This window comes from Blennius ocellaris, assembly GCF_963422515.1.
Source record: "Blennius ocellaris genome assembly, chromosome: 2".
In the NCBI taxonomy this organism is placed as follows: Eukaryota; Metazoa; Chordata; class Actinopteri; order Blenniiformes; family Blenniidae; genus Blennius; species Blennius ocellaris.
Window position 1 is genome coordinate 947,344 of NC_137651.1, and position 144,179 is coordinate 1,091,522.

Genomic DNA, 144,179 nt, shown 5'->3' on the forward strand with positions numbered 1-144,179 from the left:
TTCTCCTGACATTATATGTGTGACCTTTTGCAAATAGTTTTATAAAAACGCCTGAGGCAGTGCTTCTATTTCACTGTAAATATCTGTATAGAATTGTTTTTTCAGTCCTGTTTTGATACATTTTAGTTAATTATAGTTTAGATTTACTTTACAAGTAAACAAAATGATTCGTTAACCATGTCTGTGAATTTTATAGTCAATAAATCTATGTTTTTACCACCCGAATTTGTAATTTTATGGTGTTTTTAGATCCACTGTTTTAATACAGTATGCCAAAGTGATGAAAATACTTCAGAAATGCATTTATGAGGTTGTCCTGAACAAAATGACACCAAAAAAGGCAAGGTTTAAGAATTTTATATCTGAGATATAAAGGAAAAATCAATTGTAGTGAAAAACGGCACAAAATGCTTCAGGCCCCAGAGGGTTAAGTGTGAGATAAGTTTGCAGGATATGTTGTTTGCCACCCTGTTTTCTTAGTAGTGCTCAAAGGTACTCCAACAAGCAGTCTTATAACAGGAGTGAAAAACAGGAGGTGGACTTTAAACTCTTCCTGTCAGGTGACCTGTGACAAAACCTCTGTATGAGGCCCGAGCTTAGCAGGCCACAAACACAGTCCGCACTGTTTTCCAATCTTGAAAACACAATGTGGACCCTGCAAAGCACTGAGTGCTTTGTTGTAAATTCTTTTTCATTTAATTTCCTTTTCTGTAATCCTTGGTCTAAAGGCAAACAAGCCAACAGAAACATGAAAGCATGAATATAACAACATTTTACAGGACCTCAGAAAATCTGAAGCAAAAAGAAGTGATCAGACTTTGTCAGGGTTGCTTTTCTGGTTCCACAACAGAATGAGTGTGGGAAGAGAAAGAAAGGCAGGCGTGTAGGCCAGGTTTAGTTCAGGAATGTCGGCACGTAACAGGGTGCTGTAAAGAGGGACAGAGGGAGGGAGCCAAACAAAGGAGGGACATAGACTAGGAGAGAGTCATAAATGTAATAATTACAGCTTAGTCAGAATTAAGCCACACACTGTCCCAGTTTCACCACTGCAATACAACACTACACCACGGACAGGAAGGAGGAAGGACTCAACTTTTTTTTCTGACTTTTGTTTTGTGTTTTTTACGAGATTCATTCTTAGGATTCAAAAATACATTCTTGACATGGACTTTCTCCTGGATTCTGGCTAATTATGACAAGTGTCTTTAAAGTCAAACAAAACTTTTAGAACTCGCTTTAAAAAAATCCAAAGAATAAGAATTTATCATGTCCGTGACAGCTCTGATCAAAAGCAAGTGGGGACAGAAATCACAGGAATCCTCAGGCAAGCATCCACCAGCTTCAAGTCAGCCAGTTCAAGAGGAAGATGATGATGAAGATGACGCCAAGAGTAGTTTCAGCAGAGGGACCAACCGCAGAAACTCCCGTTTCTACCGGTCGATGAGGAAGAAGAAACTGGCTCCAGGTAAGCAACCTGTATATGAACATATCAGCAGTTCTTCTTAACAATGGCTTTCGATTTTGAATTTGGCCTCGAGCTGATTCATACAGTATGTAATCTGAGCCAAAAGCAGAAAGTTTGATTAGAAAGTGCACCACAAGGGACAGTCACATTCATTAGCCCTTTTAGAATGTATCACTCTGCAGCAGCATTGCAAGTGTTTTCAGTCAAAGAGTATGTACCTCACTATTTTACAAAAGTCTGTCTTGTTTTTCCAAAAGTCAAAAACAACTTGCATCCAACCAGACAAACTGGTTTAATTAGAACTGTAGAGAGTGCTGAGTAATACCTCAACCTTTCAGTCTTTCATAATACAACCTCAGACCTAACAATATGAAGGCATATTCAACCACCTTCTTTTGCATGTTACAATCGAATAAGGGATAAACTAGATTGGTGATATATTTAATATGTGATTTATGATATTAACAAATGTACAGAGTATATTGTGCATACAATTCTGCTATACTCATGAAACCACGTTTGTAGTATCATTTGAGAGTTTTTCCACTACTTGTTTTGGGTTTAGAGATATTTCTTAATAGAACAGACTTAGATACAAGAGAAAATTAAACTGCGCAGCATAAAATAATTATAAAATGGTAATAAAAATAACAGTGACTATACAAATATTTTATTAATTCAATTATGTATTATTATTACCACCCAGTCAGCAATCAGCTAATTTATGACATTCTTGATGAAAGAGTTTACTTCTTATCTGGAATATGACCATATGTCTTTTCTAAACATGTCTGATGACTGTATAACAATTTGCACAAGCCATACCTTAATTTATTATGTCACATACAAATATAATTCCTCAATGAATTTACTAAACTATTCTATAGAAAGACAGACTATTTTTTAATTGTGTGTGTGTGTGTATATATGTATGTATGCATTACCTTTGTTTGATATACTGCATTATACAGGATTATGTAATCAAATGAGGAGCCTCCTGAACCCACTACCGCATGATTGCACATCATTTATTGAGAGCTTTAGGGTTCCTAATAATGTATCAATCACAAACATTACCCCCCAGATTTAGGTTTGTTGCTTGACAACAAATCTTTCGTATTGAGATGATGAAACACAAACAAGAGATATATTACCAAATAGGAACCATAAATAGTTCAGTAGAGAGTACAACTTTCCATTAATAAAATTTTTCATTCAACATCAACACAACTTCAGATTTCATTCTCACAATTTATATCAGTCTGAATACTAATCAATATTAATACTTTGATGAGTGGTAAACAGAAGAGTAAGCATCAGATAGTTTGCTTTTAGCACAGAGTGATCTGGAAATTTTCCAAATCTATTGTGAAAAAAACTGCTTTGGAAAGTGAAACCAGAGTATCCTTCTTAAAGGTTATTATTGGGGTTATTTACATTGAATGCCCAAAATATGCATTAATTGAAGTTGCATTATGTCTGCTGAAAACTTACCGATATCAAAAGTTCAGCCAATTTACTTAAATTATACAACTAGACAAAACATAACACTACTACCAGTGTGTCCCAAAACTGTACACACTGAATTTTCAAACCAATATGTTTTTGTTTTACTAAACCCTTGAACAGCTGATTATTTGGACAACTGACTGATTCATTCTCCTTCCCACTAGATTCCACCAAGTTTTGTGAGGACCACAGTCTATCCAACAGAGCACCAGCCTCATCCTCTCATGTTCCCATGCTCTACAAATCACCCTTGTTGCCTCGGACAGGACAGTGAGTCTGCCCAGCCTTCACTGCAACAACCCTGTTGCACACTTCCAGTTAGCAAAGGAGCTTGTATACTGCACACCCCAGCTTCACATTTCACGCTTGGTACTTTGAATTGCTTATCACATCATTTCTAAGCACCCATGTCAGCACTTCAAAAAGCCTCCGAAAAAATGGATACACGTATGCAGGCTACCAAGTGGATTACAGTAGATCTTTTAACAAATCTCCCAATAAAAATAAAATGTCTCTTTCATCCAAATTCTTTCAGAAACATGTTTAACTTCATTATTATTTTGCAGCTGAACACATCAAGCAGTGATTTGTATGTATTAAGAAATATTACTTTGAGTGTATAGTTTCATGGGCAGCAGGTGTCATGTAGCTTCTGATTCGTGGATCCAAGTTGTAGAACTCAGATTTTGGAAACTTAATTGTATTTTGGTATTGTTACTGAGTGAATTTAAGGAGCGGTGTGACTCAAGAATATCCAACAGTTACAGTGAAAGGCAAGCTGGGAGTGCCGGCAATAAGCATGACTATAGCTGACTGACAGTGTGTAGATAATGAGTTAGTACATGGGGTGATAACACAAGATAGTAATGAACCATTTCAATCTGAGTCTTTGAAGCAGGTTTATTTAATCTAAAATAGTCTGGGTTCACCCAGACTATTTTAAGAATTCCAGTGCAGTGAAAGGAGGCCAAGTGAAGTATTAAATGTCCGGGTCTGTAAGTTTATTTATAAGATAGAGTCTCAAGTCTACTTTGCAGAGTCTGTGTGTGTATTGCTGAAAGAATCCACATCTATTTTTTGAAAAATCCAGTTATGATTTAAAGGGTTCTTGTCAGATCCTCAAAAATCAAATCAATGTGTATTTTTAAAAGAGATGAGCTTTTGCAGAGAGTTCTGCAACCAGTTGATGTCCTTTCATTCAACAAATTTTCAGAGAGTGTGAGAAATGTCACATTGGATAATATATATAGTCTTTTGTCACCCTTGATAAAACCCACATGGCATCTTTCATAAATAATTTATTTCAATGTCGACGGACATAGATTTCCTAGTTCATATTTTTGTAGTTCATAAATATAATTAGTGTAACATAAACTACATTTTAAATTAGCTGAGCTACATATGAAAGTTCACCTGCAGGAGTTAGCTTAGATAGGTAACATTTGATTTGCACAGGGTGCAGTGCACAGCGCTGGCACTGCTCGCCCAATCAAAAATTATTTTTCTTTCTTTTTTAATAATGAAAAAGTGATTCTAAAATCTGTGTCTGGAATCAATTAAGCCGTGTTTCCACTACACAAAAGGGTGCAGGGACAGAACGGAGCCTTACGGAGCAGTACGACAAAGTGTAACAGGGGCCAAATCCGGTACCCGTTTCCACGGCAAAAAGGAGCTTAAAAAGTAGGCGGGGCTTAGAGCTCCGCAGATATGTCCGCCGTTGCATCGCGTTCGAACAGAAACCTAAGCCGCGACGCAAAGACAGACCTGTCACTGCGCACCCCCGGCACGGCGCACTGACACTATGCTGCAAACAAAAAGCTCCGACACGATGCAAAGTCCCGAGCCCCGGTCTCCCCCTGCATCACACCAGCTCTTTCATGACAAACACGAAAGTTGAGCCGCAAAGAAAAGAAAAAACAACCAGTGCAAAGCTGACCACGCTAACAGCAGAGGATTCATCCAGCCGACATATTAAAATATTGAGGGCGTGTAGTAAATCACTGACCAATCAGCAGACGGCTCCTCAAACTCAGACCCATTCCATAGTCCCGGGTACCCTGACGTAGGGTTAGCAGAAAAGCAACCAACTTTGGAGCGGTTGTTTCCGGAAAATCACAAATTCTGGCGATGGACACGCGAACCGTAACGGACTACAGACCCTTTCCAAAAAATTAGAATACGATGGAAAAGTTTATTTATTTCCATAATTCCATTCAAAAAGCTAAACTTTCATAGATTATAGATTCAACAAGCATTTAACATAAAAGATACACTATTTGCACAGATCATAAACATAACCCTCCCACAAACATTGAAATATTGATGAATACAGTGAATATTGCAGAGGTCCATGCTAGGGTTGCTGCGATGTGGAAAATGTCCCACTGCATAAATCACTGGTGTTATCGAATACAACAACAAAAAGATTAGTCTATACCGCACATTTCAAGAACTTTGAGGTGTGTCGCTGTTGCCACGTCATTTTACCAGGGGTTCAGCCTGGAATGTTTTGAAGTTCCAGATATATTTTATATATAATTTCCACAGTGAACACGTTCCCCTCACTTTAAAATGAGTTTAATTTAATTTTTTAACTGCAGGTGTCATCATCACGGAAGAGTACAGTGTGCATTTTCTTTGTATTTATATATGCTGAGAAATATTTTATGTGTCATTACATCTCAAAATACACATGGAACAAATAGCTTGTGTAAATAAAAATACATTTTACTTCATTAGCTTCCATGTCATGTGACCTAGTGTCAAATTATTCCAGAAAATAGTGGATACAGCTCTTTAAATTGGATTTTAGTGCATATTGTATTTTATAATAATATTTTTAAGGAAAATACATGTGTTATTCTTCAATAGCTTCCAGTTCGTGTGTTCTAGCTTATTAATTTCTCAAAAGCACCACATTGATGCATTTAAACGTTAAGGAGTCAAAATGTTCTTCCAGAGGGGCATGACCCCGAACCCTCCTAGAAGGTCCGCTGTCTACCCCCAGTCTCTCAAGATCCTGTGGGAAACACTGCAATATGTGGGGAATTAACTTGAAAAACACTGCCCTGTACAACATGGGAAACACTGAAACTTACCAGGTATTCCTTGAAGAGACAGTCTGGATCCTCGTTGAGGTGTATGATCAGGCTTTTGAGGACACACTCCCTCCTGATGTTGATGTTGTCAAACTAAAACACAGGCCATAAAACAGGAGAACATTCAGCCAAATGTGGTGCAATGGTGGAACTGCAAGTAGAGCAGACATACCACTATGAAGGACACCAACACCCTAAAAAATGCTCCCAACACACAACTCTTTTACAAGGTGGTTGGCTGTTCATGTGGTAAGATTTATAATTATAATTATAATTGTGTTGAATGTACTATAACTGTTTGTTTGAAATGTGCATTCTTGAAACACACATGGAACCGTTTCAAAATGCCTGAGATGCCCGTTTAGGTGTTGGAACAAATCTCTCTCTGTTGAGAGTCCTCTACATGAGCATCCTTCTCCTGCCTTTGAAGGTTGCCGATTAGCATGAGTTTTATAAGTGTGATTTATTAGTTTATTCCAAGTATTAAATGTACATGGGCAATCTGTGTATGGACATGGATATCTATAATTACCCCGAAGATGCCCATGTGCCTGCCTAAAATGCTGCAACAATAAGTACCTGGTAGATAGCTCCAAAGTGCACTCCTTACACGTCCACATACATAAACCTGTAAAGACCATTAGCCATGTCACATTGAACAAATGACAATAATACAAATACGGTGTTCTCATCAGTGACCAAGTAGCTTAATACTTACTATCACTCAGAGGTTGCCAAAAGTAGCTTGGTAACACAGCAAAAGTTGCAAAACATGAGATAACTGCAAAAGATCAGATAAACATATTGGAGGTATGAAAACATTTGTAAATACTTGAAAATTTATATAAGTTATATATGTTATATAACACAATTTATACATAGACAATTCAAAGTGCTTTTTTTCAAAGGGTAGCGTCCTACAGCAGCCACTCTTCTTCTTAATGTCACAATTTTAAATCTGAAAATCATGAGGCCCACCCAAACTTTTAACCACAAGTCTGTTCAACACAAGAGCCCAATCATCGATATAAAGATACACGACAAGTGTCACATTTCACCAAATATGGTGTAACACCTGTTAATCTAGGTCAGACAAATGAAGTATTGCTCGCGATTTCAATACCACAGCTGTATTATTCACTGTCATAGCTTTTAAAAAACAAATCCTAATTTTTAATGGTAATTTCAAACTTATATCACTTTACAATAAGTGTTTAATTTATATATTTAACATGACCTCTCTTCAGGGCTTCACCCTAATAATCACTGCCCCAAATGTTTATTTTACATAAAAACAATAACATTATGAAGAACTATATTTTTCACGGAAACAATTAAGTTACATATACTTGATCAGATCATGAAAGCATGTCAAACTAATCTTATTTTTGGCTTTTTAAGTAAATCATAGCCTTAATAATCTGCATTAGGAGTTTAATGAACAACAATCAGCTTAGTTTGATATTTGTGTTAGAAAAAAAATTACAATGACAATATCATGAAAGTGGCTTATACTTTAGATTAAATATATTTTTTAATTTAATTTACAATTACATAAAAACATAATTTGAGTGTATCAACAATAAACAGTACAGTGAATATTTATGTAATATTTTCAGTGTATTCATGTGGAAAATCACTTCTTGAGATACATTAATGAAGCCAACTCTGCCATCATTGAGACTGACCTAACTTCATATCCTGAACAGTCAACAAAGCGATTCTGTTCCCTGTGATAACGCTTGTATCACTGCTTTACTCCGCACATACATTTGCAGTTTCCACGCATGTCTGTGTCGTTATCTCTCATAAGTTTATTAATGCTCGTCCAACAAAGTGTATTTTTGCTTCCTGTGTGTGTCTGCTGCACCGTGATCAGCGGCGGACTGTTTACTTGCGCTGAATTGCAACAGAATGCTAACTGCTGGCCTGGCACACGTTTTACAGTCTATGGTATTACAGCGAGGTCCGTTTAGCCAGCAGGTCCGTGTGCATGAGGCCAGGAAGCCTAACACCACATGATACACATTGAAGTGCAATAAGTTATCAGCAAAGGAGTAACGTTAGCCCAGCAATACACGAAGGTAAACGGTAAGACAATAAACTTGCTGGACAGTGAAGAAACATCTAGATTCTCACCTGCATGCACAAGTAACGGAAAGGAAACGTTAGAACGTGCTAATCCTGCAGACTTACTCTTCTGAACCACTTGCGGGCACTGTGCATGTCCATGGCCGTGCCCTCCGCCGCGTTCATGCCCGGGAACGAGCAAATTGGCTTAAGTCAATAAGAGACCCTTAAAAACTAGCTAAATCTAGTAAAAAAGTAAACCGTGAACTACTGTGTACTTATGTCAACGCCCGCCTGAGTGAGCATTTAGTATATACCGATTAGTAGCCTAGCTAAAATCTGAAATGAGGCCTCATACAGCCAATGTCCGCCAACTCCGAGTGAAATTCACCTATATTCTTTACATTATAACGACAACTGCACATATGTCAATTTATAATACATTACGACATACACATTATCTCACAGTAAAGTAGGCTTCTACTGAAAAAAACCCGAAAACTTACCCAAAATTGGATTAGCAGTCCAGAAGGCTCAGGAGGTTCAAAATGGTGCGCGCCGGTTTGCATGGAACGTTCGGCTGAGAGGGTGTGGTCACGGTGGTCACCTGCACATGCTCCCCAAACTAAACTCATTCTTTTTGGGTTGAAGAGTAGGACAGGGGAGTCAATGAATACATTTTAGGTTACACTTCTTAAATTACTTTTGATTTGATTTTAATTGATATATTTGCATTAGACAAACAAAACATTAATGTGTCACATCTAAGAAGGGCTTGAATCATTTTTTTGAGTGTACACTCAACACTTATGAAATTATAGCTATTTCTTGGATTGAGCTGACGTCACCTCTCATGAAATGGGTGGTTCTCAGCTCCTCTGCCTCCTCTGCCCGCACGGAGCCTGCGGCCTAGCCCACAGCCCGCCTCTTCCCACACCGTCGGTGTGGGAAGAGGCGGGCACGTGAGGCGGGCACGTGGTGTCCTTTAGAAACACTACACATCCTAAGGGAAATCATTTGCTATATGAATTGTTGAATCCACCCAAGCATGTAAAGAGTTGTGACTCCGCTGCTGGCATTACTACCAAGCCAGCAGCTTGGTAGTAATGTACTTACAGATCTCAGCGCCTCGTTAGCGTCTTTTATTGTGGGAATAGCAGCAGGTTTCAAGATGAGCTTCTGAGTAAGTCCAGTTTCAAAGTACCCGTAGTTCTGGAAGCAGTCTTTGGTAAAGTGTCGCTCGCAAACAGATTCTTTGCGGAAAAGAAAAAAAGGCCAGCCACATTCGCCGCTGTGCTTCTTCTTTCGGCAAGCCAAATAGTGTGGACACATACTTGCACCCGAAAACACATTTTCTCCAAGTGGACATGATGGTGAAAACAGTTATCGACAGCAACAAAAACAGCAGAGTTCAATGTGAAGCGAGCATAGACTGAGATATGTCCTTTTGTCTTTCACCCGCACAGAAAGAGAGGACAGATCTCTTGGTTAAGGGAAGCCGCGGCGAACTTTAAATATAGTTCAACATACCTTGAGATTGGATTAACACAGTAATTTATTACAAAAGACAGAAACACTGGCCATCTAGAGAATCGCCTTATACTTAGCCGTTAAAGCAGCTGAGGATAAACGCGCCTCATGTCAGTCGAAGAGCAGAAGGAAGAAGAGGGATCCACACAGAGCTTCCGCCCGATCAAACACGCGCGCTGCTAAATCCCCTCTTCCCATTGGCCACCGCTGGAAGGAGGCGTAAGCAACGTGCTCTCCTATTGGCGGACCTTCACACAGACAGAACAAACTACGGTACCCATGATGCATTTCGGTATTTGTCCATCATCTACAGCTCAATAACAAAACAGTCCGCCGCCATTTTAACAGTTTGAATAAGTCCATGCGGGAAGCGTCACAGTTCGGAGGTCAAAGAAAACGTCATAACTCTAACAATAGCTCTCTTGATGTGATTCTATCACATCACAAATAAACATTAAAAGAGAACAGATTAGTTTCATCTTCTGGATCAAAATGACCTGGTTCACCTGTGGAAGTTAACAATGCCATATTTACTACATCCCGTTTGTCAGGAGAGATGGCAGTGTTAATCAAACGAGTAAGAAGCTCTCTATTACATGGAATGCAACAACAAATAGAAATCAACACAGACATTACCAAAACCTTGTAATTACCAAACATGTCAGCCAAACCGTCCCACATGAATGTATCAACTCCTGAATGATGATGAATAATAATTTTTTTATATTGAGTGTACGCAAACCTTCTAGAGTCCTAGTTAAGGTGCCACCTGCTGTTGTGTTATTAGGGATGAAAATGCAACACTTATCACCAAACATAGCACATACTCCTCCTTCAGCCAGGAGCATATCAACGGCTATGCGGGTCGGATAAGCCATAGTTGAGGTTTCTTGAAGCTGTTCGTGGACGGCTGCAAAACCCATTTCTGTCCAATTGCCTAAACGTTGAACATTATAATGAATATAATTAATCCTATCTACATTTTTATTAGGTGTGGCTGGGAAAACGCTGAGATATTTGGTAGGTTTTCAAAACTTGCTGCTATTTGATCAACTAATTTGTATTCATCAGGCACTCCTATCGCATCTATATAAGTTGGATCTAATTGTCTTCTCCAATCTCTTTTGCGACGTTTAAAATGACTTTTTGGTGCACCTCAGTGCGTTGTATTAGAGTAGAAATTTGATCTATGTTTAAAGGCAGGACTTTTACTGGAATTATTAAAATTACAAATGCATATAAACCTCTAGCCTGTCTTGGGAGTCCATCATAAATTTTATTTGATCCACACCACCACCATATATCTGACCTAGTTAATAGCGTGAAATCAATGGGAACTTGAAGTGTTTTTTCACACCAAGTTGAATCAAGAGTTCCTAATTTGTGTTCAACTTTATCAGCATTTACTTTAATACAGGTGAAGTTTTGTTTAGCCACTGTGCTATGAAATAGGGTTTTTAAGTTTAGATATTGTAGTTATGGGAAAAGTTTCTTACAGGTGTTACTAGGTATAGTTTGATTCATTAAGTTAACTATACAATTTGAGTTTACTGGAGTCGGCACTACCTTAAGTAGAGGTCGAGAATGCATACACAAACATGAACCTTTAATTGTGTTCTGGGAGATTTTAGAAGCCTGCTCTGCCATTAGCAACTAATTATTTACATCACCTAAAATTCCTGTTGTTATTTTGAAATAATCATCTACTTCTTTAACGGTCGTAATTCCTACACGTTTTGTTGCTGGAAAGATCCAAGCTTTAGCTCCTATTTTATTTTGGCAGAGGTAATCACACAATTTTATTGGGAAAGCTACATCTCCCTTATCTCTCAATTCCCATAGAAGGAAATCCCAACACACTCCAAAATTACCTTTAGGGAAAACAGGGGGAAAAGTAGTATGGTTGTTAGTTAGATCTACCTTAATTTCTATTGATTCACTATTTGAAGTTGGTGATTTTAGCGTGTGGCTGATGCAAGTGTGTTTACTTGATTTACATTCGTTAAAGAACTAATACCTTCACCTGCGGGATGGGCAGTGACATGTACAAAAACCAGGATGATAAGACAATTAGTAATGTAAGTATCAATCTACATAAACATTTCCATGATTCACACATACAGGACCTCTGGCTATGACCAGAACCTTCAAACAGTTTTTTTTCAGCCACTTCATCCTCTGTTCTTCTGTGAAGATGAATTCTTGATTAATTCTTTCCATCTTTCTATATCAGTGCTGCTCCTCGGATCTTTCGTGTTGTACAATGTTTTGCGATCTTCTGACCGGCTTGAACCTAACAATGTTTTCTCTTTAAACGTCAGGGGTTGCTGCAGTGCACCCCTGGGGATCTTTCGTCGTCGGTGTCGTCGCGATGATCTCCTCCTGGTGTCGATTCTGCGTAGGATGCTCCCTCGTTGTCATTTGGCCCCTCCTGGTCGTTGAATTCCTAGTCGTTGTCAGGAACGATGATCTCTCTGTCGGATGAATCTGCCTTGGTGCAGTAATGAAGATGGCACCACGCTCGATGTCCTCCGAACTTCACGGCGTGTGATGTCTTCTCCGTCACTCAGAATGGACTCCATCACCTTGGATTCCTGTAAACATTACAAAAAATTCTCCAGAGATGGGGGAAGACTCGAGTGTCTTTCCTCACCTGCTGTGAGCAGGAAACTTCACCATTCACTTGCTCTCTCTTTTGTCTTGTAGATAGCTGGTGTTGTTTACAATCTCACCCAGCTTTTATTACCCCTTATTGATGTGGTTAGCGGGCCGTCTGCTGAGGAGTTATCTCTATTTCAAAGGGATTGCATACACCATGTGTGTGTGTGTGTGTGTGTGTGTGTGTGTGTGTGTGTGTGTGTGTGTGTGGAGACAAGAGAATTAAAATGAGCATTTGTGTGAGTTGTGTCATGGAAGTACAAAACAAGATGGTGGATCACAAAATACTACATTTCAAATGGCAGTTCTCAGAGAGCAGGAGAACTGTCCTTGGTCTCCACCATGTGTTGATGACAATGGAACAATAGAAGCTTAGCCGTAGCATCTGCTTCCTATGTGTCTTTGCTAAAGGACCATTTCTAGAATAAGTTTATGTGAATGCGATTTATCTTGTAAAACGTCATAAGTCATCAGCTGGTGTTCAGTCGCAGTGTGATGTTGTCTTTGATATATGTGTAGGATTGTGAATTAACCAGTTAGTAAAACAGATAAGCATGCAGACCCTGTGTCTGTGGCAGAGTCAACGTTGGTTTACACATTATTATCTGCTCCTAATATCATTATCAAAAGAATGCGATCGCTGTAACAGAACTAACACATTTTCATGAAAGTTAAACAGTTCTATGCATAATCATCAAGTTTAACTAATCTCAATTAAACCCCAATTGTTACCACTGCTTTAAAGCAGTTCAGTTGTCGTCTTGCTGGAGGGAAACTGGTGTCTTCTCCTTTAGTTAGCAGCTCCTGCTAACTGTGGTTGCTGGTTCTGCAGGCTGAGGAGAAGAAAATGAAGTTGGTGTTTCAGGAGCTGTCCTTTACAGCTCCGAGTTGGTCCCCTCCAGACTGAAGACCTGGTGGCTCAAAGCTGCGACGGTTTTCCTGCTTGTTTGAGGAAAACACAAAGAAGTTATGTGAGATGTCTTTTCTTGGTCCCGTCTTGGAAGAACCGGTCGGTTCCCTGGAAAGCAGACTCTGGATCGCTGGTCTCTGGATGTGGGAGGTCTGACCCTCATGGTAGGGTCAGCTGAGTTGAGGAGTGGAGGTCGCTGGTTTAAAAGTTGTTAGTTGTTAACGCTGGGTGAGTTGAACTGCTGTAACTCACCTCCTCTGAGCGAGGCTCCCAGGACCCCCTGTGACACGAGTGCATCCAGAGGTGTGAAAAGTCTGCTAGCTGAAGCAGTCTTAATTACACGTTGTAAACAGAGAAAAAGGAAGGGGGAAGGAGATCCTGCAGAGCTCCTCCAACCCCCTACTAGGTGCGATAGTCAATCACATTCCTGAGTCTTTTTTCATGTCATGGCTGCGTCTCATGACAAATGGAGATTTTTCTACTAAAATTAACAATCCAAATTAACAATCCAAATTAACAATCCTTCTGTGATCCTGTGTAATCCCAACATTCCCCCTGTGGCCTCAGAAGCATTGTCGACAAATGATTCTGAGGGCACACATGTTCAGTCTACAGATAAGAAAGTTCATATATTAATTCATTCTTGTGGTATCATCTGGACACCTGGTAAACAATTAGGCCTTGTCGGTACAATCTATCTCTGCTATACTATAGTACTACAAAACAATCCTTCAGGTTATGAAACAATTCAGAAAAACCACAATAACACTGGCATGATATTAAATAACTAGCTTTTGTCCCAGTTAATGTTGGTGAGACACAGGGTTAGTAATTAAAATAAGTTGAAGGGGGGTCACCTCAATGAGCACTGTATGTGAATGTATATTTATATGACTATGTGTAAGTCATACTGAATCCTTACTAGTGTTTCAACGTACCTATGTGTCTGACAAAATTTAATACAAGTGTACTTGTTAAGTGGACAGCGATGTTTTAAGTCCATCTGAGGTTAATAGCAGGGTGTCTTGCTATTACTTGTTTAGGAATCGACTTCCTGGTCTTGCAGCTCAAGTCTGCCGGTCTGCAGAGAACAAAGAGCTCATTACAATAACAACTGTATCAATGTTGCTGTGGGGGTTGTCTATGAACAAGCCCTGGTTCTTGGAGACAGAGAGACAGTTAGAGGCATTCAAATTCATCACATGCCGCTAAAATGTCCCTCAAATTCATTTCAAATTCTTCACTTTTTTCCTTCATTCTCATACTAACTATCCCATCTCTCCACAATACCAACACTCTTTACTCTTATTTGCTGGGCTAACTTTTTCTACCTGCCTTGTTCCTTTCTTTCCATAATAGCCAACAAAATAACATACTTTTCCTTCAAAACACACTTCCTCTTCTCCTTCAATATAAATCACATTTCTATTTCTTGTCCTTATACTTAAACCACTTTCTATTTCTCGTCCTTTTACTTAAACCACTTTCTACATGAAGAGGGGGTTTCTTCCTTACTTCTTCCCTTATCCTGTGTCTTTATCCCTTTTTCTCCTACTCAAGCACATGGAGATAACAAAGCACACAGCAACCATTTTTTTTTCTTATACTTTAAAATGCCACTTTTTCAGTTTCAAAGCTGAGAAATGTCTCACTTCAAACTGCCTAAAGATCTCCAATAAAAGGCTGTCTTTACTCCACTAGAATAACCACACCGTAAGGTTCATCAGTCATCTAGTGTTTCAATTCGGACACTTTTCATTCACACAGTCATTCACAGTGTTATTCTCGGATTGAAAACTACTTTTTCCACTTATGATAAAACAACAACACAACTATATCAACTCACAGCATCACCCACACAATTGTGTATTTTACCAGAACATGAGCCTGATGCAAACGCACAATACATACAAACCACTCACACAATCTCTTCATGCTTATAAAATATTAAAAAAAATGACTGCAGTTTCCCTTAAATAGCGCTTTTCTAGTCTAACGCGTCCCGGACGCGGACCAAGTTTGCCAGTAATACAACTCCAAACTTGGCAGGTCCCAGACCTGTTTTTTATAGTTTCTTCTTGAACTTAAGACTATAGAATTCTCCAGAATCTTGTTTAAAGTTCCCCGAACTTGTCAATTATTGTATGAGACTTTAAAATCTCTATTTAACGTACCCAGTACGGTTTTTTGTTTCGGACTTATAGATCCTAAGGTCCCTGACCTCAAGCCCCAGGCTTCGAAAAAACACTTTTAAGTACTTTCTCCTTCAGCGTGCCCCAGGCACCTGGGATATAAAAAACTGTATAATCCACTCTCAAGTTTTTGAACTTTAACATATTTACCGTTAATTCTATAAAATTTAGCAATATCAAACGGCGTTCAACTTCACGTACCACAGAGCCAATTTATCGTGTCCAATGTACAGTTATTCGGTGAAACAGGAAACTGCGCACCTTTCAATTTAACCCGGGCGGCTCGGTATTACGTTCAGAAAAAAATCGTTTTTCACTCACCGGACCAATTCGTCCAAACTTCCCTTCCGTTAAAAATCGTGTTCGTGGCGCCATTTTGTCCTTTTGTCTTTCACCCGCACAGAAAGAGAGGACAGATCTCTTGGTTAAGGGAAGCCGCGGCGAACTTTAAATATAGTTCAACATACCTTGAGATTGGATTAACACAGTAATTTATTACAAAAGACAGAAACACTGGCCATCTAGAGAATCGCCTTATACTTAGCCGTTAAAGCAGCTGAGGATAAACGCGCCTCATGTCAGTCGAAGAGCAGAAGGAAGAAGAGGGATCCACACAGAGCTTCCGCCCGATCAAACACGCGCGCTGCTAAATCCCCTCTTCCCATTGGCCACCGCTGGAAGGAGGCGTAAGCAACGTGCTCTCCTATTGGCGGACCTTCACACAGACAGAACAAACTACGGTACCCATGATGCATTTCGGTATTTGTCCATCATCTACAGCTCAATAACAAAACAGTCCGCCGCCATTTTAACAGTTTGAATAAGTCCATGCGGGAAGCGTCACAGTTCGGAGGTCAAAGAAAACGTCATAACTCTAACAGATAGCGCGCAGAGAAGAGGTTGCGCGCGCTCCTTGGCACATTCGTGCGCGTGTCTTGTTTTGGTTTCTCCACATGCCAATCCTCCTGGAGGTGGACTTCTCCAGCTCTGTGCCACGTCAGCAAGGTGGTGCCGCGTCATCAAATTGAATAAACGCGTTCAGCTCCCCCACCAGTTAGAACAGAGAAAGATCGCCCTCTAACTCAAGCTTGAGGGAATCAATGAAAAAAACATTTTGGGGACCTATATGAACCCCAAATAGCACTTTTTTTGATGTTTAAAGCACAGGAAAGTTGATTTAGTATAATATGGGACCTTTAAGTACTGATGCATATTAGTGGCCTTACATTGGATTCGGATTGTGTATTTACTGTAGGACATATTGTGGGCTGCAGGGCTTGGGGTTTTAACTGCTGGCCCTGACTAAAACACCATCACCCGCTACTGTACATATATATATGATTAGCTCCAAGGACCTTAGACTTGCATTGCTTATAGCCTCCACATGTTCAAATGTACTCAAACTGAACCCCAGATTTCTCCTACTGCAGGTCACCTTGCTTGGCAGAAGTCCCCATTGCTGTGTGCAGGCCCGCCCCTCCCTACACGCAGAACACGTGCTGTGCGTAGGGCCCCGCAATCCATGGGGGCCCCATTTTGCGCAAGTGAATTGAATTTCCCTCGGGATCAATAAAGTATCATCATTCTCTGCAAATGTGCAAAGGATGCCAAGAGGGGCGTAGAGCACCGCCACCAAGTCAGCCCGAGGCAGGAGAGAGAGAGAGAGAGAGAGATAGAGAGAGAGAGACGCAATGATTGAAAGCGCGAAGCTTCACCATCTGACCAATCAGCAGTCAGATGGGCCGGCAGGCAGTTGTTTACAGGTAGAGAGGAGAGAGAGAGAGAGAGAGACGGCTTCCAAACGTCAATACGATTCAGGAGCTAGCAAAAGAAAGAAAAAGTCCAAACAGTCAGAGGCTCGTGCTTCACTTGAAGGTGGGATGTTGTTGAAATAAAAAAGAAAAGACTTATGCCACAAGGTGTTTTCACACGTGTGCATCTGTAAAGTTATTGTTCCACTGTTGATCTACAAAGTTCTTGTTCCACTGTTGATTGAGGCTGTTCATTTGATTCGTTAGTAATTGTAATTTATTATTATTATTATTATTATGTTTTTGGAAGGGGGCCCCCAAAATAAAATCCTGCTTAGGGCCCCCACTTGGCCAGGGGCGGCTCTGGCTGTGCGTGTGTGTGTGTGTGTGTGCGCGCGCGCGTGCGTGTGTGCGTGCCTGTGTGTGTTAGGGATGAGTGAATCCACCACTATCTGTATCTGTTCAACCATCAAAATGATCTGTATTCGGAGTGGGTGGGGCCAAAACTGGACATGGGCGTGGTTCAAGTGAAACTGGGTGGGGCTTAAATCTGTACTTAAGTCTGAAATTGATATGGATTAATCAGAAGTTGGTTTATTTATTGTTTATTTGGAAACTATTTACAGAACAGCCTCATAATTGAGTTAAAAAAAATTATATATAAAAAAACTATATACTATACCAGTATATAAAGCTTAATTTGTAATATTTATAATATTAGATTTTTATGAACAGCCATATACAATAAACATTAATATAGGCTACTTTGCGTGTTCAACTATATGTGTGTACGTGTGTAAGTGGTCTGTAAGACTGTTTATTTTTTAATGATCTGTGTGAACTTGGTGACCCATGTAAACATCCAGTGATGGCAAACAGGGAAATAATATGTCGGCCTTGTTCATTGTATTCTTCTCAAAAGCACCGCATTCAGTACGAGCAAAGTTTTCCAACTGACTTTACGTCACCATTAATCTAAGAACAAGCAGAAGGTTAAAAAAAACCAAAAAACTCCAGACTGCAGTGGAGGCAGTGTCCGATGTGACACGAGGTGTTTTCAGCTCTGTCTTGTCAAATGCACAGCATAAGTTATGAAACAAGTTCACCAAGTAACTTTAAATATCATACAAACCGAAATAGAAGCGAGCTGAAGAAAACTGAAGGAGTACTGAAGACAGCAACAGTCTCTCTGTGTGTGCAAGCTGGCTGCAGACAGTGTTGCCAACTCCTCAGTAAGGAAAGTAGCCATTGGCTGTCATCAAAGTCGGGAGAAGTCGCTAAATGACGCCATCACCTCATTTGCATAATTTGACATTGGCGTGTAATTGTAGGAGAGACGAATGACATCATGGAAGAAACAAAGTAAGTGAAAAAAAAATCCCTGAATATGTTTAGAACTGCAAATGATCTTTCTGCTGCTGATTGTAGTGTTTTTGTTTTTATTTGTGTCATTGAAATAGGCCATCACTTCTCAAAATAACTTGAAGCCTAATGCTTTGTTTAGACCCTATGTGGTCCAAATGTGGCCCATGGACCTTGAGTTGAAAATGTGTATTTGTTAATCAGGTAAAATAATAACATTCGTGCTAAAAAAATGTAAAAAAAAAAAAAAGAATATATATATATATATATATATATATATATGTGAGTGTGTGTGTGTGAGGGTGTGATGAGGGTCTCCTCTGGTCTGACTGCAGCTGGGACTGCTGCAGGAGGGAGGAGGGAGGCTCCTGTCAGACTGACCTCAGGTCTGTGAATGCTTCAGGATGGAGGAGGGGCTCACAGCAGTACCCACTGCTCGTTGATGACAGCAACTGCAGAACCATACGTACTTTCGTGTCAGTGGCCAAACACACTAGAAAATTGCCAATAACACCAGAAAAAGTTGCTAGATTTGTCGCAAGTCGCTTTTCATAAAAAAAAGTTACCAACAGGACCTGAAAAGTCACCAGATTTAGCGAGAAAGTCGACAAGTTGGCAACAGTGGTTGCAGAGTGCCTGTAGGGAGGGGTGGGCACTGGGCACAAAAAAGACAAACTGCATGTATCTCTTGGCTGGTTAAGGGATAGTTTGGCTACTTACCAGAGATCTCTCAAGGAGGCTAAGTCCAAATATCTGTCCTCCATTAGAGCCAACAGTTCTCACCAGCCAAGACTGTCATTTAACACTATTGATTCTGTTATTAACCCACGTCCCGCTGTCTTGTCTGATGCCTCCACCGCAACCTGTGAAGAGTTTCTAGCTTTTTTTACTGACAAAGTGGCATCAGTGAAGCGGACTATCAGTAATACCCTGGGTACGTCCCCTGATGTTGTGAGTGCTCCTTCTATGCAACCTGCTGTTTTCCAGCAGTTTGAGACCATTTCTTTACCGTCTTTCACTAAGGTGGTTAGTGGCATGAAACCCACTAACTGTCCCTCAGATATAATTCCAACAACATTTTTGAAGGAGGTTTTTAATTCTGTTGGGCCAAGTCTGCTTGTTCTTATAAACACTTGCCTTAGTTCAGCATCTGTCCCAGCTGCCTTCAAACATGCTGTGTTTAGGCCCCTCCTTAAAAAACCGCACCTTGACCCCTCTGTGCTGTCCAATTTCAGGCCTGTTTCCCATTTGTCTTTTATTTCTAAGGTCTTAGAAAAGTAGTTTTTATCCAATTATAGACATTTTTAGAGACAAATTGTGCTATTGACAAGTTCCAATCTGGTTTTAGATCCAGACATAGCACTGAGTCAGCACTACTAAGGGTGCATAACGACATTGCCTTGTCCTTGGATGCTGGGAACCCCGCTGTGTTGGTGCTGCTGGGCCTCACAGCAGCCTTTGATACAGTCGACCATGCAGTCCTTCTATCTCGCCCAGAGCAGTATGCTGGCATCCGTGGCACCGCCCTCCAATGCTTTAGGTCATACTTAGCAAACAGGAGCTTCTCTGTGATGATTGGTGACCTCTGCTCTTCACGTGCATCTCTGCCTTGTGGGGTGCCACAGGGATCTGTTCTCGGCCCTGTTCTGTTTTCCTTGTATATGCTACCTCTGGGATCAATTATAAGAAAACACAATCTGTCTTTTCACCTCTATGCTGATGACCTGCAGATATATTTACCCATTAGACCCAATGAAAGCACTGCTCTTACAAGGCTAATGGATTGTTTTACTGATATAAAGCAGTGGTTGGCACACAACTTTTTGCACTTGAATGACACAAAAACAGAATGCATCTTGTTTGGCACATCACCTATAGCGAATGTTTTTAAAACACACTCTGGTGCTCTGGCCCCCTATTTTAAACCACTTGTTAAAAATCTTGGGGTAACATTTGACAATGGTCTTAAATTTGATAAACAGATTAGTTCTGTTGTCAAAGCCAGCTTTTGTCTTTTTTTTTTTTTTACACACCCCCACACGCACATACACCTACATTCACATTCACCGTCCCCCCCACACACACAAACACACGTAGACACTGACACACACCTACCCATACAGACCAATCCACACTCGTATCCCCCCCCCCCCCCCCCCCCCCACACACACACACACACACACACACACACCCGGCCCCTGTCCCATAACCCCCCCCCCCCCCGGGGGTCATCTCCAGTCAGCTGTCCATCCAAACCCGGAGCCCCTACTGCCCTACATCTCCCCCTGATCCAGGGGTGAGCGAGACCCGGAGCCCGGCAGCAGGGGCCACCCCCGCCCCAGCGAGGGGAGGGAGGCGGAGGGAGGACCCACCCCCGGCGCCGCAGCGGGCACCCCCACCAGGACCGGGACGCCCGACGCCCAGCACCCCTACCCCACCCCAGCAGAACCACCCCCTACCCAGAGCTGACCCCCCCACACCCACCCCCCGGCACCCCCCAGCCCAGGCCGCCACCCCCCAGGATAGATGCCAGCACCCCCCCAGATCACAGGGCCGCCAACCACCCAAGCCACAAAGCCCCAGCCACAGATGGCCCCAAGAGCCCCGAGGCGGAACTACCACCCCCCCACAGGGCTACATGGTGTATTCAATTATTGGGGACCATGTCAACTCAAATTGAGCCGACTGATTTTTCCTACAAGCAGACATTCTCTCTAATGTGATGTGGTCTAGGAGTAAGTTTTTAAATAACTTTATATTAAGATTATGTTTTGATTTCCAGTTCATGAGGATTGCCTTCTTTGCGACGCTTAGGGAGACCAGGAGTGTGAAGGATTCATTTTTCTCTCTTTTAATTTCTGTGAGATCACCCAACAGGCAAAGTGCAGGTGAGACTGGAATGGGGGGGTCCAGGCATAATGATAAATCTTCACAGATCTTTTGCCAGAATGTTTGGACTGGTGTACACTGCCAGAGTGCATGTAGCTAGGAATCAGGGAGATTAGCTGTGCAGTTTGAACATATGTTAGATGAAGTGAGACCCTTCTTGAACATCCTTTGTCCTGTGTAATGAACTCTGTGTAGGACCTTGTATTGTATAAGCTGTATATTGGTGTTTTTGCTCATTTTGAATGTGTTTCTACAGATTTGTGACCAAAGCGTTGGTTCTATGTTAATGTTTAGATCTTCTTCCCATTTGGAGGTGGGAAGGGATATTGTGGTATTGGAACATGACAGGACTGAAACGATTTTAGAAAGTGGTTTTGGTGCTGAGATCTTCAGGAGGTTTGTCACTGTCTGAGGTAAGTTTAGGTTCATCTCTTCTAGTTTGAACTTTGTTTGTATGATTGACTTAAGCTGGAGATATTCCAGATAGATATTTTGACTGATACCATACGTTTCTATTAGATCTTTAAATGGAATAAAAGAGTTATTGAAGAGAAGGTGTTCCAAGTTTCTTATTCCCTTGTTTTTCCATTTTGTGAAGTTTATTGGTTTCTTTCGTTGCAGGATGTCAGAATTGTTCCAGATAGTGTGAGTTTGCAGGGAATGAGTGATGATCCATTAATTTTAAGAAACTCTCACCAAGCTGTCAGAGATTGTTTATATTGATGCTTTTAAAGCAGTTATGTTTTTTGATGACAGGACTGAAGAAAGGAAGGTCTCTGATGTGGAGATCTTCACAGAAGGTTTTTTCAATGTCCAGCCAGCCTTCATCTCAGGGTTTCTGATTAATCCATTTTATAACATAAAGTAATTTATTGGCAAGATAATAATTATAGAAGTTTGGAACTTCTAAGCCACCTTGGTCCTTGGTGTTCTGCAGTGTTTTTAAACTTATACGTGATGGTTTATTTTTCCATAAGAATTTTGAGATATGGGAATCCAATTTATTAAACCATGTTTTTGGTGGTTTTGTTGGGATCATTGAAAAGATGTAGTTAATTTTAGGCAGGACCATCATTTTAATTGTTGCTACTCTCCCCATAAGTGATATAGGAAGTGTCCTCCACCGAGTGAGGTCCTCTTCTATTGTTTTAATGAGGGGGGTGTAGTTTAAGTGCACCAAGTCTGACAGTTTGGCTGAGATATTAATGCCGAGGTATTTGATGTTCCCTGGTTTTAGTGGGGTATTTGATGTGTGCTGAAAAATAGAGTTAATAGGTAAGACAACTGATTTTTTCCAATTTATAGAATATTCTGAAATTGCAGAGAATCTGCTTATTAACTCTATTGTTTGTGGAAGAGAGGTCTGTGCGTTTTGTAAGAACAGTAATACATCATCTGCATAAAGACATATTTTATGGGTTACATTTGCTGTTTGTATTCCTTTTATGTTATTGTTCGGTCTAACGGCTGCTGCTAATGGTTCAATAAAAATTGCAAAGAGAGATGGGGAGAGTGGACACCCCTGCCTGGTGCCTCTCTCAAGATTGAACCTTGAGGAAGTTTGATCATTTGTTTTAACACAGGCACTGGGTGAAGTGTACAATGTTTTAATCCAGCTTTTATCAGCTCCATCTCCTGGCCAAAGTGAAGCCGTTCCTGAATCAACAGGATCTTGAGAAGGCAATACATGCTTTTATTAGCTCAAGGCTGGACTACTGTAATGTCCTTTATGTCGGCCTCAGCCAGTCTTCTATTACGCGTCTTCAATTAGTGCAGAATGCCGCTGCCAGATTTCTAACAAATTCATCCAGACGTGAACACATTCCCCCTGCGCTGTCGTCTCTCCACTGGCTTCCAGTTCGTTTCAGAATCGATTTGAAACTTCTGTTGTTTGTTTTTAATGCCATCAATGGCCTGGGTCCCTCTTACTTGTCTGATATTTTAACTATATGTGACCCCGGCAGGGCCCTGGTTCTTCAGGTCAGCTTCTTTTAGACATTCCAAGGTGGAGATATAAACAGTGGGGCGATCGCTCTTTTGCTATTGCTGCTCCCAGACTGTGGAACAAACTGCCCCCCGACATTCGCACCACCACTGATCTCGGCCTTTTCAAATCAAAGCTGAAAACTCACTTTTTTAAGTTGGCTTTTAACTCTGTCTCGGGCAGTGTATTTTATTCTGTATGCTCTGTTTTTATGAATCTCTGGAAGGCTTCACCAACGTGCAGCACCGCCACACCTCCCACAGTCAGCGCCTGTGTTTTATTTATTGTTTTTATATATTATTTTCGTATTTATTTCTTAATGTATTGTTTTTTTTATATATATAGCTTTGTTGTAAAGCACTTTGGATACCACTAGGTGATTGTAAAGGGCTATAGAAATAAAGCTTGAGTTTGAGTTTGAGTGTGTAACTGGCCAATCAGAGCGTGAAGACAGTCAGTTACCAAATGGGGATTTTTCCTTCAGCACGAGCACGGATATTGACGAGTTTTACTTGTATCATGCTTGTACACTTCAAAAATGCTTTATCCAAACCGGAGACTTGCCTGAAACAAGTATCCGGCTCATCCTGAGTGTGTATATGAGGTAATAAACAGTGTAAAACACTAGAGACAATTGGAGCAATGACAATGATAACCATTTCTTCACCCAGCTAAATTTGACAAGAGCCATAAGAAGCTTGGGCCTGTTACAGCTGACATTGATCAGGATTCAAGGACAGTGTGACAGTCCATCATAGATTCATATAAACAAGCACTCAGACACACACACCAGTGGCCCCAATTATAGGGACCACGAAGCAAAATATTAAGATTGGACCGCATTAATATTCTGAGATTTCTCTTAATTTTGACCACATTTATAACATACACGGGGAAGGGCAGAACATTAAGAAGACCTATCACAATGCACTCTAGAAAATCACCAAAAAAACACTGCAAATAGTGCGAATATTTTGGACAGTATCACCGAAAAGCCTAATACAGTCTTCATAGTAATGTGCTACATGATTGTATTTACCAGTGATTGTTTTTGTTTTTGTGTGTGAAAATGCAGCTTTGAGCATTTGCAACAGTTCCATTCTTCCAGAGCTCTGTTGCCAAGCAATGGTCAGGCCAACAGCAGACATGCTCTGTACAACGGCGATGCTGAAGAGAGGAGAAGAGGAGGAGGAGGGAGAATGACTATATCAGCTGCTTCCAACACTCAGCTCAGAGACCCTATGGAAGAAATGACTATGTACCCACCTCATAGGATTCATCGTGAAGAGATTAAAAAGCTTTCAGAGCAAACAGCTGCTATCTGCAATGTACAGGAGGGGAACACCATGAGCTTGCAACAATCCAATTCTGATGGACCAAACCAGGATAACATCAATCTCAGGTCAGACACAATGACTTAAGACTGAAGAGCATGAATGTCAAAGCCTAAACTGTGTGATAGCAGTAATTCTGAATACATTTGAAAATACTATAAAATATGCACAGCTTTTAGTAGAATATTTTATTATTCAAGACATTTTTTTCATTTAAAAGAAATGACAAAATGTAATGATTTGAATAGCTAAATAGGTAAATAAGAAAAAAAGTATGTATTTACATTGCAAAGACAATCATTTGTATAGAGTGATTGATTAAGAAGGTTAAGTATTTGTCATTATGTCAAAATATTCAGAAAATCATGCAAGTCCCTTAGAATATGCAATTTTCAAATGTATTTTCATTCCCTTTTCAGATTGTCGGCTAATGGAGAAACTTGTCAAATCGGTAATAGCCTGAAAATTGTCAAAAACATTGGTGAGTGCATGCTTTCCACCCCCATGTACCACCTCCAGAGCTGTTGCTAAATATCCAACACTAGGGAAAATAGTATATCTGACAATAAGGTTAGTTAGAGACCCACAGCTATAAGGTATTAAGATGTTGATTGAATGCACTGGTATAAAAAAAGATTGATATACTTTTATGGTAAAGGTTTGGAAGTTTTTCTGGACTCTGTGGAGCTGCACTTTACATGGTATAAAGGGTATAAAAGACAGAATAAGAAAAAGTCGAACAAGAAAGTACAGCAGCGACATTCTTCACATAAAATAACAGTTTCAGCAGTGTACCATCTAAACCGGAAAATATGTGATTCTGTTATCAGAGTTGGTGCGACAAGCTCATTTTTGACTTTGTTGACAGACATGACTGTGCAAGTAAGATAAATGTTTTTCTTTTTCATTTATTGACGATGAGAGCCTTTCAGTGAATCAAAATTAATAGACAGACAACAGAGAAACTATATGTTTCAGAAGTACAGACTTCCTATTTATTGAAGATGTGCATATATTGCTGCCCTTCCTCCAATAATACCGCATTTGCAATGTGTCAGACTTCACTCTCCCTTATGTAAGTCCAGTCCTACACCCACTGACTCAATCTGTGACATAAGACTGTCGTAGATTATATAACTGCTTCAGGTTGTTGTTCAAAATTACTTTCTCTATCAGCAAACGGGCACCTAAAATCACAACAGAGAGTTTATATGTGGATAATCACTTAATTAATAAATAGTGAAAAATGGTTTTATTTCTTTATGAATCGGAAAAGCTCATTCCACAATACAAAATGTACACAAATTAGCCAATTATCTATTGTTATTGAAAATGCTGAAACTAATACAAACGTGCTCCCTGGCCCAATGGTTCACACTGTGCTGTTTGTAGGGAAAATTGTTACAGGCTTATCTCATGTCTGCTCACTATCTTTCCTCCCTCTAGAATTCCTGTACCAGGAATACCGTGACACTTCTAAGCAGCAGGAGATTGAACAGAGGCGACAGCGTGAGAACCGTTCCCCAGTCAAGGAAGGAACTCCAATGCAAGAGTCTGCGGTAACGTCACCACCAGCATTACAGCTGCAGCTGAGGAATAATGCTCAATCCCTGAACTTGTGGCAAAACCTGGAAGCAGTGCAGGCCAGTGGCCTGCTCGTCCAGTTAGACCAAAAAGAAATTATAATGCAAGAGGTAGGTCATTAAAAAAAGAGCAAACCTGACTGTACAGTCCTATAAACTGCTGCAGAGAGTATTTTGTACATATGTGCTTTTCTACCCTGTTGCCATCTTGATTCTGCTCAAATATGGGAACAGTTTTCATTTCCTTCTTGTGGAATGAGGTTAAATAACTCTTTGGCCAAGGTCTGCAACTTTTATGACCAAAAGAAATGCTTTAGCCAATGTCCACCAAGCTATTTCCGCTGTTTAGGCTACTTTCATTCTTGCAAGTTGGTTTGCCTTTTTACCATTTCAAATGGTTTTAGTTTTTCGCGCTATTCTTGGCCAATTTTGCCATATTAGCTGTTTCAGGCATTTTCAGCGCTTTAGTGACAGCACCTTGCATGGCTGCAGCCTCCAATAATGCATGAATGTGGTGAGCTTTGAAGCGCTTTGGGCTGCTGTCAGCGAAAAGGCAGTATATAAGTGAGTCCATTTCCACGTATTAATTCATAAACCACACAAGTAGCTCAATGGCTCTAACATGGAGATCTTATCTGTGTGTGTGTGTGTGTGTGTGTGTGTGTGTGTGTGTGTGTGTGTGTGTGTGTGTGTGTGTGTGTGTGTGTGTGTGTGTGTGTGTGTGTGTGTGTGTGTGTGTGTGTGTGTGTGTGTGTGTGTGTGTGTGTGTGTTCTATGTGAAGAAAGCTGTAGGATGCTATAGCAAGGCGCAAGAGAGTAATGATTTTAAGTATGGAGTGAAAGATCTTAGAGAGAAAGATCTGAGTAATTGGATGCCTGCTCGAGCTGCCAGGCTGGACCAAAATGACTTTCACAATTATTCTGAGGAGACGTTTCATGTAGTGATCAGAGAATGACTGGGAACTTCAGGCTGACGGCATTTGGAATGAAAATGATGCCGGCGACTTAGCTTTTGATGTAAGGGAGTTTGAAATGGTGGTGATCTGAGAAATAGACAATGAAGTCCAGGACTACAGAGATTGTCATGGAATGAGGACCTCTATAATGGGCTGAACCGAAATAACCAAATATAGTCCAAGCAAAGTCATAGGATTTTAGGGTGAACGGAGCCAAGCCTGATTTAATTTAAAATGTGTCTGCCTCAATTAATTGTTGCAGAGTGGAGCAGATTCGTTCAGGACCAGATACTCCATTGAAGGAGTTGGCATCGGATGTGCATCGGTGGAAGGACACAAGTGATAGAAGCCTTAAATTTAAATTCAGACAGGGTGTCAGCAATAGCGTTAAAGTGGACAGGGATGTGACAAGCTGCAATAATCAAATGATTTGTGATGCTTGCCACGTGATCCGACTTACAAATACTAATGCATGAACAGCATTAGTATTTTTTGAAGAGGACACCCCTTGTTAATACTTCGACTGCAGCAATGTTGTCACACACTGCAGCCATCTTTTACTCTTCCAGTAATGGTGTCAGAGACAATGAGCCATGCTCGGATAGATTTCATAAAGCACAGTGACTTTGAAGTAGAAACAATGGAACAAGAACACAAAGTGCTCCAAGGAGAACGTTCTCTTTCCAACAACCTGATGCCACTGCACTACTTAATTATATAGTTATGTTTCAAACAATATAATGAAACAGAAATATTCATATACACACCAACAGTCCTGCTGTCTGCAAATGGTAGTGAGGGCCAGGCCAAAATAAACGTACATGTGTTGAATAGTAAAGTTTGTGTAGCCATGTTGGTCAGCAAGCTTACCCCAGACTGTCCAGAAAAGCCAGCGCATCAACCACCTTAATTCTCCTGTTGTGATAGATCCTCAGCTGGGCTGGTAGAGCATGGAGTATTGTATATCACCCGGTCTCAATCACTTCGTCACCTTATCAAAGTCCTTGCATCTGTGTAGGATTGCAGCTGGAAAATCCTGATGAGCACGGGTCGCGGTCATTGGTGCAGTCTGGGATTGGGAGTGAGTGTGTGGTTTGCCCTCTCGAGTTTGATCCGGTCGGCCTCAGATTCTATCTGCAGGAAGGCAGGCAGCCAGCTTTCAAAGAACTTCCGTTGGGTCCCTTAATGCCCTTGGCAGCCCAATAAGGTGGATATTCTTCCAGCTGCCTGTACTCTTCAGATCGTCAATATGTTGTCCAATTTTAAGCACTTCCTTCTCTTGCGCTTGAATGCGTGCGCGAGCTTGGACTGATTCCTCCTGTACGACAGACTCTTTCCTCAACTTAGTTTGTTTGTTTCACAAGATCCTTCAGCTCCAGTGCCTTGAAGCATTTGTGATGAAGGGTCCAGTTTGTCGTCCATCACATTCTTAATATTTTGCGTTATTTTTTAGATAGCTTGGCAAAGATTAGGGTGAGTTGCACTGGTCTTGTTAGCAGCGGCTAGCTCCTTAGCACCGAGTGAGCTATGCATGCTCTCAGTGCTGTCACTCTTGCTGAGGTTCTTTGTGGTTTTCAGTGGAATGGCATGCGAGTGGCTCAGGAACGATTCATTGACACTCATATTACTGTGTCGATAAATTGTCAAATAGTGTGTGAAAATAAATTAAATGAATGCTGCAGTGCAGATCTCAACATGTCGACCATCTACTATGCCACTATCTTTCAACGTCAATATTTATTTTTTGTGGCACTTTGCTATCCATAATTTAGAGGTAAGCCATAATCATGAACATTGTAGAAAAATTCATTTGATCTAAATCATTGAGACTTTCTACATGTAAAAACATTTTCCTCCTGGACATTTTCTACTTTGTTCTTCTAATTTCTCTTTTCAGTCATGGTTAGTGTCCGTCCTTTGTCTCTGTATCTCACCGCACGGAGGAGAGGACAGAAATCCTCCTGAAGGGAAGCAGCGGCGAACAGTAAGTCATAGGCAAACCTTGAGATTGGATTAACACAGTAATTTATTACAAAAGACAGAAACACTGGCCTTCCAGAGAATCGCCTTATACTTAGCCGTTAAAGCAGCTGAGGATAAACGCGCGTCAGGTCAGTCGAAGAGCGGAAAACAAGAGAAGGAGCCAGCCAGAGCTTCCGCTAGATAAAACACGCGCTCCGGTAAATCCCCTCTTCCCATTGGCCACCGCTAGAAAGAGGCGTAAGCAACGTGCTCTCCTATTGGCGGACCTTCACACAGACTGAACAAACTACGCTACCCATGATGCATTTCAGTATTTGTCCACCATCTACAGCTCAATAACAAAACAGTCCGACGCCATTTTAACAGTTTTAATAAGTCCATGCGGGAAGCGTCACAGTTCGGAGGTCAAAGAAAACGTCATAACTCTAACATTAGCTTTAAAACTTTATTTCTTAGATTTGAATAACATATTTATCTCTTAAAAGGAGTCTTATCTGCAGTAGAAGATGACAGTCTGTTCGGGTAATAATGAAATAAAACAGAATAAAAATATTTCTACACTTGTAATTTAATGCATCAGTCTTTTTTTACATAGTGCTCTTCTGGACACTCAAAGCATTTTCGAATACTTTGAAAGAAACTTAAAAAAAAAATAACTATACTGGAGAAAGTTGAACCTGACCTGCAGCTGTTCAGCCAAATTTCTTCTTTCAAATCATTAAATTAGAAGAGATGTGAAGAGTTAATCGGAGACTTACCACTTGTCTTCATCTCAACATCTCATAGAAACAAGTGAGAACAAACCAGAGCTGGCTTCAAGCCAATCACTGAGCCGGGGGCAAATTAAAAAGTTCCCCAAGTCTCGGACATTAAAGGATCCATATTATACTAAATCGACTTTTCTGTGCTTTAAACATCATAAAAGTGCTATTTGGGGTTTATATACATCCCCAAATAGTTTTTTTCATTGATTCCCTCAAGCTTGAGTTCGAGGGCGATCTTTCTCTGTTGTAACTGGTGGGGGAGCTCTACAGGTTGATTCAATTTGATGACGCAGCACCGTGCTGACTCGTCACAGAGCTGGAGAAGTCCGCCTCCAGGAAGATTGACATGCGGAGAAACCAAAACAAGACACGCCCACGAATGTGCTCGGGAGCGCGCGCAGCCTCTTCTGTGCGCGATATCTCAGTCTATGCTCGCTTCACATTGAACTCTGCTGTTTTTGTTGCTGTCGATAACTGTTTTCGCAATCATGTTCACTTGAAGAAAATGTGTTTTCGGGTGCAAGTATGTGTCCACACTATTTGGCTTGCTAAAAGAAGAAGCACAGCGGCGAATGTGGCTGGACTTTTTTCCCGCAGACCTGCATCAGAAATCCGCAAAGAATCTGTTTGTTTTCAAGCGCCAATTCACCAAAGACTGCTTCCAGAACTACGGGTACTTTGAAACTGGACTTACTCAGAAGCTCATCTTGAAACTTGGTGCTATTCCCACAATAAAAGACGCTAACGAGGCGTCGAGATCTGTAAGTACATTACTACAACTATGAGTGTGAGCTGCTGGCTACGTCACCGAGGGGATGGGAGGAGGCGGCTGTCGGCTGGGCCGAGGAGCTGAGAACCACCCATTTCATGAGAGGTGACGTCAGCTCAATCCAAGAAATAGCTATAATTTCACAACTTTTGAGTGTTGTATACTGTATCACTCAAATTATTATCGCACATGAGCATAGGATGGACTGTGAAACATGAAATATAGCAAAATATGGGTCCTTTAAATGACGCTGATTAGTTAAATTTCATGTCAGTCATTTGGCGAGATCACTACTAATTCCTGCCTCCTCAGGGCAGCATTCCTCAGCGCCCCAGGCTGCGCGCGTGCACACCCATACACATTCACAGAGTGAGAGTGAGAGTGAGAGTGAGAGTGAGAGTGAGAGTGAGAGTGAGAGTGAGAGTGAGAGTGAGAGTGAGAGTGAGAGAGAAATCAAGAAATCATGTCTTTTATTGAAGATCTGTAAAAAATTAAGTGAACACAGTTCAAGGCCCATTGTTAGTTTGTTGGCATAAACAAATGTCAACAGTAGAATTATTTTTTCATATATTGTATATTAAAAAAAAAAAAAAAAAACAAGTGGGGGCGACGCCCTCTATGGACCAGCCGCCACTGGTTGAAGGGTTGATTCCTGTAGCTTGTTTATGAGGCAAACTGTTCTTGGACGTTGGACCCCAAGTTCGATAGAAGAAGGTGAGTGGCTTTCATGCCAACTCTGCCACAAATGGTCCACGTGTGTGAAGGTGAATGTGGATATTATGCAAGTCCTATACAAGGTGCAGCACTGAACCTTTAAAACATATCTACAGCCATTGATAGTTATTCATTTGAGCAAACATTCATTCCTGGTAACTTAAATATTACGAGTAACTATATTGCTTTTTAGATTCATCGTTTCCAGGTCACTTTGCTGATTATGACTGGCTTCTTTAAGCAGCCATGGGACTTCCCTCAGGCCATGTTATACTCACTATTTGACTCGTTTTCTTTTTGATCCTTCGATGTCGGCTCTTCTATCATTGTGAAGCAGAATTCACCAAGCGTTGGATTGTTCACCCATTAATAGGGAACGTGAGCTGGGTTTAGACAGTCGTGAGACAGGTTTACCCTACTGATGATGTGTTGCAATAGTAATCCTGAAAACTACTGGATGTGGAGACGAAGATTCCTATGTTGTTGATATTATTGTTGATTTTGTTGTGTGGTGGTCATTAGCCAGCAGTCTTGTTTTGGACTATTCATAGTAACCATTGTCAACAGAAAAGTGCCGATGAGAGTAGCTTCTGTGTGTTCATTGTCCTTAGTTCCTCTACCAAATAGTATTTGTATCAGAGTTTGAATATTGCACACGGACACACATATATAACACATGTTAATAAAATGCTGGTTCTAAAATCCACAAATGCAACAAACTACAGTCTTGGGAGGGAGAGCACAACTTAACATGGTTAGGGTCAGTATTTTGTGGCTTCAGTAAAATGTTGCATTTGGTCATAACAGTTGCAGATCTATGACCTATAAAATTGATTTGGGGCTTCCTTAGCATGAGTTAGGGGTCATAAATGCAGCTCTTCAGCCTCTCTGTAGTTGTTTCCGTGTGTGTGTGTGTGTGTGTGTGTGTGTGTGTGTGTGTGTGTGTGTGTGTGTGTGTGTGTGTGTGTGTGTGTGTGTGTGTGTGTGTAATACTGTGGGTTTGTTAATGTAGATGTACTTTCCTTTCTAGGCCATGTTTGAGCTGGTGACCTCAGAAGCTTCCTACTATAAGAGTCTGGAAATTTTGGAGACTCACTTCCTGCGTAACCCTGTTCTATTCAACACTCTGAGCCAATCTGACATGCATTTTCTCTTCTCAAACATTGAGGAAGTCATGAAAGCCAGTGAAAGGTAGGATTGGGTCCTGCTTCATGGAAATCAGTTTATTATTTAAGTCTTCGCATGATCACACTTGTTTGTCCCACAGTTTTACCTTTATGTCCCTGAGTAATGGTCTACCATTTTTAGGTTCTTGATGGATCTAGAAAACCGAATCGAGGAGTCAATTTTAATTTCTGATGTGTGTGATATTGTTCAGCACCATGCAGTAGAACACTTCGGTGTCTTCATTAAATATGTCATTAACCAAGTGTACCAGGAGAAGAACTACCGCCGCATCTTGTGAGTACCTATTCAAATTTATGAACAGCTATGTAATGTGAATGATTGTGCAAAGAGAAATTAATTTGGGATTTCAGCATGAGTTGTTTGAGTCATGCCTTTCATCTTTCCACCAGTGAGTATTTTGTATATCTCACGAGAATACATAACACTTTCTAAAATGGAATTGTGATTTGATTGACTGATGTTGAAGATTAAATGCTCAGAAAGAGACTGTGTGGAAGACTGTGGCCTTAAACTGTCCTGGGTGTTTGTGAATGTTGTCAGCTTGACTTTTTTCAGAAGCAAACAGGTTTGATAAGCATGAAGTACAGGGAGTGGTTGGCTTTGAATATAATGTGCATGTTCCTCTTCATTAATTGTACATGCCAGAGATACCATGCAACCTTCCCACACCCAGCAAGACAGGTATTTGGTTGTAGACACTATCGAACCTGTCCGATACACGAACCAACCATTTTCTAAAATCATGGAAGACATGTTCTGAATAGTCGTTTCAGCTTGGAATAAATCCTTGTGATCATTAGATAGCTTTCTGTTAGCATAGCTTATTATGCCGTTATGTTCACACCTGAGCGACTGCAGAGTCAAATGAATGTCTTTTCAGAATCACATAATGGATTCTGTCTGTGTGTGTGCAGAGAGGGAAACCAACCATTTCGGGAGGCTATGGCTTCACTGGAGAACCATCCACGTGTGAGAGGCCTGTCTTTCACGTCTTTCCTTATTCTTCCTTTCCAAAGGATCACAAGACTCAAGCTGCTTGTTCAAGTGAGTCTAACAATTATAACTGATACTTATACAACTTAATGCCAAGATTTAGCGGAGGGGATTTTTATCATTTACATTATTTACTGAAGAAACACTTACTGTATGTAACCCGTCTATCACCTTGTGTTGCGATAGGGCCCTGAACTCTTTCATATTAATTTAGAAAACTCAGTAAATCATCATATTACTTCAGATTCACTGAAAGCTGAATACATTGAAACCGTAGCAATAAATTGAGTATAAGTGATTCATGTTTGTAGACTTTAAACCTTTGAAAAAGCCAGTTTCATCAAACAATGTCACACAGGATTCATTAAAAGTGACCAAATCATGTCTTACTTTAGTATAAACAAAAACAAAGATTATTGTTGCCAATAAACAACACAAAAGGCTTGGCAAAGCCAGCATAATAAAAATTCTTTAAATCAAAATAAAGCGTTGCAGACCTGTTTACAAGTTTGTGGGGGAAAAAATAAACTAATTCCCCAAACAAGTGAAAGAAATACCTTGCCAGTGGTGTGGGGGCAAACCAAGTGTTCATCCAGAGTTGGAGCAGGGGGCCATGATGCAGAATGTGGTTAAGAGGCTTGGCTGGTGTCCCACATAGCCAGGGGAACTCTGATTGTCCAGGGGCTCAGAGCGCGATCTGGTGAAAACAATGCTGGAGTGGACAGTCCAGAGACCAGTGGTGGTAAGCAAATGCAGTCAAATGTAGTTCCTCCTCAGTAACTGCACACTTGTCAGAGGAGCAGTTCATCAACTGTGAACCTTTTGGTTAAAGCTTCAGCCGAGATGTTGTTAAACAGGTTGCTTGGTCAACAAATCCCTTTTCTGGGGCATTTCAGGTGCAGTGGAGCTTTGAGCTAAAGCTCTATTTCCAAACTCCTCCAAACATTTCTCTCACACACACCACGTTCTTGATGCTCTGTCTCTCTCTCAACTTGTCAAAAAACAGACACCTGCCTAACTGCATCTCACTCTTGCTCACCTTTGGATCCCTATTATCCAATCAGCAGTAAGCAAGCTGCAGACAGGACCACAGACATCGCTCCACACAGACAATTCGGATTTAACATTTGTTTTACAAAATAAACTCAATGAAATACATGAAACATTCAAATAAACCTTTGCACATTTCATACATTGTTAAAAAACCCCAAAGATTTATTTTAATCCGTTTTTAATATGCTGATAAAATAAATAAAATTATTTATCATGGGCATATTTATTAATATTTTGATATTTATTCATATTTTTCACTGGGCTGCATGTACTTTTGGAATTTGTATTATTCATCATATAAATTTAACAGAATTCAAGAAATCTTGTCCACATTGACCTTTGTTTTGTTTGTTCTTTCTCACATGCTGATCCACCACCACCCAAGTGAATACATGTTCCAAGAAATCCATTTGATTAGATTCAAATAACTATCGGATTATAGTGGCCATCACTAAAATGATCAGTAACAGAACTCAGGTTGACTTGTGTGGTGCTAAGGGACCCAAAAAGTGACAAAATCTCTCATTTCCATCCACCATCAACAGACTGAAATGTGTATTCAAGACAGGACTGTTGTCCAAAATGGTGAATCTAACATTGCTCAATTTGACATTTTATTTCCTGTGCCTGGAGAACTGCTGTTTGAAGGTTTGATGTACTCTGCTGTACTTCTTTTTTACTTTTATTGAAAATTTTCAGTTTTCTTTCCTCTTATTGCTACTGCCTTATAGTAGTCTGGACCATTATCACTCCAAACTCTTAAATCAACAGTTCTAACAGCGAGTCACCGAATAGTCTCTTTTTTGCCAAGTAATCCAACAGTGAACAAAAATCGTAGCAGATGAGTAGTTTCTGTAGTAGTCTAACGAGCGCATCATGGTCCAAGGGATTTCAATGACCTTCAGTGTTTTGATGCTTTTTGAATGTCGAGAGCAAGTACACAAGCCTCAATGTATTGGAGACCTCACACACAGCTAAACAGGAGCACCTAATCTTATGACTATTGATTAGGTGTTAAGTTGTTTTCATTTTTATGTGTCCTTTGCAGAATATCCTGAAAAAAGCCGAGGAGAACTCAGAAAGGGAATCTAATGCTGTCAAAGCACATCAACAGCTGGAACAGGTCAGTCAAAGCTGCATCCTTGTCAAAGTCTTGCAGAAGATATGACAAGATTGTCCATTTTGTCCAGCACAAAAAGGGAAGCATGTGCTTGTCTCTATTTATTAAATAGTCAATAAATTGCTAGAATTTACAAAAGTTAAACATGCTAAAATATTAAAATGCTCAAGTAAATCCCAGTCCTCTACAAACTACATGGGTCCATTATTCAGTCAATCAGTCTCCCCCAAGTGTGTTCCGCTCCAGGTCTTGGCTTGTACTCTTCTCCCACTGCGAGCTCTGCTCCTGAAGAGTGATCCATTCCTGGCCTTGGAGTGTGCTGTATATGGCATCATTTTAGTGCCAAATATCCAAGCAACATAAAAGCTATCATTGCGCACAGTTAGACCACTTTCTGCGTGCGTGGGCTGCCTTTTTGCGCCTGCACTGTCTTGGTCTGTGCACTCACTGTGAATTCTGTGCGCAGTGATGTTGAGTTTTGGAACTTTGGGGGTGGGCATTGCATAGATAGCCTCGTAATTCCCCTCCTTTCTGATTGGTCACTTTAAACGTCACTTGTTCCCAGTCAGAGCCAATCAGGTGTATGGTAGGGCGGGTCATCACAGTGGAAAGCAGGGCCAGAGTGGGACTCATGTTTAGCTCTGGGCCCAGATATTCAAAAGGTTTAATACGGATAAAAATGATCCGGATTTGGTAATCCTTTTTTTTACTATCCATGATCACATCAGCCATCTTACTTTTGAGCCGGATATTCAAAACAACATCGGATTGGATAAATCTGATCTGGATAGAAACTTTTCAAGATCACCAAATCTGGATAACCAGAGCTCAAATAGGATAGGAAATCAACAATGTAGAACTATAGATATGTAAAGATCAACAAGTAGAATAGCCAGTGTGGGATCCACAAGTTTCAACAAGTTTATTTTTATTTGAAGCGATAACACACACACACACACGCACGCACGCACGCACGCACGCACGCACGCACGCACGCACGCACACACACACACACACACACACACACACACACACACATGCACGCACGCACGCACATACACACCCTCTTCTGCCAGTCCGCTCATCTGAGACTGACAACAGATAAATAAAAACATTACTCACAAACACTGTACATTGAGCATATTGAGAACAAATTTCAAATATAGATGTATTGAATTCAATAAAAAGGCTTACGGTGAAATACACAAGAATAATTTCAGAGTTCTTCATCGGATGTGGAGAGACCAGATTGTCTGAGCTTGGCCTTTAAGAGGCGGATCTCAAGTCTGGCCTTGGTTTGCTGTAGTTTGGCGAGAGTCAGTTGTTTCTCTGCCAGACGAATATGTACTTCTGCCCTTTCAGTCTCCTTTTGCAGGAGTGCCTTGTAATCATCATTGCTGTTTGATGAAGGGCACTTCAAGCCTTTCCTCTGAGATTCTGTGGCAACTATTGCTCGCACTACCAGTGAGGATCCAGCTTCTTCCTCAGTAACAGAGCTGAGGTTCAAAATAAATGTGTTCTCTGGACCAGCCTTAGGAGGAAATGGCTGGCTCTCCTCCTCAATCCCAGGCTTGCCATCCCCATAAAACCCTTGAATACCATGCAGAGCTTATGACTTCTCACCTCCAATGATGTCGAGGACCACATCTGTGTAATCTCCCCTCTTTTAAAGGGCTTGTTGCCTGTTTGGGGTTTGTGGCTTCAGCATGGTCCTTTGTTGCCCTGGCCTTAAGATTCTTCCATCGAAGTTTTATTTGGTCTGTGGTCCTCCTCTGGCCAGACCCTATGGCATTCACATTTTTGGTGATTAAAATCCAAACATCATTTTTCTTTTTGTTGGTATCTCCACCCTTAGCAGAATGAAAACTTCCCACTATTGTATCATAATGGCACCTAACACCCTCTAGTAGTGCGCTGGTTTCGGCAGCAGTGAAGTTACAGCTTGTGTCCATGGTTCCATTGCTTTACTATAGTGAACATTGTTCTTCATGTATAGGCCTTGGGTCTGATTGCCTCAATTGAACACAAGCCAAAACAAATCAGTCATAATGGGTATGTTTCAAAAGACAAATTAAACAGCCATTTAAATGAGCCTTTCTCAGATGATTCACAGAGAGGGTCACAGAGACAGTGAAATGGCAGGTGTTGTCCACTACCACCACCACTTTGCCAGGAGAGGACACCGTCAAAGGGTGTATGTTGAGCATACCAAACCACTGGAGCAATACACCACTGAGGAGCTGTATGCCATGTTTTGCTTTGGGAAGGCTGATATCGAGTACCTTGTGAACCTTCTCCGGTCAAAACTACAACACAGAGCCCAAAGGAGTCACGGTCTGTCTGTGGAAGACCAGATCCTCATTGCTCTGCTTAAGAAACCCGGTCTTGATCGTGGTATGCTAGCCAACTATAGGCCTATCTCCAAGCTGCCTTTTATATCAAAAATCCTGGAGAAAATTGTCCATGCTCAGTTGAAATCATTCCTAGATGAGCATGATATCCTGGAGGTTTTCCAGTCTGGTTTTAAAACATTGCATAGTACTGAGTCAGCCCTTTTAAGAGTTTTTAATGATATCCTCGTGGCGGTTGACGGCGGTGACCATGTGGTCCTTGTCCTGCTGGACCTGACTGCAGCGTTCAACACTGTGGACCACAATATTTTAGTATATCGTCTGCAGCACATAGTGGGCATTGGTGGTACTGCCCTAAATTGGGTCAGATCTTATCTTGGGGGAAGATCCATGAGTGTACTCCTTGGTGGCTCTGAGTCCCACACTGCGCCACTGTTATATGGGGTTCCGCAGGGTTCTATTTTAGGGCCACTGCTCTTCTCCCTGTACCTGCTTCCCCTGGGTGCCATTCTGAGGAAACGCGGCATCTCTTTTCACCTTTATGCAGACGACAGTCAGATTTATGTGCCACTGAAAAAGGACAATGCCTCATTGAAATTACTTCTGTCTTGCCTTGAAGACATCAAAACCTGGATGTCGCTGAACATTTTAAAATTCAACGAAAAAAAGACAGAAGTGATGGTGTTCGGCCCGAGTGCCACTAGTGAACCACCCTCGGTCGATTTCGGCCCTCTGAGACAATACATAAAGCCGTTCGTCTCCAACTTGGGCTTTAAAATGGACAGTGATATTAAATTGGACTGGCAGATAGGAGCTATAGTGAAGTCCAGCTTCTTTCACCTGAGGCAGCTGGCGAAAGTAAAGCCCTTTCTTACACAGAAGCACCTAGAAGCAGTAATCCACACTTTTATTACATCTCGGCTGGATTACTGCAACTCACTTTACTTTGGAGTCAGCCAGTCTTCCCTCACCCGCCTCCAGTTGGTGCAGAACGCTGCTGCTCGCCTCTTAACTGGGGCACGTAAGAGCGAGCACATCACCCCCATACTGGCTTCCCTCCACTGGCTGCCTGTGCATTTTAGAGTCCGTTTTAAGATTCTTTTATTTGTTTTTAAATCTTTAAATGGTCTCGCCCCGCCTTACCTCTCAGCTTCTTCATCCATATGCTCCTGCTCGGTGCCTCAGGTCAGCTGACCGGCTGCTCCTGGAGGTACCGAGGTCCAAACGGAAGCTCAGAGGGGAAAGAGCCTTTTCCACTGCCGGTCCTCACCTCTGGAATGCCCTCCCCCTCCCTGTTAGACAAGCCCCCTCACTGTCCATTTTTAAAACTCGTCTTAAAACACATTTTTATTCTTTGGCTTTTACCTCAGCGTGAGACTCTGGTCTGGTTTTAGTGCCTTCGTTTCTTTTGTTGTTTTAACCTTTTATGTTTTGTTTATTGTTTTAACATCTTATTGTTTTTATTGTTTTAATGTTTTTATTTTTCGACTTATATTTTTATTTACAATTTACAGCACTTTGTTTCAGCTGCGGCTGCTTAAAAGCGCTTTATAAATAAAGTTGATTGATTGCTCTCCGATTTTATGCATGTGGGACTTTCTACCTAGTTGTTGGTGACTATATGGGAGTGGCGAAATCAGCTGTGTGTGAAGTGGTGAGAGATGTGTCAATCGCACTGGCCAGCCTGGTCAATTAATTTGTTTCTTTTCCAAAGGACAACTAGATTGCCCAGGCCAAATACAGCTTTTTTCTTTTGGGGAATATGCCCAATACTATTGGGGCAATCAACTGCACACATGTGCATATACAAGTGCCTCATTATAATGAATGGGAGTTCGTAAACAGAAAGGGGAGGCACAGCATTGTTGGGATCTCACAAGACCACAGAAAGTTTGTTCATTTCTAGGGAAAGACAATTTTCATTTGTCATGATACACAGTCATGACATATGAATTCGGACGCAGGAATATGATTGACCATCACACCCAGTGGGGGGGACCTTTTGCCACAGCAGAACCTACCCCGCTTTCTGCTCACAAGACACTTCCACCCCATGCATTCAGCCAGTCACTGATTGGTTGAAGCTCTCAGGATTTGACACCTTCAAATGCACAAACTTTCAACAAAAGCCTGCAAAAGCAGTCTCGCAGAGAGTCTTGCAGCAAGTCTTCCCCGGTGAACACCAAGGAAGAGCTGCTTCCCAGCAGCTTAGCATACAGCTAACACCAGAGGCCTGCAACCAGGGACCTTCACTCCTCAACGCCTCTGCTGACCCAACCATGAGGGTCAGACCTTCCCAGGACCTGGAGACCAGCGCCCAGAGTCTGCTCTCCCACCAACCAAGGAAAACCAACCGGTTTCTCCAGGACGGAACCAGGGAAACGATGCCTCACAGAACTTCTTTGTGTTTTCCTCAACCAGCAGGAAAACCATCACAGACCTGAGCGACCAGCTCCTCAGTCTGGAAAAAAAGGGACAACCAGGAGCTGCAAAGAAGGACTCCTGAAACATCAACTTCATCTTGTTCTCCTCAAGGAAGTGGTAACAACAACTGGGCATTACCTGAGATTAGTTAAACCTGATGCTATGCATAGAACTGTTTAACTGTATGAAGATGTGTTGATTCTGTTACAGTGATTGAGTTCTATTGATAATGATATTAACAGCAGTTATCAACCCGTAAACCAACATTAGCTCTGCAACAGACACAGGGTCTGCATGCTAATCTTTGCTTTACTAACTTGTTAACTCACAATCCTACACATATCACATCAAAGACAACATCACACAGTAACTGAACACCATCTGACGACTCCTGACGTTTTACAGAGCAAGTCTCATTCACATCAAGTCATTCCAGAAATGGTCCTTTAGCAGAGACACATAGGAAGCAGATGCGAAAGACTAGCTTCCATGTTCCATTGTTCTCCCAGCACATGGTCGAGACCCAGGACCGACTTCCTGCTCTCTGATAACCTCAATTTGAATGTAGTTTCTTGTAATCCGCCATCTTATTTTGTAGTTCCATCACACATCTCACACACACACACACTCAATCCACCTCTCTCTCCACACACACACACACACACACACACACACACACACACACACACACACACACACACACACACACACACACACACACACACACACACACACACACACACACACACCAAGATGTATATAGGTAGTTAGAATCTGTGTTTATTTGTTTTCATTGTAAATAAATATAATTTTGGAATCATACTTGCTGTTTTATTAATGTACACAAAGGTGAATCAAATGTCGACCTCTTCTGTGTCAAGAACTCCAAAATCCTCAAGCTTTATTGTTAATTCTGGCCATTGTAATTAATATAACTACTCATTCAAATTCCTGATTAACTGTTTAGTATATCTTATGAGACTGATATAACTGAATTGGCTATAATTTCCTGTTAAGACAGGTGGTGCTCCGAGGTATCTGATACAGATCAGATAAAATTTCATTAACATAATTAATAACTATCTTTGATAATTATTAATCATTATCAATAGCCAACCACAACATAAATAGTGCTCCTTATGAGGTAAGAAGTCCCTACAGCATCAATGTCCAAACTGTGTGTGATGCTGACCTCATCATCACCAACTGCGTTGTCAAGTGGCCTGGGTCTGTCCATGTTGCACGCATCCTTAGGGAAAGCGCTCTCTATAGAGACCTCCAAACCAACCGACCGGATGGCATAATATTAGGAGACAGTGCCTACCCACTCCTACCATGGCCGATGACCCCTTTTCTGACATCAAATACACCGGCACAGGCATACTTCAACACTGCTCATTGCAGCGCAAGATTGCGCAATTGAGCATTTAAATGGAGTTCTTAAGAGGCGCTTTGCATTGCTACCTGAGAGCGGAACCACAGAAAGCATGCAACATAACCCTTGCCTGTATTGTCCTGCACAACATCGCTACCAAGCACAATGTCCCTCTCTGTGCTGACAATGATGCACTTGAGCCCCTTGGAGACCCTGACCAACCTGCTGCATTCTGCCAGAACGAGCAAACAGGACGTGCAACAAGGGACGCAATAGTTAGATACTATTCCTGATTTGGATTTCTTTTGGATTTCAAAAACCAGTGCTGCCATTGCCATTGCTTTGTTATTAATTGTGCCTGCCTCTGTAAGAGGCGTCGCACAATTATTACAATCCTGGGAAAGCGCCGTTTTTTAAAAATATTATTAATTGTGCCTGCCTCTGTAAGAGGCGTCGCACAATTATTACAATCCTGGGAAAGCGCCGTTTTTTAAAAATATTTTTATTCTTCCCACAAAGTTTGACGGCCTACTAGTCCCACACCGTTTGGAGGACGTACACAGTGATATATCAAAACGTGCACAATTATCGGGACTCCTGTGCATCCATTTACATTATGGATATCGCAAACGGTTTACGAACAACACGTAAAAAACAGCAAAGAATTTCCCATCCGCTTTACATGGGAGCCGAGAAAAAACCAAAAACCAAATCACACTTTTTCCATTTCAAATTTCTCTCATAGACTTGAATGCGATTCCGGAAAAAAATTCACACAAAATCACACTTTTTCCACGCCACATCACGTCGCCAAATTTTCAGCTACAGACTCCAACGTACTTTTAAAACGTTGCCGCACTTGTCTTCTATTCACATATGTCCTCGCATTTTTCACAAGTTTTACCAATTTTAAACTGTGAGCCTTCAAATGTCATCAAGTTTTCCCTCCTTTTTCCAGTTTTGTATGGGTGTGTATTGGAAAAGTTAGAGGGGGAGATTTCGGCTAGAGGGAGAGAAACTGCCGTTTTCCACAAAAAAAAAAGTTTTTCTCTCGTCGCCACGGCCACATTTCTTCGTCTTTCTCAACATATTATACATCAAAATGTAGCTACAGGCCTTGTGCTTCTCACGAGGGGACACTTTTGTCTCAGAGAGACACGGTTCTCCCTCCAGGGGACTTAATTGATAGGGAGCGCAGGATTCTGTCTCTTCCGCGCCAATACATTTTGACGAGTCATTTTCTCCCCAAATCCCCAAAGTTCAGCCATTTGTTTCAAGTCCTCACTCGGAGACGGAACCTCGTGAGGACATGAAAACCACAACGCACGTCCTTCAACTTCTCCCGACGCCCACGGTGAAGGAATTTTTCACCCAAGTGTCACGGTTCTCCAACTATAAGCAGTTGTTCGGGACCTGCGTTTGTGCTTAAACACCTTCTTCCCTCAGATAAGGTCTCATAGTCTCTGCCACCTGCAGCAGCCTGTCAATCAGGAGCCGGCTCCATGACATCACACAAGCTGCTCCCAATCTGCCCGGCAACACACACGGCTCCTCTGATTGGCTGGACCAGGAACATGATGGTTGACCACACAGTGCTCACACACATAGAGTATCTTAGGCAGCATACTTTTCAATGCATTTTAATGCTGATGCTAATGACTCAGCATCAACACTTGTTAGCATGCCAATTAGCATGCTAAAAAGTTTGTTCAATTGATCTGAAATTTGGAGGGTGGCCTCATGGGGGCGCTGCGATCACCGCGCACTAGCTAATTAGCCGCCGCGCAAAGCTAATTGGCTCAGCATGTCAGAATGTCACGTAACTCCAGATTCCAGGTCAGCCACACCTGGGAGGTATCCTCTGCGCTTTTCAGGCAAATCGCAGGTGTTAGCATTGCATGCTAACAAGTTTGTTCAAATGAGCTGAAATTTGGAGGGTGGCCTCGTGGTGGCACTGCGATCGAGAATCACTAGCTAGTGACATGGTTTCCACGTACATAAATCGCTTTTAGCTGTTTGCATCGCATGCTAACAAGTTTCTTCAAATCAGCTGAAATTTGGAGGGTGGCCTCGTGGTGGCGCTGCGATTGAGAATCACTAGCTAATGACATGGTTTCCACTAACTTAAATCGCAGGTGTTAGCATCGCATGCTAACAAGTTTGTTGAAATCAGCTGAGATTTGGAGGGTGGCCTCGTGGTGGCACTGCGATCGAGAATCACTAGCTAATGACATGGTTTCCACGTACTTTTGACCCAGCCGCGGCCTCACTTGGCAGCAGGGGGCGGCAGGTGGCAGGCACAATAAAATTTCCGCGGGAATTTTCTAGTTCTATTTTATCATTGCATGCGTCACTAAATAAAGAATAATAATCTGTAAACAAAACAATAATGAATACACATTCATTGGTGACAGAATGACATATATTATTTGTGGTCAATATTGGCAGCTTTTTGGGAGATTATTTTATGAGGCCAAGCTCTTTCTACTTTGCTGTAGGCCTATACTGAAAAGCTGAATATGCTATAGCCTACCTAATCAATGTAGCCTGATGGATGAACAAATCAAATTAAAACCTTGTGAATAAATAGGATATCTTCTAGTATATACTGCATGATCCAAATATAGTATTATTTGATACAGTTTCAAAGTTTCATTACACAAGTCCACGCTGAATCGTCTCCTTAGACAACGTGAGCAGTTACAAAGCTTGAGTTGAACCGTTCAGGGAAATATAGTCACTGTAAACTCATATCTAGCTCCATTAACACCACTTAGCATGCCTTAGACTCCGTCGAGTATTGTTTAGGAGAAATAACCACTGTGTTTAGTCAGAGATCTCACACGAGATCGTAGGGAGATTAGCTCCTCCATTAGCAGCTTCAGTACATGTAGAACCACCTGACTGAGCTCCACTAACCCGGGTTGAGCAATTTGTCAAAACTAACACCACCACGGTTATACAACCTTCACAGATACATCTGACATAGTCTCGGCAATGCTATTTTTAACCTCTGTGAAACCACAGAGCCAAGAGTTTGGATTTCTTCAAAACTTAGCCATTATTAACAGAAATAATGTGCAGTTTGAAGTCTCTGTAGTGAAAGTTTGGTTTTGGAAGGGAACACACACGTGCACCTCCACACACCACACTTCACTCTCACTCCTAACCTGAGTAGGTGCACCAAGACCCCCCAGACGGCTGGTGGCTCTTGGACGGTTGCTCACTGGTGCATCCACATCCACAGTTTACAGATCAGACTCGCTTCCCCGCATCTGGTACCTCCACTTTTGTAAACTGGTCCATGAACATGACGCGAGCTAATCCCTATCCTCTGGGAGGTGTGGGAGGAGCCTACTAACTATTTTCAAACCACCTGTCCCTCTTTCCCTTTCCTTTCTCTCAACTCTGGTACTTAATTTTCATTCATGTTGGCAAACTGTACGAAATGAGTATTTTTTTTGTAGGTAGTTAGAAAATAAGTTAGAAGTCTGCCCAGACTAGTCTCTCTGTCTGCCCAGACATTAACCTCGCACATGAACCGTATGAACTGTTGGACTGTTGTGGACAGTCGTGGACTGTTGTGGACATTTTTCCAGGACATACGGTCATTCACATGGACTCCATGGATCATATGGATTATATGGCACAGGTTTGCTCCAAAGACTGCGACCAGCATCCCACTCTTTGGAACAAAGGGGGGGATGTTGGGCCCTGTGAATCCATTTTCTCTCCTAAGTAGTTCTTCCCCAAGACAACAGGCTGCAAGGACAATGGGGAAACAATAGAACAGCAGGGGGTGAGGACAGCAAACCTGAGATGGCTGCAAGCCCCAGGTTAGAAAACCTCATCATTGGTCGAACGCGACCTGGACGCAGCGGGTGTCTGAAATGCAACTTGATCAAACTCAGGCCGCAGCCAACTGTCCCCTGCTTCTCATCTCAGTCTCCAAGCAGAGACCACCGGGTCAAGAGAGCGCACACAAGTGATCCACAAGAATCAAACCACAGTTCTGCCCGCTGGTGAGCAGAACACACCGACTATCCTTTTTCTCTTTTCTTTTTTTTGGGGGGGGATCCTGGGAGCCAGACGCGAAACCGAAACCTCGGTCGTATACTCGGAGGTGGATATCAAATGGCGCTGCTGGCGAGCAGACCACGGCTCCATCACCTTAGACATCGCAAAGGTCAACGGTTTGTGATCCTCATAAGCTGTGAATGAACGACCCTCCAAAAGGAAACGGAAATGACGAGTTGCCAAATATAAGGCCAACAACTCACGGTCGAAAACACTATACTTGCATTCGCTGCCAAGAGGCTGCCAAACTCCAGCCACCTGCTGTTCCACCACAGCCCCCATCGCTTTATCAGACAAGTCAGTCGTCAAAGGGATGGGTGCTGAAGGTGCTGGATGGGCTAAAAGAGCTGCATCAGCAAGAGCAGTCTTGGCACTCTCAAAGGCCTGGACACGATCCGGTGTCCAGTCAACTGGATTGGAGCCTTTCTTCACACGCAAAGCCCCATAAAGTGGCTGCAGAAGGTGGGCGGCACGCGGAAGAAAACGGTTGTAGAAATTAATCATGCCCAAAAACTCCTGCAGGGCCTTAACAGCGGCCGGACGAGGGAAATCTGTCACCGCCTGCAGGGTGCCAATGGAATGGCACCCTGAGCTGAAATCCGATGACCCAAAAAGTCAATCACAGGCAGACCAAACTGCCACTTGGCGGGATTGACAATAAGGCCATGTTCCCCAAAGCGCTGAAAAACTTGCTTCAGATGCAACAAATGCTCCTCAGCTGACGAACTAGCCACCAAGATGTCGTCCAGGTAAACAAACATGAAAGCGAGGTCGCGCAGCACCGAGTCCATTAACCTCTGACAAGTCTGTGCTGGCCCTTTAAGGCCAAAAGACATGCGCAGGAACTCAAAAAGCCCGAACGGGGTAATCACTGCAGTCTTAGGCACATCATCGAACCTGGTGATAACCGCGCACCAGGTCCACTTTAGAAAACACAGACGCCTGCCAAACGCACAGAAAAGTCTTGAATATGCGGAATGGGATAGCGATCATGCACAGTGATATTGTTAAGGCGGCGAAAATCTCCACATGGTCGCCATGAACCGTCTGCCTTCGGCACCATATGAAGCGGCGAGGCCCACGGGCTGTTAGAATGCCTCACGATGCCCAAACACTGCATATTGGCAAACTCCTCTTCAGCTATAGCTAGCTTCTCCGTTTCTAAGCGACGTGCGCGCGCAAAAACCGGCGGGCCTGTGGTAGCAATGAAATGCTCGATGCCGTGCTTCCTCACTGTGGTGGAAAATACATGCTTGGTCAAAGCCGGATACTCCCCCAACAAACGCTGAAACACATTCTCTGATGCTTAAAAATTAGCGTGGGTTAACGGCCCAAGTCTCCCGGTCTCACACAGAAAGGTAGCAAATGACACTGCATCGATCAACCGGCGGTTCGCGACATCAACCAGCAAATCATGAGCAAAGAGAAAATCAGCACCGATAATGGGAACAGTAATGGAGGCGATCACAAAGTCCCACTTAAACTAGCGCCTGTGGAAACATACAGTCGCTGACCTACTGCCAAAAGATGAGATGGGGGAACCGTTGGCCACGCTCAACGGAGGTCCTGTGTCCCGGGCCGGCAAATCCGTGCCGGCTGGAAGGAGGAGGCTCAGCTGCGAGCCGGAGTCCACCAGAAAACGCTTCTCTTAGTCTTTGACGAAAAGCAGCTCACATCGTCCACCAGCATCCACAGCTGCTACTGAGTGCTGGTGCTGGCATTTCCCGGTGCCTCGAACGTTCAAGGAGGGACGCAGCGTCGCGCCTTGGCGCCAAAACGCTGATGAAAAAAACACATGCTGATCCCACGTCGTCTCCGGGCGGCAACTCCGGCCACCGCCGCCGGGTCTGCGTCCTCCGTCACCAGCTGGGGGGGGCTCCGCTTTCACACCTTGTACCGCAAATCTCCTTGTCGCCAGCAGAACTCGATCCGCCTCCTCGGCAAAACCACGGAAGTCGCCTTCGGCCAAGCAGCGGGAGTTAGCCAAAGCTGCGCGCGCTGGCGGCGGGAGTTGGCGCAGGAACAAGTGAGGGAAAAGGAATCCACCCTCGTCCTCGCCCAACAGCGACAGCATGTCGTCCATCAAGTCCACGGCCGAGCCGTCCCCTAACCCAGGCAGGGAGAGGAGTTTGTCCGCCCTCTCGGGGGCAGAAAGGCAGAACCTCCGCAGCAGGAGCTGCTTTAGCGCGGTGAATTTTCTGAGCCGCGGGGGACCGCGCAGGAGCTGGATTACTCGCCTGGTGGACTGCTGGTCCAAAGCTGCGACGGTCAAGTAGTACCTCTGCTCATCCTCCGCGATTCCTCGCAGTCGAAAGAGCGCCTCGACATGCACAAACCACGAAGCCGGGTCATTTTGCCAGAAGTCGGGAAGCCTCAGAGCCGTGGCGAAAACCGCCGTCCGGCGCGGCTGAGGAGACGAGGACGAATCAACGTCGCAGTCTTCTACTTCCTCGAACATGTCCATAACGGGGTCACCAATGTGGCAGGACGAAGGATGAGGCAGAGCTGAATCTTGGAACACGTCTTTATTTCAGCGAACACAGAACTGGACTGGAACAGCTCACAAAAGCCCGGGCGCGGGAGAGCCCAAACCCTGCCCCTTTACCCATAGTTCCTCTGGGTGAAAGGCCTGGATCCTAGCAACCGCCACAACGTCATGGTTTCATGGATCATGTTCAGTTTGAAGAAGCACCAGGACACTGGAGGGAACATCCAGGTGGATATAATGTGAATAAAGCTCAGAGTATTTATAAGGTCGAGAGCCAAGTGGATTGAAGAGAGAGCGAGACCCCCCCCCCCCCCCCCCCGAATCATAGTCCATATTCAATTTATACAAACACAGCCTAGAAAAAAGAATGCTTTGAACAAAAAGTATAATGGAGGTTTTGAGTTTCTTTATCAACCTGTAGTCATCTTCTTAAGAAAATGCTGAATCACTTTTCAATTACATAAATGATCAAATTCTCGTAAACAAAGACAACTTTACAAATGTAGAAGACGATGTAACCAAATTTTGAACAATTCAATTCAATGTATCATCCTAAAAACAGCCTCTGATCTCCAGGCTCAGATGGAATAACTACAAACATTTCTGAAAAGAAATTAAACGTTGCTATTTGAGGCAATAATGTCTTACTGGTAAGGAATTATTGACAATGAAATGAGGCAGAATTATTTCAGACATCCTGAATAAGCTTTCATTCTATTTGTCATGTTTCCTTACCTTCAGGACAACATAAGCCCCGTTTCCACCGCACAAAAAGTACCGGCCTAGACCGGTTTAAACCACTCCCGTTCGCGTGTCACTACAGGAATGCAGTCTAAACCGCTCCAGACCGCTCCAAAGGCGACCGCTTTTCCGCTACCCTTCCGTTAGGGTGCCGGGGACCATGGAGCGGGTCTGAGTTTGAGGAGCTGTCTGCTGATTGGTCAGTGATTTACTACACACCCTCAATATTTCAAAGTGTCTGTCTGCTGATTGGTCAGTGATTTACTACACGCCCTCAATATGTTAATGTGTCAGCTGGATGAATCCTCTGCTGTCAGTGTGGTCAGCTGTGCTCTGGTTGTTTTTATATTCATTTTCTTTTCTTTGCTGCTCAACTTGAGTGTTTGTTGTGAAAGAGCGGACTTGAGGCAGGGGGAGACCGGGGGGAGGGACTTTGTATCACGTTGGAGCTTTCTGTTTGCACCATAGCGCTCGCCGTGCCGTGGATGCGGGACACGGGAGTCTGGAGCTTTGGGCTCCGGCGCTGATCGCGGTCAGGCGGTCAGTGTTCTGTTTAACTGCGGTCAGTGGCGCTATATCGCGGGGGACGGACCACGGAAGCGATGAAAAGGAGCTCGGAGCTCGGCACCTCCGTGTTCCGGCGCTGAGCTGCCGGACCGCGATCAGCGCCGGAGTGGAGAACCTCCTGCGTTTGAGCAGAAAGCTCAAGACTCCCGTGTCTGCCTCAGCCAAGTGCGGGGCAAGTCGCCCCAAGTCGCCGGAAAGTGGCCGGAGGTTTCGCTCTCTCACTACAAATGCAGAAGTTGCGGCTGCAGCTCTGCCGCTGCAAAAAATAAGTTGTTTTTTTTCCGCTGCAAAAAATAACAGCGCAAAATAGAGGATGTAAACAACAACAGAGGATTCACAAGATCTAGATATGACGACTTTCTTTTCTGTTGTAATGTGACATTTCTGCGGAGCTCATAAGCCCCGCCCACTTTTAACGCTCCTCTCTGCAGTGGGAACGCGACCCAAAATTTCGGTCGGGGTCTCTATTCCGTACCGCTCCGTACCACTCCGCTCCATCCCGGCACTTGTGTGCGGTGGAAACGGGGCTATAGTGTCTCATCTAACCCCACTCTTCTCTATTCTAAATACTGCAGTACATTTGCTCTTCTCTATTCTAAATACTGCAGTACATTTACATTTCACATCACTGCACCTCATATTTTATATCCCAGATTGTTGCTGAGCCACGTAGCAAACATTTATTCTGTAGACACTTGCTGTGTACATGATTGACCAAGTTGTCCAACTCTCTCTGAACCTATTTCAGCAAGACACTGCAGCTGGAACCACATCTGTAGAGTTCTGCTACTAAACTGATCTGCCTACTTCATTCATGCAGTGACAATGTGTGGTGCATTAAGCAAAACAAACTACAAGAATGGAGAGTATCTGTAGTTACTTCAGCAGGAAAGGAGTAAATGTCCATGACAAACCTTAAAGAAGTACCTCTGACAACTTTAAAAGAATAAAACCATCCATGAATCATGTCATTGTTTTTTATTTTATACACAAGCACAGGTGGCTTTGATAGAGAAAACTCATATGAGCATGTGTGGAAAGGAAAAGTCCCTCTAACAGGAAGAACCATTGCAGAAACCAGAGTCAGAGGTGGCGTCTTTTCTGCTGAGTGGTTGAGGTGAGAGGACAGAAGAGAGGACAGACAGATATAGATAAGAGAGAGATCCACTCTGAAAGCTTCGCCTCCATTCTATTTTTAGAAAACCTAGGAACCTCCAGTAAACCAGCACTCTGACAACCAAAAGTAGATAAAACAGGAAGTTATAAGATTACTACACCATCACCAGGTGAAAACAGGAAGTTATAAGATTACAACACCATCGCCAGGTGAAAACAGGAAGTAATCAGATTACTACATCATCACCAGATGCATTCAGACTCTTGTTCATCATGTAGGTTGGTTCTCCTGTGAGAGTGTAAGAACTTTCTCCCACTGGCTATGAGGACCTCGGCCTCCAGCCTTGTGTGACCTGAGCCCATCAGGATGTTGATGATGATCTGAAAAACACTGACAAGCTGCATTTAGATGGTGTCAAAAGACACAAAATATTGACCACTCGACTTCTATGATTTCCTCCATTTGATTGATCGTCTTACTTCTGGAGCATCAAAAACATAACTGATGAGTCTCTGGTCTTCTTGGTTCCTGTGACCTCCTCCATCTCTTTCAGTAGCTCCAACATCTGGTACAATACAGAGGAATAAAAGTAAACAAATCAAGCTTATGTTATGTAAAATCTGTCAAACTTGATCGAGGAGATTTTTACCTTGCGGGTCACTGAAACAACGTCTTCATGATGACGTGCTGCTTGAGGCTGGTGCAGGGTGCAGTCAGGTACTGGCACCAGTGCTGAACACTGGTTCACCGTCAACACTGGTGCAGGGTGCAGTCAGGTACTGGTACCAGTGCTGAACACTGGTTCACCGTCAACACTGGTGCAGGGTGCAGTCAGGTACTGGTACCAGTGCTGAACACTGGTTCACCGTCAACACTGGTGCAGGGTGCAGTCAGGTACTGGTACCAGTGCTGAACACTGGTTCACCGTCAACACTGGTGCAGGGTGCAGTCAGGTACTGGTACCAGTGCTGAACAGTCGTTCACTGTCAACACTGGTGCAGGGTGCAGTCAGGTACTGGTACCAGTGCTGAACACTGGTTCACTGTCAACACTGGTGCAGGGTGCAGTCAGGTACTGGTACCAGTGCTGAACACTGGTTCACTGTCAACACTGGTGCAGGGTGCAGTCAGGTACTGGTACCAGTGCTGAACACTGGTTCACTGTCAACACTGGTGCAGGGTGCAGTCAGGTACTGGTACCAGTGCTGAACACTGGTTCACTGTCAACACTGGTGCAGGGTGCAGTCAGGTACTGGTACCAGTGCTGAACACTGGTTCACTGTCAACACTGGTGCAGGGTGCAGTCAGGTACTGGTACCAGTGCTGAACACTGGTTCACTGTCAACACTGGTGCAGGGTGCAGTCAGGTACTGGTACCAGTGCTGAACAGTCGTTCACTGTCAACACTGGTGCAGGGTGCAGTCAGGTACTGGTACCAGTGCTGAACACTGGTTCACTGTCAACACTGGTGCAGGGTGCAGTCAGGTACTGGTACCAGTGCTGAACAGTGGTTCACTGTCAACACTGGTGCAGGGTGCAGTCAGGTACTGGTACCAGTGCTGAACACTGGTTCACTGTCAACACTGGTGCAGGGTGCAGTCAGGTACTGGTACCAGTGCTGAACAGTGGTTCACTGTCAACACTGGTGCAGGGTGCAGTCAGGTACTGGTACCAGTGCTGAACACTGGTTCACTGTCAACACTGGTGCAGGGTGCAGTCAGGCACTGGTACCAGTGTGAACACTGGTTCACTGTCAACACTGGTGCAGGGTGCAGTCAGGTACTGGTACCAGTGCTGAACACTGGTTCACTGTCAACACTGGTGCAGGGTGCAGTCAGGTACTGGTACCAGTGCTGAACACTGGTTCACTGTCAACACTGGTGCAGGGTGCAGTCAGGTACTGGTACCAGTGTGAACACTGGTTCACTGTCAACACTGGTGCAGGGTGCAGTCAGGTACTGGTACCAGTGTGAACACTGGTTCACTGTCAACACTGGTGCAGGGTGCAGTCAGGTACTGGTACCAGCAGGGAAGAGGGCCTGGTTGAGCCTCCAGTCCTCCACGGACATTTCATTCACCGGGCTTCTCCTTCTTAGCCACGAGTCCAGCGTGTTGTATTTGTTGTTGTTAAACGTCATCAAGCGCGCGCCCGTAAACGTCCCATGCTGCGTTCATGCAGACTCGGAAATTCCAATATCGGTTGTAAAAATCCGATACCGATATTTCCAAACATTACATTTTTAAGTCAATATCGGCCGATAATATCGGCCCGCCGATATTATCGGACATCCCTAATATATATATATATATATATATATATATATACAGCATCTATCTGGGATAAAAACACAGCAGCAAACTCGTTGTATACATCCATTAATACAGAATGATATGATTACTGGTGCAGTTCAGTGTCGGCACATTCTTAATTCTTAACACACCAAAAGTTACTGGAGAAAGTTTTCACAAGACAAGAAATGACACTTAATACACCAAAACAAGGAACGAGGATAGAAAGAGCAACTTAAACTTTCATTGCTCCTAACTTAACCACAAAACTCTCCTACTCTCATTAACAGTGATAAACTACTGCTTCTTATTAGAGCAGGACGATCGTTTCTATATAGACAACACGGCAAATCTTTACCTTATGAGAAGACAGTCCTTCACTCTGTTGACATACGAAAGGCTGGAAAAAAGAAACCATAAATGTGCGTCTTTTCAGCGAATGACTTCTTTTTGGCGTCATATCCGGCGAGTGGGTCCCGCTACACCACTTCTCAAGTGTTTATGTCGTCTACGTACCTTCCTGCATGTTCGGTCGGAACATAACTAACTGTGGGTCGGCCTCCGTGAACGTAATTCCCTACATTTTCAGTCCTGTACGTCCCTTCCTATATGTCGCTTATGTGAACGTCACTTCCTTGCGTCATTTTGCGTCTTTTCCGGTCACGCTTCCGCATTGCTTGATTTCAAGATGGCGGCGACCTGTAAATAAGTATGGCGGCGCCCGCAACACCGCCATCATGGATTCCCCACCGACATCTCTTGTACGTTTTCAGTCCTCTACATCCCTTCTTGTATGTCGCTTATGTGAACGTCATTTCCTGAGCGTCATTTCTGGTCACGCTTCCGCCTCGCACGATTTCAAAATGGCGGCGACCTGTAAATAAGTATGGCGGCGCCCGCAACACCGCCATCTCGGATTTCCACACTGACATCTCTTGCAAGTAGCTGCGTGGGTCATCACAAGCTCTCCTTATGCCCACCTGGTGGTCACAACGAGTCATTGCACTCTCCCTCCATGCTCCGCCGCATGCCCCAAGTGGTCGTCACCGAACCAGATGCCTGCCTCCCTCTGGCGTCCGTTCAAGATCATTACATCCACTCATAGTAACCCTCCAAGGTCACTATGGTGGACACTTGTGGTCATTACACCCCACTCAGACTTCCACACACACACACCCTCTTTCTTTGTACATAGTGTTTGCTGTTTAGTAGAGTAGATCTCCGTGTTTGATGACGTTTGTCACTTGATTATGATGGTTTAATATATAATTTCTGAACAATTTCTGAATTAATACATTTTTGTTAATAAACACATTTTAGCTGAATTGATGGATTCCTGGTAATTATTGTGTATTTGTTGTTGACAATTCACTGGTTTGTAACAGTCTGTGCTCAAATCTCACACCTTCCTTGTTATTTAAGATTGTTATATTTTGCACAGGAATATTAACTAACTTAAATAACCTTTTGATAAATGAGACTGATATTTGGTATTAGCTATTTCCAGTTTAGCTGGTAGTGCCCTAATTTCATTATTATTTGATAAATAATCAATTTATTCAAATTAATTATTTTTCATTAATAAATTATTTTTGATAATTTACTAACTTTTGAGTAATTACTCAATTACTCTAGGAGTTATTAATGAGTAAATGACATTTACTTCCATTAATAATTACAATTTTTCATAAATTACTTGCAGTAATCAATTACTTACAGTAATTTTCAAAGCTAATAACCAACCATTAATCCAAACATAAGTTCAAAGGTTAATGCATGAGCTGCAGTGATTGGCTGAATCACATTACACGGCTTTTTAGTAAAAACAAAACAAAACATAAATACATATTTTATTTGTGTATTTAATAATTAACCAGTCAACAAATTGTAATTTTCACACATAATAAAACAACTAAATAAACCACTTAAATAAAACCCCACACATTTCTTGGAGATATTATGGGGGTGCTTTAGCTATCCTGGGGGGAGCTGCAGTAGCCTTAACCCCCCCCCCTAGCGCCGCCTATGTCTGCCCTCACTCAATTGAGCTGATATTTGGGGGATGGCCTAAGGAGTGGGTCCCATGCATTTAGCCAGGTCCCATGCACTTTTGACCCCAGCTTAGGTTTATGGTTCCAGGACCAACCCTAGCTGAAAATGGCTTGCTTTGCTTTATCTAAACAGCACCCCACACCAGTGGTTCTCAATTATTTTCTGTCACGCCCCCCCAAGAGGACAGAATTTTTTTCAGCCCCCCCCAAATTGTACTACCATTGAGAACTTGATAATATTTATTAATTTATCTGTATAAACCACTGTATGAGTTGCTGGCACCAGCACAATCGCCTGATTATCAAAATAAATCTCTATGGTGTGAGGGTTTTTGCACCTTGCGATGTGGTGGGCAACTTTGTAAGAGGCTAACAGGCTTTTTTGTTTTTTGTTTGCTGATGCCGCGCTGACAAAATGACCGGCTTGTTGGCGATACTCATGGAGTTTACCATGAAACAACTCCAGTGGCTTACTGACATAACGGGTGTATGGTCTCCAGGTGTATGGTGTATGGTCTCCAGGTGTATGGTGCATGGTCTCCAGGTGTATGGTCTCCAGGTGTATGGTCTCCAGGTGTATGGTGTATGGTCTCCAGGTGTATGGTGTATGGTCTCCAGGTGTATGGTGTATGGTCTCCAGGTGTATGGTGTATGGTCTCCAGGTGTATGGTCTCCAGGTGTATGGTCTCCAGGTGTATGGTGTATGGTCTCCAGGTGTATGGTGCATGGTCTCCAGGTGTATGGTCTCCAGGTGTATGGTCTCCAGGTGTATGGTGTATGGTCTCCAGGTGTATGGTGTATGGTCTCCAGGTGTATGGTGTATGGTCTCCAGGTGTATGGTGTATGGTCTCCAGGTGCCGTCTTCATTTATTTGGTTTCATGCTCCGCTGCCAGAGTTTTTAGGCATAAAACACAAACGGGTGTTTCCTGGTTCCCGACGTGTTCACGGTAAACCCAAGGGCGACGTAGCATCGTCATATCTCCTGCTCTTACTAGCTTTATGTTTACTGTCACCTGTTTTCTTTTCCTCTGACGCCTCATCCTTTTTTCTTTTCACTCCTGTCAGAAACTTCTCCACCTCTCCTCCTCCTCCTCCAGCTCTGTACACCGGTGTTGGTGTAGTACTTCTTCTACTCTACTGGTTGAACAGGCAGCCTGTTGATTAGTTTGAGCACTGCTGCCACCTAGTGGCTGGAGGCCCTTTTTTTATTGTTCAAGCATGAATAAAGACACTAATACTGAAAGTCGCGCCCGCCTCACGCCCCCCCTGACACCCCACCACGCCCCCACAGGGGGGCGCGCCCCACCATTTGAGAAGCACTGCCCCACACCAACCACGCCAACTATAGTAGATCCTTATTTCTGGAAACCAGAAATATTTGCGTTAGGTTTGGGGTTAGATGGTGGCCTATATGCCATGACCTACATTAGAGTTTAGTTGGCTTTCAAAATAAAAGCCCCCACATTTTTCAAAGTAAAAGTCTTTTTTTTTTTTAAACCTTCAAAATGTATATTTAATCAATATTTAAAGGGGCCAGAGGCCATGATTGGGCAGACTCAGACGGGCCAGAGTCCAGAGTGTGAGGTCCTGACCAAGGATGCTTACAGCTTTAAGTTAACTTATATTTGTATTTTGAACTATATATCAATTACATCTCATCAATGGTAATACTGTATCATTCTATAAAGAATTATATATTTTGAAATATTTTTAAATGCAAGTACTAACTCAGATGGATAAAACATTTTTGGACCGAATGCTTAAGTTTTGTTTCTTCCTCAGATTGTGAGAGAGTGTGATGAGGGTGTTCGTAAAATGAATCGCACTGAGGAGCTTATCAGCATCGAAAAAACACTGGATTTTAAATCTAAGGTAAGTCAATTTGTTGTCTGATATAAGCAAATGTCAGTCATTCATAACGCATGCACTTGGTTTTATGTCAACATCAGATAAAAGTATTTTGAGTTTTAAATCTGAAACTAGATATTCGTATGTATATAGCCACCCAACACATTCTTCGCAAATCCTGCAGCTGTAACTTGTGAAATATGCTCATTGGAAATGTGTTCAGTCATTGAATCACATCTTCAAATGAAAGCACAAGATAATACACATAAATAGACACACATGCATAGATGACTTCCTCACATGTAACCAGTGGTGTTTCTTGATGTAAATACTTGGTGGGGCAAGATGTTCTTTCAGGTTTAGTGACAGCACTGAATTCCAAAGTAAAGTGGGTGCACCGCCTTTCAGCCACAACATTATAACAACCATATAGGCGCTTATCCAGTAAAGCTATTGAGCCTTGGAGATGGCTGATAAAAAAAACAAAAATTAAATTGAATAAAAAAGTAATTGACATGAATTGAACCAGGTTTTGCAGTTCCAAAGACAAAAGTTTTGCTACGAGACCACTGGCAACTGACGACTTGCTCCGGTTCTGTGAATCAGCATCTAAATCAGGTCATATAAAGTCAGAAAAAGATTTAGACATAGTCAACAGGGATGTAGAACTGGGACCAATGCAGGGTCAAACAAACAATTCTGACCACCCCGAAAATCAACAGATGAGTGAATATTACCAAAGTGATCGGTTAGAAAAATTTAAATAGTCAAAATGTGGTGCATAAACATTAACTAATACCACTTTTGTTTGCATAAGTGTGCCTACAACAATAATAAATCTACCATCCTTATCAGCAATGATCTCAGTAGATTGAAATTTTGTCCTTTCATTAAACAGAATTGCAACACCTCCAGCCTCAGAATTGAAATTAGAGTGGTAGGTCTGTCCAGGGAGACCGGGGCCTGTAATGATCTTTAAGTCTGGTCACCTGCAAAAATATTATGTCAGAATTAAGCCATTTTAAATTACTCAAAACTCTGGCTCTTTTTGTAAGACTGCCCATGCCAAGTGCGTTCCAACAAACACAATTAATTGGCTTGCCCATGTTAGCAGTGCTGGGATTTCAGTTAGCAGCAGACAATTATGAGTGAATGAATAGGAAAAAGAAAATCTCCAATAATAACTGAAAAGAGCCAGGACGGACCAACCCACCCAACACGTATACACATGAAAACATACCCCAAAAAATAGGGGGGGAAAAGGAAATGGTAGGGAGAGTAGGAGAGTACAGTGTAGAAAAAACAGAAATAACCATAATTGCCACACCATCATGACAACAACTTGAAGAAAACCTTAACTAAACCTCACCAACTCTCCCACAACAAAAACATTAGAAATAGCCAATACTGATCAAAACTTCAAAAGAAAAACACAGTTACATAAATAAAATGTGCTAACATGTCCTATAAACCGAGTAATGTATGTAAAGTAAACATGCAGGAACGTGCAGAATATTGCAGCCTTGTGTGCTCCAGCTTATGTAAAGTTAGAGGTACAATATGCAATCAGTAGAAGACTTCTGTACAAAGGAATTTCAAAGTACTTGTAAGCAAAATATGTGTGTGCAAAAGAGCCTCATCAATAACGAACATGCCCAAATCTGTGTATAAAGCTTAAAATATAAACAAAATTGCCAGGCCAATTATATGTACAAGAAAACCAGTGGCATGGAGCCCTATGGCTCGTGAGAGTACTGTAATTATTGCATACATCAGGTAGTGTTGATCTTCTTGACATAGGCCATACCGTCCTCTGCTGAAATTAAGTCCTTCACCACCCCATTGTGTCTGAGCCGAAGATGGGCTGGGAAGAACAGGCCACATCGTTAAAAGCAGCCCGGGCCCAGGCCACGTTTGCAGTATGGTTGGGGAAGATGGAGATCCTCGCACCGCCGACTCCTTGAGGAGAACAATGACGGTGGTGGTATCTGCAACCACTTCCTCTGCGATGCCCACGAGCCTGATATTCCAACGTGACCTAGATTCCAGGTCCTCGCACTTACTCTCCAGCTTGGAAACCTGGGCTGCTAAACTCGCTAGCTTCGTGTTCAACTCAACATCATCCGTGCAGCCAGAGAGCGAGACCTCCATATTTCCCACCGTACCTTTCGGTGTGGCGAGCTTGGCATTCGTAGCAGCATTATCATTTTCAAGTTGCGTTTTCACTGATTGTAGGTCAGTTTTTATCGTAGCAAGGTCGTCGCCCAATGCAGCTTTAGTTCGCTTTTAAAGATAGCCATGATGTCTTGTCTCAAAGTCGTTAATATCTCCAGTGCATCCATGTCGCGAGTTCCATTCGAGGAGGGAGAGTGAAGCCGACACTCGGGGTCTTACTGTGCGAAGCAGGCTGCGTCTGCCGGGTGGTTTTCCGAAGCGCAGTGAAGTCTTTTTGCATATTCCCACATGGAAAGAACCTATATAAACATACATGTTTTAATATAGGTTTTGATATAGGTTTGGCATATATGTGACATATATAAAATTGGCCGTTTTCCTATATGTTATGTACATATATGTACATATATGTGTGCATACATGCGCCCTCTTTGTGGTGGTGAGGACTCTAGCTGCAGCATTCTGGATGAGCTGCAGTTGTCTGACAGATTTTTTACTGAGGCCTGTAAACACAGCATTACAGTAATTCAACTTACTGAAAATAAATGCATGAACGAGTTTCTCAGAATCTTGTTTGGTCAGAAATCCTTTGATTCTAGCATTATTTTTCAGATGCCAGTAAGCTGATTTTAGGCCAATCCCAATTCTATTTTTACCCCTACGCCTACCCCTTAGCCCTCCGCCTCCAAAACGAGGGCAAAGGCAGTTGCAGCCCTTAGATTTGGGACACCCCTCTCCCTCTGCTCACCCCTGCCCCTCTCGCTCTGTCTCACAGTTTTGACGTCATAATACGGTGCCGTTATATCAGCAGAGCTGAACCACGGATGTTTGTTGATTTTCCAGCAGGAGCATCGTAATGCCGTCCCACATTCAACGTGTTGCAGTAGCTTGGCTGCTTTGTTTCATTTTCCGCCATTCCACATCAAGGCAAAGAAATAGACGGAGACATGGATTACTTCAGTTTTTGCGCTGTATTTGGACTTAAGAAATATTTCCTCATTCACTATGCGAAAGCGGGCGAGCTTCCTTGTTTGCTGTTTTGAAAACACCCATATTAAGGGGTAGAATTGAGTAGAATTGGGACGCAGCCTAAGGCGGCGTCCCAATTCTACCCCTTAGCCCTACCCCTTTGAAATGCGCGTTCACGCGAGTCTGAGGGGTGTCCCATTTCACTATTACACAGAGGCGGAGGGGTGAGGGGAAGGGCTATTCACCCCTTGAAACAAAGCATTTACAGATGCACACTTTAAACAGAGGGGTAGGAGGACATGGTGCCGAAGGACTCGCATTTCACATATATATGCTTCTAAAGTTATATAAACCTGTTGTGTTTTATACTAGTTGTCAGGAGGGAGGCTGAGGTCTCCTTTAAGAGTGGGCGGGCCATAGGTCTGGGCCGTCCAGCACCACACCTGTGGCCACTTCCAGTCATTACCCTGCCAGTAATATATGTCCCGTCTGTGTGTGTGTCAGTGTTGGTTTGTTTGTCATCGATGTCTCGTCCGTCCGGTCCAGTGTTTCAGCCTTCATGTCTGCTGTGCTCCTCAGGTCGCGGAGCGACCTGCAATGCTGTCTGTATAGCCATCGCCAATAAAAGACTTGATTGAACTCAGCCTGCCTCCAGAGTGCTGCACTTGGGTCCTGTCTGCTATCCGTGACACTAGTAAGAACGGCAGTAGCACTGCCGTCTGCCGTATGGAGCTTCCGTGTGTATTTGTTTCGTAGAGACCGTGTTCATAACATTTTATTATTACATGGTATAGTTCCAAAGTCTTCTAATATGGGTGTTTTGAAAACAGGGACCCCCAAGCAAACAAGGAAGCTCATTTGCTTTTGCATGGTGAATGAGGAAATATTTCTGAAGTCCAGAAAGGGAGACGGGTGTCCCAAATCTAAGGGCTGAAACTGCCTTTGCCCTCGTTTTGGAGGCGGAAGGCTCAGGGGTAGGCGGAGGGCTAAGGGGTAGGCATAGGGGTAAAAATAGAATTGGGATTGGCCCAAAGTTATTGTCTTAATGTGGCTGTTGAATTTGTGGTCTGAGTCCAGAACTATACCCACATTTCTGGCCTGATTTGATGTCCTGAGTGACAGGGAGTCAAGTTGAGCACTGACCTTTAACCTTTCTACTTTGGAGCCAAAAACAATGATTTCAGTTTTCTCTGTGTTGAGTTGTAAAAGGTTCTGACACATCCACTCATTAATTTAATTTATGCATTTACTCAGCCGATATAATGGGGCATGGTCATTCACTGACACTGATATATAGAACTGTGTGTTATCTGAGTAATTATGATAAGAGTAGAGATGATTTATGGCTCTTTGGAGGGAGCCGGATCTTTGGGATCTGTTCATTTCAAAGAGCAATTCAAAAGACTGGCTCATTTGGCTCAATTTTATATTTATTCACTTTTAAGAAGCCAGCCTGTAGTTAATTAATTTTATCCTGCAAATAATCACAGGGAGGAAGGGTGGGCTGAAGTACCAGTTTTCATGAAGATCAGCTCATTAGTTTTTGAGATATCTTGTTAACAGACAGACCAACAGACAAATAAATGCGGGTTATTTTATAACCTTCTTGGCGGTTATAATAACAGCTTTCTTTCACCTTTGATTCAGAGATAACAGGTTTGGATTGTTTTCATATAGTTTTATCTTTGACATGACCAGTGATCAGCAATTTTTGTTTGCAACTTCTTTCAACAATTCTACTTTTTATTTTTATGTGAAAAAATATATGTAACCACCCCCCTGTCAACATCTGGAAACTAATTATTTTGTACTCCACCAACAATTTTAAATGTTTTGAAAGTGTAGTTTTCTTTGATCAAGCTAATTTCCACATGAAGGTGTTTCAATTTCAGAGGAAAACCATTTTACTGAATTCTAATCTGGTAAAAATTAACTCGTTTAGCACAGGAAATTGAAAACATTTTAAGCTTCACCTCCCCTCTTTTTTAACTCTCCATACAGTCTGTGCCCATCATTTCCCACTCTCGCTGGTTGCTGAAGAAAGGTGAAGTGCAGGTGATGGCAGGACCTAAAAGCACGAGGACCATGCGGAGCCGCAAGCTCTATCAGCCATTCTACTTGTTCCTCTTCAACAATCTGCTGCTGGTCACAAAACGCAGGCAAGCATTCCATCATTTTTGTGATTATGAATCCTTATCTTGTCCTCTGTCTCTTTACACTCAGTGGCCGCTTTATTTAGTTCACCTCCCTCCTCCCGCCAGTGCATGACAGTTCTACCATGGTCTCAAGTTTTGTGAATCTTAAAAGCTATGTGAAGAATTTATCTTCATGCAAGACACAAACATGTTGTGACTATCCAGCCAACTGACTACAAGCAGCACAGATTCACTAGTCACAAATAAATATTCATTTTAGTCCAAATCTAATAAACAACAGTCAAAAATGAGCAAAATACAGAAGTACAGAATACAATACAATACAATACAATACAATGCAATAGATCATCATCATTGATGAATACTGGGGGGATTCTCAATAGTGTCGCTCAACATAGCGAGCAAACCGAATAGAATATTAAATACGTAAAAACATTATATACATAAGTACATAAATACAAGAACAGCTGGAAAAGTTATAAAGATTGATGTCCAGATGTAAGATCTCTGTGACTATGTGGTTGATCTCAGTGGATCTATAATGAGTCTTGCATATGAAAAGTGATGCTGTGGACCAGGGCATTGTGGAGGGCTGAAAGACACTCTCAACACCCTGCTGATATATCCACCAGAGTTATCTGAGAACTTCTGGAGATGTCAGGTGTCCGTGCAGAAGCTGAAGTCTGTGCTGTCAAGGGTGAATAGGAATGGAGAGAGGATTGGTCCCCTAGTGGGCCCCAAACAATGCGCTGAGGGGCCCCGGGTTGCTGACCACACTTCCTGACACAGTCCTACAGGCACACATTCTGTAGCAATGTGGGAGGGTGGCGTCCATCTCGGGCTGGTAAAAAAAATCGATTTAATCGACTTATCATATGTGTAGTTAAAATCGATTTTCATTGTGCAAATTCAAATATTTTTCCCCCAGTTTTTTTTTGCATTGTTTGCATTCTGTTCTACCAACCCTTGTGTGTTTCCGTTGTTGCTGTTCACTTTTGGTTAAACCTGGGTTAAAACCTGAATCTTTTTTTAAATTATATTTATTAATTGACGCAAATCTGCCACCAATGCAAGTCTCCACCTTCACAACAGTCCTAGACTGGGTCTGGAGTGGGATACTGTCCACTGGAAGGGGGGTGGGGGGGTTCGATGGAATGACTGAACACAGGCAATATTCTTGCTGCTGAAGCCAGTATAAGTAGCGGCAGCTCCATTTCACTGCACAGTTTAAGGCAGCGATCCTCCAGAATTCAGTTGGATGATCCATCTTGGAAAAAGACGGTCAAAAAAATAGCGCACACCTTGCTGAAAGCTGTCTAAATTATATGAACAGCAGAACCTTGGACAAGGGACTCGGTAACAGCAGACCAATAGTCAACCATGGAGAGGTTTTAACTGTTAACGCACCTTAATGAGCAGACAGCTTCCCGCAGCTCGGTGCTGCTGTGAAGTTTGACTTGATTTGATTTATTTATTTATTTCAAACAAAGGAACAATTAAAATTAGATTAGAATTCTCTGGACCATAGAACGGGTGTGATTTTTTTTTTCTCTGCTGAGCAACTTTCATGTTGGTCCCAAAAGAGCAGACGCGAGGCAGATATGGAGACCGGGACTCAGAAGCAGGCGCTCTGGCTATAACTGATGCAAGGGCAGACCTCAGGGTTGTCCGGTGTGCACCATGTGTCGACGCAGACCGAGTCCCCTCATCACGTTGCGTCACTAGCCAGCTCTCCGGTGCAAATTGGTGCAGCGACAAATCATACTCGGACTGTGTCCACACATGGTGCAACGGGACATGGGAGCTGCCCCGGGCTCCGAGGTCTGTCTTTGCATCACATTTTCGCTTTCTGCCACCAACGCAGATGTTGGGGCAGTCATATCCAGTCACATCCAGCGGCTCTGGTGTTACCTCGCCAGGGCAACGTTTGCGCTCTCGGAACCAACACAGAGGTTGCGACTGCACGTCTCGCACCGCGGCACCAGAGCCGACTGGCTTTGTGCTGCTGGAGCGCTCCAGTGTGTTGACGTCAGCTGGACAGCTCTGTGGCTGCAAAAAAAGAAGTTAACTAAACAACTCGTGCAAAGTGGAGAATGTAAACAATAACAGAGGATCTATAAGGTCCAGATCTGCTGCCCCGGCTGAGATTACTGTTGTAGCGTCACCCGTTACTGCTTCGTAACACTGCCTTCCTTCACTGCACTTTTTGTGTGGTGGAAACAGCGCAAGGCTTGTGGACTAAAACTGGCTGCAATAAGCTCAAATCCAGCCCCAGAAACCGCCAAGCAAGTGGTTAAATAGGATTTTTTTTTCACATTTCACTGTATTTTGAAGCAGAATGTTTCATTAATATTGACTTCATGTTGAGATTGTTGTCAGTTTTAGTACTAATTGTGTGATAGTGCAAAATGAATCATGTACACTGTGCACCACAACAAAGAAACACTTTAAAGTTTAAATTCAAAGGTTGTTATGAAAGCATTATTTTACCAGTCAAGCGCACTCATGATGAAACTGGACTGTATGTGGCTTCTGAAGTTAAATTTGATTTCATATTTATTTTGTATATATTATATTCATGTATATATAGTATATATATATTTATATTGGTTCAGTTTTGTGCTTTTAACCCTGTAAAGCCCAAACCATTAAATAACTGACAGAAAATTTCAATTCTTTGAACTTGGAGCCTTTATTTGTCCCTCTAAACAAACAGACCAAAACATTTTTAAATATAATTTTCCATATATGAGTTTCAATTTGTGTCATATTTGGTACATCGGGTCACAATGAAAAAGAAAATGATTTCCTGAAGAAACAAAAACATAATAAAACACAAACAAATCTGACAAATCTGTCATTCCAAACATATAAAGTGCTAAATGAATCCATTAATGACAAATCCACCAATGAAACTGCCATCCATAATCATTTTCAGAGTATCTTCAGAGCATCTTCAGCACTGTATTTGTTTTGCCATCTAAAAACATATATGTACACAAAAGCAGATTGTGATTTTATTTGAATTGGTAAGTTTTTAGTGAAAAGCAGTACGTACAGTACAAGCAATAGTGATCAATCATCATGATACAGTAAGTTACATATCCAGTTTTTTACTCTAAATGTACCAAATTATGCAATTTAAAAATAAAAAGACTGTATGTTGCTTGATGTTGTATATAATGCATAAAATACAATAAAATGACAATTTACTGATTTAGAGTTACATGAACTTAAATGCCAGCTGTATCAAATTTGATACGTCATATTCAACACGGTTTTACGAAAACATAGATTTTGAAATTTTAAGTATTTTTACATTGCATCAACCCAGTGACTGTTCCTATTGATGTTTCAGTAGAAAAAAATGGTTTTCTTATCTTAATCTTTTCAAACTTGGCAAAGTTCTTCTTCAAAAACCACGTGTCCAACTCCTGCATCATGGCAATTTTGTCGCGTCACTGGAAGGCCCTCTAATGAGTGAATTATTACCCCCTGTTGGATTATCTGTGCACTGCATGTATCTGATTGTATACATCGGGATTTTCAGGGGAAAAAAAATTACACTGCTCACGTGGAGGGCTGAAAAACTCATGTATCAAATTTGATACGTTTGCCGTTATCGGGTAAAATAACAATTTTTCTTCCATAACATATTTTTTGGTGTTTGGTTCGTTCAATATCAACCAACTGTACAATTTATCACCTCACAATGTAGTATTTAGTATTTAGTATTTCACAATGCATTAGAATGCACCATTTAAGCCCTTCTACCCCAAGCTCGGGAGACCCTGAACCAACCACAGTGAGCCGAACACTGGATTGTTTATATGCATTTTCAACTCTGAGGACAATTACATAAAAAGTTGCACTTTTGACAATATATATGATGTCTGCGGTCATTTTTAAGTACATTGAAAATAAAATAGAAAAAAAATAAAAAAATTGAATCGAAAGATTTTTTTCCCTAGGCCATCCACTTGCATCCAGTGAGGTGACTACCTCACCTCACCTCATCTCGACATGAGATCGAGATGAGGTGATATCCACCTACATCGATGTCGGTTTCTCACAAAGCAAGGCCAGGCTGATTTTATTGAAAGCACCAGAGAAGTAAAGAATATGACTTTCACAGTGCTGGCCAGCCTGTCCAGTCTCTCCAGGGTCTTCATGATGTGGGACATCAGCGCCACTGGTCTGCACTCCTTAGATCCACAGGGAGGTGTGTTTTTCAGCATGATGCAGGATGTCTTTCACAGCATGAGGCCCCTGTGGAGTCTTGCTGTGAAGACTGTGAAGAGATGCTGAAGGACACCACATGTAGGGGGGGTGGATAAAATTAGAATTTGCATGTAACAGGTTTAAATTGACCTTATTTATATACAAATCACATATATAATATCATTTTTTGATTTTCAGGTTGCTACTGCCTGCTACTGGCCATATAAGGAAAACCGCGTTTTGGGCGAATTTCTCGAATTTTGCCACTTTTGACAAGTTTTGTGATTTAATGGCTCAACAGTAACGTATCATATATTACATTCACACATTTGTCATGCTAATCAATGTTTTATTTGTTTATTTTAGGTAGAAGTAGCCAAGTTTTCAGAATATTTGCCACTGTGGGACGAAAGAGAACAATGCTAACACCAGAACAATTTGGCAACAACCTCAAGATAGTTTTGGGGAAAACAACTGACAGATCCACTGTTACCTTGACAGAATTCCGTGCCGCGATGGAAAGACTGTCTGTTCAGCCATTATAATCATTAATAATGTGCATGCTATTGATTTTTTTTTGGTGTGTTCTAGTATAAACCATACCTTTTAGTTCATAAATAAACAAAATAAAACAAGTAATCACTATATTTGTACACAATGTTGAGACAGAGTCATTGTCCATTATCATATATAGCTGAAAAAAGCGTGCAAAAGTGTGATATACGCAGTACATCAAAACATGCCAGTAGCAGGCAGTAGCAGAACCAAAATTGAAAATGCAGGTTACTTGTGTGTTTTATATATAAATAAGGTCAAAATAAACCTGTTACACGAAGGTTTTGGGAAAAAAGGTCATTTATCCACCCCCCCTACCACATGGCTGGAGTGTGCAGGTCTTTAGGACCAATGGACTTACAGTGCTTGTGCAGTGGAGAGACCTTCTGAACAATATCTGGACATTCTTACATTATTGAATTCAGCACTTTTGGTCTTTATGGAATTTACTTTGTGGGTAGCGCAGAAAAAAATTCTGATGAGTTCAAAGACTGGCAGACCTCTTGTTCAGTTGGGGCCCCACAGGCAGAAATGTGGTCCTATGGATATAAATACACACATAACAATGGCAGCCTTGATTTATAACGTGACACACCTCCCTCTTATTAAGGTATATGCATTCATTAGGTCCAGAGGAAGTCCTGCTACCAACAAACGCCCCCACTGGAGGCACAGTGGCCTGAATGACTGAAAGGGAAAAAGCACACTCAACTCAACTCCACTCCACTGAACACCACTTTATTTATAGAGCACTTTAAAAACAACACAGTTGGCCAACGTGCTGTACACCGACAGGAGCACATAAAAAGTAAGAGAAAAAAGCGATCTCTGATCTCTGCTTCCTCTTGATTTTGGGGACACACAACAATGACTGATCTGCTGACCTGAGAGAGTGCGAGGGAGTGTACAACCGGAGCAGATCAGATAAATACTGTGGGGCCCGGCCATGAAGGCATTTAAAAACAAATAAAATTGATCCTAAGACGAACCGGGAGGCAGTGAACACTCAGCAGAGGACACCTGCCTGTCCCTTCTTCTTAGTTTTCTGATTTCATTTCATCCATTACAGGTTAAATTGAAGCTGAATCACTTTTCATTGATTTTATCATGAAAGAAACCAGGTGCAGCTGAGACTATTAAACAGCCCATCTCTGTGATTTCATCCAGGCAGAATGCCTGGTTTTAGTCAAACAGATTCCATTTGTTGGATCTTTATGTGATGCAGCAAGCTAGCAACCTTAGCCTTGAATCAAAGTCACACATTGAGTGTCAGTTTATGAACACATGCAGGCAAAAGGCTGCAGCAATCCTATGTTTTGTGAAGTAACAGGCTTTTGTCCATGTGTGAAGTGAGAAGGCTTAGTCGATAAGTTGGTAGATTGCACTTTTTACCTTTCAAACCTTTTAAAGTTCTTTGCAAAAAAATACAAAATAAAAAGATGATTCAGTGTTTTTTGCAAACATTTTCATAATGTACCCAAGTTTCTTGTACTACAAGAGGGACAGATTTATATCCTTCCACTTTACTGGTCCAGCATAAATGAGAAAAAAATATGGTTTATGTGATATCAGTTGTGGTTGATACCTCCTCTCTCCTTTCATGCACCTTGAAAGAAATGAACAAGACAGTTTGAAAACTCATTGGCCTTATCCCCAGTTTAAATCTACAGTTACCTCGCTAAGATGAAATATTGCAGGCGAAGCTAAAAGGTCATACCAACATGTCCATCCCATTTTATTTGACCTCTGATAATGGTGAGGAGAAAGGGTTCATGCCATAGCATAGTGGTATTTGTTTTTCGTTGTGGCCACACTTACCCAAATCAACAAACCAAAAAACATTAATTTAGGCCCTGTTTACACAACAATGATTCCAAGTTTATCCGCAAAACTTTCTTCACTTTTGGGGGGTTCGTTTACATGGCACCAGTGTGCGCATACACTGTATCCGCAAAGTTTTTAATCTGGCTCCCAAGATGGAAAGTATCTTTCACGGCCGCTCATCCCTCCTGCAGAGATTGCTGGAGGCTATTTAGCCTGTTAATGTGTGTGCGCAACTCTCCCGCTCCCTTCCCCTTCCATCCCTGGTAAACAAACACAGTGACCCGCAGTGGTGTTACTCGCGGCCAGTATTATAGTTTTATCATCCATATCAGTAGTTTTATAGTTGAGACTCACCCTTGATAGCATCCGATGCGTCATCAGTCCATATGGGTGTCAGGTGCTTTCCATTTTCTTCATGTTTATAGCGTATTCTTCTTTGCGCACATGTCTGTGTGGTTTCATCACCAAATCAAGCAACAGCGCCCTCCCATGGCCGGCATACTAACTACATTGTTGTTCCTGTGTCCATTGCGATAGTGTAAACACTCTTTTTTTTAATGGATGAGGTGTTGCCACGTGAAACGTTGGCCAGTCAGAGTATGTGGTTGATGGTGCAGTCGGGCTGTTGTGCTACATGTACGTAGTTGATTTCAGACAAAACATGATGGCTTGAAAGGTTAACCAAATAATTTGTGTCCTGAGTGTATTCTCACATACACACAATACACACAATGTTTGTGTCCTGAAAGGAGTTTTAAAATTGTGAACTTGCTGTCAGTGGGGAAAAGTTCCAGGTTCTTGATTCCTGCACAAGGGCCATGTTGAGGACCGAAGACCTTGAAGACCAGGGTCAAGTGCTGGCCCATGTCTTTAATCTGAACCTGCTGGAAAACCAAGAGGAGCGCCAGGTCAACTACATGCTCAAGGCTTCCAGTATGTAAGTAACTGCAGTAGAAACGTTTGGGGATTTCATTAGGTTTACTTTCAAACTCTCAGCATAAATACTTACTTCTAATTAACACAATATATCAATTCCATTAGCTCATTCGCTGCATTTTAAACACATTTTTAATTCAATACAAATGAAACCTGAACAGAAACAGCTGTTTAAATATTTCACAAGTTGAATAGTAATACATTAGCTTGAGAGAGAGACATGAACTGATAAATTGATTCAAAGAAGAAGAAGAAGACATTTGGTTTCTGTATGTAACCCACCCTGGGACAGAGGAGCAGCTACTGTGCAGTCAAGGGTCTTTCTCAGGGAGACACAGTTTGTCAGTGGTGGTATTTGAACTTATGAACTTATGATCACTAGTTTACTTCTATAACCTCCAAGACATTACTGCCCCCAAACCAAATCATAATGGAAAAAAGAACAGAGATAACAGTGTTTGAGAACCTAAAAATGTGAAGTAGTATTGCATCGGAGCCAGATGTGGCCCTTCCCCCCTAGAAATAGCCAAAGGTCTTCTCTGTGGGTTTGGAGACCACTTTTATGATTCTAAACACATAACCATACTTTATCAATAAATGTTTTTCCACATTGACCCATCCTATTTCTAGAAAGCAGAGTCACCTCATTAAGAGGCTCCAGAGTCAAAGGTCAGCTCAGGGAGCCACAGCAGTGACCCCTCATCTGTGGAATGTGAACCTACAAACTCCTAATCCTGTCCAAGGGCCTCATTTATAAAAGCTTGTGTAGGATTCCTGCTAGAAATGTACACGCGCCCAAAAGCTAAAAGTGGCGTGTGCCCAAAAAAATTTGGATCAATGAAATGGTGCGTACGCACATCTGCATGCACTTTCCTTTTATAAATCACAATCCACCAGGAAGATTGACAGTTCATCTCCTGCCCTCAACAAGCCCACTTTCTACCATAAATGGTCAATGCAAAGTGCCTCGTCCATATTTTTACATCTCAAGCTGCCTGTTGATCGCCGGCATTTGACGCTAAATCCTGACAAAAAAAGATGAAGAAAAGGAATTTTGTGGAGAGCAAAATACTCATGGAGGAGGTAGAGGTCAGGGGAATTATATTATTTGTTGTGACAGTAGTGGAATCACTAAACAATATCACGAAAAAACAATCAGCAGCACGTTGTCACCACTATAAATAATGTGAGAGTCACAAAAATATCAGTGACTGCAGAGGTGGAGAAGAAGAATCTGATCTGAAGGTGAAGGCCAGAGGAGAGTGACATCATGGGGGGCAGCACCAGAGCTCATTGCTGGACCCCAAAACAGCCCAGTTGGGATGATCAGTGTGTGTGTGTGTGTTAAGAGTGTCTAGGTGGGAAGGAGACACACACTTGAACAGGGACTTGTAAAAAGGCTCAGTGGACTTTGTGTTTTATCCTCAATCACTCGAGAATTGGCGGCGGAGGGTTTAAGAGGTCGCCTGTCTCCAGCAGCAGTGCACCCAGAGCACATTAATGTACCGCGAGAGGCCTTTATCAGGATTTACAGCCATAATGTATAAAAATCATAAAATTATATATATATATACCATATTTTCCACACTATAAGGTGCACCTACATCAATTGACATAATTGTTTGTGTATAAGGTGCACTGTATTATAAGGCGCATGCAATAGTCCAGTGGTCAGCAACCTTTATAGCTCAAAGCCATTAGGTTACATTTTCCACTGATTCTAACACCCAGAGAGGTGCACACACTTTATTTTGATAGTCCTACCTCCAGCCTATGCCAGGAGGACACTACACACAAAACCTTCTTCACTGCTGGTTGACAACTTACAACTACCGCTAATAAACTAAACTACATGAACTAAGCAACAAAAACACAACACAACACAATTATTACCGACACCACAAACCAAATAGAACCCCCAATAATTGCATTTAAAACACCACAAACAGCTGCAATGAATTATGGGAGTTTCTATCGGCTGCACTGAGGAGCTCAGGATGAATTTGTCGCTGCAAGGCATGATGTCCCATCATGCCTTGCAGCGACAAATTCATGTTTTGTGTTGTTGGAGGTTATTGTGGGTTGTTGTTGGGCTTGGTGTTGTGTTGATTGTGTTTATGTGTTTTTGTTCCCCAGTTTAGGGAGTCATTATTTCATCTAGTTTATTTTGGTTTGTTAGAATGTTGGTGTGCAACCATGAGTGATGAAGGTGTTGTGTGGAGTGTCGTGAAGATCCGGTTGCGAAGTTAGAGTTGTCAAAATAAAAGCTTCTGGTTAACCCTAACCCTCTGGCAATTCTTCCATATATAAGGCGCACTGGGTTATAAGGCGCACTGGCAGCTTTTGAGAAAATTTGAGGTATTTAGGTGCCTTATAGTGTGGAAAATACGGTGTGTGTGTATATATACTAAACTGCATCATGTATCACATATGTATAATAATAAAATAAACAATAGAAAATCTATAATTTTTTTATTTTGATAAATCATCTTTATTGCAGTTTGTTTTTTGTATGACACATTCCCAGAGACTCACTTTGTTACCGTGTACATGCAATTTAGTATATTTGTACATTATAGCTGTCAATCCTAATAAAAGCAGCTGGAACAGAACAGATGTCCCCAGCGACTGGCGACAGCCTCAGTGTGCTCCCAACACTGCAGCTTTACGCACCGCTGTTACCGTGCTATTTATGTGCGTACTCTAATTAGACTGATTGTTACACACTTTGTCACAATTGATAATCAATCAGTTCTATCCACAGCTCTGTATCATTTGAAGATGAAAGTTTGACATATAAACATGGTGCTGCTGATTCAGTAGTAATGTTCTACTAAAGAAACACAGCTATACCACTGCAGCTTGGCTGTTTATGGTTACATAGATCTGTAAGTCAGATATTTGAAGATATTAAATGTATGAGATGAATCCGGCGTCAATTCTCCACCTGACAATCAGCACCACCAGGTTCCCCGTCTCCAAAATGTGCCTGTGCAAGGTTCAAAGTTTGTGTACTGGTACGCACATTCTCCCGCAAAGTACATTTTTTTAAATCACAAACTTTGCGTGGGAAGTGGCGTACGCATCTTTCAGGACCCGTTTTGTGCATACGCAAGCTTTATAAATAAGGCCCCTGTTCTCTAACCAAGTGGTGGCTGAGGAGTGGCCCAGTGGTGGCTCAGATGGCTTAAAACTTTTTATAACAGTGCTGTTGAGGTCAAGATCTATGTACCTTTAATCTGATGTCTATTTTATAACAACTCACCCTTTAGAAGTCTGTACTTGTGTAATTATTAGGTCCTCTTTAGTTATTTGAAAATGTTTAACATGTATTGAACCATATCAGAAGGGTTATTTTACTGCAGGAGGAGCATTTTTTCTGATCAGTGGCATTTTGTTGACAGGAGTGATAAGCTTCGATGGATATGTGCACTCACTCCTAACCGCCGTACACGCTTCATGTCGACCAGTGCCCACCAAGCAGGTGAGAACAAATATCACTCCAATCCTGTCATGATACTTTTTTTCAACCTGTTTTTTTCTGTTTCTCTGGATCTTACTCCTTGTTCAGTGTTCCCTTGCTCTACTTTTCTATTATGTTCTAACATTCATGTCCTATTGTGTAACTTGCTCTGTTACTGCTTTACTAAATTCAGCTCAGTTCACAAGTCATTACTTGTTTCAAAAACAGGAACAAAACCAAAGAAGCACTGTTTCTGCTGTCCTGCCTCTCTGGCTTTTCTGCTTCATGCAGCCTTTGCTCACTTAAAGAATGGAGCTGTGACTCTATTATTGTTCAGACTCTCTGCAGGTGCAGTGTATTCAGTCATACTCAGCTCAGGAGCCTGATGAACTTTCCACTGAGATGGCGGACGTTATGAACCTTCTTGAGAGAACAAATGATGGTGTGGATTACTGCTGCTGTTTATAATTAGAAAATGAGGAAATCAAGTTTATGGCTGAAATCTTCTGTCCTAAGCATTGTTGCCTAATCATATTTTTTTTCATCCCAGGCTGGATGATGGGCGAAAGGCTCCATGATGGCGAAAGGGGCTGGTTCCCAAGTCGAGTTGTGGAGGAGATTCATAGCAAAGAGGTCCGAGCTCAAAACCTGAGAGAGGCTATCAAGATTCAACTGGCCCAGGATGGTGGAGCAAGTCTACAAACTGGAATCAGAGTTGGCTTAAGAGGAAGACGCACCCCAAAAGCGTCCAGCCTCTCTGGTACTCGGATAGATCAGATGGGGAACTGACGTGAAACAGTGAATCAGTAATAACACAGAATGAGTTCACAAAAGGACAAGTACCCTAATTCATGGGGAATATTGTCAAGACAATGTAGTTCTACTTGTTTTCTTTTCACATTACCTAATGTTTTTAAACATGCAATATTAATTTTGGTGACCAACAAAGAATGTCCACACAGAGCATATTTTTGTGGCGGGCTGTATATTTCAGACCAAGGCCTTCACTAGTACTGGGCTGAGTCAATTCACCCCTCAATAACTTTTTTATGGCTACAAAAACCATGTTACCATGCAGAAATACAGTATAAACAGCCTTTGCATCACAGATGGATACTCGTGTAGCCAGAATAAATACCTTTCCGAATGAAAAAAATCCAAGTTCTCCTCCTGCTGCAGCAGGTTTCTATACCCAGCAACTGATGATAGCTAAAATGTGATTGGTTAGAAGCTTTAATGTGGAAGTACAAGTCTGGAAGCATCGTAGCCAGGGGAGAAGCCATGAGAATAAGTGCCATTTGGAATTACAGTATTCATGAACAACATATAATATAATCAACATCAGTTCTTTTTCATAGGCCTGCAGGATGGACACAAAGAGAAAGGAAAGATGTTCTCCGTTTCTTTAACAACAATGGTAAATCATTGTCATGCGACCGGCTCGATCATGCAGGAATAATGTTAGGTGATGATCTTACTTCTCCCACAGTGAAGCAACGCAATAACACCCGAATGAAGGTGATCACAACATTGCGGTACGTCGTTACAGGGAAGCTGCAGCAGTGTAGTCTGAGAGTGATGGCGCTTTCATAGCCCCTCATTGGTCAATCACCGGAATTGGTGCATACGCGTCCAATTCCGTAATGTATATCATTATAATACATTAAGTGGTAAAAATAACCAGCGTGGACAGAAAAGATTAACAATAATCTTGATTATTATTATTGATTTCAATATAATAATCGGCATATGAACAAGGCAAATGCAATCATTTTTAAGCTGTGCACAAATTTATTTTTCTGAGTTTCATTATCATGACATAAAATAATTTTCATGATTACACATTTTTAATACAGCCCAAGATATTTGATCGGTTAATTTTACTCTCCATTCATTACGAGGAACGAAGAGCGTTTTTTTCTGTCTTCCTCTCACTAACAACCAATCACAGCTTTCAGCAGACCCCATTGCTATGTATGCATAGCAACGGGGTCAACCACACCTCCTTACTAAGATTAAAGTTGCTGTCAACTCCTTGCTAAGAGTTGCTCTTAGAAACGTCCGAATTACTTTTAATATTCATTGGTCGGAATTTTTAGGATTAGTTAAGAGCTCCCTGAGAGGACTCTGAGACGCTTTTTGAATACGGGCACTGGTTCAAATGTGGGAGTTTACAAGACCCATAGCCACATTGAGGTCATCACATTTTCTTTGAAACTGACAAGAGAATGAGTTCTGTCTGGGTTTCAAACCTATTCCGCACATTATTTTATTGTTTTTAAATTTAAAAAAATGTTTTCAAAGTTTTTCTTCCATTTTCTAGACAGGCATCACTATATGCTGTCTAGACTAGAGTCTAGACAGTCTAAAATCTTCTCAGATAAATATATCAAAAAGTGGAAAATGTTTGGCAGGTTTTGGGATTTTACCCAATATTCTCTGTTCTTTTACTGGACAAGAGTGAGTTTAGCCAATACAGCAATGCTCCAAGCATTCACACATTAATGCAGTTTGATATTCACTGCACTGGGGAACACAGAGTGTCATTTCTCACATCTCACATCCTTATCCTACCAACACGGGAGTCACTGATTTTACTCATGATCCGATGGCACATTCAGTTGGGAGGGCAACTTTGAAGTGGAAAGAGTTAATACTAAAGAACAATAATGGTGCAGTGATTACCACTGTTTCTCCTCAGCAAGTAAGTTTCTGCTTTCAAGCTATGAAGCCTTTCTATGTGGAGTTCACATGTTGTCTCTGTCACGCATTACTTAGGATATCCGAGGTTTCTAGTACAAATCCAAAGACGGGCTAAGTCTCACTGATATATGTGATTGTTAATTTTTTTCTGATTGACAGAGAAAAGAGAAAGCCCTCTGGATATAGAAGCAGGACAGATGGTTGGTTTGCTTTGTGAGTTTGCAGTTTGCTATTGTCATTCAGTTGTCTGCTACTGTCCTGTGTGAGAGGTGAGCCCACCCCTACATGACCACCAGTTTGGCAAGCTCTTCGCAGTTCTTTTGTTGCCTTTTTTCAGGTTTGTGTAAACTGATTTCTGATGGAATAGGAGTTGCATGGATGTGATTTTATTCAGTGTTGTAAGGAAATCTCATTTTACGTGTGGTTATTTCTGGCTATTGCATTTATTTATTACTTCTTGCACACTGTCATCTTGAAGAAGAAATGTTTGAGCTATAATCCATTAAGCCCGGTGGGCTATATCAGACATTGTCTTGTAAAATTGCATTGCAAAACAGAATCATTAAAAATTATCCTTCATATTTTTAAATACACAATACTCCTGCTCCTAATCTCTCTCTGCATGAGTGACACAAGAGGTTACAGGTTGCTAATACAGATGCTTACTAAGTGGCAGCTTACAGGTGGTGACCTTCATCTCCACTTCCCTGCACTTGATTTTAACTTCCCACCCTTCATCCACCTCACTTGTGCGTGCACTGAGAGTCATTGTTTATTCTATCTAGTTTACATTATTGTGTATGTTGTTGGTGTCATTGGTGTCTGGGTTTCATATTTCTTAAATACTTTTTAAGTCTTCCAGTTTTTGCTTGTTTGCTAACTTAATTCTAAAGCTTTTTTCAGCTTTCCTTCTTTTCCATTTAAAGAACATATTTTCTCGACCGGAAAAAGGTGGCTTGCCCCCTCCAGGTCGGTGGAGTGCACTTGTCACATGTGGAGGAGTTCAAGTATCTCAGGGTCTTGTTCATAAGTGGGGGGAAGATGGAGCGTGAGATCGACAGGCGGATCGGTGCAGCGTCTGCAGTTATGCGGTCGTTGTATCGGTCTGTTGTGGTGAAGAAGGAGCTGAGCCAAAAAGCGAAGCTCTCGATTTACCGGTCGATCTTCGTTCCCACCCTCACCTATGGTCATGAACTATGGATCATGACCGAAAGAACGAGATCCCGGATACAAGCGACTGAAATGAGCTTCCTCCGTAGGGTGGCTGGGCGTACCCTTAGAGATAGGGTGAGGAGCTCAGTCCCCAGGGAGGAGCTCGGAGTAGAGCCGCTGCTCCTCCACATCGAGAGGAGCCAGCTGAGGTGGCTCGGGCATCTGTTTCGGATGCCCCCCGGACGCCTCCCGAGGGAAGTGTTCCGGGTATGTCCCTCCGGTAGGACGCCTTGGGGCAGACCTAGGACACACTGGAGGGACTATGTCTCTCGGCTGGCCTGGGAACGCCTTGGGGTGCCACCGGAGGAGCTGGAGGAAGTGTCTGGGGCGAGGGAAGTCTGGGCCACTCTGCTCAGACTGCTGCCTCCGCGACCCGGCCTGGATAAGTGGCAGAAAATGGATGGATGGATGGATGGATGGATGGATGGATGGATATTTTCTGCACTAACTCAGTTTGCTGGTCAAACAAAAATAACTGTCAGATAATGAGAATGAATGTCCTCAAATTGTTTGCTTGAAAAATTTCAGATGTGTTCACAGATTTTTTTTTTCCCAGAAAGCTTAACAACTTTAAAGTTTCGAGTGTTCTAATTTAAAGTGAAAAGAACTTAAATCAAAAGTAAAGTATTTAATATAAATTGTTGCTTGGACTAAAGTGGTAACCTCTTGTTGATGTGTAAATTTAAAGTTAGATTTGTTTATGGAAAGTACTCGACCCCAGCTGTGTTGTGCTGGATTAATCAAAGGCCAAAGGACATATTTGAACTCAAGTGGTTAGATTTCCTGTTGGGGTCAGAGTGGTCACGTTAAATTATTTCTCTTCAGGGCTTTGGCTGGGTTGTAAACATGGATGAACTCATGGCTCTTGTGCTGTCATTCTATGCTTTTCTTTTCACCAGAGGACAGGGTAACTCAAGTCACGTATAAGTATAGTATGTTGTTAAATGCTCATCATACTCTGACATTAGTTTTTGGATGAAAACTGCATTACCTTTGCAGTAGATAAGAACAAATGCTGTATGAAAGTAAAAACAAAATCATTATTAATAAAAAAAATATATACATTTTCAACAAGACACAAACTACAAACTCTAAGCCAGTGTTTTTCAACCAGTGTGCCGTGGCACACTGGTGTTCCGCGAGATATAGTCAGGTGTGTCGTGGGAAATTGTCCAATTTCAAATTTTTTTCTAAAAAACATTTGCTCTCACAGCCGCTGTCAGCTGTGAGAGCAGTGTGTTGGAGTAATCATGTATAAATACTCTTCGCCACTAGATGGCAGCACAGAACGTTGCCAGTGAAATGAAACTTAACAGACGTCAGTCTGGTTAATCTCCACCACCTGCTGCTGCCATCTTGTATCAAAGTACTGTGTCAGTGACAGTTATGGAGACGTTTTTGAAAAGGAAGAACGTTAACCAGGATCTCAGCTCTTCATCCATCAGGTCCAGGTTTCACACTGAGCGAGTAAAAATAACAAAAATAAATTGGGAAATACTTTTTTCTGTAATTATTTGATTCCTGTTGATAAAACTTTGTTGAGAATGACTTTATATTGTTAATAAAGGCTACAGAGTTTCACATTTTAACATTTTCGGGCGGTGGTGTGCCTCGAGATCTTTCCAAAGAAAAAAGTGTGTCTTGGCTCAAAAAAGGTTGAAAAACACTGCTCTAAGCTAAACTCAAAGTCCATAATTTGACACTAATGTCAAGACACACAAATAAGATGTATGGAGAACCATGACCTGGCCAGTTAACCTGTATTACTTTCAAAGGACTAATGGTGGTTAAATGAAGTGTTTTTACCATACAGATTTATATTATGTGTCATGCAACCACATTATAATGTGCTCAAATGTTCACGGAATAATGATAATGCATATTGAAGTAAAACTCCAACTCATCAGTTGGTACACTGCACAGAATGTATATAAAAAAATTGCAATAATGTGGAAACAATATACATATTGTATATATTTAAATAAAAACTCTACGGAAATATGACATACGTTAAAAGTGATATGTTAAAAGTCATTTTATGTGATTGTGGGCCTGTACCGTTTTGTCTGTGTTTTTAACCTACATTTTTGCATTGAGGGAATTACTGTTATTTTAAGGGTTGTTCACCACAGAACGCAATTTTATTTTAACCTGCATTACGACCTGAGGTCAGAACATTACCAGAACTGGTTCTCATTACTGGTGATTGTTTTACATACAGAAAGTGTTTAATTAAGTGTGTTCAAAGATGAATGTGAATGCTAATACAATCTCAAATTCTATAAAAAAAAAAAACAAAACTGTAGAGAATGGATTAAATGCTTCAGGCCCAGCTCTTCTTTGTTTATATCTAAACATGGCTGAAAATGTTGGTGTTCAACTGGATTGTTGTTGTTTCTCTTTACACCCCACAAATCTCTCACTCTTCTTTCATGACTGTGCAAGCTTTATTTGAAACATATTACTGACTTCAAATCCAAAATGGGCTCTTTTTTTTTTAAGAGTATTGATCATTTTTATCATTCAATATATGTACCTTTTTCATTTAATAAAATCGTCGGTAAATGAGTCCAATATTGTTTTCAGTTCTTATTTACATCATCAAGATTGTAAATGTTATTTCTATACCCCCCTCCCTTGTTTTAAAACCAATGCATTCCCACTGTTTTAACCCACCATTTATTATCTCATATGGATCACTATTTATGTTTTGGTTGGCTATTGATAATGATTAATAATTATCAAAGATAGTTAATAATGTTGTTGAAATTTAATCTGATCTGTATTGTCTTGTTTGTCTCCTTCGAATCCGCACAGACAGGAAGCGACAATCTTTCTTCCCGAGAAGAGAGAAAAGGATACACTGAGTTAGAAACCTACAAACCTTGAGAATGGATTAACACAGGAGTTTATTACATAAGATAGAAGAAGTACCGGCCTTTACAAGAATATTCCCGGGTTCTGGAGCATTTCACTACGAAGAGCTCTTGCTCAGAACCACTTTCGTCGAGAGCGACAGAGAGAGAGAGAGAGAGTGAGAGTCTGAGAGAGAGTCAGAGTGAGAGAGAGAGAGAGAGAGAGAGAGTGAGAGTCTGAGAGAAAGTCAGAGTGAGAGAGAGCTCGCGCCGGAAATGCTGTCTTCCGGTCAGTCTGCCCCTCCCAGTGGGTAAAGCTCAATGGCTGTTTGAAGGGGGGCTGTTTGAGGGGGGGCTGTTGTCTTACCAGTGAGCTTCACACAAACAAAGAGTCGCATTCAACCCCCATTGCATGTCAACGGCCTTCCACCCCCCGAGGCTTATCTTAGCTATTTATGACAAGCCCGGCCAGGCTGAGTTTGGTCAGTTTTAACAGTATCAGATACCTCGGAGCACCACCTGTCTTAAGAGGAAATGATAGCCAATTCAGTTATATCAGTGTCATAAGATATACTAAACAGTTAGTCAGGAATTTGAATTAATAGTTAAATGAATTACAATTACCAGAATTAACAGAAAAGATTGAAGGATTTTGGAGTTCTTGACACAGAAGAGGTCAACATTTCATTCTCCTTTGTGCTCATTAATAAAACAGCAAGTATGATTCCAAAAATTATACTTATTTACAATGAAAACAAATAAAACACAGATTCTAACTACCTATATACAGCTTGGTGTGTGTAAGTGTGTGTGTGTGTGTGTGTGTGGAGAGAGAAAGAGGTGGAGGGAGCGTGTGTGTGAGACGTGTGATGGAACTACAAAACAAGATGGCGGATCACAAGAAACTACATTCCAAATGGAGTTTATCAGAGAGTAGGAAGTCTGTCCTGGGTCTCGACCATGTGCTGGGAAGCAATGGCGGCTCCTGTGTGTCTCTGCTAAAGGACCATTTCTAGAATGAGTTTATGTGAATGCGATTTGCTCTGTAAAACGTCAGGACGGTTATGGTGTGATGTTGTCTTTGATGTGATATGTGTAGGATTGTGAGTTAACAAGTTAGTAAAGCAAAGATTAGCATGCAGACCCTGTGTCTGTGGCAGAGCTAACGGTGGTTTACAAGTTGATAACGCTTCCAAATATCATTATCAAAAGAACACAATCACTGTAACAGAATCAACACATGTTCATGAAGTTAAACAGTTCTATGCATAGCATCAGGTTTAACTAGTCTCAAGTAATGCCCAGTTGTTAGCACTTCCTTGAAGGAGTTCAATTGTTGTCCTGGCTGGAGGGAAGCTGGTGTCTTCTCCTGTAGTTAGCACCTCCTGCTAACTGTGGTTGCTGGTTCTGCAGGCTGAGGAGAAGAAGATGAAGTTGATGTTTCAGGAGTCCTTCTTTGCAGCTCCTGGTTGTCCCTTTAGCCCCCGTCCCACCGCACAAAAAGTACCTGCCTAGACCGGTCTAAACTGCTCCGGTTCGCGTGTCACGACAGGAATGCAGTCTAAACCGCTCCAAAGGCGACCGTTTTTCCGCTACCCTTCCGTTGGGGTGCCGGGTCCATGGAACGGGTCTGAGTTTGAGCTGCTGTCTGCTGATTGGTCAGTGATTTACTACACTCCCTCAATATGTTAATGTGCCGGCTGAATCCTCTGCTGTCAGTGTGGTCAGCTTTGCACTGGTTGTTTTTATTTTCATTTTCTTTTCTTTGCTGCTCAACTTTAGTGTTTGTTGTGAAAGAGCGACTTGAGGCAGGGGGAGACCGGGCTCGGGACTTTGCATCGCGTTGGAGTTTTCTGTTTGCAGCATAGCGCTCGCTGTGGCATGGATGCGTGTCCGGGACACCGGAGTCTGGAGCTTTCGTCTCCGGCGCTGACCGCGCTCCGGCAGCTCTGCTTTCCAGAGGCGGTCAGCGTTCTGTTCAGCCGCGGTCAGTGGCGCTTTATCGCGGGGACGGACCGCGGAAGCGATGAAAAGGAGCTCGGAGTTCGGCGCCTCCGTGTTCCGGTGCTGTGCTGCCGGACCGCGATCAGCGCCAGAGTGGAGAACCTCCTGCGTTTGAGCAGAAAGCTCAGACTCCCGTGTCTGTGCCTCAGCCAACCGGGGGAAACGCTCTGGCCACTTGCCCCACACCCGAGCGCTCGAGTGCGGGGCACGTCGCCCCAAGTCGCTGGCAAGTGGCCGAGTGTTCGCTCTCTCACAACCAACACGGAAGTTGCGGCTGCAGCTCTCCGCTGCAAAAAATGACTGCTGCAAAAAGTAACTTTTTTTTTTTCCGCTGCAAAAAATAACAGTGCAAAGTGGAGAATTTAAACAACAACAAAGGATTCATAAGATCTACATCTGATGACGTTCTTTTCTGTTATAATGTCACATTTCTGCGGAGCTCATAAGCCCCGCCCACTTTTCACGCTCCTCTCTGCAGTGGGGACGCGACCCAAAATTTCGGTCGGTGTCTCTATTCTGCACTGCTCCGTACTGCTCCGCTCCCTCCCGGCACTTGTGTGCGGTGGGACCGGGGCTTTTGTTCAGACTGAGGAGCTGGTCACTCAGGTCTGTGATGGTTTTCCTGCTGGTTGAGGAAAACACAAAGAAGTTCTGTGAGGTGTCGTTTCCCTGGTCCCGTCCTGGAGAAACCGGTTGGTTTCCCTGGAGAGCAGACTCTGGGCGCTGGTCTCTGGATCAGGGGAAGGTCTGACCCTCGTGGTGGGGTCAGCAGAGGAGTTGAGGAATGGAGGCCCCTGGTTGCAGGCCTCTGGTGTTAGCTGTGTGCTAACACTGGGTGAGCTGAGCTGCTGGGAAGCAGCTCTTCAGCAACTCACCTCCTCGGAGTCTTTGTTGCAAGAGAGGAGTGGAGGCCCCTGGTTGCAGGCCTCTGGTGTTAGCTGTGTGCTAACACTGGATGAGCTGCTCTCCAGCAACTCACCTTCTCGGAGTGTAGTCGTGCAAGAGAGAGAGAAGCCTGGCTTCGCAGGCTTTTGTTCCACGTGTGAATTCGGAGGTGTCAAAGCCTGAGAGCTTCAACCAATCAGTGACTGGCTGATTGCATGGGGGAAGAGTCTTGTGAACAAAAGGGGGGGGGGGGGGTTCCTGCAGAAGGTCCCCCCCTCACTCCGTGTGAAAGACAATCACATTCCTGGGTCAGAATTCATATGTCATGACTGTGTATCATGACATATGACAATTGTCTTTTCCTACAAATGAACAAACTTTCTGTGGTCCTGTGAGATCCCAACAACCACATTAAAATCACTACATCATAATCCAAATTTCACGATATCACACACTCATATATTGGCAGACATACACTCCCATGTTTAAATAGCCATTCAAAGTTAGGAATCTTAAAATCTCATTCGCACACACACACACACACACGAAAACCCACCTCGAAGATGAGTGTAGCTCGGAACATGTTCAGATTTATCACCTGGAATGTGCGTGGAATGGGCACACAAATCAAAATTAAAGCTGCAAGCAGCGTTGCCGGGACCTCGCTCATGCCCGTCGGGGTGGGCACGATCCTCTAGAGCAGGGGTGGGCAATCCTGGTCCTCGAGGGCCACAGTCCTGCACGTTTTAGATGTTTCCCTGCTCAAACACACCTGTTATCATGATGAGGCTCTGCAGAAAGCTTGACAAGGAGCCACTAATTGCTGTCAGCTGTATTGATGTGAGGAGACATCTAAAACGTGCAGGGCTGTGGCCCTCGATGACCAGGATTGCCAACCCCTGCTCTAGAGACTGATAGGTTTGAAGTTTTTTTTTTTTTTTATGACTTTTATTTGGAAAAAAAACAGCATCAAAACCAGCTAATTAACTAGTGATTTGTGACCGCAGCGCCCCCATTAGGCCACGTACCAAATTCCAGCTCAATCGGACAATGTTTGTTAGCATGCTAACGGGCATGCTAGGCCGCAAGCGAGCCCATCCAGCTGAAAATCTCACTGTGCCAACCGGGGGGAACGCTCCGGTCACTTGCCCCGCACCCGAGCGCTCGAGTGCGGGGCACGTTGCCCCAAGTCGCCGGCAAGTGGCCGAGCGTTCGCTCTCTCACAACAAACACGGAAGTTGCGCTGCAGCTCTCCACTGCAAAAAATGACTGCTGCAAAAAGTAACTTTTTTTTTTTCCGCTGCAAAAAATAACAGTCCAAAGTGGAGAATTTAAACAACAACAGACGATTCATAAGATCTACATCTGACGACGTTCTTTTCTGTTATAATGTCACATTTCTGCGGAGCTCATAAGCCCCGCCCACTTTTCACGCTCCTCTCTGCAGTGGGGACGCTACCCAAAATTTCGGTCGGGGTCTCTATTCTGTACTGCTCCGTACCGCTCCGCTCCGTCCCGGCACTTGTGTGCGGTGGGACCGGGGCTTAAGTGGACGTGGTACATGCTCCCTGAGTGAATAGGGCATATACCACAAGAAAAAGTTTTGTGGGAAAATCTCCTCATCGAACTCGAGTGGAATGCTACACTCCTTTTGTTGATGGCAGCAGACTCTGGCCGCTACACAGTTCTAGCACTTCTCGATCTGACCTCTGCTTTTGACTCTGTGGATCACAGTTTACTGATCAACCGGCTTCATAATGAGATGGGACTTTATGGTTCTGTCCTCCAGTGGTTCTCCTCGTATATTCAAGACCGAACTTTTAACGTCGCTGTTAACAATGTACAGTCTGATGTGACAAACTTGTCCTGCGGAGTGGCACAAGGGTCAGTTTTTGGCCCTATTTTGTTTTTACTGTACATTTTGCCACTTGGTCAAATTATTGGTTGTTTCAAGGACGTATCTTATCATTTCTATGCTGACAATGTCCAGCTGTATTGTTCTTTTAATGATGCTGAGTTCCATCGTCTGCAAATGTTCTTAGAGTGTGTTTCCTCCATCAAAGACTGGCTGGCCACAAATTATTTACAGATAAATTCAAGCAAGACTGAAACGCTGATCTTTGCTCCAGACCACAAGATCCCGCTGATTAAACAGCACCTTGGCTCTCTGGGCTCCTCTGTCAAATCCAGCCTCAGAAACCTGGGGGTTGTGTTTGACCAGGCCATGTCTCTGGAGACACACTCAAAACAGCTTGTGCGAAATTGCTTTTTCCACCTAAGGAACATCTCTAAAGTTCGCAAAATGCTGTCAAAAAAAGACCTGGAATTAATTATTCATGCTTTTATATCCACAAGACTTGATTACTGCAACTCTGTTTTTACCTGTCTAAATAAGTCAGCTCTAAACAAACTGCAAATCGTTCAGAATTCTGCTGCGAGACTTCTAACAGGTGCACCTCGAAGGTCTCACATCACGCCAGTCTAATCGGCTCTCCATTGGCTCCCTGTAAAATTAAGGATTGATTTTAAAGTCCTAGTGCTGACTTTCAGAGCCTTAAACGGTCAGGCCCCTCAGTACATCCTGGACCTTTTGAAGCCGTACTCCTCTGGCCGTACTCTTCGGTCGTCTGGTCAGAGCCTGCTTGTGGTCCCTAAGACCCATTATAAGACCCGAGGGGACCTGTCTTTTCAGTCTGTTGCCCCTCGACTGTGGAACGCTCTGCCCCTGTCTCTGCGCCTGGCGGACTCTGTTATCTCTTTTAAAAAGGACTTGAAAACATGTTTATTTAGGAGAGCTTTTGGTTGATGGGTTTTTCACTAGTGTCACTTTAATTTTACACATGTATATACATTTTATATTGTTGTTTTTACCATTTTCTCCTGTACAGCACTTTGTGATTTTTATCTGTGAAAAGCGCTTTATAAATACATTTTACTTTACTTACTTACACTGTCTTTCTTCTCACCATCTCTAAAGACCTGAAGTCTTCTAGCTTCCTTAAGTTTTCCACCTCTCAAATTAGATTTGATTTCCTCAATTGACACCTCAATAGGCATGCCCCAAATCACAGCCTTGGTCTACTTTCCTCCTTTATCAATATTGCTTACACTTGATACTTTATATTTCCCCACATTGTTCAGCTTGCATGCCCGATCTCTTTGCTCCTCTGTATCATCAGATTTACAGAGATCTCGATCGAGATCTAGATTTTGTTCTGATCAATAACTTGTCTATTGTGTTGTGTCTTATATATGGGCTTATGAAGGGTTAGACTGTGTGGCCATGGAAGTTAGATACCCAAAGCCCTGTTACTGTCAGTACACCGGGTTATTGGCCAACTCCATTGCAAACGTTACTGCAACAGCAGAAGAAGAAACATAAGACATGATACTATCTGGTCAGACTACACATATATTGATATACTGGATATACATATGTTTGTTGCACAACCTTCTGCATTATATAATTGTGTGTGTGTGTGGGTGCGTGCGTGCATGTGTGTGTGTGTGTGTGTGTGTGTGTGTGTGTGTGTGTGTGTGTGTGTGTGTGTGTGTGTGTGTGTGTGTGTGTGTGTGTGTGTGTGTGTGTGTGTGTGTGTGTGTGTGTGTGTATCAGAAATAAGCCGGCCTTCAATGTAAGCTACAAGATTTCCAGTGAGCAGATCATCAGGCAAAGAATGATTGTGAACCAAGAGGTGCTGTGGACGGATCAGCTGAGAAGAAAGTTCATCACTACAGTGAAAGAGCATGAGGACGTTGATGCTTCAGCTTTGGAGAGAAAACAGGAACATCACACTGTGGTCATTAAGAGCCCTTGTACTGATGTGGCAGTGTGGGCGGTTACACAAGTTGTTAAAACACTGGTTCAAACTGGTTCCTGGGGTGTGTCTTACAGATCGTAAAAACACAGCGAATTCAAAGTGGGGAGCGTGTGAGTTGTAGGTCTCGACGAGACGAACTAATTTTGTATTCGCTGCATCTCTCTACGACATTCCTACGGACCGTGGTGGGCGATTAAATGTTTCTAGGTGGCGCTAGTGAACCATTTTTGGACTTTGTCGGAATTTTTTTACATGATCACCGGCTCTATGCGATTCTTCAATAGACTGCCAAATTTAGTGAGTTTTTGAGTGTGTTTAGGGGTCCATTTATGTACTTAAGTGTAAAAAATATATAATAATGAAGAATAATAAACATCACAAAAACAATATAGAATTTTGCCAGTAGGATGTGGCCGGGCCTTTGGCGTGACCGGATAAGTGCGGGGCCTGTCGGGGCCTGTCGGCAACGTACAAATTACAAAAGGGACCTGCCGTAAATCCAACAAATTCTGTACACAGACACGGGAGTCTGAGCTTTCTGCTCAAACGCAGGAGGCTCTCCACTCTGGCGCTGATCGCGGCAGCTCAGCGTTGGAACATGGAGACGCCGAGCTCTCAGGATTTGACACCTTCAAATGCACAAACTTTCAACAAAAGCCTGTAAAAGCAGTCTCGCAGAGAGTCTTGCAGCGAGTCTTCCCCAGTGAACACCAAGGAAGAGCTGCTTCCCAGCAGCTCAACTCAGCTCACCCAGCGTTAGCATACAGCTAACACCAGAGGCCTGCAACCAGGGGCCTTCACTCCTCGACGCCTCTGCTGACCCAACCATGAGGGTCAGACCTTCCCAGGACCCGGAGACCAGCGCCCAGAGTCTGTTATCCCATCAACCAAGGAAAACCAACCGGTTTCTCCAGGACGGGACCAGGGAAACGATGCCTCACAGAACTTCTTTGTGTTTTCCTCAACCAGCAAGAAGACCATCACAGACCTGAGCGACCAGCTCCTCAGTCTGGACAAAAGGAACAACCAGGAGCTGCAAAGAAGGACAGCTCCTAAAACATCAACTTCATCTTTTTCTCCTCGGCCTGAAGAACCAGCCAACCACAGTTAGCAGGAGGTGCTAACTACAGGAGAAGACACCAGCTTCCCTCCAGTCAGGACAACAACCGAACTCCATCAAGGAAGTGGTAATAACAACTGGGCATTGCCTGGGATTAGTTCAACCTGATGCTATGTATAGAACATGGAAGGGTTACTGTTAATTGGAAAAACATTTTTTTTTTAAATATTAGTTTGTCTGATTATTCATCAGATCCCTGAACTTATCATCCAACTACAAATCGGGAGATCACGTTTTGAGATCGAGTTTATTATTCATTCGATTATTCTCTCTAAAATAATCAACTAGTTTATTAAATGTCCTGGGTCGCAAGTGAACTAAGCCATCACCATCATTACTTTTCATGACATCTGTTATGGAAATCTTGTTTTGTCTCATAAAGAACTAGGAATTTTGGAGAGCATGCGCAGTGAGTGATTCCAATGTGATGTAATCGATTGCAATCCAACATAGCAGCACCTAGGCTGTAGAGCAAACTTTTCTGACCACTGAGGGGAAAAACAAACAAATAAAAAAATAACTAAACTAAACTAAACAAAGAAACAAAGGGTAAATTAAGCTAAATTATAATGCTGGAAGAGGACACAATAGAAGACATTCAATCCTACTTGGACGAGTGCTACGACTGTCTCGTCATGTCGAAGACTCCGCAGACCTCATCTTTGAAGAGGAGCCGAGGTGAAAGCTCTCCAACAGCAGCTCCTTCACCATCAGTGAACAGTTCGAGGACATCCTGGACAGCATCAACACCACAAGCTGTCCAGCATCGATGCCCATCTCACATTAGTGGAGGTACTCCATCGTGAGTTTCAAGCACTTCGGGACTCGCTGGAATTCAGCCAACAGCAGGTAGCCGACCGAACAGCAGAGAACCAGGGGCTGAGAAGCCAGGTGGACCTGCTCAGCCAGGGATTGAATGGACTGACTCAGGAGAACAAGCAGATGAAGGAATCCATCCTGGACCTTCAAAGCAGGAGTATGCGGGACAAGCTCGTCTTGGCGGGACTTCCAGAACAGGAGGAGGAAAACGCGGAAACATTGCTGCGAGGATTTATGCAGGAGCACCTGAAGCTTCCCGTGGACACCGTGAATAAGATCACCGTCGCCCACGTCCACCACCTGGGATGGAGACGACAGGAAAACCAGCTCCCGCGGCCCATCGTTGCTAAGTTTGAACATTTCAAGCAGAAAGAACTGGTGAAGAGCCGCAGCAGGGAACTGCAAGGGACGAGCTTCAGCGTTAACCAATTCCCAAAGGAGATTTTAGACCGACGTCGCTTGCTGTTTCTTGAGAACAAACTTGAGAAATACCAAGGGCTTAGAGAGGAGCTGGAGAGGGCTTGGAAGGTGAAGGTGACAGTAGTGCCCGTGGCAATCGGAGCACTCGGGACAGTAACCCCCAAACTGGAGGAGTGGCTACAGCAGATCCCTGGAACAACCTCGGACATCTCAGTCCAGAAAAGTGCAGTACTCGGAACAGCAAAGATACTGCGCAGGACCCTCAAGCTCCCAGGCCTCGGGTAGAGGACCCGAGCTTGGAATAGAAAAACAGGTGACCGCCCGCATAGAGGGGAATTTATTATATATATACATATATTTACATGACTTAAAAAAAAACAAAAAACAAAGCAGACACTCCATACATCACCACTAATGTCACCTATGAGTTTGGGATTGTCCTTTTTTGGGTTTTGGTTTTGGTCTTTGGTATTTCTATACCCCCTCCCTTGATTTAATAGTAATACTTTCCCACTGTTTTAACCACATTAACACCACAATCCAACTGTCATGATATCACACACCCATATATCGGCAGACACACGTTTAAATAACCAGTCAGAACTAGGAACCTTAAAAACATGCGCACACACAAACACACACACGCACACACACATGTCACCTGGAATGTGCGTGGAATGCGCACACAAACAAAAACACAAAAATGTTCGAACACTTGGATAAACTACAGGCAGACATTGTCTTACTACAAGAGACACACACACCTTCCACAGGACATCACAAATTGATTTCACCACAATTCCCTCACACATACTTAGCTGGTTATAACTCCAAGCAGAGAGGCGTAGCTATATTAATCAGCAATAAAAAACAATTCTCTCATAAAGACACAATCACAGACCAGGAGGGAAGATTTATAATTATTCATATCTCTCTTCAGAGCATAGAGATGTGTATCGCAAACATCTATGGCCCAAATGTTGATGACCCCTCCTTCTATCACAACTTCTTCACCACCCTCTCAACTCTGACAAAACACTTATAGTAGGAGGAGACCTCAACATAGCCCTCAATCCACAAATGGACGGAGTTCGTAAAGCACCAAATACCAGACACTGGGAATCCCCAGATATAATACAGCAGTACGTGAGTGACTATGGTCTTTGCGACGCTTGGCGCACCTCTCATCCTAATCTTAAAGAATACACCTTCTACGCAGCAGCGCACCAATCCTATTCACGCTTAGTGTCACGCCCCACTCCTCAGAGGCCTCTTAGGGGCATGGTTGGATGTTTTTCCCTCTCCTGTCTCTCCTCCCCTTTTGTTTCAGGCTGTGTTTGAGGAAGTGGAGCTGCTGAGGGATTCATCACCTGATTCAGTTCAGCTGCGACGACCGGGTGGAGCTCGTTTTCTCCTGATCATCTGCTCCTCTTAAACAGGTGCTCGACTCCACTTGGCGCTGGATCGTAACACTCCCTGAGTTAGTAGACCTGCGTGTGTTGTCTCCCAGTTTCGTCTTACACTAACGCCGCTTCCTTTTGCTTCCCTTTGAAGACTCGCCAGCCTCAGCTTCCCTGGTTTCCTGACCCACCATGACCAGACACGACTCTAGCCCCAGTAGCTCCCGCTCAGCAATGCAGCCTTTACCTCCTGCCTTTGGAGCCTGCAGAACCTTCGATTCACCCTTGTTAAAAGAATAAACTCTTCAAAGTGTTCTCATCTGTCTTCCGCTGGTTTCTCTGCACCTGAGCCTCTGAAGTCCCACCGTAACACTTAGATTACTTTCTGGTGAGTAAATCAGTGATTAAAGACACCTCGGACACACAGATTCACCCCGTCACTATCAGTGACCATGCACCTGTCAATATGACAGTCACTAATAGAACAATCACCCCTGCTATTAGACAATGGAGATTTAACACATCACTGCTCAAGAATCTAGACTTCCTCACATTCTTTAAAAAACAATGGACACTCTTTTTAGAAACAAACAATCTGTCTGTGTCCTCTGGGAGACAGGTAAAGCTGTCATGAGAAGCAAAATGAGTTCTTACTCCTCACACAAAACCAAAAAGGAAAGACAGCTCATCCATCCATCCATCCATCCATTGTCTACCGCTTTATCCGGGGCTGGGTCGCGGAGGCAGCAGTCCGAGCAGAGTGGCCCAGACTTCCCTCACCCCAGTATAATAATAGTATATAATATAATAATAATAATATAATATAGTTCATGACCATAGGTGAGGGTAGGAACGAAGATCGACCGGTAAATCGAGAGCTTCGCTTTTTGGCTCAGCTCTTTCTTCACCACGACAGACCGATACAACGTCCGCATAACTGCAGACACTGCACCGATCCGCCTGTCGATCTCACGCTCTATCTTTCCCCCACTCGTGAACAAGACCCCAAGATACTTGAACTCCACCACTTGGGACAAGGGCACTCCACCGACCTGGAGGGGGCAAGCCACCTTTTTCCGGTCGAGAACCATGGCCTCGGATTTAGAGGTGCTGATCTTCATCCCAGCTGCTTCACACTCGGCTGCGAACCGCGCCAGTGCACGCTGGAGATCCAGGCTTGATGGGGCCAACAGGACCACATCATCCGCAAATAGCAGAGATGAGATCCTGTGCTCCCCACACTGGACCCCCTCCGGCCCCCGGCTGTGCCTAGAAATTCTGTCCATATAGGTGATGAACAGAACCGGTGATAAAGGACACCCCTGCCGGAGGCCAACGTGCACTGGGAACAGGTCCTACTTACTGCCAGCAATGCGAACCAGACTCCTACTCCTACTCCTACGTACAAAGACCGAACGGCTCTCAACAAGGGACCCCGGACTCCGTACTCCCGGAGCACCCCCCACAGGACATCTCGGGGGACGCGGTCGAACGCCTTCTCCAGATCCACAAAACACATGTGGACTGGTTGGGCGAACTCCCAGGAACCCTCAAGCACCTGGTGGAGGGTATAGAGCTGGTCCAGTGTTCCACGACCAGGACGAAAACCGCATTGTTCCTCTTGAATCCGAGGTTCGACTAACGGCCGGACCCTCCTCTCCAGTACCCTGGAATAGACTTTCCCGGGGAGGCTGAGGAGTGTGATCCCTCTGTAGTTGGAACACACCCTCCGATCCCCCTTTTTGAAGAGAGGGACCACCACCCCGGTCTGCCAGTCCAGAGGTACTGTCCCCGCCCGCCACACGATGTTGCAGAGACGAGTCAGCCACGACAGTCCCTGCACATCCAGAGACTTAAGGAACTCTGGGCGAATCTCATCCACTCCCGGTGCCTTGCCACCGAGGAGCTTCACAACAACCTCGGTGACTTCAGCTTGGGAAATGGACGAGTCCACCTCTGAGAACCCAGCCTCTGCTTCCTCAATGGAAGACATGGTGGTGGGATTGAGGAGGTCCTCGAAGTATTCCTTCCACCGCCCAACAATGTCCCCAGTTGAGGTCAACAGCTCCCCACTTCCACTGTAAACAGTGTTGGTGGAGAACTGCTTCCCCCGCCTGAGGCGCCGGACGGTTTGCCAGAATTTCCTCGAGGCCGACCGAAAGTCGTCCTCCATGGCCTCTCCGAACTCCTCCCAGACCCAAGTTTTTGCCTCCACCACAGCCCGGGCTGCAGCTCGCTTGGCCTGCTGGTACCTGTCGATTGCCTCGGGAGTCCTATGAGCTAACAGTGCTCGGTAGGACTCCTTCTTCAGCTTGACGGCATCCCTTACTTCCGGTTGCCACCACCGGGTTCGGGGATTGCCGCCACGACAGGCGCCAGAGACCCTGCGGCCACAGCTCCGAGCAGCAGCTTCAACAATGGAAGTGGAGAACATGGTCCACTCGGACTCAATGTCTCCAACCTCCCTCGGGATCTGTGAGAAGCTCTCCCGGAGGTGGGAGTTGAAAACTGTGCAGACGGAGGGCTCGGCCAGATGTTCCCAGCAGACCCTCATAACACGTTTGGGCCTGCCGAGTCTATCCGGCCTCCTCCCAGTCCAGCGCATCTAACTCACCACCAGGTGGTGATCAGTTGACAGCTCTGCCCCTCTCTTTACCCGAGTGTCCAAGACACGCGGCCAGAGATCAGATGACACGACCACAAAGTCTATCATTGACCTAGGGTGTCCTGGTGCCACGTGCACTTATGGACACCCCTGTCCTCGAACATGGTGTTCGTTATGGACAAGTCCAATAACAGAACACCGCTCGGGTTCAGATCGGGGAGGCCGTTCCTCCCAATCACCCCCTTCCAAGTCTCGCTGTCATTGCCCACGTGGGCGTTGAAGTCCCCCAGGAGAACAATGGAGTCCCCAGTTGGAGCACTATCCAGCACCCCTCCCAGGGACTCCAAGAAGGTAGGGTACTCTGAACTGCTGTTCGGTGCATAGGCCGAGACAACAGTCAGAGACCTGTCCCCTACTTGAAGGCGTAGGGACGCAACCCTCTCGTTCACTGGGGTGAACTCCAACACATGGCGGCTGAGCTGCGGGGCAATAAGCAAGCCCACTCCAGCCCGCCGCCTTACACCGCGGGCAACTCCAGAGAAGTGGAGTATCCAGCCCCTGTCGAGGATAACTAGACGGTATCTCTCAGCCTCCCTCACAAGCTCGGGCTCCTTCCCCCCCAGCGAGGTCACATTCCATGTCCCAAAAGCCAGAGTCTGTGTCCGGGGATCGGGTCGTCGAGGCCCCTGCCGTCGACTGCCACCCAATCCACACTGCACCCGACCCCTACGGCAGCCTCTGTAGGTGGTGGGCCCACAGGAGGATGAGGAGGAGGGGCCCGCGTTGTCCCTTCGGGCTGAGCCCGGCCGAGTCCCGCGGGCAAGAACCCGGCCACCAGGCGCTCGCATGCGAGCCTCCACCCCGGGCCTGGCTCCAGGGTGTTGCCCTGGCTGCGCCAAACCGGGCGACGTCTCCATGCTCCTCGTGTGTGTATCCATGGGGGTCTTGTGAACTGCTTTTAGTCTGACCCGTCGCCTCGGACCTGTTTGCCTTGGGAGACCCTACTGGGAGGGCAAGCCCCCCGGCAAACATAGCTCCGAGGGTCATTCGGGTGCTCAAACTCCCCCACCACGATAAGGTTGCAGTTCAAGGGGGGACAGCTCATGCTGCTTCCAAAGACGACCGCTTATTAATGGAGTGAAGGAAATAAAAAATGGATTTCAATGAAATAATTGAGCACAAAACACAATTTCAACTACAGAGATTACGCTGGGAGAACTTTGAACATGGCAATAATTCCAGCAAACTCTCAACCAATCAGTTAAAACGAAATAAAGAAAACTGTACAATCACCTCACATTGTAAAACCCGATCAGTTAATTGAACTAAAAAAAATAGTTGAAACTGATTACATCAAATTTCTTTTGTAATACTAACTCAATCTTTTAAGTAAAAATATATCTCCTTTTTAGGTAAAAGGTACTTAGCTATTTTAAGTGACACTAACTCAATTTTATAAGTTATAATAATAAATCTTTTTGAGTAATCTGAACATTTTTATTTCAGTTTACTTTGCCAATGAAAATAAAGATTTACAAACTAAATTTTTTTGTTAAGCTTTACTACAATTATTTTATGTTGTCTGTATGTACTTTTTTATGTGATGTTAACTTAACACTTCTTAGTTAAATTCAGCTATACCAACTTCCTTATAATTAAAAAAATTCAGCTATTCAAACTCAAAACAGCATGTTCAAGTACTTAAAAATTTCTTTGAAACTGATTACATAAATATTTAAAAGCTGCTTTAACTCAAAACACACCCCAGATACACAAATTGCGAGTAAACACGAAAAAATCTTAAGTGAAATTCACTTTATTAAGTATATAAAACATTACCAATAAATGCATCTCGAAAACAGTTTTTCAAATTAAACAGCTCAAGAACTTTGGCAATTGGCCAGGGAATTAATCCTCGGCTCAAGACCCTCGGCCTCAACTTCCCATCCTCCAGGCCCATCAACACTTTTTGGAAAAACTCAAATGTATTGGTCAAGTCTTTCGGGTAACTCAGGTGCAGCGCATAAATCAGGCCAAAAAGCATGACATACCCTTCAGCCAGTGTGGGGAAATTGGCACCAATGTGACCCTCAAGCACAACAGCAACCTTGTCAGGGCAGAAGACAACAGTGTCTGTTGAACTGGCACCGATCAAGAGGAGCCCAACTGGGAGGTCGTCGATCTCTGGTTCATCTGGCTGTGGCATCTAAGGAAAATAACACAACTGTTATATACATTCACTGTAAAGGATGTTTATAAATTCAACTGTATTTTACTGTAATGTTATCTGTTCCATACTGTAAATGGTATATACTGTAAAATACTGTTAAACACAAAGGACTGTGGGAAAGCAAGAGGTCACTGCTATAGTCCATTTATCATTTGATCATTTAAAGAACATCTCCAGAGTGCTCCAGTTTCTCTCTCAGGCCAATGCAGAGACTCTTACCCATGCTTTTATTACCTGTAGGATTGACTTTTCTTTCTGGTCTTCCAAAAAATAACACTTCACAGCTTCAGCTGCTGCAAAATTCAGCTGCATGCATGCTGACGAAGACCAGGAGAGCCCACATTACACACCATTTTAAAGTCTCTGCATTGGCTTCCTTTATCTTTGAGAATAGATTTTGAGGTTCTTTTATTAGTTTTTAAATCACTTTATAGTCTTGCTCCTTCTTATTTATCCAATTTGCTTTTATCTAAGAACCTTGTAGAGCCCTCAGATCAGGTAGTGTTCTTTTAATTGTTCCCAAACTTAGTGTCTTTGTGTGTGTGTATAAGTGAGTGTGTGTGCTGTATGTGGTTTGCGAGGGTGGCTGGAGTTTTGTATTTTTCCAATTGTATTAAGCAGTCTATGTTTTTATTTATTTATTTTATTTTACTTTGTTTTTATGTAAAGCACTTTGTGCTACTAGACATTGTGTTTTAAGTGCTATACAAATGAAGTATGATTGATTGATTGATACTGTAATTGAAAATACAGTAGCAGTACTGTACACTGAAATACAATAACACTACAGCAAAGGCATTTCCAGTATTGTTTTGGCACCTTGTTGCCAGTATAATACTGTAAAATTTACAGCAACCCCTTTACAGTGTTGAATGAAAACCTGCAGCAGTTTGATTGAAAAGAAATACTGACTTACTTCCCGTGTCTTCAGAAATCCAGAGCCATCTTCATGCAGATATGTAGGGAGGGCAAGGAGGACAGCAGCACGTCGAATATTGACATCAACGTGTTCCTGAAGAATGTGAAAGCATCCTTAACTTTAGGCTCTTAATGGGGAAGGCATACAGCTATTCACCAAAAGAAATAGCCCTACAATGTCTGCAGCAGAGGATGACATAATTGTCCTATCCTGCTTTAGTCTAATGTCATGGGTGTTCCAACAGAGGTTCACTAAAACTCACAGTTCAATTATTGTCATGCACAAATACCACAATCCACTCACCTGGAGGTCATAGGAGCTGAAGAGCTGATCTAAGACTCCTGCCACCTTCCCTGTGCGAGTAGCTTTTTTCCTGAACAAACTCAGAAGACGGGGGATATGCTGGTCCAACTCCGCATAGAAACGGCTTTTCAGGTTGACGTTTGAGATTCTGTGAAACTCTGAACAAATCTATAAAAATAAAGTACAGCTGTAAAGAAGGGGAAAAATACAAAAATGCGAAATGCACTATGTCACATGATTAATAAGCACTTTAAATACATGACATAATATGACATGGAAGTGGAAAAGGAAAACTCTGAATTTATCAAATGCTTAACAGATTTAGAATGCTTAAAGATGTGATCCATTCCCTTCCAAAAAAAAGGTCACATCAAAGAAAATAATCAAACCTGTGATTCCATCTTAAGGGCTGGCCAGCGTTCCAGAAACTCTCCAACAGGTAAGTCATTATTGATGACCTCTTGGCGTCGCAGGGCAAAAGTTGTCTGCATTAACTTGGAAATCAGAGAGTGGTTTTTGTCACTCTGCATGACTTCATCCACAATTTGGAGTCTGTGACGCTCAAGGCTTGCCTCATCTTGACCTCTTGGGAGGTTAGGGAGAAAATTTACTTCTGCCCTTTTTGGTCTCTTGATGTCTGTGTGGGGAGATTGTTTGTCTGGGTTGTTTCTACTCCTCTTCCCTGAATTTACAGCTACCTCTTGAAAACCTGCTCGACTCAACTTTGTTCGGAAGTTTCCCATCTTAAACTTTAGGCTATTTTTCCAACCGTACCAGCCTGTCTGAGATCCTGGCTCTTTTAGACAGGGGTGGTTGGTGACAAGTGCTTCTGCTACCATTGAAACTTCTCTATCATTGGGATAGGCTTTGAAGCTATGCATTTTGGCTGCAAGGGTCTCGAGAATGTCATGTTTTTGTCCCCTGGTTAACTTGACGGTTTTGCCTGTTCTCTCATATGTAACATTTCCCTCATTAAGTATGAGTTCAACCTCATAAGAAAAAATTGGAATAGGAAAAACATCTGGCCATTTCTGAGCCCTGAATGAAGACTGTGCATGAGGCAATATTATTGTGTCATCTGATGCAACTGAACTGGTATCACTTTCTGATCTTACAAGCTTCAGTACAGCCTTCTGTGGAAGTTCCTCGATCTCTACAAGCGAACATAACTGCCCATCAAAATCAGGATCCTCATATGATAAGCAAAATTCACAGTCTATCTTAAACTTCTCTTTTATCATTTCTTTGAGCACATTCACAGACTCTGGGCGTGAGGACAAAGTCATCTTCCTGACCATGTCCATGGAGGTATGGACATGAAGAAGGAAATTTTGATCAGCCATTACCTTTTAAAAAGAAGAGGAGAGAGGGGTTAACAATTGTGAACATTCAATCCATCATCACTGATTCAGTATTTGTGCACAGCAGAGTCAAGTAACTATACCTGGAGCTGTGACCAAAACACTGTTTGTATTTTTACCATGCATTAAGTCTTTCTCGGAATATAATTGTTGGCAATGCTACAGATAACATGTTGGGACTATCACAATGTTACTTTAGTGTCCCTTGTCCTCATAAGGGTCTTTATTTCAGCTAAGATTTAATCTTGCAATCCTCTGATCAAAATAAATCTTTTCTGTGTCAGTAATATGTGCCCATCAATGTTGTATGCTGAGAGACTCACTGTGTCATTTAGTTCTGACAGTTCGTAGACAGAGAAGTTGTCAGAGGATCTCAGCTCAAACGATCTCAAATGTTCACTGTACCAGCTCTCGTAGTTCCTACACAGTGTTGGGGGCCACTCAACCTCATGGAAGGGGGAGGGGAGACCACGTTTTGAGAACAAAGAGATCACATGGTCAGAATGGAAAAGTTCGCCATTGATCCCGGATCACCCCCCTTTCAAGGTGCAATACTAGAGGACAACGGCAGGGGGAGCCTGAGAGCTCCCTCACCAGCTGGAAGGTCCAGGGCGGGCCCTCCGTCAGGATTGGTCCACATGACCCAGAGCCCACTGGAAACCCGACACCAGCCAAAAGGTATAAAAAGCCCCGCGGACGTGATTTCTTCCTCTCCAATGTTGAAACCTGCGTAAAGACGGACGCATCCGTTTCGCACGGAGACGAAGTGCCACGTGTGCCCGCTGACCGGGCCCGGAGTTCCACACCGAGCCGGACGAGCCGACAACCACCGTGGAACTACTTCTACTTTTCCCTTTTTCCTTTTTTTCTTCTTCACCGGAGTCCGAGTGTGCAGCTGCCAGCGCACACTTCCTCCGCATGCAGACCTGAAGCCGCTTCTTCTCCCCCCTCCTCAAAAGAAGCGCTTGATCCTCCTCGGATCATCCTGTGGACTTTTCCCTGTCCACAGACCATTTTAGCTTGTTTACCTGGGACGCCAGAGAGAAAAACAAGCTCCAGCCGGGAAATCAACGCACTTTCCCGGCCGCCGGCAGCACGTTCACCATCATCAAACTGAGTAAGGCTTAGAGTCTGGGCAGCCAATGAGAATAACGTGACTGTAATATTGCTGTGTGTTTATTATTGTGTTGAAGTCAGGGACGCCGATCCCTGTTTCCAACCAATCTGTGTCTGCGCGTCGGATTTATATCCACGCGAACCTCCTCTCTCTCTCTCTCTCTCTCGCTCGCTCGCTCTCTCAACCTGCACAGACTATTTCTAGACTGTGTAGTCCAAGACAGTGTGCAGAGCTGAACATATTCTGTCCACTGCTCTTCTCCCCCCTCCTTTTCTCTCTCCACTCCATTAAATGATCGCGTAAAAGCAGCCGCGCGCTGCTGCATGCGCTTCTGTGACCGTGTGTAGTTCACTGTCCCTGGGATTTCTCAGCCGCGAGCCCCCAGGCGCGCTCCGAGCAGGCTCACGAGCCGTGCACGAGCACAGTGACGTCACGCCGTCCAGAAGGAGTGCGCCAAGCGCCTCTGGTGGCCGCGTTGGTGATTGCAATCTCTTGAGAGACCGCCACTCGGTGGACAAGTCGAGTCATTGCATTCTCCCTCCGTGCGCCGCCGCGCCCCTAGTGGTCGTTCCGGTTACTGCCTCGAACTAGACGCCTGCCGCCATCTCGTGTCCGTTCGAGGTCATTACACCCACACACACTGACCCTCCAACGCCTGCCGCCACCGGGTGGACGTTCGTGGTCATTACACCCCACTCAGGCTTCCACACACTCACTCATACACACTCTCACACACATACACACACACACACACACACACACTCTCTTTCTTTGTACATAGTGTTTGCTGTTTAATAGATTAGATCTTCGTGTTTGATTGTTTATTACTTAATTGTGTTGTTTTAATAAATGATTTATGAATTATTTTTGAATAAATACTTTTTGTTAATAAACGCATTTTAACTGAATTGATCGATTCTTGGTTATCATTGTGTATTTATTATTGACAATTCACTGGTTTGTAACAGTCTGTGCTCGAAGCTCACACCTTCCTTGTTATTTAATATTGTTATATTTACACAGAAATATTAACTTTACTTAAATAACCCTTTTTGACAAACGAGACTGAAATTTGGTATTAGCTATTTCCAGCTTAGCTGGTGGTGCCCCGATTTAATTATTATTTGATAAATAACCAATTTATGCAAATTAATAATTTTTATTAATAAATTATTTTTGATAATTTATTAACTTTTGAGTAATTACTCAATTACTCTAGGAGTTGCTGATGAGTAACTAACCGTTTACTTCATTAGTAATTCCAATTTTTCCTAAATTACTTTTAGTAATCCATTACTTTCAGTAATCCATTACTTACAGTAATTATTTATGCTAATTACCAACCATAAATCCCAACAACAGGAAGGAAACATCATTATTTACAAGCAGCATTCGCATGATTCTGCTGAATCTTGGAAGTCCTCCAGATTGGTCTGCGGAAATAAACATTCCATTTGCATAGTCTGTGCCATCTATGGAGACCTTTGCTGTACTGTATATGTTTTGGCTGTCTGTTTTGGTTTGTATGAAGTCTTTTGCCACTTGAGGCAGTGTGGCAACTTGTACAGAGGTGACACTTGAGGCTTGAGTGTGGGGTTTGAAAAATGATGGTGCACTTAAGTGATACGCCATCATGTGCTGATGCCTGGTTGCGAGGGTTTTCATGACATTCTTGAAGTTGTGTGTGCTCTGTATGACTCTCTTAAAAAAGCGATGTTTTCCCTCAAACCTCATTGTCCAAAGGTGAACAAGAGGCCCAAAGCACCTTGTCATTTCTGGGTAGTGCTCAAGATAATGATGCTTGGGTCTCAACTTGAAGTCTGGAAACACTGCTTGAAGACCTCGTCTGTGCTCATTGATTTTAGTCTGCATGTACTGGATAGACTCCTCTGTAAAACACGGAGACAATACAAGCAGCACAATTTCTTTAAGGTCCATTAATATGGCCCATGTTTCATCTCCGTCAGGGACCTTACTTCCAACCATTAGTGGTAGTAACCTCAGCAAAGTTGAGTTTTCATGCCCATTACCACCAATGCTTAGTTTTGCAGCAAAATTCTTTGGGATTTGCTGTGGTTTGTCAAGCCTGTCATTGTGCTCATATGGAAATGTGCACATTTTTGTGTTTAGATATTCCAGTGTGAAATATTTAAGCCGAATCATCTCTCGGATGCACAAGGCCAACTCTACTGGGACGATACCCTCAAACAGGTCATGAAGTATGTCAGGTGGGAAACCAGTAATGGGATGGAAATGCTGCAATTTCGTGCTGAGAGCACACTCACGCATAACACCTAAGCAACCTGGTTTTTCTTCCACCACAACCTTCTGGACATGAAGATCATGGGAGGCCTTTGTTCTTATGTGAAACTCTCCTTCAGAAACTTCTGTGGACTGTATCTGGTTTGTAGTACAGCAACAGAATCTGCACACATACTGTGCTCGGAAACATTGCACAAAGCCGGCAAGACCATGAGCAGCCAAGTTATCGGCAGCAACGCACAACACAGTGCCCCTGATACACTGACCAACACTTTCAATGAAAATGCCATCCTCCTCAAGAGTTTGCAAGTCTTTTAACAAAGGTGTAAGGACATTTTGATAGCCAGACCTCTGCAAATCAGTCACCTTACATAGCAGAGCTAGCTGTATGACCTGCAGACTGGACCTATACTTAGTGGGTATGTTAGCAAGCAACCAGTAAACTGCAGTAAGCTTGTGGATCTTTCTTGCTGTGCCTAAAGGATTAGCAATTTCAATGTCATCCACATACAAAATGAGGGAAAGTTTGAGCTCCCCTGCTTCAGACAAGAACTGATTTTCCTTGTAATGTGTTCCATCTTCGTGAGACATGTAAATACCAGGTGGTGACGGTTTAGCCTCATGAATTTTGTCAAGAAGATCAGTATTGTTAAACATTGCTTGGATCACCTGTAGAATTGGAACATAAACTGCTGTGTTACCACTGGAATCCAAAGCATATTGCACTGGCATTACTAAAGGATAGTGACTCCTCACAAATGTTTTCCTTCGCTTAGCAGTGGACAGTTCTGCACCTTCTGAAGTGGCACTGACAAAAACATTATTTTTCATAATGGCCTCCACCAGCTCATGAAGAAGATCATCACTGAGAAAGTGATCATGCTCTTGAAAAATCTTGACTACTGCTTCTCTCACAAGAGGTTTGGACAATGTGAATATATGAGCCAAGTTTTCAATGACGTCCTGTATAGCTGTCTCTGACACATGGAGGACACAGGACATTTTCAAGAACAAAGAAGCTAAATTATCTCTTAACTGAGCTTGCAATTCACCAGTGTCATCTCTGGATCCAGAGGGCTCACACTGAGAAGCATCCAGCTCAGGAGAAACTGGTGAGGAACCTCCTCCATCAGATTCATCTTGACTCTGTTAGCTGACTCATATTTACTGTCAAGACAATTCCATTCTTATTTGAAATATCACAATCTCCATGACTTCTACTCTTGTGGGCATTAAAGGAGGAGTACACATTGGTGCGGTACTGACAATTTTTGAATGGACAGTCTACCGTCTCATGTTGTTTTAAATGTGTTCTGAAATGATTGAACATAGTTTTATCATCAAACGGTTGTCTGAATCCACACAAAGGACAGATGAATGACGAACAACCAAGCTCATTTTCACTACTCACAAGTGTGTTATTGTGTAACCTTGTTAAATGAATTTTCAGCGCATTTAGTGAGTGAAATGTGCAGATAGTCATCATAAAGACAAGGCAATGGGCTGGCTGGAGATATATTGATGTGTCGTAAGCGACAGTGTTCGAGTAACTGAGCCCTTTTATCACAGACAGCAGCACAAAGTTTGCATTTCCAAGCCATTTGAAAACAGTAAGGTATCAGCACATCTGACCAACAGTTTACAATCACAAGACGTACATGATTTGTACTAAATTCACTGTTGTGCAGCGCATCAAATTTCAAACAGGCAGGATGTGCATATATCTTTTGCAGGTTCTATAGATGTAATGAATACGCATACCAGATTGACGATTCCTTATTTCAGTCACCTGCTTCCATTTCAGCCTATAAAACAAAAAGATTGAAAAATTAGAGGCTGTAAAATGTGCAATATTTTTGTCTCCGCTCAGTATGATTGGTTTTCTGCTGAAGAGTGAAATTGAAAATAAATGGGGGAAAATAATAAATAAATCAGGAATGTGTGGAGAAATAATCTTTAAGTGTAGAATCTTACTCCTTTTAGAACAAAACAGTGTAAATTCACTCAGCAATTAACCAAACATACACACAGAGGGGTACTGCAAACTCTGGGTTCAAAAAGTGATACTTCAAAACCGGGATAAATTATTTTTATAGACCAGTTATTTAAAAAAATACCCACAACACGCACGGTGCTATGACGCATATATTTTCCACACAGCCAGCTTGATTTTGCTGCACAAATACATACAGGACACGTGTTAAGGTAAGCTAGTCAGCATCTGAACATGCCCTGACATGTGCTAAGGACAATGGTCGTGCTTAACCCAAGTGTCTGTAAATTAATAAATGCGGCACAAAACTAAAAGTTTAAAACTAAATATAGACGTAACTCTTAAATTATGAGAAAAGTGAATCTCAATTCACATGTAGCTACTTTTTAAAATGTTTTAAAATGTAATGGGGCGGACGCTTAGGAAACTAAGCAAACTGGTGTCAAAGCGTTGTTTGTGTATGCATTAAATGTAATTTTATACGTACCAGATTCACACAGAAAATACACGTAATTATACTGAATAAAAGAGAAAAAGTTTCACTCACCAGATAAGCGCGCTCAAAGACAGCATCAATGTAAAGACGGTCAGTGGAGACAAATAAAGGAGAGAACTCCTGCATGCCAGAGCACCAAGATCTCAGTTCCAAGGCTTTGCAAGGTTCCACAAACGAACAAATTAAACTGCCAAAGTTGACCTCCAATCTACCGCATAATTCTCTCTGTCTGTCCAAATTCAAGGCTTGATGCAGGAGCAAAGATGGCGGGTTTCCACGCGGGTTTCCTCTCAGGTTACGCAGTGACGTCATGCAATGTGTAGTCTGATTTATTAATTAATTTGAGTACAATAACAAAAAAATACTTGAAGTGTTTAAGTAATGTTTACTTAAAAATAAAATCTCGTTCTAGCAACTCAAAGAAATATAGGTCAGATAACTTTTTTGAATTTCTAAGTTGATGGAACTCAATTTTTTTATAAAGGTTTTACTGTTGGGTCTTACAGTGCAGTTAAAACTCCAAATGGTGAAATCACTTGTGACCCTCAGGAAATAAACACCAAATACCGAATTAAAACCAGGGAACATCAAATACCTCGGCATTAATATCTCAGCCAAGCTGTCAGACTTTGTGCACTTAAACTCCACCGCCCTTATTAAAACAATAGAAGAGGACCTCACTCGATAGAGGACACTTCCTATATCACTTATGGTGAGAGTAGCAACAATTAAAATGATGGTCCCTGTGAGAAAGTGACCTCCCTTTCTCACGTTTAACACACAAACTGAAGGACACCGGCACACAGTGTTGACGAGGGAGGGGGTGCTTGTGTACGTTTGGAGACTGTGTTGGGGAGGAGTGGCGGCGTCGCATCAGCCACACTGGCGTGGTTGGGACAGAGTGCGCGATGCCATAACTGTGGACACTGGATAACCATAGCTCAGGTCGGTAGTGCGGTACCCACTACACCCTGTATCGGTGGCACCAAGTATTTTGTAAAGACAAAAACTCCCCACACAGCTCACCTCACGTGCTTCCTGCTCCTGCCGGTCAGCCTATTCCTCGGCGGAGCGCACGCCGCAGAAGGAGCTGTATTTCAGTGGGAAGGTGGAACAGTCCACTGGGTGTAGGGGTGCATTGTGTGTATTGGGGGTGTAAATATGTATAGTGGGGACTGGCTGATGTGTCACGGTAATGTAATGTATATATTTTGTATGTAATTATGCCGGTCTGATGGAGGTGTACTTTATTCATATATTTCTTTGGTTGGGTTGATTTAGGATAAGTTGAACACCCCGTAGACAGTTGTTTCAGCCCAGCACATCCTGATTGGCTCAACTCAGGGTGGGGCGGGGCCTATTTAAAGAGGCCCGCTGTCAGTGTCGAGATGACTGAGACTGAGAGTAGATGAGTCTGTGTCTGCTGGCCTGTTGTGAGGCTGAAAGTAAAAAGAGTTTGTGATTGATTGTAAAAAGAAAATTTTAAATAAATCAAGGTAAATCTTGGAAAAACACAGTCTACCCTCGTATCCTTGCCGCATCCTCTCTCCCAACACCCGCCGACCACATCCCGAGTCGGGGTGTCCGCCTTGGATCCTCACAGTCCCGTCTAAAATTGACTGCATCTTTTCAATGATTCCAACAAAACCACCAAAATGTGGTTTAATACATTAGATTCCCATATCTCAAAATTCTTATGGAAAAATAAACCATCACGTATACGTTTAAAAACACTGCAGAACACCAAGGACCAAGGTGGCTTAGAATTTCCAAACTTTTATAATTATTATCTTGCGAATAAATTCCTACATGTTGTTAAATGGATTATTCAGAAATTCTGCGATGAAGGCTGGCTCGATATTGAAAAAACATTCTGTGAAGATCTCCATATCAGAGATATTCCTTTCTTCAGTCCTGTCATCAAAAAACACAGCTGCTTTAAAAGCATCAATATAAACACATCTCTGACAGCTTGGTGGGAATTTCTTAAAATGAATGGATCATCACTCGTTCACTACAAACTCACCCATTTGGAACACCCTGACATCATACAAAGAACGATGTGTAATTTTGACTTCTGTGTTCAAGGATGATCTGTGTCAGCATGTTGAAACCTCTGTGCTGCTTTTGGTGTCCTTCAATGCAGACTCAAAACAATCCAGCCTTTAAGAAGGCACTGTCTGTCTTTAGAGTGAGGCAAACTCGACCGCATCCAAGAGGAGCCGCGCTGAAAGCTCCCCAACAGCGGCTCCTTCTCCATCCAAACAGTTTGAGGACATCCTGGACAGCATCAACACCAAGCTGTCCGGCTTCGACGCCCGTCTCGCCCTGGTGGAGGTGCTCCACCCTGGTGGAGGTGCTCCACCGTGAATTCCAAGCTCTTCGTGAGTCGCTGGAATTCAGCCAACAGCAGGTGGCCGATCTAACAGCAGAGAACATCGGACTAAGAAGCGAGATGAACCTGCTGAACCAGGGACTGAGCGGCCTGACTCGGGAGAATAAGAACATGAAGGAGTCGATCCTGGACCTCCAAAGCAGGAGTATGCGGGACAACCTCGTCTTCGCGGGACTTCCAGAACGCGAGGAGGAAAACGCGGAAACATCGCTGCGAGGATTCATCCAGGAGCACCTGAAGCTTCCCGAGGACACCGTGAACAAGATCACCTTCGCCCGAGTCCACCGCCTGGGAGGGAGACGACAGGACAATCAGCGCCCGCGGCCCATCGTCGCCAAGTTTGAACATTTCAAACAGAAAGAACTGGTGAAGAGCCACGGCAGGGAACTACGAGGGACGCACTTCAGCGTTAACGACCAGTTCCCGAAGGAGATCTTAGACCGCCGTCGCTTGTTGTTTCCTGTGAGGAAGAAGCTCATCGCCGAAGGATCCCGAGCCGTCATCACAGTGGACAGGCTTTACGTCAACGGCCAGCTGTACCGGGACCCCGCTGTCACCCCCTGGCTCTACTGATGGTCCTCATAAATAAGTAACATCCCCTCTAACACACACACAAACAGCCGCACACATCACAGGTTTACTGAGGTCCAATGTTATTATAGTATTAATCATCTTGAACTACCACTACAAACGCTGGGATATTTGTATGTGTATATATGTGGGTATATGTATGTATATATATATAGGAATATATATTTACATGACTTTCAAAAAAAAAAAAAGCAGGCACTCCTCACGTCACCACGAACGTCACCTATGAGTTTGGGATTGTCTTTCTTTGGGTTTTGGTTTCTTACTTTCTATTTCTGCACCCCCTCCCTTGTCTTAATAGTAACACTTTTCCACTGTTTTAGCCACACTAAGACCACGACACCACAATCCAACTGTCATGAGATCACACAGTGCTATATTGACAGACACACACTCCCATGTTAAATAACCAGTCAGAATTAGGAACCTTAAAAACATGCACATGCATGCATACACAGACACACAGGCACACACAGATGCTCACACGCACGCACGTACACACAGACACACATATGCACGCACATACAGACACACACATGCACGCACATACAGACACACACGCATGCACACACAGACACATACACACGCACGCACACACAGACACACACGCACGCACACATAAGCACATGCACACACATAGCTACACGCACGCACGCACACAAATACACACGCACGCACGCACACACACACACAGATACACACCCACCTAGAAGATGAGTGTAGCTAGGAACCTGTTCAGATTTGTCACCTGGAATGTACGTGGAATGGACACAAACAAAAAGACAAAAGGTTTTCGAACACCTGGATAAACTTAAGGCAGACATTGTCTTATTACAAGAGACACACACACCTTCCACAGGACATCACAAATTGATCTCACCACAATTCCCTCACACATTCTCAGCTGGTTATAACTCCAAGCAGAGAGGTGTCGCTATATAAATCAGCAATAAAAAGCAATTCTCCCATAAAAATACAACCTTAGACCCAGAGGGAAGATTTATAATTATTCATATCTCTCTTCAGAACATAGAAATGTGTATCGCAAACATCTATGGCCCAAATGTTGATGACCCCTCCTTCTATCACAACTTCTTCACCAGCCTCTCAACACTCTGACAAAACACTTATAGTTGGAGGAGACCTCAACATAGCCCTCAATCCACAAATGGACAGAGTTAGTAAAGCAGCAAACACTAGACACTGGGATTCATCAGATATAATACAGCAGTACATGAGTGACTATGGCCTTTGCGACGCTTGGCGCACCTCTCATCCAACTCTTAGAGAGTACACCTTCTACTCAGCAGTGCACCAGTCCTATTCACGCTTTGATTACTTTCTGGTGAGTAAATCAGTGATCAAAGACACCTGGGACACACAGATTCACCCCATCACTATCAGTGACCATGACCTGTCACTATGACGGTCACTAATAGAACACTCACCCCTCCTAGTAGACAATGGAGATTTAACACTTCACTGCTCAAGGATCAAGACTTCCTCACATTCTTTAAAAAACAATGGACACTCTTTTTAGACACAAATGATCTACATGGTGTTTCTCCCAGTGTCCTCTGGGAGACAGCTAAAGCTGTCATGAGAGGCAAAATAATTTCTTACTCTTCATACAAAACCAAAAAGGAAAAAGAATTAGAAGATAAAATCAAGACCATAGAGACAGCTCATGCAGCTTCCAATGACGACCGCTTATTAACAGAGTTAAAGAGATTAAAAATGGAGTTGAATGAAATAATTGAACACAAAACACAATTTCAACTACAGAGATTACGCTGGGAGAACTTTGAACATGGCAATAAATCCAGCAAACTCTTAGCCAATCAGCTAAAACGAAATTAAGAAAAATGTACAATCCCCTCAGTTAAAACTCAAAATGGTGAAATCACTTGTGACCCTCAGGAAATAAATACTACTTTCAGAGAATTTTATAAAAAACTTTACTCTTCACAAATTGACCCTTCACAATCTGAAATAGAGACTTTCTGAACAGTTGACCTCCAAAATTAAAAGACGAACAGATCCAAGGTCTAGAAGCTTCCATCTCAGTAGAAGAACTGCATGAAGCTCTCCAGCACATGCCTGATGGTAAAGCTCCAGGACCTGATGGATACACCACTGAATTTTACAAAGAATTTTGGCCTTTACTCTCACCAATTTTTTTTAGAACAGTTGAGGAAATTAAAGAATCTTTATCTCTCCCCCCACATATGAACTGTGCAAATATCAATCTTCTTCTTAAACCGGATAAAGATCCTACACTACCATCTAGCTATCGCCCAATATCACTAATCAATGTAGATCTTAAAATAATCAGTAAAACCTTAGCAAGCAGAATAGAAAAAATTACACCCCACATAATACACCCTGATCAAACAGGGTTCATTAAAGGACGACACTCCACTAACAACACACACAGATTAATTAATCTTATAGACCACTGCCACCACAATAAACAAAAGGCCATTATCACCTCCTTAGATGCAGAAAAAGCTTTTGATAGGGTAAATTGGAAATTTCTACTCGCTACACTACGGAAATTTGGATTTGAACAAAATTACCTCTCCTGGATTAAAACATTGTACACTTCACCCAGTGCCTGTGTTAAAACAAATGATCAAATTTCCTCAAGGTTCAATCTCAAGAGAGGTACCAGGCAGGGGTGTCCACTCTCACCATCTCTCTTTGCAATTTTTATTGAACCATTAGCAGCAGCCATTAGACAGAACAATAACATAAAAGGAATACAAACAGCAAATGTAACCCATAAAATATGTCTTTATGCAGATGATGTATTACTGTTCTTACAAAACGCACAGACCTCTCTTCCACAAACAATAGGGTTGATAGGCAGATTCTCTGCAATTTCAGAATATTCTATAAATTGGAATAAATCAGTTGTCTTGCCTATTAACTCTATTTTTCAGCACACACCAAATACCCCACTAAAACCAGGGAACATCAAATACCTCGGCATTAATATCTCAGCCAAACTGTCAGACTTGGTGCACTTAAACTACACCCCCCTCATTAAAACAATAGAAGAGGACCTCACTCGGTGGAGGACACTTCCTATATCACTTATGGGGAGAGTAGCAACAATTAAAATGATGGTCCTGCCTAAAATTAACTACATCTTTTCAATGATCCCAACAAAACCACCAAAAACATGGTTTAATAAATTGGATTCCCATATCTCAAAATTCTTATGGAAAAATAAACCATCGCGTATAAGTTTAAAAACACTGCAGAACACCAAGGACCAAGGAGGCTTAGAACTTCCAAACTTCTATAATTATTATCTTGCCAATAAATTACTTTACGTTATAAAATGGATTAATCAGAAACCCTTAGATGAAGGCTGGCTGGACATTGAAAAAACCTTCTGTGAAGATCTCCACATCAGAGACCTTCCTTTCTTCAGTCCTGTCATCAAAAAACACAACTGCTTTAAAAGCATCAATATAAACACATCGCTCACGGCTTGGTGGGAATTTCTTCAAATGAATGGATCATCACTCATTCCCTGCAAACTCACACCCATCTGGAACAACCCTGACATCCTGCAAAAAAAGAAACCAATAAACTTCACAAATTGGAAAAACAAGGGAATAAGAAACTTGGAACACCTTCTCTCTAATAACTCTTTTATTCCATTTAAAGATTTAATAGAAACGTATGGTATCAGTCAAAATAACTATCTCGAATATCTCCAGCTTAAGTCTATCATACAAACAAAGTTCAAACTAGAAGAGATGAACCTAAACTTACCTCAGACAGTGACAAACCTCCTGAAGATCTCAGCACCAAAACCACTTTCTAAAATCGTTTCAGTCCTGTCATGTTCCAATACCACAATATCCCTTCCCACCTCCAAATGGGAAGAAGATCTAAACATTAACATAGAACCAACGCTTTGGTCACAAATCTGTAGAAATATATTCAAAATGAGCAAAAACACCAATATACAGCTTATACAATACAAGGTCCTACACAGAGTTCATTACAGGACAAAGGATGTTCAAGAAGGGTCTCACTTCATCTAACATATGTTCAAACTGCACAGCTAATCTCCCTGATTCCTAGCTACATGCACTCTGGCAGTGTACACCAGTCCAAACATTCTGGCAAAAAATCTGTGAAGATTTATCATTATGCCTGGACCCCCCCATTCCAGTCTCACCTGCACTTTGCCTGTTGGGTGATCTCACAGAAATTAAAAGAGAGAAAAATGAATCCTTCACACTCCTGGTCTCCCTAAGCGTCGCAAAGAAGGCAATCCTCATGAACTGGAAATCAAAACATAATCTTAATATAAAGTTATTTAAAAACTTACTCCTAGACCACATCACATTAGAGAGAATTTCTGCTTGTAGGAAAAATCAGTCGGCTCAATTTGAGTTGACATGGTCCCCAATAATTGAATACACCATGTAGCCCTGTGGGGGGGTGGTAGTTCCGCCTCGGGGCTCTTGGGGCCATCTGTGGCTGGGGCGTTGTGGCTTGGGTGGTTGGTGGCCCTGTGATCTGGGGGGGTGCTGGCATCTATCCTGGGGGGTGGCGGCCTGGGCTGGGGGGTGCCGGGGGGTGGGTGTGGGGGGGGTCGGCTCTGGGTGGGAGGTGGTTCTGCTGGGGTGGGGTGGGGGTGCTGGGCGTCGGGCCCCGGCCGGGTTGCCTGGCCGGGGCGGGCGGGTGTGGGGCCTCGGGGCCTTGGGGGCTGGGTGCCCTCCCGGTCCTGGTGGGGGTGCCCGCTGCGGCGCCGGGGGTGGGTCCTCCCTCCGCCTCCCTCCCCTCGCTGGGGCGGGGGTGGCCCCAGCTGCCGGGCTCCGGGTCTCGCTCACCCCTGGATCAGGGGGAGATGTAGGGCAGTGGGGGCTCCGGGTTTGGATGGACAGCTGACTGGAGATGACCCCCGGGGGGGGGGGGGTTATGGGACAGGGGCCGGGTGTGTGTGTGTGTGTGGGGGGGGGGGATACGAGTGTGGATTGGTCTGTATGGGTAGGTGTGTGTAAGTGTCTACGTGTGTTTGTGTGTGTGGGGGGACGGTGAATGTGAGCGTAGGTGTATGTGCGTGTGAGGGTGTGTAATTCATATATAAGTATGGGTGTGTGTATGTGTATGAGAGTATGTGAGTGTGTGGGGGGGGGTTTACGCCCCCTAGCCGCTGGCCTCTGGCCGGGCTCGTGCTGGGCCATGCGGGTCTTAGACTCTGCTCTTCGGCCGTCGGGTGGGGTGGGGGGGCTTCCTGTCCGGGTCCTCTTGTGGTGCCTTGTCGGAGTGGGTGTTGGTCCCCGTGTTCCAGGCCGGCCACTTCGGGGTGGGGCGGGATGGCGCGGGGGGTCCAGCTGGGCTAAGTCCTAGCGACGGGGGGACCTTCTCCCTCTCAGCCCCTCCTACCTTACCTCACCTTACCTCATTCAACAATAGGGGCCAGTGGACGGGGCCTAGGGTGGGGGGTCCAGGCCACTTAACTGTGGTCTGCCCCTCCCCCGACTTTGCGCCGCCCACAATTTTAACTACACTTAGTCACGCAGGGTCTTGAGGGGATCAGCTGGCTTTCGGGGTTCTGCCGCTGGGCAGCGGTAGAACACCCGGGCCCCCGCTACCCCTCAATTTTAAACCGCACCCTAGACACACACATTGCACCACCTCTTCAAAACACAAATACATACATCCACATGCACCCAACACCCCACAGGGTGGAGGGGGGGGTGGGGGCTCCCCCCAGCACCTCCCGCTGTGGTCCCGCCGTGTTCCGGGGTGAGTGCGGCTGGAGTGCGGGGGGCACGCTCGCTCGGGCGTGGCACCTCCGGGGGGGCTGGGTAGTGGTTCTCCCTCCCTATTCACGGTTGGACTGGTGGAGGACGAGATCCCGTAGTGGCCTGGTGGGGGCCTGGCTGGCGGCCTGGGGAGTGGGGGGCAACCAAATAAATGTATGTACGTTTGTCTGTATATATGTAGATATGTATGTCTGTGTGTGTATGTGTATGCTTGGTGTGTGTATCTGTGTGGGTGTGTATGTATGTCTGTGTGTGTGTATGCGTATGCTTGGGTGTGAGTGTGTGGGTGGGCTGGGATTAGGTGATGGGGTGGGGGGGGGGGGGGGGGGGGTGGCGGCTGTCATCCGGCCGGGCCTGGCTGGGCCTTCGCTCTTCCTGGTCTGGTCTGGGGGGGGCTGGTCTGGGGCTCGGCGGCTGGGGCCTTCTCTGTCCCGCCGGGGGTTGGGGGGGTGGTGGGGGGATGGCCCCTGGGGGTGCGGCGGGCTCCGCTGTCGGGGCCGGGGGGGCTCCCTGCCCGCGTGGCCTGGGGGCGCTGCACTGGCCGGTCCCGGCTTGGCGGCTTGGGTCGGGGCCCGGGGCTCTGCGCCCTTTATCCTTCTCCTGTGGGCCCCTCTGGCCTGGGGGGGGTCCTCTCTGCGCCCTTTATCCTTCTCTTGTGGGCCTCTCTGCGCGCTCTGTCTGGTGCCTTCCGGGTTGGGGCGTGGCTCTCCGGGGGGGTTTGTCGGGGCGTGGCTCTCCGGGGGGGTTTGTCATTCATTTTTTAAGATTGATTGTAGATGCATCATTCCCCTTTTATGGATAAGTATTAAGATTTGCAGAATACCAATATGATGCTTCCCCTTTAAGAGCTGCAATGCACGCTGGTTGTAGCAGAAAGCTAGGAGAACACGGAGCTGAGAGCCCAGGAAGAAGCAGGATTTGAAAAGATATGAAAATGATACAAATATTATTGATAAAAGGTTTCCTACTGAATGTTTGACCCTTGGAAACTTGTATGTGTGAACCTCAGCGATTTTTGGTGAGTTTAATTGAGACTTTTCCTCAGCTGTTGCTGTTGAAGGAATATGCTAATTAAAGGACCTATATTTCGCTATATTTCATGTTTCACAGTCCATCCTATGCTCATGTGCGATAATAATTTGGGTGATACAGTATACAACACTCAAAACTTGTGAAATTATAGCTATTTCTTTGATTGAGCTGACGTCACCTCTCATGAAATGGGTGGTTGTCAGCTCCTTTGCCTCCCCCGCCCGCACGGAGACTGCAGCCCAGCTCACAGCCGCCTCCTCCCATCCCCTCAGTGACGGAGCCAGTGTTACGGGTCCCAAAGCTTGTGACCACAATAACAATAAGATTGTTTTGAGTTCGACGCCTGGAAAACACATGCAAATGTTTTAGAGGATGGACGACGCGAACCGTTCATTTCCTTCTCCAAAGTACTTCTCTTTTATTAAACAAATCCATAAAATCCTTAAACATCCAACAAAACTCTTGTTCAAAACATATATCTGTGTTTCAGTATCCCTGCTTTACATTCAAAGTATTTAGTCCACATAAAGTGCAATAGTATGGCTTCAATAATCGTTCAATTCCTCCACAGGCATTAACCTGACCAAACATATAAATGTTATAAGTGTTTTCCAGTTTCTACTGACAACAAATAGTGCAATACAGGCAAGTCCATATATAAAGTGCATTTCAGTGGTCTAAATCTCATTTTAGCATAAAACAACAAACACAGGGCACAGGAAACACTGATAAACTTAACATATTCACTACATACAAAATACAAAATCCTTATATTAATCCCTAAACTCTTTACACTAAAGATGATTCATGAACTATCACATTTATTACCAAAAATACACATTTATAAACATTCAGGATTTCAGAGTGTCAGACACTGCTGATTTAATATATAAATTCATGTCAATATGTACAGGAGACTACACAAATATACACGGAAAACTCAGGGTGCGGGATCTCTGCCACGTTGTAAGGTGAAGCAGCATGCGCACTCACGCTGCACTGCGGGCTGAACTCCGCTCCTTAACTTCCCAATTAACACAGAAACACACCCTCAACACCCGTTTCACTCACAATACAAAACACAGAACTTTCTATCATGGTTTTCTGTACATTTCAAAGGGTACTGACCTGGAAAACACATGCAAATGTTTTAGAGGATGGACGACGCGAACCGTTCATTTCCTTCTCCAAAGTACTTCTGAGGAAGTGGGCGGAAACCCACACCTAGGAGGACCCTGAGCAATGAAACCTGAGAACATTGGTTCCGCTCTCCCTCTTCCTACTAACTGGTCATTTCAGTACAAAATAAAGTATTTACCAATACCAGTATTCATCTTTACATAAATGGGCTTATACATTTTTGAGTGTATCACACCAGCAACTCACGCTCCATTGGTAGTAATGTACTTACAGATCTCAGCGCCTCGTTAGCGTCTTTTATTGTGGGAATAGCAGCAGGTTTCAAGATGAGCTTCTGAGTAAGTCCAGTTTCAAAGTACCGTAGTTCTGGAAGCAGTCTTTGGTGAAGTGTCACTTGCAAACAAACAGATTCTTTGTGGAAAAGAAAAAAAAGGCCAGCCACATTCACCGCTGTGCTTCTTCTTTCGGCAAGCCAAATAGTGTGGACACATACTTGCACCCGAAAACACGTTTTCTCCAAGTGGACATGATTGCGAAAACAGTTATCGACAGTCTATGCTCGCTTCACATTGAACGCTGCTGTTTTTGTTGCTGAGATAGCGCGCAGAGAAGAGGTTGCGCGCGCTCCTTGGCACATTCGTGGGCGTGTCTTGTTTTGGTTTCTCCACATGTCAATCCTCCTGGAGGCGGACTTCTCCAGCTCTGTGCCACGTCAGCAAGGTGGTGCCGCGTCATCAAATTGAATCAACGCGTTCAGCTCCCCCACCAGTTAGAACAGAGAAAGATCGCCCTCTAACTCAAGCTTGAGGGAATCAATGAAAAAAACATTTCGGGGATGTATATGAACCCCAAATAGCACTTTTATGATGTTTAAATCACAGAAAAATCGATTTAGTACAATATGGGACCTTTAAACATTTGTTTGTGTATGACAACTGAACACATGGGAGATCTTTTTTATTTTTCAAACATCTTAATCTGAATAGTGTGTCTGTTTGAATTGAGTGTGGTCAAACATTACAACTGTAAAAATGGATGGTGAGTTTGATCGAAAGATTGGTTCAATTGGGGAAATGTGCCTACATTGGAAATAACAGTGGGAGATCAGTTGCAGAAAGTATATAATCAGATGGGAAGTTCTGAACGCACGAGTAAGAAGTCTGAGGAAGTGAATAGAGAGACTAAGGAAAGTGCTGAAAATTGGCAACAACTGTAAATATGATGTGTTTAAAACACTGATAGAGGTTGAGAAATGTGTGCAGAGAATGTACAAGGACGAAGTGGAAAAGACAAAAAGGAAGTGGGGATCGAAGAAAAGAATTAAGAAGTTGCGAGAAATGCAAGGGTTAGGGTGTTCATGCGAGTCTGTGTAAGTCGTTGCAGGGTGTGGCCTCCAGTGGAGAGAAAGAGAGAGTGGATCCCTCCGCTCCACAGTTGCAAAAGCCTGCACATCCGAAAGCTCCAGGCACCCAGACCAGCCTGTCTCTCTACTCCTCCCTCAAGGGATTGAAGACTCCTGATGTTTCTTCTCCATATCAGCAGCAGAGTAATTTACACACTCACTCTACTCCATCTGCAGCTACACAGATGCCCACACTCTATATTAACAACGGCACATTGGATGTTGATTATGAAGGATCTACAGCACCACTAAGTTACCACAGATCATCAATAACACGCCCACACATTCAGGAAGGAAGTCATAGGGAGTCCGTCAACTTGGGGGCTAGTTATGAGAAAGAGATGCGACAGAGATGCAGAACACCATTTCACCACCACCACTCTAACAATGCAGCGCAGATGTGAACTACATCTGGCAGTCCACACAACACCACAGCCGATCTAGTAGCAGCTCACCTCAAAGGAGAGGGTGACATGTTTCTCACATACAGAAAACCCTGAAAACACCCTCTAACTACATTTCACTAAACAGCCACTAACATTTCAGCCTCCATTTCAGATTAAAGTAGGATCATCTACGCGGTCCATGCATCATAGACAAGGAGCGCGAAAATAATCCCATATCCCATAAATATGAACGCCGCTGTCGGGGACAACCATAATCTGCAACTTCCTATGGTATGGAATGAGGATCGACATTCTTATGACTACAAACCTTGGAAACCCATGGACCTTAACTGCATCAAGGAGAAACTCCCCCCTCTGACACAGGGTGGGAGCAAGTGGATGCAGGCCGTTGTGTCTGCCACTGGTCACGCTGTAATGGCGTTAGGTGATCTGCGCTTTATTAGGAGGAACAATGACTGTGTCAGAAATGAATGCATTTGAACAAGGAGCTGATAACACTGCTGTAACAAATGAACACCTCCCAGTGAGATGGGAAAATGAGTTGGTGATGCATTGCGTAACCTTTATCCTGTTTCTCTTGCTCCTATTTCAGAGTGTCTGTATCGCCCCAAAGAAGAAGAAGACGCACTGGTAAAAGGTTAAAAGGTTCAGAGCAGATTGGATTGATAGAACTGGAGTTGACCCCAGCTCCACCCCTATTCATCTTCTCTCTTTCAGAACAGCTGTAACTAGCGTAAGGAGGCATACCAGCACCTGTACGGGAGGTGATAGAAGCCAATCCTGACATGCATACGGCTGATGACACCAGATGGACAACACATTTCACTCACTTTATGAGACACATGAAACAGGGAGAGGAAAAAAACGGTGAGGTAGAAAACCTAAAATTAAAACAGATACGCATGCAGCTGGAAAATGAAAAGAAAACACACTCAGAGCGCAGTAAAGCAGGAAAAAATACAGAGAAGTGCATTCAAGCTCCACAGGTCCCTGCCCTCCAGGCGCCAATGCAAATGATGGCACTGACGAGATCACAGCAAAGAAATTGGGGGCCTCCTCGACCCAGAGGTCAAGGAAGGGGATTCGGGAGACAATCAGGTAATAGACCACCTCACAATAACTGTCTGATTTGTGGACAACCAGGTGACTGGGCAAGGAGATGTCCAAATGGAGCACAGATATCCTCCATACATCCCTCGACCGCCATGGCCTGGCACGGGGGGTGAGCCGACTCCTGCATAGAAGTCGGCTCAGCCTATGCAGCCAACTCCACCCACTCAGCTCCATGGCGCTCCAAATCCAGGAGCCGGTCCAGTCCTCGGGTGGAATCAACAACCTCATTTCTGAAGGGGCCCACGGGAAGCCGGAAAGGGGGTGTTGACGGACGCTTGTCTCACGGTTACGGTAAACGGACAGTCAATGCGCTTTATGGTGGACACCAGTGCTCGATTTTCATCAATCAGAGAATTACCAGTGGGCACCAGGCTGACCAAAGACTCTATACCGTTAGTGGGTTTCTCGGGGATCCCACAGACTGCCATTAAATGAACTGACTGATGTTGCTGTGTCATCACAAACGCACAGACAAAACTTCATTTTTTAACAAAACTGTCCCGTGAATCTCCTGGGGAGAGATCTCTTGTTGAAACTGGCAGTAATGATCAAATGCTCAGCGGACGGCCTTTCATTGATGTTTCCAGATGGCACTGAACATCGATGTTCTGTTGGTCCTGATCCAACACCTTTCAACGGCGTCGTGACTACAGACGACCAACCTGAACTGTATGAAGGGAAAATGCCACAGACCACTGACATCTATTGGGCAGAACTGGACCCTGGTGACTCTGGATTTGAAATAATGATGCAGACGTTGTCACAGCCCGCAGATGTCTCCTGCTGTGTTTTTGTTTTTGTGTGTGTGTGGGCGTGTGTGAGCATAGGTGGAGCAGACGGAGCAGGACGCACACCTGAAGCAAATGAGGGAAGCCAGTATTTAAGGACCGGGATCCCAGGCTCTCATCGCAAGATTGTTATGTTTAGCCTGCGGTACCTCGACTTTCCCCCTCGTGCCTTTTGTTATGAGTTTGTTCACTTCATGTTTGGAAGCTACTGAGTGTCCTGACCTCTGTTTGTTCTCCTGTGCAGTCCCGGTGTGCACTGCTCTGTCCTGCTGGGAAGATCCCATCTCCGTGACGCCCACCTCGGCTTCTACGATCCCTCGCTACGGATTGCCGCTCCGTTGGAGAGACTCAAATAATTTTCCATCCTAGTCGGCATTTGAATCCTGCACACCACCAATCCTGACAGACCTATTGTGAATGGCTGCACTGGATTAGATCTTTGAATCCTTATACAGGTCCCTTGGACCCCTACCATTGATAGATAGATAGATAGATAGATAGATAGATAGATAGATAGATAGATAGATAGATAGATAGATAACTTTATTCATCCCCGAAGGGAAATTGTTTTGTTGCAGCATTCTGGTACCTAGGAATGTTATAAAATACAATAGAATAACATTTAAAAGTAAAAAATAAAAATGTAAAATATAAAAATATCTGGGTAGGACATAAAATATCTGGGTAGGACAAATTTAGTAAAACACAGAACTGACCATGGGCACTTAGAAATAAGCATGAGTAATTATATTGACGCTCTGACGGAGGTAGACGACGAGTTAAAAAGTCTTATTGCCGTGGGGAGGAAGGACTTCCTGTAACGTTCCTTCGAGCAGCGGGGTTGAATCAGTCTATTGCTGAAGCTGCTCTTCAGCTTGTCCAGTGTTTTGTGGAGGGGGTGGGATTGTCCATGATTGCTAGCAGTTTTGCCAGCATCCTGTCCTCCACCACCTCCTCCAGGGTGACCAGCTTGGAGCCAACAACAGACTCTGCCTTCCTAATCAGTTTGTTCAGTCTGTTGGCGTCCTTTGCCTTGATGCCCGCACCCCAGGACACCGCAGCAAAAAAGATGGTGCTTGCGACAACAGACTGATAGAACATCTGCAGCATCTTGTTGCAGACATTAAAGGACCTGAGCCTCCTCAGGAAGTAAAGCCGGCTCAGGCCTTTCTTGCACATTGTTTTATGACTGAGATATAGATTTAACGTATGAAGAACATTTTGAGTGAATAATAAATGAACATGTGTGGCCATTGACTGTAAAAACATTGTATATAGGAAAGCAAGGAGTAGCTTTGGGAGTAGACCTCACTGAAGAGCAGATAAAGTGTAACAGACATTCAGGTGAGGCATATCCACACATAACTATGCAAATTAATATATCCTATCAGGCAAAATATCTGGGTCATATGATGTGTCAAGCCAAAGATGCCTCTGACTGGATGGTGACCACGCTTCCCATGGTGAGTTTTTCGCCCTCATGTGAAATGTAAAGCATTGAGATGACATACGTTGTGTCTTCTACTCTCCATCATCACCTCATTCAGAGGGACCACGGCAGAGAGAGATGACCATAAAAGTGCCAAGGAGATGTTGGATGCTCTTCCATCTTCCCTATGGTCTTCAGGCCCCACTGATGTTGGTTTCTGCATGTCTGCAGAACCAGTATCTTTTTCTGTCTCTGTTTCTGATCCCATCTTTCTACCACAGTACAACACCAGTCCCGGGGGACAGGCGGGGATTGCAGACGCATTGCAGGGTCTTATCCAAGCTGGCGTAGTTATCCCAACACAGGATGGAACACATCTATTCTACCAGTGAAAAAGAAGGAGGCAGGCACTTATTGTATGGTACAGGATCTTCGTGCCATAAATAGTATTGTATCTACGGCCTCTACACCTGTACCGAATCCACATACTGCGTTGTCACATCTCTCACCTGAACATAGATTTTTCTCTTGTATAGATTTGGCTAATGCTTTTTTCTGTCTGCCAGTAGCAGATCAGGTGAAACTAATGTTCACTTTCATGTATCAAGGTGAAAAATACACCTATGACAGACTTCCTCAAGGTTTTGTCTTGTTTCCTGGGATCTTCAATACAGTTCTCAGACAGAAACTGTCAGATTTAGAACTCCGTCCAGGAGTTCTTCTGGTGCAGTTTGTTGATGATTTATAGCTTGCTGCGCCTGATGCCCCCACTTGTTTTGCGGAAACACAGATTCCTTTTACTTCTCAATGAAAAGGGATTTAAGGTTTCCAGAAAAAAGTTGCAGTGTCAACAGTGTCGTTTCTCGGCCGTCTGGTATCATCGCGTGGCACAGGTGTTGCATCAGCACACAAGACATCCATCTTGCATCATCCAAAGCTGAACATAGTCAAAGACATGGTATCTTTTTTAGGATTAGCGAACTACAGCCGTTCATTTATTCCTGATTTTACTGAATATACACACCATCTTCGGTCGATGGTCTGCGAGGTTGGAATGCGCAATCTTAACGGAATCTTAGATTGAACGCATGAAGCAGAAGAATCATTTGTCACCTTGAAACAGTCTCTCTCCCAGGCGTCTGACATGGCAATTCCAGACTACAGCAAGCCATTTTATCTGGATGTTTCTGAACAACCACATTCAATTGCTTCTGTGCTTTTTCAGAAACAAAAGGGAGAACGACATGTAATAATGTACACAAGTGTCATTTTAGATTCAACAGAGGACAAACAACCCCCATGTGCCAGATATGCAGCAGGACTTATGAAAATCCTTAAGAAAACTGCACATATCATTCTAAATCACACCTTGTATGTCATAAATTGCACAGTGTAGTGGCATTCATCACATGCAATGTGATTTACAATGCCGTCACTGAAGGAAACTTCAGTGCAGGATGGAAGTTGGAGATAAAACAGGCTTCAACGATGCTTCTTCGTTTGGTTAAAAAACATTTAATATTGAATAGGATGACATCAAGAAAATTAAAAGCTGATTACATGACAGGGTGAGAGAAGCAACTTCCAATATGCAACTCCAACACACAAAGGAAACTTCGTCGCTTATATGGTCAGTAACACATGGAGCTAATTAGTACACTACAGTAAGCATCACTGATTCCATAGCATCTGGTGTCACTTAGGACATCTCCTAGCCTCCAGAAGTCCAAACAGAAGATGATATGGTCTAACATTTGACCCAACCTTTGACTCTGTTCAGACTCTTTGCTCTGCATACAACAAAGCATACTACAAAGCAGAGCAGCATGATAGTAAAACAAGGAATAAAACATATATGAGAAGATATAAAAAAATACATTTCATATTATCCCCCCTTCAAGGATGATGAACCTTGCGTAACAAAGGAACAGATATTATGCATTAGAACAGAACAATCAATAAAATAACCACAACAAAATTCATCGTCATGCAACCACACAACCACTGTAAAGGTAGGGGTATGGGAGCCAAAAACCTGTTGGCAGAAATCGTATCCAACGTGTGTATTCATCAGTGCGCAGGAAAACTCCCATGACTCCTCTGCCGGTTGCTGCCTAATGTACCCCTGCAGGTAACACTTTATTTACTAACCGTTAGTAAATGAGGAATAGTTGCAACTTTAGAATAACGTCCTAATAATGTATATAAAGTATTAACTGATACTTAACAAGTCATTAGTAAGTAGTTTACTAATGGCTTATTCATGATCTATTACAATTGTATAAGGTATAGTTATAAATCATCAACATACAGTTAACATGTAATTTATAAATTGTTAACTAAATGCTTGTAAATTATCTGTTACCAATCTATAAGGCACAGTTTTAAATACTTAATAAACTGTTAGCAAATATTCAACAAGCAATCTAACTAATGGCTATTAATGTTTTATTAACTACTTATAACGGATAGTTATTATAAAGTGTTACCAAATACTTTAATAAGTAACAACAACAACAACAAAAGAAAAACACCTTTTAAGTAGTTTTAGTGAGGTCTTGTGCACATTTCTGAGTGTTTAGTGAGGAAACAGTGCATACATAGATGTGGATGTTTCTCCTGGTGGAGCCGTGCCTCTACTCTTGCCTGGCAATAATAAAACATAAAAAATAAAGACAAGAAAGAATAGAATATGTCGTCTGTTCAGTGTATTGACACATCTTATACACAGCAGACACAAATTGCACTTTACAAGTTTTGAACTATCAAAACTCAGTAACCAATCAGGTGTCGAACAGTGATTTTTTTTTAGAGAATCAAAACCACAATACAAATAAAGCTTTCAATTTTTATTCAAGAAAATGTGCACATCTTTTCCCAAACACACACACGCTCTCGCTCTCTCTCTCTCTCTCTCTCTCTCTCTCTCTCTCTCTCTCTCTCTCTCTCTCTCTCTCTCTCTCTCTCGGTGCATGCCAGGAGTGCGGAAGGGCTTGGAGCGTGTGTGAGCGGGGAGCGTTTGTCACAGTTTTATGTGAATTTTTCTTTTTCTTTTCTTTGTTAATGTTCACAATCACTACAGTTTATTAATCACAGAGCACCTTTGTTTTATTTCGATCTTTCTTGGGGTTCGGTGGGTTTGCGTGGTCCGTGTTTGCCGGGGACCACGTTGCCAGGGACCACTTAGCTGTCGTCCGAGCTAAGGAAGCTCACCTGCAAGCACGGGGTCCGCATCTCTGCGCCTTTCCCCTGCAGCGTGGAACAGGTTGCTCTGGCTGTGGAGGAAAAGGTCGGTTACAGCAGCGTGAAGGCAGCGGCCCTGATGAACGTGGTTATCTTTGTGGACCAGGTGGTCCACAAAGTTGGCCGTGGTGATCCACCACGGCCAACTCCGTGGTGGAGACGGTAATCACCGTGTTGGACAGGTTTGTCCAGGTGCAGCTGCTGTCTCAGCCAGCTGTCCGGGTCATCCTGTCCAATGTCCCTCCTTATGCGCCAGATGAGCTGTTAACTAAGGATCTTTCCAGATTTGGGAAAGTAGTATACGGCTACAAAGACATCGCCTCTGGAATTAAGTCTCCGCTGCTGAAACACACGACATGTTTCAGAAGACAAGTATTTATGATACTCAATAACCGGTATGAGGAGTTCAACCTCAGGTTCTGTGTGAGAGTAAATTATTTTGATTACATTGTCTTTGCAAGCTCAGCTGGCAATAAATGTTTCGGCTGTGGCGAGGAGGGGCACACGGTGAAATCTTGTCCTCTGCGGGCTGAGTCGACTCAACCCGGTGCTGCCGCCACATGAATGTGAGCGAATGAGTGAATGTGAGCGTGCGTGAGGAGAGTTTGTCGGTTGGAGCTGGGGAGGAGGGAGGAGGAGTGAATGGCACTGAATGCAGCATGAATGAAATAAATAAATATCACTGGTGAGGTGGGGGGAGAAAAAAGAAAAGGAGAAAAAGTGGGTGATGACAAAAAAAGTGAGCTTGTTGAGGAGCAGCAGGTGGAGGAGGCAGGAGAGGCAGGAAAAAGTGCAGCCTAGGCTTAACACGTGAAAGAGACAGAGATGGAGGAAGAAAAAATAGCAAAAAATAAACCAAAAAAAGGAGGAAAAAGACAAAAAACACAGAAGCAAAGAAAAGCTGTGGAGAGAACAGAGTTTCAGAAGACGGTGAAAGTGAAAGTGTGTCAGACAGCAGTGATATTTCTTTTAACAGTTCTCAAAAAACAAAAATACCATACAGTGCAGAAAAATTAAAAATGTTTTTACAACAGACTCCCGGCCAGACTCCATATGAGCAGCAGGCAGGAATCTGGCCTCACAGAGCAGGAGGGTTTTAGACTCTGGAAACTTGTGCTGAAAACTAAGAGGCAGCTTTTATCCTGGTTTTGAACATCTCCTTTATTATGAATGTTTTTAAACTGGGTATTTTACATGTAAACAGAGCCAGAGATCTGAGAAAAAGGCCAACAATCTGAGACAGTGGGCCTCCTCTTCTCCAGGGCTTTTAACCCCAACTCACTGGAGGTCCAGCACTGTGTAGGGGGAGGTTGCTTTTAGTTAAAGCTCAGTTCCACCATTTTAAATGTGTTTTTATTAACTGTTATGCCCCAACAGCTGCTGCAGAGAGGAAGCAGTTTTTCCTCAAATTAACTGAGGTGGTAAGTGTCTGTGGGTCGGAGGACTATTTGTTTCTGGGTGGGGATTGTAACTGTACGGAAGACGCGGCTTTAGACCGCAACCATGCAGAGCCTCATCCAGCCTCTCAGCACGCCTTGAAGCAGCTGGTCAACTCTCGGGGCATGGTGGACATCTGGAGAAGGATGCATCCAGACTGCTGTCAGTATACCATGTATAGAGAGAGCAGGATCTCCTCAGCCACGTTGGATCGTATTTATTGTTTTAAACATCATTTTAATGTTTTTAAGAAATGTGATATTTTACCTGTTGGTTTTACTGATCATTGTTGACTTTTAAATAGTATTTTTATCCGGAATGTTTTACCGAAAAGCTGGCATTTTAATTCAGGTTTAAACTTTGACAGAAGTTTTAGATAGGCTTGAGTGTTTTTTTTGGGAGGTTTTTACACAGAGGAATGGTGATTTTAGCAGTCTTAAGCAGTGGTGGAACCACGGTGTTGGGATCTCACAGGACCACAGAAATTTTGTTCATTTCTGGGGAAAGACAATTTTCACATGTCATGATACACAGTCATGACATGTGAATTCTGACCCAGGAATGTAATTGTCTTTCACACGCAGTGGGGGGGGGACCATCTGCAGGACCTTCCTCCTCCCACTTTCTGCTCACAAGACGCTCACCCATGCATTCAGCCAGTCACTGATTGGTTGAAGCTCCCAGGATTCGACACCTTCGAATCAACACTCGCACAATAAAAAGCTGCAGGGCCAGTCTCACTCTCTCTCTTTCAGCGAAGACTCCAAGTAGGTGGGTTGCTGAAGTCAACTCACCCAGTGTTAGCATACAGCTAACACCAGAGGCCTGCAACCAGGGGCCTTCATTCCTCAACTCCTCTGCTGACCCGACCACGAGGGTCAGACCTTCCCAGGACCTGGAGACCAGCACCCAGAGTCTGCTCTCCCATCAACCAAGGAAAACCAACCAGTTCCTCCAGGACGGGACCAGGGAAACGACGCCTCACAGAACTTCTTTGTGTTTTCCTCAACCAGCAGGAAAACCATCACAGACCTGAGCGACCAGCTCCTCAGTCTGAACAAAAGGAACAACCAGGAGCTGCAAAGAAGGACTCCTGAAACATCAACTTCATCTTTTTCTCCTCAAGGAAGTGGGAACAACAACTGGGCATTACCTGAGATTAGTTCAACTTGATGCTATGCATAGAACTGTTTAACTTTATGAAGATGTGTTGATTCTGTTACAGTGATTGAGTTCTATTGATAATGATATTAACAGCAGTTATCAACTCGTAAACCAACATTGGCTCTGCAACAGACACAGGGTCTGCATGCTAATCTTTGCTTTACTAACTTGTTAACTCACAATCCTACATATATCACATCAAAGACAACATCACACCGTAACTGAACGCCATCTGACGACTCCTGACGTTTTACAAGACAAATCGCATTCACATAAACTCATTCTAGAAATGGTCCTCTAGCAGAGACACACAGGAGCGTCCATTGTTCCCCAACACATGGTCGAGACCCAGGACACACTTCCTGCTCTCCGATAACCTCCATTTGAATGTAGTTTTTTGTGATCCGCCATCTTGTTTTGTAGTTCCATCACACGTCTCACACACACACTCCCTCCACCTCTCTCTCTCTTTCTCTCTCCACACACACACACACACACACACACAAAGTATCATGGAGTTGGTTTCGAAAATAATCTTTAGCCCCAAGTCCAAACAGGGATATATTGTTGTTGTGATCTGAGAGTGCTGAACAATTCCCCTCCTTCTTCTATACCACTCCATCCAACTGAGGGTGAGGAGGGCTGGAGACAAATCCAATTTACAGTAAAGAAACAGCCGGGACAGTTCTCCAGTCCAGTCATATACACTTTCCTTTCTCTGGGAAATTCAGAGTCATCAGTAAAAACAGGGACAGCACAAACTCCAGGCCAGAACTGGTCCAGGGATGTTCTTGCCATAAGGCAGGAGTGTTAAAGATTGCATGTTACATCCAGCTGAAGATCCTATGAAAAGTTTTATGCTGAACCAATGAAGTTACTTTTCTGGACAACTTTTAAAAACAAGGTTGTCCAAAATGTAAAGCATACTTTAATGTTTCACTAACAGTTATCATTTCATTGTGGGCCAAATTAACCTAGAGCTTTTGCTGAAAGGATTAAAAATGATGTAGTTGATGTACATCTGTGAGTTCTGTTTTTGTTGTTTCAATATTTTGCTAATTAGATTAATGGAAATGAACAAGGTTGTGTGAAGTGAGAAAAAAATTGCAGCACAAAACTAAATCTCTCCATCTGGTCAAACACAGTAAAAGTTCATTATGTTAGTGTGTGAGGTTTGTTTTACTTCACTGTGCTGTAATAAAGCTCATACGACTGGTGGGGGGATTTTTAATATAGGCTTGTCATTTCCATTCCATGTTTCCTGTTCAAAGAAAATAAAAATAAACATGCACATAGACATCAGTAACAAGAGTGGGCTGTTTAATGAATAATGTAGTTACAGAGCCAAAACACCAAATGGGATTCCCGAGGCAAAACTGTAAAAACCATCATGGAAGAAAATGAGGTTGCATAACGAGACGATCATGAGCACTCCCGAGTTCAGAATTTACTTCCACTCCTGTTTGATATGTTTTATTTCTCTTGTGATCTAACTGTTCAGCTGCTGATTTCCTGGAGCATTAAGATGCAGCTGTTCCTCTCGAGTCTCTGGCATCTGGCAGGCCAGTAATGTGTTGTCGCTCTGAACCATGTCACTCCTCTGCTGGTCGAAAACATGACTCTCCACTTTATAGTCACCAAGACCTCTACTCTCTACAGTTTGTTGGCTGTGACTCCGACGAGTTGAAATACTGTGGTGCCGCTGGCCGTCAGGAGTACTGCCGCCAACACACACCTACACACACCCAGCTATATATAGGTATATGCTGTCCCTCATGTTTTGATGTATGTCAGTGTTTAAGTTTCTCAGGTGTAAACTTAAACACTGACATAAAGATGTCACTTTGTACTTGGTGGTTTTGCTTGTTTTACTTCTTCTTTTGTGCATTACTTTGTTTGTGGTAGTGCCACCTACTGACCACCTCCTGTAAGCAGCAGGTTAAAAACACCATTTTGAGAACGGCACTGGAGGAGTTCATTTACATGTCGCTCTTCTCTGCGCATCTTTTCCTGAGTTGAGTTTGACGAGACATAATCTGTAAGTAGCTAAAGTGTTGTTGACTGCATAAATCGTTTTTCTGTTTTAACCAGCTATGCTAATTGGAATTTGTACTAGCTGCGTTGTGCACTAGTACTTCCTGAGTACCTCAGGTGTATGATGTTATATATTCTTTAATTTGTGTTTTGTACATATATTGTACACTGATGTATATCTTTATGTGTGTTTTGCAGTTTTACAAAGTTAAAAGAGATGGTCTTTGGACATGAAACCACCCTGCGTCTTTCTGGGGCCATTTCTTTTAATGTTAAGCTCGCTGTCAAAGTTGAGTTAGGCTGAACACTTAACTGAGGGCAGAAGAGTAAAAAGATTATCTACACGTCAAGATACTCAACGTTACAAGATGGCGGAATCACGAGAGTCACCACCCGTCTCCCAGCTTGAGGTTAAGTCGGAGTGCCCGTCATGCAGCTCACGCCGGTCAACCACCAGTAAAGTTGCAGCAAAGGCACGAGCAGACGCAGAAGCAGCCCGCACCAGGGCACAGTACGCCAAGTGCCAAATAGACATGGAGGTCGAAAAGGCCCGCATCGAGGCAACACTAAACGCTCTGAAGGTCGAGGGTGAGGCTGAAGCAGCGCTCGCAGCAGCTCAAGTCCTGAAGGTAGCAGCCGATGAGGCAATACACAGTGCAGTTGACCTTGAAGATACTGGCATTCCTGGAAAGACAACTCCTTCCATAAGACGTGCACAAGAGTTTGTTAACACTCACTTCAATGATGATGAAGTTCTTGTAAAAGAAGAAGAAAAGATGGAACCCAGGCCAGTGTCCCATCAAAACAACACTCACAATCAAGGCCACAGCCAGATGTCAGCTGCTTCTCCTCGTGAGTGTTACCTGGACAAGGGACAGCCAAAGTACCCAGAGAAGCACGCCAGAGCGGGTGCTTCCATCCAGCGCAGACCTTCGCCGTCCCCACGAACAGAACCCTCAGACCTGGCAACCTACTTGGCCCGCCGCGATCTGCTGACAGCGGGGTTCACCCTTTTTGACAACAGGCCAGAGTCCTACCTATCTTGGAAATCCATGTTCCACAACGCCACTCATGGGTTCAACCTCAAAGCCAGTGAAGAACTCGATCTACTTACCAAGTGGCTCAGCGGAGAGTCACTTTAACACGCTCTGAGGATCAGGGCAGTCCATGTGCACAACCCAGAGGCAGGTCTTCAGCGACTCTAGATAAGAGTTATGGCTCTCCAGAGGTAATCGAAGCATCACTGTTCCAACGTTTACAGACTTTTCCAAAGGTTTCCAACAAAGACACTCACCTATTGCAGGAGCTCGTAGATCTTTTGCTTGAGTTAGAGTATGCGCAAAATGAATGTTATCTGCCAGGCCTCAGCTATCTTGACACTCCAAGAGGGATAAACCCAATAGTTGAGAAGCTCCCATACAGTCTACAAGAGTCGGCTATAACAAGGGACAAAATACAAAAGAGACAATGATGCTGTGTATCCTCCATTCTCATACTTTGTACAGTTTGTGAATGACCATGCTGAAATGAAAACAGATCCCAGTTTTACATTACACAGTTCTAACACAGTGGCTCCGAAGGTTGACAAAACTCAGTTTAAACAAATTAGACAGACAAACAGATTTCCTGTGGCGGTGAATAAAACTGAGATAGGTCAGGCTAACAATAATGAAAAAACAATCACTCTCAACCCAGACAAGCAATGTCCGATTCACCATAAGCCACATGCACTTGTGAGATGCAGAGGGTTTAGAATGAAGACATTGGATGAAAGAAGGAGTTTACTTAAAGAACACTCCATATGTTACAAGTGTTGTTCATCCACAAGTCACAGAGCTAAAGACTGTAAAGCTCAGAGTGTAATAGTGACACACACGTGTCCGCCATACATGCAGGTCCTCCACTGTGGACCTTTAGGGACTCTCACACTCCGTCACAGAGTCACGGCGGGGAGCCTGACCCTCCAAATCCTGTTGCTACGGCGAGCTGCACAGAAATATGCGGTCTGGGTCTACAAGGTAAATCATGCTCTAAGATATGCCTTGTCAATGTGTACCCTCGCACCTCACCTGAGAAGAAAAGAAGAATGTACGCTATGTTGGATGATCAAAGTAATTCATCCCTAGCTAGATCAGCCTTCTTTGACATGTTTAGTGTACAAGGCGACAATCTTCCATTCACCATGAGAACATGTGCTGGCATATCAGATACAGTGGGGCGTAGAGCTAATGACATTGTTATTGAGCATATAAATGGAAAAGTATCCATGCTCCTGCCCACACTCACAGAATGTGACCAGATTCCAGATAACCGAAGTGAGGTACCCACTCCTGAGGCAGCAGCAGCTCATCCTCATCTGCAGCAGATTGTATCGCAGATCCCTCCACTGGACCCAAAAGCAGACATAATTCTCCTTCTCGGGAGAGTCATCATTCAAGCCCACAAGGTCTGTAGTCAGATAAACGGTCCCAACAACACACCTTATGCCCAACACCTTGATCTAGGGTGGGTAGTCGTAGGAGATGTCTGCTTATCAGGTGCTCATAGACCCATTGTGAACTCTTTCAAGACCAACATTCTAAGTAATGGTCGTCCCAGCTTTCTCACGCCCTGTATGAGCACAATCCACATCAAAGAGAAATACACAGAAACGTGTCCCACTCTACTCACAGCCCAAAAGGAACTTGGCAACCAGCTTTTCCAACAAACAACAGAGGATGATAAAGTAGCGCTTTCTGTGGAAGATGCTTTATTCTTGGATATTATGCAAAATGAACTAACCAAAGACGAGGCAAATAACTGGGTAGCTCCACTTCTATTTCGTTCTCCCAGACAGCGTCTGCCCAACAAGCCTTCACTCGTTTAATGTCACTCCGAAAAGCGCTGAAAAAGAAACTTCAAATGAGAGAGCATTATGTTGGCTTTATTGAGAAAATCTTTAGCAGAGACCATGCTGAGCCAGCCCCTCCTCTTTCGCCTGACCAAGAATGCTGGTACCTCCCAAGTTTTGGTGTTTATCACCCCCAAAAGCCAGGCAAGATTAGGGTGGTCTTTGATTCAAGCGCGCAATGTGAAGCTATCTCGCTCAATGATGTGCTGCTTAAAGGGCCAGATCTCAATAACACTCTTGTGGGAGTTCTGCTACGCTTTAGATCTGATCCATATGCGGTCATGGCAGATATAGAGCAAATGTTTTACAACTTTTTGGTCAGAGAGGACCATCGCAACTATTTGCGCTTTCTATGGTTTAAAAACCATGACCTGGATAGAGAAGTGGTGGAGTTCAGAATGCGAGTCCACGTTTTTGGAAACTGCCCATCCCCCTCAGTTGCTATCTATGGTCTTAAGAGAACAGCCATGGAAGGAGAAGGGGACTTTGGCAGTGAAGCAAGGGAGTTCATTGACCATCACTTTTATGTTGATGATGGACTAAAATCTTTCTCTTCAGCAGATCAGAATATCGGAATTTTTCTTGGTGAGATGTGCAACATTAAACATAAAAACATATACACATGGTTTAGATAAAAATAGCTAAAAACTTTAAGCTATAAGGCTTTAGGAATATAAAAAGGAATATAAAAATAAATAAGCTAAAAATAAGAGGTAAAATATGGTACACGACAACAATGGACATAGAACAACAGGAACAACAGGATTGGATTTCCATACGGTGCATAAGGTGATGGAGTGATAAAAAGTGATACAGTGATAAGTGGTGCAGTGGATCTTAGTGCAATAGAGCAGGTTACAGTCTGTACTGAGTCATTAAGTCTCTGTATTGTTCATGAGTCTGACGGCGGTGGGGCAGTGGATACACTCTGTAGAGCGCAGAAAATGCTTGCACAGTGCAACATTCGTCTGCATAAAATCTCGTCTAACTGTCCTGCTATTACCAGTGTCTTCCCAGCTGAGGACCTCGCAACAGACACACAGGGACTTGAGTTTGGTCAGCCATCTCCTCCCATGCAGTGCAGCCTTGGCTTAGGTTGGGACCTAGCAACAGACATGTTCAAGTTTCAGGTAACAGTAAATGAGAAACCATTCACCAAACGGAGAGTGCTTTGAGTCATTAATAGTGTGTACGACCCCCTCGGTTTTGCCGTCCCAGTCATTGTAGAAGGCCGAACCATACTAAGAGACATTTCTGCAAACATTTGCGAATGGGACATTGAACTACCTAAAGACAAGTTAGAGCAGTGGCAGCAGTGAAAAAACTCCCTCAAACACCTGCAACAACTTGAAGTCCCCAGAATGTACACCTCAATACCACTTTCTGCAGCTAAAAGAAATCATTGTCTTCTGTGATGCCTCCATCAAAGCCGTGGGCGCCGTCGCCTATCTCAAACTCACAAATGCAGAAGGACTGAGTGAAGTTGGCTTTCTTCTTGGCAAAACACGACTCGCTCCAAAATCAGACATCAAAACTACCAAGGCTTGAATTGTGTGCAGCGGTGCTGGCTGTCGAGGTCGCAGAACTGGTTCTAGAAGAACTAGACATCACAGTTCATCAAGTGAGCTTTTTCACAGATTCAAAAGTAGTGCTTGGTTACATTTCAAACAAAAGGAGGCGCTTTTACGTGTCCGTCCACAATAGAGTAGAGCGCATCACACGTTTCACTCAACCTCACCAGTTGCCACTGGCCCACTCACCTGAATCCAGCTGATCATGCCACACGGGCTTTATCCACTGAGCAGCTTTCTAACTCCACACGGCTCAGCGGACCTGCCTTTCTCACTGATTCAAAACAGAGATGCAGACATTTGATCTTGTACACCCCGAGACTGACAGTGAGAGTCCTGAAGTCAGTACCTGCACCACGATTCTGTCAAAAGGGAAGCTAGGTAGTGTAAGGTTTGAAAAGTTTTCAAGTTGGAATGTGTTACTTGGAGCCATTGCGAAACTCAAACACACAGCCCAGTCATTCAAAAACAGTCCTGAAAGCACATGTTATGGCTGGCACACATGCAGTGAGCACTTAAATAAAAACCAACTTGACCAAGCGAAAATCTCAGTCATTCGTACTGTCCAAAGAGAGCTTTATGGAGAAGAAATAAAGCAAATTAAACAGGAGGCTCCATTAAAAATCTCAAGCCCACTCAGCAAACTGAGCCTGTTCATTGACATAAATGGCATCTTGAGAGTAGGTGGACGCCTAAAACGTGCACAGTTACAGTTGGATGAGACAAATCCCATTCTCATCCCTGGTAAACATCACCTGGCCCAGCTCATAATAAGACACTTTCATGAAAAAGTGCACCATCAAGGCAGGCATTTCACTGAAGGGGCTGTCGGTGAAAACGAACAATAAGCAGTGTAATATTCAAATGTGTTACATGCCGCAACAAGAGCAAATCATGGCCGACCTACCAGAGGATAGGTTGTCCATGGACCCTCCTTTCACACATGTAGGCCTGGATGTATTTGGCCCGTGGCCCGTCACAGTCAGAAAAACACGAGGATGTCAAGCAGATGCAAAAAGGTGGGCTGTCATATTCACTTGTATGTGTACACGTGCCATACACAATCAATGGACACATCATCATTCATAAATGCACTGCGTCGCTTTTACGCCATCAGGGGGCTGCCAAACTACTCAGATCAGATTGTGGGACTAACTTTGTAAGTGCGTGCAAAGAACTACAGATCAGCAAACAGGGCTGCCACAACAACAAAATCAACAACTTTCTCAAAGACACTGGCTGTAAGTGGCATTTTAATCCACCGCACGCATCTCATATGGCAGGTTCTTGGGAGCGGATGATAGGGGTCACACGCAAAATCTTGGACGCTATGCTCCTGAAACACAAAGATGGGAAACTCACACATGAGACACTAGTGACTTTAATGGCTGAAGTGACTGCAATAGTAAACGCACGACCTCTCACAGCAGTTTCCACAGATCCTGAAAATCCAGTCATTCTCACCCCTGTAATGTTACTCACGCAAAAGGTTGGCACTGCACCAGTTCCACCAGGTCAGTTTGACAGCCGTGACTTGTTTAGGGCACAGTGGAGACGTGTACAGCACCTGGCTAACATCTTTTGGAGCCGATGGCAAAAGGAGTACATAACAGGGCTTCAGCACCGCCGCAAGTGGAAAGTGGTTAAACCCAACTTGCAAACCGGGGATGTAGTTCTGTTGAGAGAATCTTTGGAACACAGGAATAACTGGCCACTTGGACTGATATCGAAAACATTTCCCAGTGCGGATGGTCATGTCAGGAAGGTGGAGGTTAAGATTTTCCGGAAGGGTGAACACAGATGTTACCTCCGTCCCATAAGTGAGGTTGTTTTGTTGGTGCCTAAGGAAAATACTTAGACAATACAAGTATTTCATTGTAATTTGTATTTCCTTTTGTTTTGTTGTTCTCAGCAATTTGGTTTATGGGTGACATCCTATCGTATTCTGTCCCTCATGTTTTGATGTATGTCAGTGTTTAAGTTTCTCAGGTGTAATACCCTATTTACCCAAAAGATGTCACTTTGTACTTGGTGGTTTTGCTTGTTTTACTTCTTCTTTTGTGCATTACTTTTTTTGTGGTCGTGCCACCTACTGACCACCTCCTGTAAGCAGGAGGTTAAAAACGCCATTTTGAGAACGGCACTGGAGGAGTTCATTTACATGTCGCTCTTCTCTGCGCATCTTTTCCTGTGTTGAGTTTGACGAGACATAATCTGTAAGTAGCTAAAGTGTTTTCTAAGTTATTGGCTATAATGTATATATGTTTACTGCATAAATCGTTTTTCTGTTTTAACCAGCTATGCTAATTGGAATCTGTACTAGCTGCGTTGTGCACTAGTACTTCCTGAGTACCTCAGGTGTATGATGTTATATATTCTTTAATTTGTGTTTTGTACATATATTGTACACTGATGTATATTTTTTTGTGTGTTTTGCAGTTTTACAAATTTAAGAGATGGTCTTCGGACATGAAACCACCCTGCGTCTTTCTGGGGCCATTTCTTTTAGTGTTAAGCTCGCTGTCAAAGTTGAGTTAGGCTGAACACTGAACTGAGGGCAGAAGAAGGTAGTTAGAATCTGTGTTTATTTGTTTTCATTGTAACTAAATATAATTTTTGGAATCATACTTGCTGTTTTATTAATGTGCACAAAGGTGAATGAAATGTCGACCTCTTCTGTGTCAAGAACTCGAAAATCCTTCAATCTTTACTGTTAATTCTGGTAATTGTAATTAATTGAACTATTAATTCAAATTCCTGATTAACTGTTTAGTATATCTTATAAGACTGATATAACTGAATTGGCTATCATTTCCTGTTAAACAGGTGGTGCGCGAGGTATTTATTAATCATTATCGATAGCCAACCACAACATAAATAGTGATCCTTATGAGATAAGAAATCTCTACAACGGTAAGACTCAGATCAAACTCCTGTGTCAACAGCACACCCTAAATGTCACAAGCGAATGTAAACGGAGCCAGAGATCTGAGAAAAAGGCAAACAATCTATGAGACAGCCACACTTAAAAAGATAGACGTCCTGTTCCTTCAGGAAACAGTGATTTTAACAATGAGGCTGAGTGGAGGCGGGAGTGGAAAGGGGAGGCCATTTTGAGCCACCACACTTCTCTCAGTGGAGGAGTGGGCCTCCTCTTCTCCCGGGCTTTTAACCCCAACTCACTGGAAAAAAAGAATGGCCAGGGGAATGTGGTCCACGCACTGCTCTCAGACACGGGGCAGGAGATCTTGGAACCGAGCCAGATAAGAAAGAGAGCGGTGAGCTTTTACGCATCCCTATATGGGAGTGAGTATAAAGAAGAGCAAGGTCTCCTCGAGGGGTTCCTGAGGGAACTGCCTCAAGTCTCAGAGGAGACCAACAAACATCTGGAGGCCCGCCTAGAAGTGCAGGAGCTGCGGGCAGCACTGCAAGCAATGCCAACAGGCAGGTCTCCCGGGATTGACGGGCTAACCGCTGATTTTTATAAAACGTTCTGGGACATCCTGGGCAAGGATTGAATGTCTGGCCTCTGGTTCCATGCCAGTGTCCTGCAGGAGGGCAGTCCTCACTCTGCTCCCTATGAAAGGGAACCTACAGGACATCAAAAACTGGCGCCCCGTGTCATTGCTCTGTGTGGACTACAAACTCCTTTCCAAGGTTCGGGCCACCAGGCTGGAAGAGCTATGGAGCAGGTCATCCACCGAGACCTACTGTGTCCCCGGCAGGTCCATGGTGGATAATATCCACCTGATTCGGGGTATTTTGGAAGTCTCAAGTTCTTTGGATATAGATGCAGGTCTTATTTCAGTTGGCCAGGAAAAGGCTTTTGACCGTGTTGAACACGACTTCCTTTGGAGGGGGTCGTGGAAAGCTTCGGTTTCAGTGCTGGTTTTCATAGCCAAGTTCAAAGTGCTGTAGAGTGTGCTGAAGTTCAACAGCAGTCTGTGTGCTCCTTTTAGAGTGTGTAGAGGTGTCAGGCAGGGCTGTGCTCTGTCTGGGATGCTCTATGCACTCTCTCTGGAACCCATCCTCAATAAGATAAGTTCTGTGGGGGAGCGGGTGTTTTTACTGGGTTTTAGTGAAGGCGTGACTTTATCCACTTATGCGGACGACCTCATTGTTTTTATCAAGAACTAGGAAGAAATAGACATTTTAAGTAAAATAATCAGAGAGTTTAATGTGAGATCAGCAGCGAGGGTCAACTGAGAAAAAAGTGAAGCCCTCGCTGTCGGCAGGTGGCATGGCGGTCTCCCAGTTCTTCCCCAGAATTTAGCCTGGAAAAGAGATGGTTTTAAATACTTAGGGATACATGTAGGCAAAGCACATTTTGTTCAGAAGGACTGGGAGATTGTCATGGAAAAGATTGAGGGTAAGCTCTCCAAGTGGAGGTGGCTCCTGCTTAAGACGTCACTCCGAGGCAGGGTTCTAGTTTTAAATAATCTAGTAGCATCCCAGCTGTGGCATCGGCTCACCAATGTAGACCCTCCTCCAGGCTTCCTGGCTCAAATTCAAAAGAAAATGGAAAATGGTGGATTTCTTCTGGGATGGTCTGCACTGGGTGCCACAGGGGGGTCAGGGCCTTGTCCATTTGGCCAGCCGGACTGCCACTTTTAGACTCCAGTTCCTGCAGAGGTACCTCACAGGCCCGGCAGATCTGGTGTGGAGATGCGTGGCCAGCTGCATCCTGAGGCGTACCAGTAAGTTGGGGTTGGATAATGTTCATTTCCTAACTGGTCCCAAGTTACTAAATCTCAAGGGGCTTCCTTGATTTCATCAAAGTGTTTTAAAATGCTGGGCTCTATTTACCCATAGAAGGTGCCTGAAAGCCAACTCTCTGCACTGGCTGTTGAAAGAACCCCTGATCCACGGAGCCAGACTGGACATCAGGACACCCAGGCCCTGGGCTGTCTGCTGAAGCTGCAGTCGGTCCGGGTGTCCCAGAGGCTCCTGGAGACCTGGAAGGAAGTCCTCACAGCCAGAGACAGGAGCCTCCTGAGGAAGTACAGCCAAGGAGAACTCTCTCCGGACACTGCAGACCCCTTCCCCGAGGTCCTGTTGAGCCCGGAGCTGGGGGGATTGTCCGGCCCCCTCCTAGAAATCACACAGCCTGAGAGACTGTCAAGGCAGACAAACGGACATTTTTTTCAGAACTGTGTGAAGAGCATCCACAAGGGTGGACTGAGCAACAGACACCCCACTGTGTGGTCAGAAAGACTGGGTCAAGGCGGACCTGGTCCACAGTGGAGGATCTTCTTCAAACCTCCCTTAAAGAAACGAAATGGAGACCTTCAGTGGAGGATTGTACATGGTGCGATCGCCTCAAATGCTTTTATCTCCATCATTAACCCTGCTGTTTTAAACACTTGCCCATTTTGTGCACAGAGAGAGACTGTTTTCCATGTTTTTACCGGGTGACAGAGACTCACAGGTTTCTTCACTCTTTTAACAATGGTTTTTAGTCTTTTTACTGTTGTTTTTACTGAGAGGAATTTTATCATGGGAGCTGGCTGTAAAAAAAGTGCAAAAGAAAAATGGCAGCTCCTGAACATCCTCTCAGGTGAGGCCAAGATGGCAATCTATGTCAGCAGGAGGAACATGGTGGAGAACAGAGAAGGGCAGGATGTCATGGAAGTGTGGCGAGTCAATGTTAAATCCAGACTCTGGCTTGAATACCGTTTTTTTAAACAAAACAATAACCTCAACGCTTTTAAAGAGGTCTGGTGTTTTGAGAACATTCTGTGTTTTTAAAAAAATGAAGAATTGCAGTTTGCACATTTTTAAAAATGGTTGTTTTTAGCAAAGAAAAATAATACAATGTATCCGTCTTCTGACAATCTAGTGTAAATAAAGAAGTGTTTTAAAAATCAAAATATCTCTCGTCCCATTTCCTCGTTGGTTATAATGTTGTTTTTTCCGGACTAACTATGAATGTTTGATGAGAGGCTATATCTGGCAGCATGAATCACTGATTGATAATAACCGAACAACCTGCTGGACCTGCTACTGAGTCAATGAGCAGATGTAAAAAAAAAAAAAAAAGAGTTATGGCATGTCTCGCCCCAATTAATCCCTAAAACACGAGATCCTCAAAATGTATTGAGAATGTCTTCCTACCATCAGCACCAGTACTGGTATTGGCAGGTTACTGGCAGGTTATGAGCTAATAAAACTAGTTGACAGAGTCCAGGTGTGTTTCAGTAAAGTGAGCGGTTTTATCCTACCAGATGTTTCTTCAGGTGAGACGTCAAGTTCCTGGACGTTCACAGCACTTTCACGGCTGGAGGCATAATTTGCATTGTACAGAGAGGTTAAGAAATTTCTACGACTTTAAAACATAGTGATGAAAGCAACTGTCTGCAGAATCCATGGCAAAGCATCAGTGCCAGACAGCCTGAAAGTGTTGGGAGTCAGTGCACGGCGCATGTGACAGGCGCATTCTAGTTTATTCCATCTGATTTCTATTGTAATCCTGCTCAGTAATCCCAGTTTTTATCGAATATACCTGTAACGATATCGACAGGTATCTGTAACCTCATACTCAAATCCCAATATACAGCACCTTGGATGGATAAATCTCACTGGGCTGGGGACTGATTTAGTAAGGAAGCTACGAATTTCTTTAAGATGACTTAACTGACCAATAATGCTCTGATTAACCTGCAAAGACCTGCTGTGTGTCTCCATCTGATACCACCTCTCAGAAAAGCCAGTGAGAATCCATGTGCACTCACGCCTGCCAAGATGACGTTCAAGTCCTGGGACTTGAACGTCATCTTGGCAGGCGTGAGTGCACATGGTCTCAGAAACTTGCGTTGTCCTCTTCGTTGCTCCCGGTCGTGGTTCTTCCCACCTTACAGTCCAGCACCACGCTCCTCCTCTGGCGGCCCGCGCTAACCAGCAAGCTAGCTCCGGCTCCGGTCGAGTTGAGGGGAAACTTGCTCCACTGTAACCCTAGTTACACCCAAACATGTAATATACATTCAGGCCTCGCTGAGACTTAATAAACTAAAGTTTTCTAGCTGTACAATGACTCAGAGCTGGAAGTAAAGCTCTGCTAAACAAGCTGAATGTAATGATGTTCATGTAGGTACAAACAGCCAGAAGCATATTGAGAGCCAGAAGTGGACCGGCAAAATTACCTTGTACTGCAGGTGACAGGGGGAGCAGCAGGGTGGACAAGACACAGGTTCTGTGAGATTCCCACAACACACTGTAGACAAAAGAAAAGTGTTAAATGCACAGGTTCCACAAGTTGAGAGACTCTTAAGATCAACACCAGGACACACCAGATCACTTTGATTGATTATGAGGGCAACACACACGGAGTGAGGTGGTATTGAAAGGCTAATTGCAGGAGGAAAGGTTTGTTTTGTAGACTGATTAATGGGTTAAATAGTCTTTTGCATTAAATTCAATGTAATTTGGATCAAATGTCTTTGTTATTTTAAAAGCCCGTTTTGTTGTGCAATTAAAAGAGATATTGATCACAATAACCAGCCAAAGTATTTTCTATGTTTACTACGTTTAAAACTAAATGATCAACCGTCTCAACAGTCATTGGTGGACATTTAATGTATATTTCATCACCTGAAGCATGTGGTGTAAAGCACCACTTGGCTTTACATCTTTAACTTGTGAACAAGTGAAATCAAAGCACTACGTTCCTGTCACTGAATGGTCCCTGAACGGCTCACCTGTTTCTGGCTGTGAGGCCCTGTCCGGAGGGATGGATGAGCCCGATGAAACGTGGGAGCAGCCGTTGATGGAGCTTTCCACTCAACCATTTGAAGCGCTGCTCTCACGTTCCTCCACTCGCAGTGTCCTCCAGTTAGACCATGGTTTAAATCTAGGAAAATCATGTTACACTGAAAAAAACAATTCTGTTATTTCATTTTTTAGTGTACTTTCTTAAGATAGAGCTGCCCAGGCTGGTTTAATCTTGGGAAATCATGTTACTGTGTTAAGATAGAGCTGCTCAGGCTAGATTAATTGAGAAAAAAGCATGTTTTTGTCCTACGATAGAGCAGCTCAGGCTGGTTTAATCTAGAGAAATCATCTTACTGTGTTTAGATAGACCTGCTAAGGCTGGTTTAATCTAGACAAATCGTGTTACTGCCTTCAGAAAGAGCTGATCAGGCTGGTTTAATTGAGAAAAATTGTATTACTGTCTTTAGGTAGAGCCGCTCAGGCTGGTTTAATCTAGAAGAATCGTGTTACTGCCTTTAGAGAGAGCTGATCCGGCTAGGTGATCGAGAACATCACATTACTGTCTTTAGATAGACAGTAGTTTATCTGATGTGCCATCAGGTTCAAGCAGTCATTCAAAAGGTGGAGAGGGCGGTTCTTTCCTCAAATTCGGGAAAATCCTACGGTACACCTTTAAGATAGAGCTGCTCAGGCTGGTTTAATTGAGAAAAAAACCATGTTATTGTCTTAAGATAGAGCTGCTCAGGATGGTTTAATCTAGAAAATCATCTTACTGTTTTTAGATAGAGCTGCTCAGGCTGGTTTAATCTAGACAAATCGTGCTACTGTCTTTATATAGAGCTGATCTTGCTGGTTTAATCTAGAAAATCACGTGCTGCTCAGGGTAGTTTAGTCTCGAAAAATCGTGTTACTGTCTTTAGATAGAGCTGCTCAGGCTGGTTTAATAAAAAAAAAAATAAACAAATAAATAAATCTCGTTACTGTCTCACAGCTCAGCCGCCATGTGTTGGAGTTCACCCTAGTGAACGAGAGGGTTGCGTCCCTACGCCTTCGAGTAGGGGACAGGTCTCTGACTGTTGTCTCGGCCAATGCACCGAACAGCAGTTCAGAGTACCCAACCTTCTTGGAGTAACTGGGAGGGGTGCTGGATAGTGCCCCAACTGGGGACTCCATTGTTCTCCTGGGGGACTTCAACGCCCACGTGGCCAATGACAGTGAGACCTGGAAGGGGGTGATTGGGAGGAACGGCCTCCCCGATCTGAACCCGAGAGGTGTTCTGTTATTGGACTTCTGTGCCAGTCACAGCTTGTCCATAACGAACACCATGTTCGAGCACAGGGGTGTCCATAAGTGCACGTGGCACCAGGACACCCTAGGCCGGAGGTCAATGATAGACTTTGTGGTCGTGTCATCTGATCTCTGGCCGTGTGTCTTTGACACTTGGATAAAGAGAAGGGCACAGCTGTCAACTGATCACCACCTGGTGATGAGTTGGATGCGCTGGACCGGGAGGAGGATAGACTCGACAGGCCCAAACGTGTTATGAGGGTCTGCTGGGAACATCTGGCCGAGCCCTCCGTCTGCGCAGTTTTCAACTCCCACCTCTGGGAGAGCTTCTCACAGATCCCGAGGGAGGCTGGAGACATTGAGTCCGAGTGGACCATGTTCTCCACTTCCATTGTCAAAGCTGCTGCTCGGAGCTGTGGCCGCAGGGTCTCTGGCGCCTGTCGTGGCGGCAATCCCCGAACCCGGTGGTGGACACCGGAAGTAAGGGATGCCGTCAAGCTGAAGAAGGAGTCCTATCGAGCACTGTTAGCTCATAGGACTCCTGAGGCAATCGACAGGTACCGGCAGGCCAATTGAGCCGCAGCCCGGGCTGTGGTGGAGGCAAAAACTCGGGTCTGGGAGGAGTTCGGAGAGGCCATGGAGGAGGACTTTCGTTCGGTCCCGAGGAAATTCTGGCAAACCGTCCGGCGCCTTAGGCGGGGGAAGCAGTTCTCCACCAACACTGTTTACAGTATATGTGGGGAGCTGTTGACCTAAACTGGGGATATCGTTCAAGATCCCGGATGCAAGCGGCTGAAATGAGCTTCCTTCGTAGGGTGGCTGGGCACACCCTTAGAGATAGGGTGAGGAGCTCAGTCACCAGGGAGGAGCTCGGAGAAGAGCCGCTGCTCCTCCACATCGAGAGGAGCCAGCTGAAGTGGCTCGGGCACCTATTTTGGATGCCCCCCGGACGCCTCCCAAGGGAGGTGTTCCGGGCATGTCCCTCCGGTAGGAGGGCTCGGGGCAGACCCAGGACACACTGGAGGGATTATGTCTCTCGGCTGGCCTGGGAACACCTTGGGGTGTCACCGGAAGAGCTGGAGGAAGTGTCTGGGGTGAGGGAAGTCTGGGCAACTCTGCTCAGACTGCTGCCTCCGCGACCCGGCCCCGGATTAGCGGCAGAAAATGGATGGATGGATGGATGGACTTGGCACGTCACATGAACAGAGAGGAGCGCCTCCTCCCTTGCTGTCGTCTACTTCTCTGTGTTCTTCTTACTTCGGTGTACAGGGATTATTCCGCCCTTTGACGTGTGGAGCTGTCTCCTGGATCAGCCGATCCAGGGGCAACTTGCTTCAGATGGATGGAGGTCTCCTGAAGAGTGCGATGTGGTTCTCCCGCCAGAGTACACTGCGACAGATGGCACCGCATTGTTCCTCTTGTATCCAGGGTTCGACTAACGGCCGGACCCTCCTCTCCAGTACCCTGGAATAGACTTTCCTGGGGAGCCTTTGTCACTCAGCCGAACAGCGTGAGACGTCCTCTCGACGACCTTAAATCGACCCGTTCACCTGGGCTCGGACCACTTCCTCTTTATCACCCTGAGAAGTACCCAGGGGCTGGTGTTGAGGATCTCAGCCGAGTCCCCCCTGGCTGCCGGTCCCGGCAACCTGTGCAGAGAAACGAGATTCCAGACATCTTAAAACTGCGTTGTCACATATCTCAGCTGAACATAGATTTTTCTCCTGTATAGATTTGGCTAATGCTTTTTTCTGTCTGCCACTGGCGGATCAGGTGAAACCACTGCGAACAGGTCCGACTTATTGCTGCCAATGCAAACCAAACTCCTGTTCCGGGAATACAAAGACCGAACAGCCCTTCACAAAGGGCCCCAGACTCCATGCTCATGAGCACCCCCCACAGGATGTCTCGGGGGGGCATTAACAACATTTTCGCACTTTTCGAAACACAGCTTTTGCGTGACTCCTACCATGAGTCGTCAGAGACACTGAGTGCTCGGAGCAAAGATACCTCGGGAGCCACATGACCCAGTTGAAGACTGTTGTCGCCGGTCTTCTATGACTGTCTACACAGGAGAGAAGAAACCTCAACAGCGAGTTGCTATGACACACATCCATCAGTGCTCTCAGCCGCACCACCACGTGGTCTCGCAGCTCTTTCACTCCTTTTCAGGAGAAGGAACATTGTCATTTTCAGCTCCTCACTCTCTAGCTCAGATGACTCTGACCATTCCGATATCCCAAGGGTACTTGGTCTTTGGACCAGCCAGCTTGAGTCCCTTGCAGAGGACATAGAGCAGTTCGAACCAAACAACCCGGAGATTCGTGTAGCGGACAACCTGGTGGAGGTTGAACGCTGCCTCTTCAACCTGCCTCATCGAGGAAAATCATGTCACACTGAAAAAACAAATCTGTCATTTAATTTTTGAGTGTACTTTTTTAAGATAGAGCTTCTCAGGCTGGTTTAATCAAGTAAAATCATGTTACTGTCTTAAAGGTGTACAGGAGGATTTTCTTTTTCCGGGTGGATCATCAAGACTATTGGTACTCCCAACTGTCAATCATTCTGGTGATATATTATGCAAGGCCGTCGTATGTGCTCGTCCCCAGGTAGCATGGATCTATTAGTTTTCACTTTCTGCGCATGCGCGCTTTCAGGTGTATATGGTGAGCTACGCCTTCAGCGAGCTCGCAGTTCTCACCGGGTACTTTGAAAATGGCAGAG

The 144,179-nt window shown here is 43.6% G+C and overlaps 1 protein-coding gene and 1 pseudogene across 2 annotated transcripts; both read left to right on the plus strand.

Moving 5' to 3' along the window:
• The first annotated feature begins 1,240 nt into the window (after positions 1 to 1,240).
• Positions 1,241 to 77,775, plus strand: ngef (neuronal guanine nucleotide exchange factor). The gene is made up of 15 exons (XM_080509479.1): positions 1,241 to 1,465; positions 3,139 to 3,244; positions 24,494 to 24,820; positions 25,172 to 25,233; positions 26,199 to 26,446; positions 32,552 to 32,712; positions 32,830 to 32,982; positions 33,624 to 33,753; positions 35,804 to 35,878; positions 57,138 to 57,227; positions 62,349 to 62,512; positions 69,882 to 70,040; positions 73,444 to 73,523; positions 73,840 to 73,944; positions 74,053 to 77,775. Exons 1-15 carry the CDS (start codon positions 1,267 to 1,269, stop codon positions 74,289 to 74,291), a joined length of 2,298 nt encoding a protein of 765 aa, XP_080365605.1. The 5' UTR covers positions 1,241 to 1,266; the 3' UTR covers positions 74,292 to 77,775.
• On the plus strand, positions 38,011 to 47,754 carry LOC308142447 (putative nuclease HARBI1; annotated as a pseudogene). The gene is made up of 4 exons: positions 38,011 to 38,235; positions 39,794 to 40,116; positions 41,812 to 42,202; positions 47,609 to 47,754. The product of its transcript is annotated as a putative nuclease HARBI1 (transcript).
• Positions 77,776 to 144,179: the final 66,404 nt, after the last annotated feature.

Excerpts from the sequence above, each read along its gene's own strand:
- ngef (XM_080509479.1), top strand. The coding sequence starts at position 1,267 with ATGTCCGTGACAGCTCTGATCAAAAGCAAGTGGGGACAGAAATCACAG. Across the intron at positions 33,754-35,803 it reads GACTCAAGCTGCTTGTTCAA|AATATCCTGAAAAAAGCCGA; the intron begins GTGAGTCTAACA and ends TGTCCTTTGCAG. Across the intron at positions 62,513-69,881 it reads GTCACAAAACGCAGGCAAGC|TGGGGAAAAGTTCCAGGTTC; the intron begins ATTCCATCATTT and ends ACTTGCTGTCAG.